The sequence below is a fragment of the Heteronotia binoei genome, chromosome 15 (assembly GCF_032191835.1).
Source record: "Heteronotia binoei isolate CCM8104 ecotype False Entrance Well chromosome 15, APGP_CSIRO_Hbin_v1, whole genome shotgun sequence".
Lineage (NCBI taxonomy): Eukaryota > Metazoa > Chordata > Lepidosauria > Squamata > Gekkonidae > Heteronotia > Heteronotia binoei.
The window spans coordinates 14,493,159-14,636,491 of NC_083237.1; the positions used below are offsets into that span (position 1 = coordinate 14,493,159).

At 42.5% G+C, this 143,333-nt stretch overlaps 6 protein-coding genes across 6 annotated transcripts in view; 2 read left to right on the plus strand and 4 right to left on the minus strand.

Annotated features, from left to right (window-relative positions):
• LOC132583105 (vomeronasal type-2 receptor 26-like) overlaps window positions 1-1,903 on the minus strand; it is a 19,891-nt gene extending 17,988 nt beyond the window's left edge. Inside the window, exons 1-2 of the mRNA XM_060254772.1 lie at window positions 1,831-1,903; window positions 445-686 (exon numbers count right to left, since the gene is read on the minus strand). Of these exons, the coding sequence (XP_060110755.1) occupies window positions 445-686; window positions 1,831-1,903 (315 nt within the window). The remainder of the gene's footprint in view (window positions 1-444; window positions 687-1,830) is intronic.
• Window positions 1,904-3,762: 1,859 nt separating this feature from the next.
• LOC132583106 (vomeronasal type-2 receptor 26-like) lies at window positions 3,763-18,834 on the minus strand. The gene is made up of 6 exons (XM_060254773.1): window positions 18,747-18,834; window positions 18,213-18,291; window positions 16,379-16,670; window positions 7,630-7,857; window positions 5,880-6,006; window positions 3,763-4,661 (listed from the first exon to the last, which is right to left on the minus strand). The coding sequence occupies exons 1-6, from the start codon at window positions 18,832-18,834 to the stop codon at window positions 3,763-3,765; spliced, it is 1,713 nt and encodes a 570-aa protein (XP_060110756.1).
• A 9,349-nt stretch (window positions 18,835-28,183) lies between these two features.
• Window positions 28,184-45,457, minus strand: LOC132583107 (vomeronasal type-2 receptor 26-like). The gene is made up of 5 exons (XM_060254775.1): window positions 45,370-45,457; window positions 44,835-44,913; window positions 42,991-43,282; window positions 31,233-31,359; window positions 28,184-29,082 (listed from the first exon to the last, which is right to left on the minus strand). Exons 1-5 carry the CDS (start codon window positions 45,455-45,457, stop codon window positions 28,184-28,186), a joined length of 1,485 nt encoding a protein of 494 aa, XP_060110758.1.
• Window positions 45,458-55,100: 9,643 nt separating this feature from the next.
• On the minus strand, window positions 55,101-80,656 carry LOC132583108 (vomeronasal type-2 receptor 26-like). The gene is made up of 7 exons (XM_060254776.1): window positions 80,545-80,656; window positions 68,790-68,912; window positions 66,650-66,749; window positions 65,191-65,482; window positions 62,305-62,532; window positions 57,918-58,053; window positions 55,101-55,999 (listed from the first exon to the last, which is right to left on the minus strand). The coding sequence occupies exons 1-7, from the start codon at window positions 80,654-80,656 to the stop codon at window positions 55,101-55,103; spliced, it is 1,890 nt and encodes a 629-aa protein (XP_060110759.1).
• A 5,694-nt stretch (window positions 80,657-86,350) lies between these two features.
• Window positions 86,351-103,287, plus strand: LOC132583109 (vomeronasal type-2 receptor 26-like). Its single transcript, XM_060254777.1, has 5 exons — window positions 86,351-86,562; window positions 87,709-88,000; window positions 91,299-91,526; window positions 98,464-98,590; window positions 102,389-103,287. The coding sequence occupies exons 1-5, from the start codon at window positions 86,351-86,353 to the stop codon at window positions 103,285-103,287; spliced, it is 1,758 nt and encodes a 585-aa protein (XP_060110760.1).
• Window positions 103,288-109,342: 6,055 nt separating this feature from the next.
• LOC132583110 (vomeronasal type-2 receptor 26-like) lies at window positions 109,343-125,638 on the plus strand. Its single transcript, XM_060254779.1, has 5 exons — window positions 109,343-109,504; window positions 110,821-111,129; window positions 112,722-112,949; window positions 114,153-114,279; window positions 124,740-125,638. The coding sequence occupies exons 1-5, from the start codon at window positions 109,343-109,345 to the stop codon at window positions 125,636-125,638; spliced, it is 1,725 nt and encodes a 574-aa protein (XP_060110762.1).
• The last annotated feature ends 17,695 nt before the right edge of the window (window positions 125,639-143,333 follow it).

Below are 143,333 nucleotides of genomic sequence, written 5' to 3' on the forward strand. Positions count from 1 at the left end.
GGAGTTAATAACATGTACTACTGCCATGTTATCGCACCAGAAAAGCATGGAATGGTTGGAAAGCTGCTCTCCCCAAAGCCAGACGGCTACCAGAATAGGAAAAAATTCCAAAAAAGTTAGATCCCTACAGAGCCCACTGTCCAACCATTCTACAGGCCACTGCTCAGCACACCAGTGGCCCCGAAAGTATACCCCAAAACCGGTAGATCCGGCAGCATCCGAGGAGATCTGAAGTTCAGCTTTGATCTTCAAATCTTCCCGCCAAAAGGATACACCGTTAAATGACTCCAGAAACTCCTCCCAGACCTCCAGGTTCGCCAGCATACCGGCGGTCACTCAGACCTGATGGTGAGGGAACCGCAACTGCTTCATGGCATCACAGAGATGCCTCAAAAAGGCCCTACCGGGTGCCACCACTTTGCATGCAAAGTTAAGGTAGCCCACCACTTGCTGCACCTCGAGCAGCGACACCTTCCGCTGCCTCCTCAGCGCTGCCAACCGGACCTTAAGATCGGTGACCTTATTCTCGGGCAGCCGGGAAGACTGCTGGCAGGTATCCAGCTCAATGCCCAAGAACGTAAGCACAGTACTAGGACCCTCGGTCTTCTTGTGTGCCAGAGGTACACCGAGCTCGAGGGCTAAGTCCTGAAAGGACTGCAACAACCTGGCGCATTGCCCCGAGCCCGCTGGGCCGACAAAAAGTTAGTCGTCCAGGTAATGCGTGGTATCGCAAAGCCCTGATCTGTCCCTTAACGACCATTCCACAAAAGAGCTAAAGCGCTCAAATGTGGCGCAAGATACCGAACAACCCATTGGAAGGGCGCGGTCCATATAATATTTGCCTTCAAAACAAAAACCCAAGAGCTCGAAATCCTCCGGGTGAACTGGCAAGAGGCGAAATGCCGACTTAATGTCGCATTTCGCCATCTCGGCCCCGACACCGCAACCCTGCACTACTTTGACCGCCTGGTCAAAGGAAGTGTACCATACCAAACATAATTTGTCAGGTATGGTGTCGTTCACCGATGCCCCTCTTGGGTAAGACAAGTGGTGTATGAGGCGATACTCTCCAGGCGCCTTCTTGGGCACCACCCCCAAGGGGGATACTCGCAACGCAGGTACAAGCAGGCGATCAAAGGGTCCTAAGACCCTGCCCTCCTGGCACTCTTTAGCTATCTTAGCCCTAACTACGTGCTCAAGGCCCGCAACAGAATGGAGATTAGACGACAAACAAGGGACCCTAGGACCCTTGTAAGGGATCCGGAACCCGACAGAGAATCCTTTCAACAAATACTCACTGTCAACTCTATGCGGGTACTTGCTCAATAATCTACTGAGTGCCCTCAGCTGAATTGGGCTGGGCCCCTTTTTCCAGGGGGCTGCTGATTGCCGCCACTGGGGCGTTTAACTCCGGCCCTCGGCTTTGACCTGCTGCAAGCGGGCACTCGTGCTTGAACTTGCAGGGTTTTCTGGGACACACACCCTTTGATGCAAACTCCAAGCATAACAGCCGGGGTTGAAATGGCTGGCCCGCCGTAACGCGGGTCCCTGCAACAAGCTGCTGCTTGTGAACTAAATGTCTGCTGTTGGACCTGTCCCCCGAATTAGGCTTCGCCGGGGACATCAACTGTAGTCAGAGCTGCTGGTTGATCTGGTCCCAAGACAGCCCCGGGTTAACAGCGGCCCTCATGTGGAAGGCCTCGTCATATTGCAGCCAAGCTGCGCCGACGAAATCCGTGTAAGCCCGGTACACAATATCCCAATATTGGAACTTCTCAGCTCTGGCCCCTGCCTGGTGGAATCAGCTCTATATGGAGATCTAGGCCCTACCTGAATTACTGTCATTTTGTAGGGCCTGTAAATGGAGCTGTTCCTCTGGGCCTTTGGTTGTGGCAGCGGACATCCTATTCCAGCAATTATTCCATCAGTTGGCCTCCCTTGTTGGGACATCACACTTTACAGATTATGGTGCTATCCTTTTTTTATTTTCAGCATCACTTTGTCTTGGGCAAAAACTGCTGTATGCTGTGAAATGTGCCCTTCCCAAATGACGATGCACTTTATTTGTTTTATTGTTCTATTTTTTTGATTTTCTAATTTTATTGTATTGTTTTTAAATTTAAATGGGAGGGTTTTTTAAAAATTTTTGTTCAGTTCATGTTGTGATCCACCCTGAGCCCGTTATGGGAAAGGGCAGAACATAAGCCAAATAAATAAATATCCATAAGTAATTTTATCTGTTAATTAATATGTATTTTTATTTTTCCAGTTATAATTATTGTTATCTGTATATGTGCTGATGTAAAAGGGTTTAAATAAGCTAATATTCTGCTGAACTGAATTGGTATGTTTGCTGTTAAATTCATATATTTTAATTTTTTATCCATGATGATAGTTTTTTCTTCTGTTGAAACTATGAAGAGCTACAGAACCCAGAGGTGAGTGAAGGAACATCCAAGCCAGTCTGCAATGGATCTGTTTTGCTCACCCAGACTGGGCCAGCTGTGGTCCTCCATGGCCTTCATCCAGTCTTGGAGCAATTGGCCTCTCATCATTCCTAAACCAGGAAGTCCATCGTTGATTGGAAGCAACCTGGACACAGAACTAAAAAACCCTCTTTAACCAATACCTGGAACTAGCATCTGTGGAGGTACATGTGCAATCTGACAAATACCTCCATAGTAAAAATCCTGTTTTCAACGTCATCAGTATTTTCTTTCATGGCCAGAGAAAGCAGATAACAATACAAATGTGGAACATGTATTTGAGTAGATTCAGAGCACAAGCATACATCCATGTCTTACCTACATACTGCACACACCCCCCCCCCCAAACCTGCATCTTTAAGTGTACTGTCTGAAAGTCCATCCACTCTTGAAGTCCATGTTTGGGACAAAATATATAATGGTGTACAAACAGGCCTCAGATTCAGTGGGAGCTCAAAGGAGCACAGCTCCTGAACCTTACTGAGAATTCCACCTCCTCCTTCTGAGAGTTCCACCTCCTTGTCCATTGAATAGTATGTGCAGCTGCATAACAATCCCTGGATGAGCTCCACCACCTATTTTTCTACAAAATGACCGCCATGTAGAAATAATGTGTGCATTATATGGTTCCACCTGGATCCTCCCAGTGAATACACTGGAGGGCTTTTTGCAAAGTAATTTCAGACTTCTCTCAGTTCATTTTCTACTAAAGGGATGGATATACTGATTAACATTGCCCCAGAGCTAATTCACAGTTAGGAATCTCATCAAAGTGGATTTACAATGGTCAAGATAGATCCCAGTAGGCAGCTGTGTTGATCTGAAGCAATGGAACAAAGTAGTAGACAATTTCACCTTTAAGACCAACTAACTTTTATTCAGAATGTAAGCTTTTGCTTACATTCTGAATAAAACACACGATTTGCCCTGCACAAAATGGCGGTGCAGAGCAACTGGTGCGAAATCGCCAGCTTGCTCCACCCAGAAACTGAAGCCTGCCCCGGAGAAAGGTGAGTGTGGAACCAGCCACTGTTATGAAGTGGAGTTGGAGAATAGCAATGTAGGGAAGGGAAGCTGTTAGAGCTGCTCTTTGAAGTGGGTAATTCCTGTAAAGGCCAGTTGATGTCAGCGGTGTTGAAAGAGGAAGAGAAACCCACTCCAAAGATCAGGAAGAACATCTAAACCAGTTAAACTGTGATGGATTCCTTCAAGGATTATTAGGAACTGGAATTTCTAATTTTTTATCTATTCTATAAGAGAACCAACTTTACAGTTTTCATCCTTTCCTAGTTAACTGCTCCCTGTTGTTCAGCTCAGGCCTAAGCCAGATGATGTAACATTTAGGGAAAAAGATGCAACCCAATAACCCAGCACTGGATGACAAAATGGAGAAGACCTCCACAGCTACCATAGATTTCCCTTTGGTGCTCAAGTAAGTTGCGAAGAAGGACAACCAAACACTGCAAAAGACCAACATGCTAAAAGTGATGAATTTGGCTTCATTGAAACTGTCCGGTAATTTCCTGGCTAGAAAAGCCACAGTGAAGCTGAGGGCAGCCAGGAAGCCCATATAGCCTACAACACAATAAAACATGGCAACTGACCCTTCATTACATTGCAGTATGATTTCCCCAGACACTGAGTTCATATCCCGATTTGGGAAGGGTGGGGAAGTACTGAGCCAAAGAGTACAAAGAGCTACTTGAATGAAGGAACCAGAAAGGAATATATATTGTGACATTTTTTTGCCCACCCATTTCTGCATCCTGGATCCTGGTTTCGTGGCCATGAAGGCCAGAACAACGGTGATGGTTTTGGCCAACACACTAGAAAGGGCCAGAGAGAAAACAATGCCAAATGTCACTTGTCGAATAAGACAGGTCACTTTTGAAGGTTTCCCAATGAAGAGTAATGAACAGAGGAAGCAAAATTGGAGAGAGATTAGAAGAATATACGTGAGGCTCTGGTTGTTGGCTTTGACAATGGGTGTATTCTTGTGCTGAATGAAAGTTCCAAGTACCAGAACTGTCACCAGAGATAAAGAAATAGCCAGCATAACTAGCACTCTCCCAAGAGGTTCTTGGTAAGAAAGGTAGGTTATATCCTTGGGAATGCATTGATTTTTCTCTCTGCTAGGATAAAGATCCTCTGCACATTGGATACAGGCTTCCATGTCTGATGGGGAGGAAAAAAGAAGTGCTTAAACATTTCTATAGTGTAGGCCATATCTCAGGGAGTATACAATACATTAGCTCCAGAGGACTACCTCTTCCTTCTCCTTCCAAATTTCCAATGCAAACTTGGTGATGGCTTTGTTCAATGCTACTGTTAATCATGCTGGGGATGGCCAGTCAAGAAAACTGTCACTGCCTACCCAGGAAGGTTCTCTGTTTCTCCTTCCCTTGCACTAAAGATCCAGAGGACATGACTTAGAGTGTTCTGATGATCTTTCTTATTCAACTATAATACTATCTGAGAAAGGCAAATGGAGGATGGGAGGGATAGACAGTCTCTGTTCTTCCACATGCTTATTAACCTGCTGTGTCTGGCTAAAAACTATAAATATTGGTCAGTAAAAAATAAATCAACAGTACAATTCCATAGTGTACAAAAGGCCACATTATAACTTCCATGGGTCCTAGGCTCTTTTGCCTTCATGGACCCCCCACCACCACCATAATAATATCAAAATGAAGAATTCTTCTTGATACAAATTTAAATACTTCAACTTTTTTTAAAAGAAGATTACATATATTTGGGGGCCACTGAAATTTATTTTTATGTGAGAAAAAATTAAAACATTTCCATGGACTTCATAACAATCCCTGGATGAGGAGGGTGGGGAGCAATGTTCCCTCTAAGCTGCAGAGTCCTGTGCTCAAAAATTCTACTTTGTGAGCTACTGGCATGAAAGTTGTGAGCAACTGCATAAATTAGTTTGCTCAGGGGTCCTCCTTCCTAAGCTGAGACAAAAATGTGTGAGTTGGAGGATAAAAATCTGTGAGCTAGCTCACACTAAATCAGCTTAGAGGGAACACTGGTGGGCAGCCAGCCAGCCACTAGGAGCTTTGCCATGCCCCCAGCAGCCCTCATTAACCCCTGGAGAGGCCCACGTCTCCCTTTCTCTGCTTCTTATTGATTTTGGGTGGTGGTTGGCTTGCTGACCTTTTGACTGTGGGAGGGGGGCAAGGAGAGCCCCAGTTAAGCGAGGCCTGCTTGGGCTGGCAGAATCTCTAGCCAGCCCAAGCAGGCCTCACTCACCCGGGGTTCTCCTTTCTTGCATCAGGTTGCTTTTGGCTGGTAAGGGGGACTTATGCTAATGAGTTATGTTATTGAGCTTCGTCACCACTGATGTAAAGCACGAAGGAGAATGTTTAGCGAAACATCTCCTACCCATCTTGTCAGAGAACATCCCTTCCGGACATAGACGACAACCATAGCAGCAAAATTTATCTCCCTCTTTCTTTCTCTTGCTGTAGCCAGGAAGGCAGGGATCATTGCATACAGAGAGAGGCAGCACCTTCCCATAAAGAAAAGAGAGAGATTTACATCAAGAAACTGTTCTGAAAAGTAGGCTGTTGTCAAGAAATGATGACCTGAGAGACTATACGTGGAGCAAATTGTTTGGTTATTACAAGCTCACACTCACACAAATGGCAGGAATGTGATGGTGCATGTGTGGGTGTGTATAAGTGTTAAGTGCTGTCAAGTCGTTTCTCATTTATGGGTACCCTAAGAATTAATGGCCTCAGGTTTTCAAGGGTGCACAAAGCAGTTGCCTCCTCTTCTTCCTATTTAAGGGTCACTGCAGTGGACAGGAGCCAAGATTGCCAGCAGTGATGGGGGGAGGTGGAAGCTTTGGCAGCTCAGCAGTGAAAATCAGGAACCTCAAGGGGCTCACTGTCTGTGGTGATGAGAGGGCAGAAGTCTCTTAGCCTGCAATGGTTGGGGGAAGAAATCTCCACAGGGAGCCTGGGAGTCTCAAAGGGCATGCGGGAATTGTCAGAGACAGTTGGGAGAAGGAGAAGTCTTAGAGGTCAGAAACCACATGGCATTTGCTATTGGACCTTCTTGCTGGTGCTGGGGGGTGGGGCAAGGGATTAGAGGTCAGGAATTGTGCATATCTCAGCCTTCTAGGCCAGTGTCATGGTGGGGAGAAGACTTGGATATCAGGAGCCACCCATCTGTCAGTCTCTGACGTATGTGTCAAGACAGGAAGCCTTAGAAGTCAGGACACAATCCTCTCTTGGTCTCCAGGGCCAGTGTTGTGAAGGGTAGAAGGAAAGATGCAAAACAGCTCTCACCCTATATTGTGTCAGAGAAGGGAAGGGAGAAAAATAGGGTGGGAAGGATTAACAGAAAATGTAATGGAGAGAAATGAGAGTTGTAGAATATTGACAAAGGGGAAGTTGAAAAAGAGAAGAAAAATCTACCATTCTGAAGAGATTATATGTTGAATGAACCTCTTTTATTTGCAATGGAAGCCAGTATTTTCTTAGGAGGGACCAGCAATGACAGGGTTGGTGAAAAATACTTTTCTGACGACACTAAGACCAATTTCGCACAAGGCTTGTTCCGGATGGAGAGCACTTTTGCTCCCGCGTCTTCTCTCCGTTTTGGTACAAGTTACCAAGGAACTACGAGTTGGCACGGTGCTCTTCCACAGGAAGCAGGATCCTCTTCCAAGCGATTTCTGCTTCCTACAGGAGAATGGTACACCATGTCGTAGCTCCAGGAAAACTTGAATGAAAACGAAGAGAAGCGCCAGGATCAAAAGGCCTCTCCACTCGGAACAAGCCCTGGTGAAACATGCAACTACAATTTTGAAATTTTGCAACTATGAATACTAAATACATCTAAAAAAAGAAGATGCAATGTTTCAACAAAATAAAACATTGAATGCATTGAGGTTGTTCCAAATTCTGTGGGAAAATGTGGACATCAACTAACATGGTAGGAAAGGGTCAGAGTGTCTCTCCCCCTGCCACCCCCAAATGTGTATGTAAAAGATTACTGCAATCTCCCTGGGAAAGTGCAGATAGAGTAGTTTGGTCTCTACAATGTATTTTCTTTAAAAATAATAAATTTGCTTGCTTACAAAAGACTGTGTTTAGACTACCAAGCACTTGCAACTGTGACTCACCTGGTTAAAACTTCTGTGCCACACAATCTGAGCATCATTAAGACTCAATTCATTGCCTGAAGAGGCATGAGGATACAGTCTTCCTACTTTGACTCTAACAAATGAGCCATTGGGGAAGGTAACCCAGTTGGTAACATCAAAATCTGTAACTAATTCATTGTATTTATCAAAACGAATGGTGTCTCCAGCACTATTATTGAACAAGATATTCCTTAAAAAGCTGTGGATCTGGGTTAAAACAGAACATAAAACAAAACGAAAAAAGCTACACTAATTTCCCATAGATTAGCAATAATTATGACATGTCTAGAGATTCAGGAAAAATATATTGACCCAATTATAGCACCAAATCTGGATATTCCACATCAATTTTATTCTGTTCTTCTCCTAGCAGATTGTTATAAATAACCTACTGCCAAGGAGGCAAGATATTGTACTTGGCCTATTCTACTTAGGCAGAGGAAAACCTCCAAACTTAAATTAACTTAATTCTAAAACATGTTATACATCTTAAATGTATGCTTATTTAACTCTTTCCCCATATTAACTATGGGTGTCATGATGTGACCAACGTATATTTGTTTTAATTCTTATCTTGGATTATGAAATAAATGAACTTAACAGCATGCCTGCCTAGCTGCACCCCTTGGTTTTTGAAGCACTGGATATGAATGGAAGGAAAATCTGGTAGGCCTGGTTGGAAGCGAAAGTTCTCCCACAGCTAGGATTAGATTTATAAAGTCTGAGCCCAGAGTTTGGCATCTGCTGATGGCAGGATGGCGGGATCTGCCTTGGTGGTCAAGTTCTTAAAAAGGGTAGCTTCAAACCTTAGGAGGGAAGTGAGTGAGGAGCCTTCAGTCAGGTTAGCTAATTTCCCAGAGGTGGCAGCAAAGAAATGGATTATGGAACACAGCAAAAGCTGGGGAGGCAGACATTTTGACACCAGAAGGAAGATGTGAGGTAGGAAAGGAGGTGATAATGGCAACAACTGGGATCTCAGAGCAGACTGGCAAAGAACGGAGCAACAAGATGGCAAGAAAGGTGCAGGAGCAGCTCTTCAGTACAATGGAGATCAGGGGATACACAGATGAACCCAGAAACACCCTTGTGCTATCTAAGAAACAGGCTAGAGTACTCTTGCTTGACTTCCGAGGGAGAAAAATGCCGAGCTGAGCTGTCTCTCATAACAAGAGCAGGCTGGAACTTCTGTTTGGGGTAGTGGAAGGCAAATCAATGCCTACTGCCTACTTTTCTCAATTAGAGAATAGTCCAAAACATGCACAGAAAACTTTAAGGAGATTTACCTTGGCTAAAAGGAAGCCCCGGAGGTGACTTCTTTGAGGTTTTGAGGGGTCTCAGGGGAAGTTGCATAATCATCGTCTGCAGAAGTGCCCAGAGTCATTTATTTGACATAAGCTCATCAGCATCCTAACCTTCTTGGACATTGCTAAACATCTAAAGCTTTGAAAGATCAGTGGAAACTTGGATAATTGGAAGAAAAGGTACAGAAGAATATTTTTTTCATTCCGGAACTATTTATACCTTAAAGGGACAAATTTAAAAGGTGGGAAAAAATATAGAGAGCTTGGAAGAAGAGGGAAGGAAGAGGTGAAATTTGGATTTTATAAATATAAAGGACAGTGTTAAAAACTGCTAAAAAGTGAGAAGGAATTTATTGTTTTGTCTACTGCGGTTTTGGAAGTAAAAAGCAACATCGTCATACTGGAACAGACCTGCAGCACATCTGAGCAAGACAGGAAATATGTCAAGTATTGTGAGATCTCCTTGTGACTTTGTGGTAACAAAAACAGGAAGTAGTGGAAAGAAAACCTACTCTAGGAATATATACCATTGAGAAACATCGGCAGCCATTGCTGCGAGGCTAAATTATAAACATTGTTATAAAAAGAATTCGGGACACTATAAATTGTTGGAAAAAACTGAAAAGAGGGTAAGAAGATAAGAACTATTGGTCATATTATTTGTGTGGTTCTCGGAAATTTTTAAAAGGGAAAAGAAATTGTCAGAAGTAATAAAAAGTTGTGTCCGCCATTTTGGAAAATTTAAAAACTTTAAAAATAAATATCTGGACTTTGGGAGCTCAGAGGACGGCAAAATTGGGCTTGCCATAAAGGGCAAGTCCTAGTCTTTTGAATCTGGTGAGATCTAAAATGTTGTTGGTTTTTGAAGGGTTTAAAAGTTTTAAAAATTATATCTTGGTCTAGGAAGCACCGAGGAAGGTAAAATTAAGCTGATTATAAAAAGCAAGTCCTAATCTTTTGAACCTGACAGTTAAATCCGAAATTTGTGAAGTTAAATTTTTTGGTGTTTTTAAATGTCTGAAGCCAAGCAGCCCCGAACAAGCCCCGAACAAGGGCTCTTTCATTGGAAAAGATGCAGGAACAAATGGACGCGATGGAAGCCAGAATGATGAGAGGGGTGAGGAAGATGATAGATGAATCGAAAGAAGAAATTATTACAGAGATAAAAAAGGATATGGAAGATCTCAAAAAGGAAACCGGGGAAACATCTAATAAAGTGCAGGAAGTAGAAGGAAAAATGAAAGTATATGATTCCATCTTGTTGAAAATTCAAGAAAAAGTGACAATCCATGACTGCAAATTGATGGAAACTAAGATACGTCTGAGAGGAGTGCCTGAAGTGGAGGATGGGAATTTGAAAGGATATATAATAAAAATAATTGCAGAATTCTTAGATGAAGATCCTGAAGAGACTAAAAATGTGTATGATTATATGTACAGAGTGAACTCACTTTATGCCAAGAAAAATAATCTACCAAGAGATGTTGTTATAAGATATATGACAAAGGAAATGGTGGGAAGGATCATGAATAAAAATTTTGAAAAGGTACTGATAGTGGGAGGCAGTAAAGTGAGAATCATGAAGGAGTTGCCGAGGCAAGTGATAAACGATAGGAGAACATATAAAAAGCTGTCAGAAAAATTGAGGGACAATGGCACGAGGTTCAGATGAATTATACCTGAAGGTTTGAGTTTTGAACTGCAGAGGAAAAGAGTCACACTTAAAAATGCTCAGGAGTTGAGTAGATTTTTGAAGAAAATAAAAAATTTGCACCATGATGGATTACAAATTATTGTCTTGGAATGTTAATGGACTAAATTCACCACAAAAAAGAAGGGCAACATTTCATTGGATTAAGAAACAAAACTGTAATATAGAAGAAGATATTGGATTTATATCCCGCCCTCCACTCCGAAGAGTCTCTGAGCGGCTCACAATCTCCTTTACCTTCCTCCCCACAACAGACACTCTGTGAGGTGGGTGGGGCTGGAGAGGGCTCTCACAGCAGCTGCCCTTTCAAGGACAACCTCTGCCAGAGCTATGGCTGACCCAAGGCCATGCTAGCAGGTGCAAGTGGAGGAGTGGGGAATCAAACCCGGTTCTCCCAGATAAGAATCCGCATACTTAACCACTACACCAAACTGGCTTGCAAACATATAATATGTTTGCAAGAAGTACATATTAAACAAAAGGATTTTAAATTTTTATGGAACAAACAATTGGGAGTAGAATTTTTTTTTATTAGCTGAACAGAAGAAAAGAGGAGTGGTTTTATATATCAAACAAGAATTGGAGCCAAAATTAGTATTTAAAGATAAAGCAGTGGAGACAATATTAAATGGAAAAAAAACATTGTTGTTGGGATTGTATGCACCTAACGGTGCAAAGGATGCTTTTTTCAAAGACATTACACAAAAATTTGATGAACTGACCTATGATCAAGTTTTTTTTTCCAGTTTAAATTTTTTATTAATTAATAATAAACACAATTTTACAAACATCAACTATAACGATAATATTAACAATAACTAAACCATAATGGGAGACTTTAATGGAACAGTTAAGAACTCATTGGATAGATCTGGAGGAAAAAAAATGATGGGAAAGAAGGGAAATTTCCAAAGTCTTTCTTTGGATTGGTTAAACAAAAAAAATTAGAAGATATATGGAGGAAATTTAATCCTGAAGTGCGGGACTATACCTTTTTTCAGCAAGACACAAAAGTTTTTCTAGAATTGACATGCTGTGGGGAACTAAAGAGTTAAGTCTTGTAACAAAGAAGATAGGGATTCTACCTAAAATTGGGGCTGATCATAACCCAATAATGTGGATTACAAAATTGTCCAAGAAATTGAGAAGATGGAGACTGAATGAAGATTTACTACAGAATAAAGAAACAGTGACATATCTAGAAAAAGAAACTAAAGTTTTTTTCCAAGTGAATGATAAAGAGGATATTGATTTTCAGACGGTCTGGGATGCTTATAAAGCAGTAATGAGAGGATTGTTGATTACTTTAAATAATAAAGACAAGAGAAGAAAAGAAAAACAGTTGTTGGACATTCAAAATGAAATAAAAAAGAAAGAAGGGGAGCTGAGAAAAAGACCAGGGAAAAAGAAAATTTTAAAGGAAATTACAATATTACAAACTCAATTGAGACATTTGTTGAATAAAGAAGTGGAATGGAGTTTGAAAAGACTTCAGCAAAAATCATTTGAGGGAGCAAATAAACCGGGAAAGTATTTGGCTTGGCATTTGAAGAAAAAGAGAGAAAATAGAATTATTAGCAGAATTGTGGAAGATAGAAGGGAAGTGGTTACTCAAGAGGGAATAAAAAGAGAATTTTTCAAGTACTATGCCAAACTGTTTAAAGGTGTTAAAATAAAGAAAGAGAAGATGGATGAATATCTACAAAAGTTAAAAAAAGAACCCCTAACTGAAAATATGAGAAAAGTTTTGAATGATCCAATTAAAAAGATAGAAATTGAAGCAGTAATCAACCAAATGAAAAATGGAAAAGCTCCTGGGCCAGATGAATATAGAGTTAAATATTTTAAAACTTTTAAGGACGAATTAATACCAAAATTGCAGAAGTTGATGAATATAATAAGAATAAAAGGGAAAGTACCAAATACATGGAAAGAAACTGTCATTTCGTTGATACCTAAAGAAGATAGAGATGCCACAAATGTAAAAAATTACAGACCAATTTCGTTATTAAATAATGACTATAAAATATTTACAAGAATCTTGGCAGAACGGCTTAAACAACATTTGATAAATTTTATAAAGGAAGATCAAACAGGGTTTCTTCCCAAAAGACAAATAAGAGATAATATTAGGACTATTGTAAATATTGTAGAATATTATGAAAGACATCCAGAAAAAAAAGTAGTATTATTATTTGCAGATGCAGAGAAAGCATTTGACAATTTAAGATGGGACTTTATGTTCGGGGTAATGGAAAAAATGGAGCTGGGAGAAAGTTTTATAAGAATGATATAAACAATATACTCCGAACAAAGGGAAAGGTTGTGTGTTAATGCAGATCTTACAGAAGAAATGAAAATTATCTAGGGGTGGATATAACAATGAAAAATATTGATCTGTTTAAAAATAATTATGAGAAGATATGGCATAATATGGATGAAGATATGCTAAAATGGAATAAGCTTAATTTGTCATTGCTGGGCAGAATAGCTGCAATTAAAATGAATATTCAGTCAAGGATAATGTATTTGTTTCAAACTATTCCTATTGTGAAGGATGCTAAACAATTTGATAAATGGCGTAGGAAAATTTCAGAATTTGTGTGGGCTGGGAAGAAGCCAAGGATTAAAATGAAAATTCTGTCGGATGCAAAAGAGAGAAGCGGATTTCAACTACCAGATTTAAAATTATATCACGAAGCAGTTTGCTAAGTGTGGATGAAAGAATGGATAACGCTGTTAAACAAAAAACTTCTAGTGTTGGAAGGTCACGGAAATAAATTTGGCTGGCGCGCATATTTGTATTATGGAAAAAAGAGGATGGATGGTCTTTTCTCTCACCATTATATAAGAAGCAATTTATTAAATACATGGAGAAAATACAAGAAATATGGAGATGAGAGAAGTCCTTTATGGATAGTGCCAGCTGAAGTAATAAAGATAACGGCTGAGATAGGTGAAGAAAAGTGGTTGTCATATAATCAATTGTTAAAAATACAAAGTGAAAAAATAGAACTGAAAACTGCTGAAGAATTGAGTCACAAATATGATTGGTTTCAAATGCAACAAATAAAGAGCTTGGCAGAGAGTGACATTAAAACTGAAGGAATAAGGAAAGAGCAAACAGAAATGGAAAAAGTTTTGCTTGGAGACAATGATAAACTAATTTCAAAAGTATACAAATTACTTTTACAATGGTCTACAGAAGATGAAGTAGTGAAATCTCAAATGATTAAATGGGCAATTAATGTAAATAAAGAAATAAGATGGAATCTTGGGAATATTTGTGGAAGAACTCTATGAAACTCACAACATGTCAAAGTATTAAAGAAAATTGTTTTAAGATGATGTATAGATGGCATATAACTCCTAAAAAATTGGCAAAGATGAATAATAAGATGCCAGACAGATGTTGGAAATGTAAAAAGCATGAAGGTTCTTTCTACCATATGTGGTGGACTTGTGAAAGAGCTAAAATGTTTTGGCAGATGATTCAGCAAGAGATTTCTAAAATCTTGGGATATGAGTTTAACAAAGTTGCAGAGACTTTTCTGTTGGGACTACAAATGGAAACATTTCCAAAAGAAGATAGAACTTTAATCTGGTACTTGCTCTCAGCCTCTATGACATTGTATGCACAGTTGTGGAAACAAGAAAAAATACCAGAGAAATGGGATTGGATTATAAAAGTTATGACATGGAGTGAAATGAACAAATTAACAAGAATATTAAGAGACTATGATTTGGAAGTTTTTAAGCTGGAGTGTAAGAAGTTCAGAAGATACGTAGAAAAAGAGTGGAAAATAAAAGGACATTGGACAATTTTTGATCATGATTAAGTTTTAAAAGAAGAATATAACTTTGGAGTTTTTTAATAGTTAAGGGTCCCTTTAATATTTGTTTCTTTTTTAAGTAAATAAAACTGGTGGGGGTCAAATAACGGGGGAGGGGTGGGAGAAAAGTAAGATATGGGTTAGATAAATTTTTCATTTTAAGTTGTAAGATATTGATATAGATTTGCTACCATATGTTACTAATAAAATTGTTTAATTCCAAGAAACTGGCTACAGTACTCTTGAGTGAGTGAGGAGAATGTTCGAGAGTCCAAAGAAGCCTAGTTGAGTTGCCCCAATCAGCCTTTGCTGCACAGTCCTCAGAATCATGGAAAGTCCTCTTGCCCCTCCTTGATACTTGGTAGCTTTAGACTCAAGTGTACTCAAGGTAGTTGCTTCAATACCACAATGGTGTCTGAGTTCATCTGTGTGTCCCCTGATCTCCACCATACTGGAGAACAGCTCCTGCACCCCTACAGCTGGTTTCTTGCACCAGACATGCCTGTCTGCTCTGAGATCCCTATTGTCAGCATTATCACCTCCTTTCCAACCACACATCTTCCTTCTGCTGTGAAAATGTCTGTAAATGCCAAGGACTGGGGAGGAGCAAATAGGGCATACCATGACTCTGAGAACTGTAGCAAAGGCTGGCTAGGGTATTGGGAAGGCAATGCAGTTTAAGGAAATGGCTTTAAGAAGCTGAGTGGATGCTACACAAATCGTATTTGTGTAAATGGTATGTGATACTGGCCAAGCAGGAATAGAACAGGCCTTCATAGTGTGCATGTGAACAGGGACCCTTGGCCTGAGGACACAGAGGAATTTCATGTTAGCTTTGAATGACCTAAACAAGAAATGTTTTGACTATCGTTGGATGATGTCATGACCAATGTTAAGAGCATAGAGATACCTGTGAAGGCTGTACATTCTGGAAATCCAGCTTCCCTCCACCTGCCAGTCGTTTGTGTTTGGACTTCAATAAGTGGATCTCATTTAAGACATGTGCCACTGAATGTACAGCATTGTAAACATTGTAGCTGAGACCTGTCATCTTCATTTCAAACAGAACCCCAGGAAGCTTCTCTAGTTTCTCCTCCCCAGTACACATCTCTGTATTTTCCTCCTCCTCTTCCTCATTAGATAATACCAATGAACAACCAAAAGCCTGTTCCCAGAAGTCCTGGATAAAGCTATCTCCTCCATCCCAAGAAGGTCTTATGGTCTGAAGGAATTGTTGGAATCCGGGTGGTTGATTGGAATGGACTGCAAAGGACAGGGCACCGTGAAAACTTTGAATATCCCAAAACCTTTGGACATAAGCTGCCTCAAAGTCCCAGTGGGATGTAGTAATCCACACCTTACCAGGTAAAGGTAATAAAAACATGGGTGCCTGAAAGAAGATTGAATGTAATACTATCATGGCTGGTGGTTCAGCATATACGTAACATACGTTAGCCTCTCTGTTCAAGAGAACCAGGTACTTTTCCCATTGCGTTAAATACGACTGTGTGAATTCTTCCACATAAGATTCTTTGGTTAATCTGAAAGTGAAAGCGACGCAAATGCTATTCTCAGTCAGTACTGGTTCTATGGTCTGCAAAAACTTGTCTCCGCTGTCATCATCCACAGCCAGGAGACCAACCCAATTCCATCCAAAATGGTGCAGTAATAGGACAACTCCCCTGTGCTCATAGGCTTGATTAGGAACCATCGGATACACAAAAGGGAATTGCTTTCTGTCATCCTCCGTGAGGGAAAACGATCCATAAGTGAGCTGAAAGGAAATGCATAATTAATAAGTTTTTTCCTCAATGGATTAAAGAAGAATGGTGAATTGCATGTTAGCACAGTGTATTTTCCATATCTCCATGAATGCAGCCTACCTGTGGAGTTTTGTAGATATTCAGAATGGTGGCAATCTTAGCAGAGATTTTAGAGACAAGCCCTCCAATAAGTGCTATCTGTTTCCTCCGTGTAGCACAGCTGAAGTTGGGTACCAGCTTCTGGTGTGCAGAAATTAGGTTGAGAGTAGCTTTATATATCATCCTTCCATTATCACTAGTGCTGAGGATGTAGAAACCCAAACTGATGTTGGCTATGAAGCTTGGATTTTCATTTATTTCTTTTATAGCAAATGCCAAGGCTAAGATCTGCTGATAGTGTTTTGTTAGTAGCCTGCAAGAATGAAGATTGCGATATCTAAAGATGGTTTTTATGTATGTGTCTACCTGATCATTTATAGCAGAAGTTATTTTGCCATAAACACAACTGATAAACTTTGCAAATAAAATGGAAATGGACTTTAATGCCACAAGGGAAGGTTGCTTGCGTTTTCCCTCCCTCCCTGCCCAATATCTTCTTCTATCTTAGTGGAAACTAAGTATGACTCCATGAGATGACTTCCATGTGTTTGCTTTTGGGGTGGAGTTGTATGCTACTGCCATCTATTTTGGTCCATGCAATTTCCTTATAATGATATACCCATTTTTTCTATTCAAATCGTCTGCATTTTCCTATCCAAATCCTTAATGCTTAATGCATACACATATTTAACCTTATTTTAAAATGATTTCAACTGCCATCTCTGAAAACTTGCCAGGAGGTAAGCTGCACTGAACAGATATCAGTAGATTCAGAAACACACCTGCTAGAATTTCAATACACAAGACATTTTTGTGCCTCTTCTGCGCAACCAGTTCACAAATTTCAAATCTCTTTAGGAAAAAGTAGTGTGAGGATATAAAAATAGGTTTCTAAAGAGAGACGTGTGGCATAGTTACAACAGAGGATAGAAACGGAAAATATAAGTATTCAGGGATATTCAAGTCATGCCACATTTCAAAATTAGTCTTTCTCCTACTGGCCACCTGACGTCACTTTTCTCAGAGAATTTGGTTTGACCATAGCAAGGGGATAGCACAGGGGGAGTTATCTAAGTCGACCATGATGTGGCAAAGTCCTAAATCTACACCATTATTAAACACAACGTGAGTCAACACAGGCAAAGTAAATGACGACCCCAGAGTCTGGTGGAATTCTTTTCTGCATGCAGAAATGTAAAAAAAAAAAAAAAATGGCACTCAACACTCTTGTCTCAACCACAAGTAATCTGAATGAGTTATAAAAAAGAAAAAGAATGCTTACATAGGGTGATCAGTCACCATTCTTGCAGGGTGTTCCCTGAAAGACAGAAGGTAATTTGGGTAGCCAGCTAGAGAGGACATCCCACCAATGAGTACATCCCCTGACTGATAAAACTGGTGAGGGATAGGAAAAGGATCATTGTAGATGGTGCAGTTGATGGACTTAATCTCACATACTATGGGACATGGCCACATCAGCAGCAACACTATTTTCAGCAGCATCCTGTTGACCAAACATCCCTGCCAAATACAAATGACAATGTTGTCATCTATCACATAATTTCATTTCATTTTTCCTTATCCATCTGCATCTCTGAAGGGCATGATAGAATTTTCATCAATCCACTACATCAACAGCAGTCTGTCTGTATGAAAAGTTGATTGTGTATTAAGAAGTAACATATTTATGCCTTTCATGTGTCCAGTATTTCAATAAGGTCAGTTAAAAGTGGGGGAATATAGTTATTCTTATTGTGATGGAGGACAAAGGTAAAGGTAAATGTAGTCCTCTGTGCAAGCGCTGAATTATTACTGACCCATGGGTAGAGTAGGAAAGAAGAGACAAGTAACTTACATTAAGGTGATGTGCATAGTTGTGAGGACTTCCAAGGGCACATTTTTAAGTTTAATAACCAGAACTGGCTGAGTGAGAGCTGAAAAGAATAAATATTAAATCAACTACAGTATGCAGGTGTGATTTCTTTTCTCTCTCTTTAAAGCATGGAGAGTAAGGAAAGGCACCATAAATTGAATAGAGAAGAAGCATGGAAAATACTGAGAGAAGTGTCTTGCCCCAAATGAAGTTCTGATGAAGAAATGTGAGTTTTCCTATAATTTATCTTCTGTGAGAATTACTGACTTTTCAATTAGATCCTGTAAATCAGTTCCCAACAAGCCAGAAACTGGTAGTTTTCATAATTAGAGGGGCGGGGGGATGAGGTCACAATCACCTCTCTACAGAGTGCCACTTGTGTGTCCAGTATCTGTAAACTGACACACAAGAGGTAACAGAAATAGATTTTTCCCTCTCCAATCTTTCATCGTCTCCCTGAAGGTCCGTCCGAAGTCCATCTGAAGTCCTGCCAAACAAGTGATGCAACTCTCCTACCAATAACTGAGCTAACAGATTCTGTTTGCAATTTTCCGGTAGTCTTCAAAATTAACCCATCGTAGACCATCTTAAAGTAATCCAGCATCATGGGTAAAACCACAACAACAACATGGGCAGGACAGCTGAGTCCAAGAAAGGACAGAGTTGCTGATCTAGATGCAGAATGACACAGGGCACTTCTAGCTAGAAAGGTTGAGAGGAATTGGGCCAACGGGTTACCGGGGTTCTTGATTTATGTGGGGGTAATAGCGCGAGCACAGCCTTTACGGGCGGCTCCGCTATTTCAATATTGTAAACATCATTTACAAGGCTTATACGGACTTTGCGGGTGCTGTGTGGTTGCAGTATGACGAGGAGTTCCGTATGAGGACAGCATTGAAGCCCGCAATTTCCTGGGACCAGATTAACCAGCAGCTGTGGCTGCAATTTATGTCTCCGGTGAAGCCTAATACTGGTGACAGGTCCAGCAGTGGGTTCAACCCCGGCTGCTGTGTTGGGTGTACATGTCGCAGGGGGTTTGCAACAGAAAAACCTGCAAGAATAAGCATGAGTGCCCGCTGTGTGGGGCTTCACATGCGTTGTCGGCATGCAATAAATCCAAGCCCAGACCTGTTGGTAAGCGGTCAGGTGGCAGCGGGAATACCCAATCAGCTAACAAAGGGTCCCAGCCCCATCAAACTGATGGTAATTAAGGACATTTTGGCTGAGTATCTGAAGGCCGGGGACAGGGAGTATTTGTGGGAAGGATTTCTTTTTGGGTTTAAGATCCCTTTCCAGGCCCCTAGAGGACCCTGTATGGCAAGGAATCTACGTTCAATTCAGGGGATGAAGCATGTGGTGAGGGAGAAGATCAGTAAGGAATGCAAGGAGGGCCGGGTGTTAGGCCCTTTTGATGCATCCCCTGTTCTGAATCTGCAGGTTTCCCCTTTGGGTGTGGTGCCCAAGAAGGCACTGGGTGAGTTTCGGCTGATTCACCACTTGTCCTATCCCAAAGGGGGTTTGGTGAACGATGCCATTCCCAACTTCCTATGTACAGTTAGGTATACCTCTTTTGACCAGGCGGTCAAAGTGGTATGGACTTGTGGGTTTGGGGCGGAAATGGCAAAGTGTGACATTAAGTCTGCATTTCGCCTTCTGCCTGTGCACCCAGGTGACTTTGAACTGTTAGGTTTTATGTTTGATGGTAAGTATTATATGGACAGGGCCTTGCCGATGGGCTGCTCCATCTCCTGTTCAGCTTTTGAACGTTTTAGCACTTTTTTGGAATGGGTCCTGCGTGAACGGTCGGGCTCTGCTAATTCAGTTCATTATCTGGATGATTTTTTGTTTGTGGGCCCGTGGGGGTCAGGCCAGTGCGCCCGGCTGCTTCAGTCTTTTTTACGGTTGATTGAGGACCTTGGGATCCCGCTGGCGCATGAAAAGACAGAGGGCCCTGTGTTAGTTTGTGGGCCCGTGGGGGTCGGGCCAGTGCACCCGGCTGCTTCAGTCTTTTTTACGGTTGATTGAGGACCTTGGGATCCCGCTGGCGCATGAAAAGACAGAGGGCCCTGTGTTAGTTTTGACTTTTCTGGGTATTGAGTTGGACACTGTGCGGCAGGCTTCACGGCTGCCAGTTGAGAAGATCAGGGGCCTGCGGGTGAAACTGGCATCTTTGAAAGGTAAGCGGAAGATTCTGGAGCTCCAGCAGATTGTGGGCCATCTCAACTTTGCATGCAAAGTGGTGGCTCCAGGGAGGGCATTTTTAAGGTGACTGTGTGACGCCATGGGGGTGTTGTGATTGCCCCATCACCGGATTAGCATCAGCAGCAAAATGCAACAATAATAATAATAATAATAATAATAATAAATTTTATTTCTATCCCGCCCTCCCCGCCTAGGCAGCTCAGGGCGGCTAACAACATTTCAAACAATTAACATAGATAGATAAAACTTTAAATTTAACAATTAAAATTTTTAAACATAAAAACCAGTCAATTAAATTAAAATACATAGTTCAAATTGTATTAAATGTATCTGGCAGCAATAAAATTGTTTGGCGCTGGTTCTGCCAGTTTAAGTGGTTCCATGATCGTATTATGGATGGCGGCTCTTTATTCCAAGCAACTCAGCAGTTGGTATCAGTATAAGCTTGTCTGAAAAGGGCGGACTTGCAGGCCCTGCGGAACTGGTCAAGGTTTCGCAGGGCCCGCACTTCCTCCGGAAGCTGGTTCCACAGTGCAGGAGCCACGGCTGAAAAGGCCCGTGTTCTGGTGTTTTTAAGTTTGACCTCTCTCGGCCCAGGGATGGTCATTTTGTTTTTACCCACTGACCTCAGTGCCCTCTGGGGTTCATGTGGGGAGAGACGGTCCCTTAGGTAGGCTGGTCATCGGCCATATAGGGCTTTAAAGGTAATAACCAACACTTTGTACTGGACTCGGTAGGTAATTGGCAGCCAGTGCAGATTTTGAGGAATGGGAGCTGTTTTTGTCTTCATATAATGGTATTTCCTTTCGGCATGAGGATATGAGAATTGAGGCGGAGCTTCAGATTACCTCGGACACTGCAGGGTCCATTGGTTTCAGGGTATACTTTCAAGGGAAAAGGTGTGCGGAAAGTTGGCCCAGCGAGTGGTTGGGCAGTGAACTTTGTCGCAACCTAACTTTTTTTTAGTTTTTTTCCAATAACTGTAGCTTTTCAGTTGTAGGGTGTCGAGTTGGCCAATCATGTGGTGCATTTTTAGTGAGACAACCTGGCTGTAGTTCATGTTATTAATACTTTGACTTCTAAATCTGCTCCGGTTATGAGTTTGGTGAGGGCATTCACTTTACGTTGTTTACGTCTGAATATTTTATTTCTTGCTAAGCATGTGCCAGGTGTGTGCAACGGTGTGGCACACGCTCTGTCTCGCCGGCAGATGGAGCAATTTCGACAGCTCGCACCAGAAGCCGACCTCCTGCTGGCCCGGATGCCCCCAGAGATGTGGTGGCTTGGAGAGTTGAGGCTGACCGGGCAATGTTGTTAGCTCTGGCACCCAGTACCAGGAAGGCCTATAATCGCTCGGTTAAGCAGTTCCAAGCATTTAGGGAACAGGTACGGCTGGGCAGGCTTTGGCCCATTCCAGCGGTGCACCTTATGCAGTTCTGCGTCCATTTGAAAAGTAAGGGGCTGGTAGTTAAGTCCATAAGGGCTAAGTTGGCAATATTGGCATTTACAAATAAAATAAAGGGTTTTGTGGATGCCTCTGGCGATTTTAGGCTTCATAAGATGTTGGAGGGTTGGGCCCTGGAGCAAGGCCCTCGGCCCGACACCCGGCAACCCTTTTCGCCTTCTGTTTTAAGGGGATTGCAGGCTGTGTGGCCTGGAGTTTGTTCCTCAAAGTTCGAGGCATTATTATTCCATGCTGCAGCTATGACAGCCTTTTTCGGGGCGCTCAGGGTTAGTGAGCTAGTGGTTAGCTCGTGCCATGACTCTTCTGGCCGCTCTCTTCAGTCGAGGGATTTTAAAATTGAGGGTGATGGGGTATCTATTAAGGTGCGATGGTCTAAGACCGATCAGAAGCAGAGGGGTACTGTTATCACCTAGGGTCCGTGTTTAGACCCGGGAATTTGCTCTGTGATCGCCCTGAGGAGGTACATTGCAGCAAGGGGTGATGAGGTTGGTCTCTTATTTTGTCATGAAGACCGGTCACCGTTGACCAAGTTTCAGTTTTGGACCATCACCAGCAGGGCCTTAGTGAGGCTAGGTCTGGGTGGTGTCAGATTTGGGACTCACTCTTTTCACATTGGTGAGGCATCTACTGCAGCTGCCATGGGATATCCAGGATCAGCCATACAGCAGGTGGGCCGTTGGCGGTCCTCGGCATATAAGGGTTACATTCTCCCTTTGGATACCCAACAGGCTGATGTTTGATATGTCGTTCTTGTGTTTTGTGGTTCACTTTGTTCTTTCCTATTTCTTAGGTGCTGTGGTGCGGTGTGAGAAAAGGAGGATTTTGATCGCTGGCCATAGCATGGTGTTTTGGTGGCCCACCAGGCCTGGCGTTCACCCATTGAATCACAATTGGGGCTCAGCGAGTGGACTGCAGTCGAGTGGCAGGGGTGTCATGGCCTTCGGTGGGCCGGGCTCCTGCCTCTCCTGTTTTGAGGGAGGAATGGTCCTCCGCCTCACGTTTTGGTTATCCACTTTGGTGGTAATGATCTTGGCTTGCTGAAGGGGAAGGCCCTTTCACTGCAGGCGATTGAAGACCTCAGGATGATACGGAGCAGGTGACCCGAGGTGCTGATTTTGTAGTCCGCCATCCTTCCTTGCAGGTTGTGGAGAGCGGCCTGGGACCCTGCTGGGATGAAAGGGCTAGGCGCAAGGCTAATAAGGCGATTAAGAAGGCGCTGTGTGATGGTTTGGGTATTTACCTGCCTCACCCTGCTATTAGGTCAGAGTTGGCGGACCTATATCAGCAGGATTGTGTCCCCCTGTCCGTGAAAGGTAACAGGGCATTTTTGTTTGAACTATGGCTGGGGCTGCGGTTGACATTGGGCCAACTGGTGGGCCCAAGTGCCTAAGTGGAGGCTTGGCATTTTGGTGGCAGGAGTTTGATTTGGGCTATGTAGGTAACCGGTGAGCACCCTTGGTTTTCCCTGTTTCAGGGGAAGTAGCGGGATTGGACGTCAGCTGGGCTGTATTGCTCTCTGTGGTGGTGCCCGATATAGGGTTCCCTCCTCTGGCAGGCCGCTCCTGGGTGGGCGGCAGTGCCACTTGGGGGTATTCCCGGCCTTCGCTGGCCTGGCAGTAGCCAGTATAAACTGGCTACTGCCGGGGGCTGGGTTGCTCTCCCATCCGGACAGGGAAGGGTCAGGGGTTTCCCTTGACCTGTCCGGTAGTTTTAGGTTGCCCCATGCCATGTTTGTTCAATAAAGTTGCCCTGTTTCTTTACGCAATATACTGTGTTTGTCTCGTTCTTCCGACTGGGGGGGCAATCCGGCCCCTTCCTGCCCGCACCGCTGCTTGGCGGCATAGGGCGAGGGCTGTGTTTGCCACCTCAGATGGAGTCAAGGCAAATGGACCTCAGCCCATCCGGGGATGTTCGGTGGGGGGGGGAGGCGTGGAGTGGGGATTTATTAGCCCAGCCATGACTCCCATGGCACAGATCACGGGCAATTTCGGCCAACCCTCCCACCCTTCAGTAGTACAGGCTTCTCTGATCGCCATGTTTTGGGGCCAGGTGGGAATTTTTTCATCTCAACTGATTAGCCATGGTTGGGATGTGTTTTGCCTACCTTGTATTGTTGCTTTGAGGCTGGGATTTTGGTAACTTTAGTGGCAGGAGTTTGATTTGGACTATGTAGGTAACCGGTGAGCACTCTTGGTTTCCCCTGTTTCAGGGGAAGTAGCGGGATTGGATGGCAGCTGGGCTGTACGGCTCTCTACGATGGTGCCCGCTATAGGGTTCCCTCCTCTGGCAGGCCACTCCTGGGTGGGCGGCAGTGCCACTTGGGGGTATTCCCGGCCTTCGCTGGTCTGGCAGTAGCCAGTATAAACTGGCTACTGCAGGGGTCTGGGTGGCTTGCCCATCCGGACAGGGAAGGGTCAGGGGTTTCCCTTGGCCTGTCCGGTAGGTTGCTAGGTGAGCAAGTGGAGGACTGGTATTCCTGGCTCTCTACAGCCAGTGACGACATCACTCCCTGGTACCCTGTTTGCTGCCATGCCAAAGCAGCTCCATAGTATACCCTGGAGCTGAAAAGGATGAAGTGGCAACTTAGATGGCTAGAGCAAGTGTGGTGGCATTCTTATGATGAGGAGCCAAGAACAAGGTCTATGAGAAAGCAGTGAAGTCTGTTAAGAGGGAATTCTATGTGGTCTCCATTGCATCTGCAAAATCGCACCCAGCCCAATTATTTAGGACAATTCAATAATTAACTATTCAATTTAACAATTCAATCATTAACTATTGTGCCAAAACAAAAGATTGGGGAACCGGACATTGGCTGCCAAGCTTTTGCAACTTATTTTGCAGATAGAGTCCTGACTCTCCTCCAGGATCTCCCAGCCACAATTGATATAGGATGAGAACAAGAAGCCCATTGTCTGTCTTCTGACCCTTTTTTGGACCACTTCAGTGGACTTTCTATGGAAGATGTGGACAGGATCTTGGATGCAGTGAAGCCTACCACCTGTCCTTTGGACCCCTGCTTATCTTGGCTTGTTAAAGCAGGTGATGCTGATGTCTGGTGGCCTCTGGTTGTCATTATAAATCTGTCTTTGTCATCAGGGATGTTCCCAGCTAGGTTCAAAGAGGCAGTGGTGTGTCAGCTTTTAAAGAAGCAATCTTTGGACCCTATGCTCCTGGCCAATTACTGTCCAGTCTTGAATCTTTCATTTCTGGACAAGGTGGCAGAGCAGTTTCAAACATCCCTGGAGGATACTTCTATCCTTGACCCTTTCCAGTCTGGCTTTCACCCTGGTCATGGGAAGGAAACTGTTTTGGGTTGTCCTCACAGATGACCTCAGAAGGCATCTGGATTAAGGTGGGTCAGAGCTTCTGTTACTGTTAGATCTTTCAGCAGCATTTGACACGGTTGAGTAAGTTCTAATGACAGTGGAGTTAAGGGGTTGCCTCACAGAGGTTTTCCTCCTTTCTCCATGGTCGAGGACAAAGGGTGGCTCTTGGCGAGCAGATCTCCAAGCTTAAATGTGGTGTACTGCAGGGAGCTATTCTTTCACCAAAGATGTTTAACATCTATATGCACCCCCTTGCTCAGATTGCTTGAGGTTGGGATGGGTTGTCACCAATATACAGATGACACCCAGCTCTATCTGCTGATGGATGGCCAATCAGATTCCACCCCAGATCATCTGACCAGGGTTCTAGAAGCTGTGACTCGATGGTTGCAATAAAGCCGGCTGAAGCTCAATCCAGCTAAAATGGAGGTCCTGTACCTGAACCGAGGGAGATTGGAGTCAGGCCCCTGCCTCCCAACCTTGGACGGTGCATCTCTTGTGCCAGCTCTGAAGGTAGAGAGTCTGGGAGTGATACTGGATGCCTCACTTACCATGGAAGCCCAGGTCACAGCAGTTGCACGATGTGCCTTCTATAATCTGTCCTCCAGGATTTAGCTACAGTGATCCATGCAACGGTCACTTCCAGACTCGATTACTGTAACTTGCTCTATACAGGCTTGTCCTTGGGGCTGATCCAGAAACTCCAGCTGGTGCAAAATGCAGCAGCACAGCTGTTAACTGTAATGCCTTTATGGGCAAGCCTTTGGCCAGTGTTGCACTACCAATCGGGTACTGGATCCACTTCAAGGTTTTGGTTCTGATGTTTAAAGCCTTACACTGTCTGGGATCAACATACTTGAGGGACCGTCTTTCCCCATACACGCCCTGGAGGACATTGCCATCTGCTACACAACATCTCCTGACCACCCGTGCCCCGAGGGACATCCATTTTGCCTTGCCCAGGGCCAGGTCCTTCTAAGCTCTGGCCCCTGCCTGGTGGAATCAGCTCTATATGGAGATCTAGGCCCTACCTGAATTACTGTCATTTTGTAGGGCCTGTAAATGGAGCTGTTCCTCTGGGCCTTTGGTTGTGGCAGCGGACATCCTATTCCAGCAAATATTCCATTAGTTGGCCTCCCTAGTTGGGACATCACACTTTACAGACTATGGTGCTATCCTTTTTTTATTTTCAGCATCACTTTGTCTTGGGCAAAAACTGCTGTATCCTGTGAAATGTGCCCTTCCCGCCTGACGATGCACATTATTTGTTTTATTGTTCTATTGTTTTGATTTGCTAATTTTATTGTATTGTTTTTAAATTTACATGGGAGGGGTTTTTTAAAATTTTTGTTCAGTTCATGTTGTGATCCACCCTGACCCCGTTATGGGAAAGGGCAGAACATAAGCCAAATAAATAAATATCCATAAGTAATTTTATTTGTTAATTAATATGTATTTTTATTTTTCCAGTTATAATTATTGTTATCTGTATATGTGCTGATGTAAAAGGGTTTAAATAAGCTAATATTCTGCTGAACTGAATTGGTATGTTTGCTGTTAAATTCATATAATTTTTTATACATGATGATATTTTTTTCTTCTGTTGAAACTATGAAGAGCTACAGAACCCAGAGGTGAGTAAAGGAACTTCCAAGCCAGTCTGCAATGCATCTGTTTTGCTCACCCAGACTGAGCCAGCTGTGGTCCTCCATGGCCTTCATCCAGTCTTGGAGCAATTGGCCTCTCATCATTCCTAAACCAGGAAGTCCATCGTTGATTGGAAGGGATCTGGACACAGGACTAAAAAAACCCTCTTTAACCAATACCCGGAACTAGCATCTGTGGAGGTACATGTGCAATCTGACAAATACCTCCATAGTAAAAATCCTGTTTTCAACATCATCAGTATTTTCTTTCATGGCCAGAGAAAGCAGATAACAATACAAATGTGGAACATGTATTTGAGTAGATTCAGAGCACAAGCATACATCCATGTCTTACCTACATACTGCACACACACACACACACCCAACCTGCATCTTTAAGTGTACTGTCTGAAAGTCCATCCACTCTTGAAGTCCATGTTTGGGACAAAATATATAATGGTGTACAAACAGGCCTCAGATTCAGTGGGAGCTCAAAGGAGCACAGCTCCTGAACCTTACTGAGAATTCCACCTCCTCCTTCTGAGAGTTCCACCTCCTTGTCCATTGAATAGTATGTGCAGCTGCATAACAATCCCTGGATGAGCTCCACCACCTATTTTTCTACAAAATGACCGCCATGTAGAAATAATGTGTGCATTATATGGTTCCACCTGGATCCTCCCAGTGAATACACTGGAGGGCTTTTTGCAAAGTAATTTCAGACTTCTCTCAGTTCATTTTCTACTAAAGGGATGGATATACTGATTAACATTGCCCCAGAGCTAATTCACAGTTAGGAATCTCATCAAAGTGGATTTACAATGGTCAAGATAGATCCCAGTAGGCAGCTGTGTTGATCTGAAGCAATGGAACAAAGTAGTAGACAATTTCACCTTTAAGACCAAGTAAGTTTTATTCAGAATGTAAGCTTTTGCTTACATTCTGAATAAAACCCACGATTTGCCCTGCACAAAATGGTGGCGCAGAGCAACTGGTGCGAAATCGCCAGCTTGCTCCACCCAGAAACGGAAGCCTGCCCCGGAGAAAGCTGAGTGTGGAATCAGCCACTGTTATGAAGTGGAGTTGGAGAATAGCAATGTAGGGAAGGGAAGCTGTTAGAGCTGCTCTTTGAAGTGGGTAATTCCTGTAAAGGCCAGTTGATGTCAGTGGTGTTGAAAGAGGAAGAGAAACCCACTCCAAAGATCAGGAAGAACATCTAAACCAGTTAAACTGTGATGGATTCCTTCAAGGATCATTAGGAACTTTGATTTCTAATTCTTTATCTATTCTATAAGAGAATCAACTTTACAGTTTTCATCCTTTCCTAGTTAACTGCTCCCTGTTGTTCAGCTCAGGCCTAAGCCAGATGATGTAACATTTAGGGAAAAAGATGCAACCCAATAACCCAGCACTGGATGACAAAATGGAGAAGACCTCCACAGCTACCATAGATTTCCCTTTGGTGCTCAAGTAAGTTGCGAAGAAGGACAACCAAACACTGCAAAAGACCAACATGCTAAAAGTGATGAATTTGGCTTCATTGAAACTGTCCGGCAATTTCCTGGCTAGAAAAGCCACAGTGAAGCTGACGGCAGCCAGGAAGCCCATATAGCCTACAACACAATAAAACATGGCAACTGACCCTTCATTACATTGCAGTATGATTTCCCCAGGCACTGAGTTCATATCCCGATTTGGGAAGGGTGGGGAAGTACTGAGCCAAAGAGTACAAAGAGCTACTTGAATGAAGGAACCAGAAAGGAAAATATATTGTGACATTTTTTTGCCCACCCATTTCTGCATCCTGGATCCTGGTTTCGTGGCCATGAAGGCCAGAACAACGGTGATGGTTTTGGCCAACACACTAGAAAGGGCCAGAGTGAAAACAATGGCAAATGTCACTTGTCGAATAAGACAGGTCACTTTTGAAGGTTTCCCAATGAAGAGTAATGAACAGAGGAAGCAAAATTGGAGAGAGATTAGAAGAATATACGTGAGGCTCCGGTTGTTGGCTTTGACAATGGGTGTATTCTTGTGCTGAATGAAAGTTCCAAGTACCAGAACTGTCACCAGAGATAAAGAAATAGCCAGCATAACTAGCACTCTCCCAAGAGGTTCTTGGTAAGAAAGGTAGGTTATATCCTTGGGAATGCATTGATTTTTCTCTCTGCTGGGATAAAGATCCTCTGGACATTGGATACAGGCTTCCATGTCTGATGGGGAGAAAAAAAGTGCTTAAACATTTCTATAGTGTAGGCCATATATCAGGGAGGATACAATACATTAGCTCCAGAGGACTACCTTTTCCTTCTCCTTCCAAATTTCCAATGCAAACTTGGTGATGGCTTTGTTCAATGCTACTGTTAAACATGATGGGGCTGGCCAGTCAAGAAAACTGTCACTGCCTAGCCAGGAAGGTTCTCTGTTACTCCTTCCCTTGCACTAAAGATCCAGAGGACATGACTTAGAGTGTTCTTATGATCTTTCTTATTCAACTATAATACTATCTGAGAAAGGCAGATGGGAGGGATAGACAGTCTCTTTCCTTCCACATGATTATTAACCTGCTGTGTCTGGCTAAAAACCATCAATATTGGTCAGAGGAAAATAAATCAACAGTACAATTCCATAGTGTACGAAAGGCCACATTATAACTTCCATGGGTCCTAGACTCGTTTGCCTTCTTGGACCCCCCCCCCCCCCCACCATAATAATATCAATATGAAGAATTCTTCTTGATACAAATTTAAATACTTCAACTTTTTTTTAAAACAAGATTACATATATTTGGGGGCCGCTGAAATTTATTTTTATGTGAGAAAAAATTAAAACATTTTCATGGACTCTAAAATTATTGTGGGCCCTAGCCACTGTGGCTATAGTAATTAATTGATAAAGTCAGTCTTGGGTGGGAAGGAAGGAAGGAAGGAAGGAAGGAAGGAAGGAAGGAAGGAAGGAAGGAAGGAAGGAAGGAAGGAAGGAAGGAAGGAAGGAAGGAAGGAAGGAAGGAAGGAAAGTTCTTTTGTGGAGAGGAACTCATTGGATCACAAATGTTTTTCTAACACTTCTGTAAAATGTGTTGGATTTTCCAAAAAGCTTTTGAGATGGGCCTTAGAAGAATTTTCCTATCCCCAAAAAATAATTCTCTAAATTATAAACTGTATCGATTTTCTTGGAGATTAGCTCCAATGGCAATTAATGGGGTTTAATTCAAAAAGTTGTTCATTCCATAGAATGGAATGTTGGCTTTGACAATGGGTTTCCTGATTTCTGCCTGTCAGATTTATATCTCCCTACTAGGGACGGATGGGGTTCAAGCCATGGCTCCATGGTAGAGCATCTGCTTGGCATGCAGAAGGTCCTAGGTTCAATACCTTGCATCCCGAGTTAAAATGATCAGGTAGGAAGTTATAGGAAAGATGTCTGCCTGAGACCCTGGAGACCCACTGTGAGTGTGAGTAGAGAATACTGGCAATACTGATGATAATGGCCTCGATGTAGTCATGATCTGATTCAGGAAAAGGCTTTTACATACATACAAGGTTTTGTTTTTTTTTTTAAAAATGGCTTGTTTAGTCTTATAGATCCCAACTGCATTCTCAGGCACCTTGGTTTTCTCACCCCCTCCTAACTACAGGTGTAGCTATCTGTTCTTCCCAATTGCTATATATTTAAACCAGGCCGTGAATTCAGCAGGAGCTATGAGGAAAGCAGCTCCTGAAACTTTCTGATGCCCCTCTCCTCCTTCCCCATCCCACGTTGTCCATTTAATAGTAGGTGCAGCTGCATAACAATCCCTGGATGAGGAGAGTGGGGAGCAATGTTCCCTCTGCAGAGTCCTGTGCTCAAAAATTCTACTTTGTGAGCTACTGGCATTAAAGTTGTGAGTGACTGCATAAATTAGTGTGCTCGGGGGTCCTTCTTCCTGAGCTGAGACAAAAATGTGTGAGCAGGAGGCTAAAAATCTGTGAGCTATCTCACACTAACTCAGCTTAGAGGGAACACTGGTGGGCAGCCAGTCAGCCACTAAGAGCTTTGACATGCCCAGTAGCCTTCATTAACCCCTGGAGAAGCCCACGTCTCCCTTTCTCCGCTTCTTATTGATTTTGGGTGGTGGTTGGCTTGCTGACCTTCTGACTGTGGGGGGGGGGGGGGGCAAGGAGAGCCCCAGTTAAGCGAGGCCTGCTTGAGCTGGCAGAATCTCTAGCCAGCCCAAGCAGGCCTCACTCACCCGGGGTTCTCCTTTCTTTCATCAGGTTGCTTTTGGCTGGTAAGGGGGACTTATGCTAATGAGTTATGTTATTGAGGTTCGTCACCACTGATGTAAAGCACGAAGGAGAATGTTTAGCGAAACATCTCCTACCCATCTTGTCAGAGAACATCCCTTCTGGACATAGACGACAACCATAGCAGCAAAATTTATCTCCCTCTTTCTTTCTCTTGCTGTAGCCAGGAAGGCAGGGATCATTGCACACAGAGAGAGGAAGTACCTGCCCGTAAAGAAAAAAGAGAGATTTACATCAAGAAACTGTTCTGAAAAGTAGGCTGTTGTCAAGAAATGATGACCTGAGAGACTATACATGGAGCAAATTGTTTGGTTACTACAAGCTCACACTCACACAAATGGCAGGAATGTGATGGTGCATGTGTGGGTGTGTATAAGTGTTAAGTGCTGTCAAGTCGTTTCTCATTTATGGGTACCCTAAGAATTAATGGCCTCAGGTTTTCAAGAGTGCACAAAGCAGTTGCCTCCTCTTCTTCCTATATAAGGGTCACTGCAGTGGACAGGAGCCAAGATTGCCAGCAGTGATGGGGGGAGGCGGAAGCTTTGGCAGCTCAGCAGTGAAAATCAGGAACCTCAAGGGGCTCACTGGCTGTGGTGATGAGAGGGCAGAAGTCTCTTAGCCTGCAATGGTTGGGGGAAGAAATCTCCACAGGGAGCCTGGGAGTCGCAAAGGGCATGCGGGAATTGTCAGAGACAGTTGGGAGAAGGAGAAGTCACATGGCATTGGCTATTGGACCTTCTTGCTGGTGCTGGGGGGTGGGGCAAGGGATTACAGGTCAGGAATTGTGCATATCTCAGCCTTCTAGGCTAGTGTCATGGTGAGGAGAAGACTTGGATATCAGGAGCCACCCATCTGTCAGTCTCTGACGTATGTGTCAAGACAGGAAGCCTTAGAAGTCAGGACCCAATCCTCTCTTGGTCTCCAGGGCCAGTGTTGTGAAGGGTAGAAGGAAAGATGCAGAACAGCTCTCACCCTATATTGTGTCAGAGAAGGGAAGGTTGAAAAATAGGGTGGGAAGGATTAACAGAGAATGTAATGGGGAGAAATGAGAGTTGTAGAATATTGACAAAGGGGAAGGATTGAAAAAGAGAAGAAAAATCTACCATTCTGAAGAGATTATATGTTGAATGAACCTCTTTTATTTGCAATGGAAGCTAGTATTTTCTTAGAAGGGACCAGCAATGACAGGGTTGGTGAAAAATACTTTTCTGACAACACTAAGACCAATTTCGCACAAGTCTTGTTCCAGATGGAGAGCACTTTTGCTCCCGGGGCTTCTCTCCATTTTGGTACAAGTTACCAAGGAACTACGAGTTGGCACGGTGCTCTTCCACAGCAAGCAGGATCCTCTTCCAAGCGATTTCTGCTTCCTACAGGAGAATGGTACACCAACTCGCAGCTCCAGGAAAACCTGTATGAAAACGGAGAGAAGCACCAGGATCAAAAGGCCTCTCCACTCAGAACAAGCCCTAGTGAGAAATCGGTCTAAGACTTTTAATAGCTTCCCTGAATATTCATTTCTTTTGTAGTGAAGTGGCTAGAATAATCGGCTTATATCAAGGATATTCAGCTTGGAGTTCCCACTCCTCCACAGAATCTGTAAGTTGACTTTGGGATCAGTAACATTCTGTCACCCAGACCTACTTCACTAGTTTGTGCTAACTGTAATATGGAGGGAACAAGAATAATATAAGATGCATTGTTTCCATGTTAGTGAGAATGGTGGAGTATGACATTTCTTATGGACAAACTTTGGATATAATTTGCAAAAAGGGATGATCACTCTTATTCAGGGCTTTTTTTGTAGCAGGAACTCCTTTGCATGTTAGGCCACACACCCCTGACGTAGCCAGTCCACCTGGAGCTTACAGGGCTCTTCTTACAAGTGACCTGTTTCATTGGGTATTCCTGAAGCTCTTTTGACAAGAGACAAAACTGCTAACTCAACATTCAACATGCCATTAAAAAATGTGACAGCAGCAAGTTTTGGAGTTGGCAGACTGTGTGTGTACTTACATGAAAAGATATGAAGCTGCCTTCCAGTGAACCAGATTCTGGGTGCATCAAGGTAATTGTTGTCTACTTAGTCTGGCAGCAGATCTCCAGAATCTTAAGCAGATGACTTTCACATCACCTACTGCCAGGTTCTTTAAACAGAAGATGCCAGGGACTTGGACTGAACTTTCTTAATGCCAAACAGATGTTCTACCACTGAGCTATGGTCACTCGCTGAGTAGGGGTGGACCTTCCCACCTTAAGGTTTTTCTACTATGCTTTTGATCACAGTTGTTATTCTTAGCCTGGTGAAACATGCAACTACAATTTTGAAATTTTGCAACTATGAATACTGAATACATCTAAAAAAAGAAGATGCAATGTTTCAACAAAATAAAACATTGAATGCATTGAGGTTGTTCCAAATTCTGTGGGAAAATGTGGACATCAACTAACATGGTAGGAAAGGGTCAGAGTGTCTCTCCCCCCGCCACCCCCAAATGTGTATGTAAAAGATTACTGCAATCTCCCTGGGAAAGTGCAGATAGAGTAGTTTGGTCTCTACAATGTATTTTCTTTAAAAATAATAAATTTGCTTGCTTACAAAAGACTGTGTTTAGACTATCAAGCACTTGCAACTGTGACTCACCTGGTTAAAACTTCTGTGCCACACAATCTGAGCATCATTAAGACTCAATTCATTGCCTGGAGGGGCATGAGGATACAGTCTTCCTACTTTGACTCTAACAAATGAGCCATTGGGGAAGGTAACCCAGTTGGTAACATCAAAATCTGTAACTAATTCATTGTATTTATCAAAACGAATGGTGTCTCCAGCACTATTATTGAACAAGATATTCCTTAAAAAGCTGTGGATCTGGGTTAAAACAGAACATAAAACAAAACGAAAAAAAGCTACATTAATTTCCCGTAGATTAGCAATAATTATGACATGTCTAGAGATTCAGGAAAAATATATTGACCCAATTATAGCACCAAATCTGGATATTCCACATCAATTTTATTCTGTTCTTCTCTTAGCAGATTGTTATAAATAACCTACTGCCAAGGAGGCAAGATATTGTACTTAGCCTATTCTACTTAGGCAGAGGAAAACCTCCAAACTTAAATTAACTTAATTCTAAAACATGTTATACATCTTAAATGTATGCTTATTTAACTCTTTCCCCATATTAACTATGGGTGTCATGATGTGACCAACGTATATTTGTTTTAATTTGTTTTAATTCTTGTCTTGGATTATGAAATAAATGAACTTAACAGCATGCCTGCCTAGCTGCACCCCTTGGTTTTTGAAGCACTGGATATGAATGGAAGGAAAATCTGGTAGGCCTGGTTGGAAGCGAAAGTTCTCCCACAGCTAGGATTAGATTTATAAAGTCTGAGCCCAGAGTTTGGCATCTGCTGATGGCAGGATGGCGGGATCTGCCTTGGTAGTCAAGTTCTTAAAAAGGGTAGCTTCAAACCTTAGGAGGGAACTGAGTGAGGAGCCTTCAGTCAGGTTAGCTAATTTCCTAGAGGTGGCAGCAAAGAAATGGACTATGGAACACAGCAAAAGCTGGGGAGGCAGACATTTTGACACCAGAAGGAAGATGTGAGGTAGGAAAGGAGGTGTTAATGGCAACAACTGGGATCTCAGAGCAGACTGGCAAAGAACGGAGCAACAAGACGGCAAGAAAGGGGCAGGAGCAGCTCTTCAGTACAATGGAGATCAGGGGATACACAGATGAACCCAGAAACACCCTTGTGCTATCTAAGAAACTGGCTAGAGTACTCTTGCTTGACTTCCGAGGGAGAAAAATGCCGAGCTGAGCTGTCTCTCATAACAAGAGCAGGCTGGAACTTCTGTTCGGGGTAGTGGAAGGCAAATTAATGCCTACTGCCTACTTTTCTCAATTAGAGAATAGTCCAAAACATGCACAAAAAACTTTAAGGAGATTTACCTTGGCTAAAAGAGAGCCCCGGAGGTGACTTCTTTGAGGTTTTGAGGGGTCTCAGGGGAAGTTGCATAGTCATCGTCTGCAGAAGTGCCCAGAGTCATTTATTTGACATAAGCTCGTCAGGATCCTAACCTTCTTGGACATTGCTAAACATCTAAAGCTTTGAAAGATCAGTGGAAACTTGGATAATTGGAAGAAAAGGTACAGAAGATTATTTTTTCATTCCGGAACTATTTATAGCTTAAAGGGACAAATTTAAAAGGTGGGAAAAAATATAGAGAGCTTGGAAGAAGAGGGAAGGAAGAGGAGAAATTTGGATTTTATAAATATAAAGGACAGTGTTAAAAACTGCTAAAAAGCGAGAAGGAATTTATTGTTTTGTCTACTGCGGTTTTGGAAGTAAAAGCAACATCGTCATACTGGAACAGACCTGCAGCACATCTGAGCAAGACAGGAAATATGTCAAGTATTGTGAGATCTCTTTGTGACTTTGTGGTAACAGAAACAGGAAGTAGTGGAAAGAAAACCTACTCTAGGAATATATACCATTGAGAAACATCGGCGGCCATTGCTGGGAGGCTAAATTAAAAACATTGTTATAAAAATAATTCGGGACACTATAAATTGTTGGAAAAAACTGAAAAGAGGGTAAGAAGATAAGAACTATTGGTCATATTATTTGTGTGGTCCTCGGAAATTTTGAAAAGGGAAAAGAAATTGCCAGAAGTTATAAAAAGTTGTGTCCGCCATTTTGGAAAATTTAAAAACTTTAAAAATAAATATCTGGACTTTGGGAGCTCAGAGGACGGCAAAATTGGGCTTGCCATAAAGGGCAAGTCCTAGTCTTTTGAATCTGATAGTCAAAATGAAAATTGGTGAGATCTAAAATTCCGTTGTTTTTTGAAGGGTTTAAAAGTTTTAAAAAATTATATCTTGGTCTAGGAAGCACCGAGGAAGGTGAAATTAAGCTGATTATAAAAAGCAAGTCCTAATCTTTTGAACCTGACAGTTAAATCCAAAATTTGTGAAGTTAAATTTTTTGGTGTTTTTAAATGTCTGAAGCCAAGCAGCCCCGAACAAGGGCTCTTTCACTGGAAAAGATGCAGGAACAAATGGACGCGATGGAAGCCAGAATGATGAGAGGGGTGAGGAAGATGATAGATGAATTGAAAGAAGAAATTATTACAGAGATTAAAAAGGATATGGAAGATCTCAAAAAGGAAACTGGGGAAACAGCTAATAAAGTGCAGGTAGTAGAAGGAAAAATGAAAGTATATGATTCCATCTTGTTGAAAATTCAAGAAAAAGTGACAATCCATGACTGCAAATTGATGGAAACTCAGATACGTCTGAGAGGAGTGCCTGAAGTGGAGGATGGGAATTTGAAAGGATATATAATAAAAATAATTGCAGAATTTTTAGATGAAGATCCCGAAGAGACTAAAAATATGTATGATTATATGTACAGAGTGTACTCACTTTATGCCAAGAAAAATAATCTACCAAGAGATGTTGTTATAAGATATATGACAAAGGAAATGGTGGGAAGGATCATGAATAAAAATTTTGAAAAGGCACTGATAGTGGGAGGCAGTAAAGTGAGAATCATGAAGGAGTTGCCAAGGCAAGTGATAAACGATAGGAGAACATATAAAAAGCTGTCAGAAAAATTGAGGGACAATGACATGAGGTTCAGATGAATTATACCTGAAGGTTTGAGTTTTGAACTGCAGAAGAAAAGAGTCACACTTAAAAATGCTCAGGAGTTGAGTAGATTTTTTGAAGAAAATAAAGAATTTGCACCATGATGGATTACAAATTATTGTCTTGGAATGTTAATGGACTAAATTCACCACAAAAAAGAAGGGCAACATTTCATTGGATTAAGAAACAAAACTGTAATATAGAAGAAGATATTGGATTTATAGCTCGCCCTCCACTCCGAAGAGTCTCTGAGCGGCTCACAATCTCCTTTACCTTCCTCCCCCCAGCAGACACTCTGTGAGGTGGGTGGGGCTGTAGAGGGCTCTCACAGCAGCTGCCCTTTCAAGGACAACCTCTGCCAGAGCTATGGCTGACCCAAGGCCATGCTAGCAGGTGCAAGTGGAGGAGTGGGGAATCAAACCCGGTTCTCCCAGATAAGAGTCCGCACACTTAACCACTACACCAAACTGGCTCAGCCCTGCTTAGATGGAGTTACAGTAGTGCAGGGGTGGAATTCTAGCAGGAGCTCCTTTGCATATTAGGCCCTGATGTTGCCAATCCTCCAAGAGCTTACAAGGCTCTTTTTTGTAAGCTCTTGGAAGATTGGCTGCATCAGGTGTGTGTAGCCTCATATGCAAAGGAGCTCCTGCTAGAATTCCACCCCGCAGTAGTGTAATCTAGAGGTGACTGGATAACTGTAGCTAGATCAGTGTGTGACAGGTTGGGGACTGGAGAGGGCTCTCACAGCAGCTGCCCTTTCAAGGACAACCTCTGCCAGAGCTATGGCTGACCCAAGGCCATGCTAGCAGGTGCAAGTGGAGGAGTGGGGAATCAAACCCGGTTCTCCCAGATAAGAGTCCGCATACTTAACCACTACACCAAACTGGCTTGCAAACATATAATATGTTTGCAAGAAGTACATATTAAACAAAAGGAATATAAATTTTTATGGAACAAACAATTGGGAGTAGAATTTTTTTCATTAGCTGAACAGAAGAAAAGAGGAGTGGTTTTATATATCAAACAAGATTTGGAGCCAAAATTAGTATTTAAAGATAAAGATGGAAGATTTGTAGCAGTGGAGACAATATTAAATGGAAAAAAACCATTGTTATTGGGATTGTATGCACCTAACAGTGCAAAGGATGCTTTTTTCAAAGACATTACACAAAAATTTGATGAACTGACCTATGATCAAGTATTTTTTTTCCAGTTTAAATTTTTTATTAATTAATAAGAAACACAATTTTACAAACATCAACTATAACGATAATATTAACAATAACTAAACCATAATGGGAGACTTTAATGGAACAGTTAAGAACTCATTGGATAGATCTGGAGGAAAAAAAATGATGGGAAAGAAGGGAAATTTCCAAAGTCTTTCTTTGGATTGGTTAAACAAAAAAAGATTTAAAAGATATATGGAGGAAATTTAATCCTGAAGTGCGGGACTATACCTTTTTTCAGCAAGACACAAAAGTTTTTCTAGAATTGACATGCTGTGGGGAACTAAAGAGTTAAGTCTTGTAACAAAGAAGATAGGGATTCTACCTAAAATTGGGGCTGATCATAACCCAATAATGTGGATTACAAAATTGTCCAAGAAATTGAGAAGATGGAGACTGAATGAAGATTTGCTACAGAATAAAGAAACAGTGACATATCTAGACAAAGAAACTAAAGCTTTTTTCCAAGTGAATGATAAAGAGGATATTGATTTTCAGACGGTCTGGGATGCTTATAAAGCAGTAATGAGAGGATTGTTGATTACTTTGAATAATAAAGACAAGAGAAGAAAAGAAAAACAGTTGTTGGACATTCAAAATGAAATAAAAAAGAAAGAAGGGGAGCTGAGAAAAAGACCAGGGAAAAAGAAAATTTTAAAGGAAATTACAATATTACAAACTCAATTGAGACATTTGTTGAATAAAGAAGTGGAATGGAGTTTGAAAAGACTTCAGCAAAAATCATTTGAGGGAGCAAATAAACCGGGAAAGTATTTGGCTTGGCATTTGAAGAAAAAGAGAGAAAATAGAATTATTAGCAGAATTGTGGAAGATAGAAGGGAAGTGGTTACTCAAGAGGGAATAAAAAGAGAATTTTTCAAGTACTATGCCAAACTGTTTAAAGGTGTTAAAATAAAGAAAGAGAAGATGGATGAATATCTACAGAAGTTAAAAATAAAACCCCTAACTGAAAATATGCAAAAAGTTTTGAATGATCCAATTAAAAAGATAGAAATTGAAGCAGTAATCAACCAAATGAAAAATGGAAAAGCTCCTGGGCCAGATGGATATACAGTTAAATATTATAAAACTTTTAAGGACGAATTAATTCCAAAATTGCAGAAGTTGATGAATATAATAAGAATAAAAGGGAAAGTACCAAATACATGGAAAGAAGCTGTCATTCCGTTGATACCTAAAGAAGATAGAGATGCCACAAATGTAAAAAATTACAGACCAATTTCGTTATTAAATAATGACTATAAAATATTTACAAGAATCTTGGCAGAACGGCTTAAACAACATTTGATAAATTTTATAATGGAAGATCAAGCAGGGTTTCTTCCCAAAAGACAAATAAGAGATAATATTAGGACTATTGTAAATATTGTAGAATATTATGAAAGACATCCAGAAAAAAAGTAGTATTATTATTTGCAGATGCAGAGAAAGCATTTGACAATTTAAGATGGGACTTTATGTTCGGGGTAATGGAAAAAATGGAGCTGGGAGAAAGTTTTATAAGAATGATAAAAGCAATATACTCCGAACAAAGGTTGTGTGTTAATGCAGATCTTACAGAAGAAATGAAAATTATCTAGGGGTGGAGATAACAATGAAAAATATTGATCTGTTTAAAAATAATTATGAGAAGATATGGCATAATATGGATGAAGATATGCTACAATGGAATAAGCTTAATTTGTCATTGCTGGGCAGAATAGCTGCAATTAAAATGAATATTCTATCAAGGATAATGTATTTGTTTCAAACTATTCCTATTGTGAAGGATGCTAAACAATTTGATAAATGGCGTAGGAAAATTTCAGAATTTGTGTGGGCTGGGAAGAAGCCAAGGATTAAAATGAAAATTCTGTCAGATGCAAAAGAGAGAAGCGGATTTCAACTACCAGATTTAAAATTATATCATGAAGCAGTTTGCTAAGTGTGGATGAAAGAATGGATAACGCTGTTAAACAAAAAACTTCTAGTGTTGGAAGGTCACGGAAATAAATTTGGCTGGCGTGCATATTTGTATTATGGAAAAAAGAGGATGGATGGTCTTTTCTCTCACCATTATATAAGAAGCAACTTATTAAATACATGGACAAAATACAAGAAATATGGAGATGAGAGAAGTCCTTTATGGATAGTGCCAGCTGAAGTAATAAAGATAACGGCTGAGATAGGTGAAGAAAAGTGGTTGTCATATAATCGTTAAAAATACAAAGTGAAAAAATAGAACTGAAAACTGCTGAAGAATTGAGTCACAGATATGATTGGTTTCAAATGCAACAAATAAAGAGCTTGGCAGAGAGTGACATTAAAACTGAAGGAATAAGGAAAGAGCAAACAGAAAGGGAAAAAGTTTTGCTTGGAGACAATGATAAACTAATTTCAAAAGTACACAAATTACTTTTACAATGGTCTACAGAAGATGAAGTAGTGAAATCTCAAATGATTAAATGGGCAATTAATGTAAATAAAGAAATAAGATGGAATCTTGGGAATATTTGTGGAAGAACTCTATGAAACTCGCAACATGTCAAAGTATTAAAGAAAATTGTTTTAAGATGATGTATAGATGGCATAAAACTCCTAAAAAATTGGCAAAGATGAATAATAAGATGCCAGACAGATGTTGGAAATGTAAAAAGCATGAGGGTTCTTTCTACCATATGTGGTCGACTTGTGAAAGAGCTAAAATGTTTTGGCAGATGATTCAGCAAGAGATTTCTAAAATCTTGGGATATGAGTTTAACAAAGTTGCAGAGACTTTTCTGTTGGGACTACAAATGGAAACATTTCCAAAAGAAGATAGAACTTTAATCTGGTACTTGCTCTCAGCCGCTATGACATTGTATGCACAGTTGTGGAAACAAGAAAAAATACCAGAGAAATGGGATTGGATTATAAAAGTTATGACATGGAGTGAAATGAACAAATTAACAAGAATATTAAGAGACTATGATTTGGAAGTTTTTAAGATGGAGTGGAAGAAGTTCAGAAGATACGTAGAAAAAGAGTGGAAAATAAAAGGATATTGGACAATTTTTGATCATGATTAAGTTTTAAAAGAAGAATATAACTTTGGAGTTTTTTAATAGTTAAAGGTACCTTTAATATTTGTTTCTTTTTTTAAGTAAATAAAACTGGTGGGGGTCAAATAACGGGGGGAGGGGTGGGAGAAAAGTAAGATATGGGTTAGATAAATTTTTTATTTTAAGTTGTAAGATATTGATATAGATTTGCTACCATATTTTACTAATAAAATTGTTTAATTCCAAGAAACTGGCTAGAGTACTCTTGAGTGAGTGAGGAGAATGTTCGAGAGTCCAAAGAAGCCTAGTTGAGTTGCCCCAATCAGCCTTTGCTGCACAGTCCTCAGAATCATGGAAAGTCCTCTTGCCCCTCCTTGATACTTGGTATCTTTAGACTCAAGTGTACTCAAGACAGCTGCTTAAATACCACAATGGTGTCTGAGTTCATCTGTGTGTCCCCTGATCTCCACCATACCAGAGAACTGCTCCTGCACCACTATAGCTGGTTTCTTGCTCCAGACTTGCGTATCTGCTCTGAGATCCCTATGGTCAGCATTATCACCTCCTTTCCAACCACACATCTTCTTTCTGCTGAGAAAATGTCTGTAAATGCCAAGGACAGGGGAGGAGCAAATAGGGCATACCATGACTCTGAGAACTGTAGCAAAGGCTGGCTAGGGTATTGGGAAGGCAATGCAGTTTAAGGTAATGGCTTTAAGAAGCTGAGTGGATGCTACACAAATCGTATTTGTGTAAATGGTATGTGATACTGGCCAAGCAGGAATAGAACAGGCCTTCATAGTGTGCATGCGAATAGGGACCCTTGGCTGAGGACACAGAGGAATTTCACGTTAGCTTTGAATGACCTTAACAAGAAATGTTTTGACTATCATTGGATGATGTCATGACCAATATTAAGAGCATAGAGATACCTGTGAAGGCTGTACATTCTGGAAATCCAGCTTTCCTCCACCTGCCAGTCGTCTGTGTTTGGACTTTAATAAGTGGATCTCATTTAAGACATGTGCCACTGAATGTGCAGCATTGTAAACATTATAGCTGAGACCTGTCATCTTCATTTCAAACAGAACCCCAGGAAGCTTCTCTAGTTTCTCCTCCCCAGTACACATCTCTGTATTTTCCTCCTCCTCTTCCTCATTAGATAATACCAATGAACAACCAAAAGCCTGTTCCCAGAAGTCCTGGATAAAGCTATCTCCTCCATCCCAAGAAGGTCTTATGGTCTGAAGGAATTGTTGGAATCCGGGTGGTTGATTGGAATGGACTGCAAAGGACAGGGCACCGTGAAAACTTTGAATATCCCAAAACCTTTGGACATAAGCTGCCTCAAAGTCCCAGTGGGATGTAGTAATCCACACCTTACCAGGTAAAGGTAATAAAAACATGGGTGCCTGAAAGAAGATTGAATGTAATACTATCATGGCTGGTGGTTCAGCATATACGTAACATACGTTAGCCTCTCTGTTCAAGAGAACCAGGTACTTTTCCCATTGCGTTAAAAACGACTGTGTGAATTCTTCCACATAAGAGTCTTTGGTTAATCTGAAAGTGAAAGCGACGCAAATGCTATTCTCAGTCAGTACTGGTTCTATGGTCTGCAAAAACTTGTGTCCGCTGTCATCATCCACAGCCAGGAGACCAACCCAATTCCATCCAAAATGGTGCAGTAATAGGACAACTCCCCTGTGCTCATAGGCTTGATTAGGAACCATCGGATACACAAAAGGGAATTGCTTTCTGTCATCCTCTGTGAGGGAAAACGATCCATGAGTGAGCTGAAAGGAAATGCATAATTAATAGGTTTTTTTCTTAAAGGATTAAAGAAGAATGGTGAATTGCATGTTAGCACAGTGTATTTTCCATATCTCCATGTATGCAGCCTACCTGTGGAGTTTTGTAGATATTCAGAATGGTGGCAATCTTAGCAGAGATTTTAGAGACAAGCCCTCCAATAAGTGCTATCTGTTTCTTCCGTGTAGCACAGCTGAAGTTGGGTACCAGCTTCTGGTGTGCAGAAATTAGGTTGAGAGTAGCTTTATATGTCATCCTTCCATTATCACTAGTGCTGAGGATGTAGAAACCCAAACTGATGTTGGCTATGAAGCTTGGATTTTCATTTATTTCTTTTATAGCAAATGCCAAGGCTAAGATCTGCTGATAGTGTTTTGTTAGTAGCCTGCAAGAATGAAGATTGCAATATCTAAAGATGGTTTTTGTGTATGTGTCTACCTGATCATTTATAACAGAAGTTATTTTGCCATAAACACAACTGATAAGCTTTGCAAATAAAATGGAAATACACTTTAATGCCACAAGGGAAGATTGCTTGTGTTTTCCCTCCCTCCCTGCCCAATATCTTCTTCCATCTTAGTGGAAACTAAGTATGGCTCCATGAGATGACATCGATGTGTTTGCTTTTGGGGTGCAGTTGTATGCTACTTCCATCTATTTTGGTCCATGCAATTTCCTTATAATGATATACCCATTTTTTTATATTCAAATCATCTGCCTTTTCATATCCAAATCCTTAATCCTTAATGCATACACATATTTAACCTTATTTTGAAATGATTTCAACTGCCATCTCTGAAAACTTGCCAGGAGGTAAGCTGCACTGAACAGATATCAGTAGATTCAGAAACACACCTGCTAGAATTTCAATACACAAGACATTTTTGTGCCTATTCTGCGCAACCAGTTCACAAATTTCAAATCTCTTTAGGAAAAAGTAGTGTGAGGATATAAAAATAGGTTTCTAAAGAGAGACGTGTGGCATAGTTACAACAGAGGATAGAAATGGAAAATATAAGTATTCAGGGATATTCAAGTCACGCCACATTTCAAAATTAGTCTTTCTCCTACTGGCTACCTGACGTCACTTTTCTCAGACAATTTGGTTTGACCATAGCAAGGGGATAGCACAGGGGGAGTTATCTAAGTAGACCATGATGTGGCAAAGTCCTAAATCCACACAATTATTAAACACAACGTGAGTCAACACAGGCAAAGTAAATGACGACCCCAGAGTCTGCTGGAATTCTTTTCTGCATGCAGAAATGTAAAAAAAATAAAAAAAAATGGCACTCAACACTCTTGTCTCAACCACAAGTGATCTGAATGAGTTATAAAAAAGAAAAAGAATGCTTACATAGGGTCATCAGTCACCATTCTTGCAGGGTGTTCCCTGAAAGACAGAAGGTCATTTGGGTAGCCAGCTAGAGAGGACATCCCACCAATGAGTACATCCCCTGACTGATAAAACTGGTGAGGGATAGGAAAAGGATCATTGTAGATGGTGCAGTTGATGGACTTAATCTCACATACTATGGGACATGGCCACATCAGCAGCAACACTAATTTCAGCAGCATCCTGTTGACCAAACATCCCTGCCAAATACAAATGACAATGTTGTCATCTATCACATAATTTCATTTCATTTTTCCTTATCCATCTGCATCTCTGAAGGGCATGATAGAATTTTCATCAGTCCACTACATCAACAGCAGTCTGTCTGTATGAAAAGTTGATTGTGTATTAAGAAGTAACATATTTATGCCTTTCATGTGTCCAGTCTTTCAATAAGGTCAGTTAAAAGTGGGGAATCTGGACTCTAACTATATTCTTATTGTGATGGAGGGCAAAGGTAAAGGTAAATGTAGTCCTCTGTGCAAGCGCTGAATTATTACTGACCCATGGGGGAATAGCAAAGAAGAGACACGTAACTTACATTAAGATGATGTGCATAGTTGTGAGGACTTCCAAGAGCACATTTTTAAGTTTAATAACCAGAACTGGCTGAGTGAGAGCTGAAAAGAGAAAAGATTAAATCAACTACAGTATGCAGGTGTGATTTATTTTCTCTCTCTTTAAAGCATGGAGAGTAAGGAAAGGCACCATAAATTGAATAGAGAAGAAGCATGCAAAATACTGAGAGAAGCGTCTTTCCCCAAATGAAGTTCTGATGAAGAAATGTGAGTTTTCCTATAATTTATCATCTATGAGAATTATTGACTTTTCAATTAGATCCTGTAAATCAGTTCCCAACAAGCCAGAAACTGGTAGTTTTCATAATTAGAGGGGCGGGGGGGATGAGGTCACAATCACCTCTCTACAGAGTGCCACTTGTGTGTCCAGTATCTGTAAACTGACACACAAGAGGTAACAGAAATAGATTTTGCCCTCTCCAATCTTTTATCGTCTCCCTGAAGGTCCATCCAAAGTCCCTCTGAAGTCCTGCCAAACAAGTGATGCAACTCTCCTACCAATAACTGAGCTGACAGATTCTGGTTGCAATTTTCCAGTAGTCTTCAAAATTAACCCATCATAGAACATCTTAAAGTAATCCAGCATCCTGGGTAAAACCACAACAACAACATGGGCAGGACAGCTGTGTCCAAGAAAGGACAGAGTTGATGATCTAGATGCAGAATGACACAGGGCACTTCTAGCTAGAAAGGTTGAGAGGAATTGGGCCAACGGGTTACCGGGGTTCTTGATTTATGCGGGGGTAATAGCGCGAGCACAGCCTTTACGGGCGGCTCCGCTATTTCAGTACTGCAACATCATTTACAAGGCTTATACGGACTTTGCGGGTGCTGCGTGGTTACAGTATGAAAAGGAGTTCCGTATGAGGGCAGCATTGAACCCCGCAATTCCTTGGGACCAGATTAACCAGCAGCTGTGGCTGCAACTTATGTCTCCGGTGAAGCCTAATACTGGTGACAGGTCCGGTAGCGGGTTCAACCCTGGCTGCTGTGTTGGGAGTACATGTCGCAGGGGGGTTGCAACAGAAAAACCTGCAAGAATAAGCATGAGTGCCCGCTGTGTGGGGCTTCACATGCATTGTCGGCATGCAATAAATCCAAGCCCAGACCTGTTGGTAAGCGGTCAGGTGGCAGCGGGAATACCCAATCAGCTAACAAAGGGTCCCATCCCCATGAAACTGACGGTAATTAAGGACCTTTTGGCTGAGTATCTGAAGGCCGGGGACAGGGAGTATTTGTAAGAAGGATTTCTTTTTGGGTTTAAGATCCCTTTTCAGGCCCCTAGAGGACCCTGTATGGCAAGGAATCTACGTTCAATTCAGGGGATGGAGCATGTGGTGAGGGATAAGATCAGGAAGGAGTGCAAGGAGGGCCGGGTGTTAGGCCCTTTTGATGCATCCCCTGTTCCGAATCTGCAGGTTTCCCCTTTGGGTGTGGTGCCCAAGAAGGCACTGGGTGAGTTTCAGCTGATTCACCACTTGTCCTATCCCAAAGGGGGTTTGGTGAACGATGCCATTCCCAACTTCCTATGTACAGTTAGGTATACCTCTTTTGACCAGGCGGTCAAAGTGGTACGGACTTGTGGGTTTGGGGCGGAGATGGCAAAATGTGACATTAAGTCTGCATTTCGCCTTCTGCCTGTGCAGCCAGATGACTTTGAACTGTTAGGTTTTATGTTTGACGGTAAATACTATAAGGACAGGGCCTTGCCGATGGCCTGCTCCATCTCCTGTTCAGCTTTTGAACGTTTTAGTACTTTTTGGGAATGGGTCCTGCATGAACGGTCGGGCTCTGCTAATTCAGTTCATTATCTGGATGATTTTTTGTTTGTGGGCCCGTGGGAGTCGGGCCAGTGCGCCCGGCTGCTTCAGTCTTTTTTACGGTTGAGTGAGGAACTTGGGGTCCTGCTGGTGCATGAAAAGACAGAGGGCCCTGTGTTAGTTTTGACTTTTCTGGGTATTGAGTTGGACACTGTGCGGCAGGCTTCACGGCTGCCGGTTGAGAAGATCAGGGGCCTGCGGGTGAAACTGGCATTTCTGAAAGGTAAGCGGAAGATTTCCCTTCTGGAGCTCCAGCAGATTGTGGGCCATCTCAACTTTGCATGCAAAGTGGTGGCTCCAGGGAGGGCATTTTTAAGGCGACTGTGTGACGCCATGGGGGTGTTGTGATTGCCCCATCACCAGATAAGCATCAGCAGTGAAATGCGACAAGATTTTGAGGTATGGGAGCAGGTTTTGTCTTCATATAATGGTATTTCCTTTTGGCGTGAGGATATGAGAACTGAGGCGGAGCTTCAGATTACCTCGGACGCCGCTGGGTCCATTGGTTTTGGGGTATACTTTCAAGGGCATAGGTGTGTGGAAAGTTGGCCCAGGGAGTGGTTGGGCAGTGAACTTTGTCGCAACCTAACTTTTTTTTAGTTTTTTTCCAATAGCTGTAGCTTTTCAGTTGTAGGGTGTCGAGTTGGCCAATCATGTGGTGCATTTTTAGTGAGACAACCTGGCTGTAGTTCATGTTATTAATACTTTGACTTCTAAATCTGCTCCGGTTATGAGTTTGGTGAGGGCATTCACTTTACATTGTTTACGTCTGAATATTTTATTTCTTGCTAAGCATGTGCCAGATGTGTGCAACGGTGTGGCACACGCTCTGTCTCGCTGGCAGATGGAGGAATTTCGACAGCTCGCACCAGAAGCCGACCTCCTGCTGGCCTGGATGCCCCCAGAGATGTGGTGGCTTGGAGAGTTGAGGCTGACCGGGCAATGATGTTAGCTCTGGCACCCAGTACCAGGAAGGCCTATAATTGCTCGGTTAAGCAGTTCCAAGCATTTAGGGAACAGGTACGGCTGGGCAGGCTTTGGCCCATTCCAGCGGTGCACCTTATGCAGTTCTGCGTCCATTTGAAAAGTAAGGGGCTGGTAGTTAAGTCCATAAGGGCTAAGTTGGCAGTATTGGCATTTACAAGTAAAATAAAGGGTTTTGTGGATGCCTCTGGCGATTTTAGGCTTTGTAAAATGTTGGAGGGTTGGGCCTGGGAGCAAGGCCCTCGGCAACCCTTTTCGCCTTCTGTTTTAAGGGGATTGCAGGCTGTGTGGCCTGGAGTTTGTTCCTCAAAGTTCGAGGCGTTATTATTCCATGCTGCAGCTATGACAGCCTTTTTCGGGGTGCTCAGGGTTAGTGAGCTAGTGGTTAGCTTGTGCCATGACTCTTCTGGCCGTTCTCTTCAGTCGAGGGATTTTAAAATTGAGGGTGATGGGTTATGTATTAAGGTGCGATGGTCTAAGACCGATCAGAAGCAGAGGGGTACTGTTATCACCTAGGGTCCGTGTTTAGACCCGGGAATTTGCCCTGTGATCACCCTGAGGAGGTACATTGCAGCAAGGGGTGATGAGGCTGGTCTCTTATTTTGTCATGAAGACCGGTCACCATTGACCAAGTTGCAGTTTTGGACCATCACCAGCAGGGCCTTAGTGAGGCTAGGTCTGGGTGGTGTCAGATTTGGGACTCACTCTTTTCACATTGGTGCGGCATCTACTGCAGCCGCCATGGGGTATCCAGGACCAGCCATACAGCGGGTGAGTCCTCGGCATATAAGGGTTACATTCTCCCTTTGGATACCCAACAGGCTGATGTTTGATATGTTGTTCTTGTGTTTTGTGGTTCACTTTGTTCTTTTCTATTTCTTAGGTGCTGTGGTGCGGTGTGAGAGAAGGAGGATTTTGATCGCTGGCCATAGCATGGTGTTTTGGTGGCCCACCAGGCTTGGCATTCACCAATAGAATCACAATTGGGGCTCAGCGAGTGGACTGCGGTCGAGTGGCAGGGGCGTCGTGGCCTTCGGTGGGCCAGGCTCCTGCCTCTCTTGTTTTGAGGGAGGAATGGTCCTCCACCTCACGTTTTGGTTATCCACTTTGGTGGTAATGATCTTGGCTTGCTGAAGGGGAAGGCCCTTTCACTGCAGGCGATTGAAGACCTCAGGATGATACAGAGCAGGTGGCCTGAGGTGCTGATTTTGTGGTCCGCCATCCTTCCTTGCAGGTTGTGGAGAGCGGCCTGGGACCCTGCTGGGATGGAAAGGGCTAGGCGCAAGGTTAATAAGGCGATTAAGAAGGCGCTGTGTGATAGCCTGGGTATTTATCTGCCTCACCTTGCTATTAGGTCAGAGTTGGCGGACCTATATCAGCAGGACTGTGTCCGCCTGTCCGTGAAAGGTAACAGGGCATTTTTGTTTGAATTATGGCTGGGGCTGTGGTTGACATTGGGCCAACCAGTGGGCCCAAGTGCCTAAGCGGAGGCTTGGCATTTTGGTGGCAGGAGTTTGATTTGGGCTATGTAGGTAACCGGTGAGCACCCTCGGTTTTCCCTGTTTCAGGGGAAGTAGCGGGATTGGATGTCAGCTGGGCTGTATTGCTCTCTGTGGTGGTGCCCGATATAGGGTTCCCTCCTCTGGCAAGCCGCTCCTGGGTGGGCGGCAGTGCCACTTGGGGGTATTCCTGGCCTTGGAGTAGCCAGTATAAACTGGCTACTGCTGGGGGCTGGGTGGCTCGCCCATCCAGACAGGGAAGGGTCAGGGGTTTCCCTTGGCCTGTCCGGTAGTTTTAGATTGCCCCATGCCATGTTTGTTCAATAAAGTTGCCCTGTTTCTTTACGCAATATACTGTGTTTGTCTCGTTCTTCCAACTGGGGGGGGCAATCCGGCCCTTTCCTGCCCGCACCGCTGCTTGGCGGCATAGGGCGAGGGCTGTGTTTGCCACCTCGGATGGAGTCGAGGCAAATGGACCTCAGCCCATCCGGGGATGTTCGGGGGGGCATGGAGTGGGGCTTTATTAGCCCAGCCATGCCTCCCGGGGCACAGATCATGGGCGCTTTCAGCCCACCCTCCCACCCTTCAGTAGTACAGGCTTCTCCGATCGCCATGTTTTGGAGCCAGGTAGGAATTTTTTCATCTCAACTGATTGGCCATGGTTTGGATGTGTTTTGTTGCCATGGTTTGGATGTGTTTTGTTGCTACCTTGTATTGCTGCTTTGAGGCTGGGATTTTGGTAACTTTAGTGGCAGGAGTTTGATTTGGACTATGTAGGTAACCGGTGAGCACTCTCGGTTTGCCCTGTTTCAGGGGAAGTAGTGGGATTGGATGGCAGCTGGGCTGTACAGCTCTCTGCAATGGTGCCCGCTATAGGGTTCCCTCCTCTGGAAGGCCACTCCTGGGTGGGCGGCAGTGTCACTTGGGGGTATTCCCGGCCTTCGCTTGTCTGGCAGTAGCCAGTATAAACTGGCTACTGCGGGGGGCTGGGGGGCTCGCCCATCCGGACAGGGAAGGGTCAGGGGTTTCCCTTGGCCTGTATGGTAGGTTGCTAGGTGAGCAAATGGAGGACTGGTATTCCTGGCTCTCTACAGCCAGTGACGACATCACTCCCTGGTACCCTGTTTGCTGCCAAGCCAAAGCAGCTCCATAGTATACCCTGGAGCTGAAGAGGATAAAGTGGCAACTTAGATGGCTAGAGCAAGTGTGGCGGCATTCTTATGATGAGGAGCCAAGAACAAGGTCTATGAGAAAGCAGTGAAGTCTGTTAAGAGGGAATTCTATGTGGTCTCCATTGCATCTGCAAAATCGCACCCAGCCCAATTATTTAGGACAATTCAATCATTAACTATTCAATTTAACAATTCAATCATTAACTTTTGTGCCAAAAACAAAAGATTGGGGAACTGGACATTGGCTGCCAAGCTTTTGCAACTTATTTTGCAGATAGAATCCTGACTCTCCTCCAGGATCTCCCAGCCACAATTGATATAGGATGAGAACTAGAAGCCCATTGTCCATTTTCTGAACCTTTTTTGGACCACTTCAGTGGACTTTCTATGGAAGATGTTGACAGGATCTTGGATGCAGTGAAGCCTACCACCTGTCCTTTGGACCCCTGCTTATCTTGGCTTGTTAAAGCAGGTGATGCTGATGTCTGGATGCCTCTGGTTGTCATTATAAATCTGTCCCTGTCATCAGGGATGTTCCCAGCTAGGTTCAAAGAGGCAGTGGTGTGTCAGCTTTTAAAAAAGCCATCTTTGGACACTATGGTCCTGGCCAATTACTGTCCAGTCTTGAATCTTCCATTTCTGGACAAGGTGGCAGAGCAGATTCAAACATTCCTGAAGGATACTTCTATCCTTGACCCTTTCCAGTCTGGCTTTCACCCTGGTCATGGGAAGGAAACTCTTTTGGGTTGCCCTCACAGATGACCTCAGAAGGCATCTGGATCAAGGTGGGACAGAGCTTCTGTTACTGTTAGAACTTTCAGCAGCATTTGACACTGTTGATTAAGATCTAATGACATTGGAGTTAAGGGGTTGCCTCACAGAGGTTTTCCTCCTTTCTCCATGGTCGAGGACAAAGGGTGGCTCTTGGCGAGCAGAACTCCAAGCTTAAATGTGGTGTACTGCAGGGAGTTATTCTTTCACCAAAGATGTTTAACATCTATATGCACCCCCTTGCTCAGATTGCTTGAGGTTGGGATGGGTTGTCACCAATATGCAGATGACACCCAGCTCTATCTGCTGATGGATGGCCAATCAGATTCCACCCCAGATCATCTGACTAGGGTTCTAAAAGCTGTGACTGGATGGTTGCAATAAAACCGGCTGAAGCTCAATCAAGCTAAAATGGAGGCCCTGTACCTGAACCGAGGGAGATTGGAGTTGGGCCCCTGCCTCCCAACCTTGGACAGTGCATCTCTTGTGCCAGCTCTGAAGGTAAAGAGTCTGGGAGTGATACTGGATGCCTCACTTACCATGGAAGCCCAGGTCACAGCAGTTGCACGATGTGCCTTCTATAATCTGTCCTCCAGGATTTAGCTGCAGTGATCCATGCAACGGTCACTTCCAGACTCGGGGGTAAAACTGCTGTATCCTGTGAAATGTGCCCTTCCCGCCTAATGATGCACTTTATTTGTTTTATTATTCTATTGTTTTGATTTACTAATTTTATTGTATTGTTTTTAAATTTAAATGAGAGGGTTTTTAAATTTTTTATAATACTTTTTTTGTTGTTGTTCAGTTCATGTTGTTATCCACCCTGAGCCCGTTATGGGAAAGGGCAGAACATAAGCCAAATAAATAAATATCCATAAGTAATTTTATCTGTTAATTAATATGTATTTTTATTTTTCCAGTTATAATTATTGTTATCTGTATATGTGCTGATGTAAAAGGGTTTAAATAAGCTAATTTTCTGCTGAACTGAATTGGTATGTTTGCAGTTAAATTCATATATTTTAATTTTTTATACATGATGATAGTTTTTTCTTCTGTTGAAACTATGAAGAGCTACAGAACCCAGAGGTGAGGAAAGGAACTTCCAAGCCAGTCTGCAATGGATCTGTTTTGCTCACCCAGACTGAGCCAGCTGTGGTCCCCCATGGCCTTCATCTAGTCTTGGAGCAACTGGCCTCTCATCATTCCTAAACCAGGAAGTCCATCGTTGATTGGAAGGGATCTGGACACAGGACTAAAAAAAACCCTCTTTAACCAATACTTGGAACTAGCATCTGCGGAGTTACATGTGCAATCTGACAAATACCTCCATAGTAAAAATCCTGTTTTCAACATCATCAGTATTTTCTTTCATGGCCAGAGAAAGCAGATAACAATACAAATGTGGAACATGTATTTGAGTAGATTCAGAGCACAAGCATACACCCATGTCTTACCTACATGCTGCACCCCCCCCCAAAAAAAAAATACCCTGCATCTTTAAGTGTACTGTCTAAAAGTCCATCCACTCTTGAAGTCCATTTTTGGGACAAAATATATAATGGTGTACAAACAGGCCTCAGATTCAATGGGAGCTCACAGGAGCACAGCTCCTGAACCTTTCTGAGAATTCCACCTCCTCCTTCTGAGAGTTCCACCTCCTTGTCCATTGAATAGTATGTGCAGCTGCATAACAATCCCTGGATGAGCTCCACCACCTATTTTTCTACAAAATGACCACCATGTAAAAATAATGTGTGCATTATATGGTTCCACCTGGATCTTCCCAGTGAATACACTGGAGGGCTTTTTGCAAAGTAATTTCAGACTTCTCTCAGTTCATTTTCTACTAAAGGGATGGATATACTGATTTACATTGCCCCATAGCTAATCCACAGTTAGGAATCTCATCAAAGTTGATTTACAATGGTCAAGATAGATCCCAGTAGGCAGCTGTGTTGATCTGAAGCAATAGAACAAAGTAGTAGACAATTTCACCTTTAAGACCAACTAACTTTTATTCAGAATGTAAACTTTTGTATGCTCTTAAGAGTATACGAAAGTTTACATTCTGAATAACACTTAGTTGGTCTTAAAAAGTGCACTTGTCTACTGCTTTGTTACAATGGTGAAGTTAGCACACAACCGTTCTTTACTAATGGCTGTCATTGAGGTCCATCTGGTACTAAGTTTTTGTCATGCTGAACTGATGAAAATTCATCTCAATTGAGTAGAAAGTAAATCAGAATGTTAGTTTAAAAGAATGGATAAAATTATTATCTTAAATTAAAAGCCAGAGTTTTGAATGTTTTGTACAGCTACTTGTGGAGTACATTGCAAATTTGGACTGTGCCAAAGTTTGATTTTAGTTTCAAATATTTATACCACTGTTTCTCTTAGTAGAACCAGAAGGAAAGGGAAGCAAATTGCTTTCCATCAGACAGCAATAATTTAGAAACCTTAATGGCCTCCCTGGCTAGACACAAAAACATGGTTAGCTCTGCTGTCCAGCTAGAAGCTCACACCTAGACTTGGGAAACCTTAGAGGCTAGGAAGTGTCTTCCTAGAAATTTCAAGAAAGGCTTCTTTGACACACAAGGGGTGGGACAACAGAAATATTTAAAAACCTACACACAGGTAGAGGAAGCACTTTGGGGGGGGGGGACTGCACCTAGAAAGTCAGACATACCACATTTAAGCTCCAGCAAAAGACTGCAATTGCCATGTAAAGGGGCTGCCTGCTTGAATAAAGATACCACGGCAATGGGGGAAAAAACTGTAAGAATTCTGTAACAAGATCAGGTAGTGCCATCACAGGTCAGACAGAGCCAAGGGTGGGCAGTCAAGGGTGCATTCCTGGAAGATAGTCCAAGGGAGACACAAGCAAGGCAGCTTGAAAGGCCGTGTTGCAGGGTCATTCCTTCCATGCCTAAGAGCCTCCATTAGCTGGTTTTTATAGGCATGAACCTAAGGGTCTAACTTGCAGCCAGCTAATGAAGAGCAATTCTGCAACTACTCAAGCAGTTGGCGTTGAGCCAGGAGGTAAGCACTCTGTGCTCTCCCATGTAGTACTGCTTATAAGCTTTGTATGTGTCACTCAAAGGGTGTGGGTGATACTGGAGGGCTGATCAATGTAGTTTCACCTGTTGACCCAGCTGTTGGCTGTGAATCCTGACCAGGTTGCAGGTCGTCTTCCTGCTTGCTAGCTTCTGCTGACTAAGCGCTAACTACACATGGCTCCTCCCTAAGAAGTTCTGTTCTCCTGAGGAGTCCTCACTACCAGCATTATTGGGGACATACTGTAGAACAGAGCATGACTGATGGCTGGGACTGATGGGAGTTGTAGAAAAAAACATCTGGAGAGCTAACGCTGACCACCCCTGTTGTAGAAAATGGGTGATGAGGAAAGTGGGGATCAGATGATAAACTGCTAATTCCCCCAGTGGAGAAGAGAGCAAGTACAGCAAGCTGCCCCCATATTAAACAATCACTGGATAGCGGGGGCCACTAGTGAGGTTTTAGAATGGCAATGCAGGGAAAGAAGCTGTAAGTACTGCTCCTTTAAGCTGGTAATTCCTACAAAGGCCAGTTGATGTCATTGGTGTTGAAATAGGGAGAAAAAACCATCCCAAAGATCCCGAAAAACTTCTAAACCAGTTAAACTGTGATTGATTTCTTCACGATGCTTTGGAACTGGAATTTCTGAGTACAGCAAGCTGCCCCCATATTAAACAATCACTGGATAGCGGGGGCCACTAGTGAGGTTTTAGAATGGCAATGCAGGGAAAGAAGCTGTAAGTACTGCTCCTTTAAGCTGGTAATTCCTACAAAGGCCAGTTGATGTCATTGGTGTTGAAATAGGGAGAAGAAACCATTCCAAAGATCCCGAAAAACTTCTAAACCAGTTAAACTGTGATTGATTTCTTCACGATGCTTTGGAACTGGAATTTCTGAGAGGGTAATTCTTAGACTATTCTAGGTTTTTATCCTTTCCTAGTTAACTGTTCCCTGTTGTTCAGCTCTGGCCTCAACCAAATGAGGTAACATTTTGGAGAAAAGATGCAACCAAGCACCCCAGTACTGGATGACAAGATGGAGAAGACCTCCACAGCCACCATGGATTTCCCTTTAGTGCTCAAGTAAGTTGGGAAGAAGGACAACCAAACACTGCAAAAGACTAACATGCTAAAAGTGATGAATTTGGCTTCATTGAAACTGTCCGGTAATTTCCTGGCTAGAAAAGCCACAGTGAAGCTGAGGGCAGCCAGGAAGCCCATATAGCCTACAACACAATAAAACATGGCAACTGACCCTTCATTACATTGCAGTATGATTTCCCCAGACACTGAGTGCCTATCCTGATCTGGAAAGGGTGGGTAAGTACTGAGCCAAAGAGTACAAAGAGCTGCTTGAAGGAAGGAACCAGAAAGGACAATAGATTGTGACATTTTTTTGCCCACCCATTTCTGCATCCTGGATCCTGGTTTTGTGGCCATGAAGGCCAGAACCACGGTGATGGTTTTGGCCAACACACTGGAAAGGGCCAGAGAGAAAACAATGCCAAATGTCACTTGTCGGATCAGACAGGTCACTTTTGAAGGTTTCCCAATGAAGAGCAATGAACAGAGGAAGCAAAACAGGAGGGAGATGAGTAGAATATACGTGAGGCTCCGGTTGTTGGCTTTGACAATGGGCGTGTTCTTGTGCTGAATGAAAGTTCCAAGCACCAGGACTGTCACTATAGATAAAGAAATAGCCAACATAGCTAACACTCTCCCTAGAGGTTCTTGGTAAGAGAGGTAGTTTATAAGCTTGGGAATGCATTGATTTTTCTCTCTGCTGGGATAAAGATCAACTGCACATTGGACACAGGCTTCCATGTCTGATGGGGAGAAAAAAAAGAAGTCTTTTAACATTTCCATAGTGTGAGCAATATCTCAGAGAAAAAATGAATACATAAACTCCAGAGAAATTCCTCTTCCTCCTCCTCCTTCCAAATTTTCACCACAAATATGGTGATGGCTTTCTCTGATACTACAGAAAAGAGCTTTGGGTTTGGCAAGTAAAAAAAAAAAAAGGTAACTTCCTGCCCAGGCAGGAAGACTCTCTGTTACTCCTTCTTCCCTTGCACTACAAACAGGGCTTTTTTTTTTTTTTTGTAGAAAAAGCCCACCATGGACTCATTTGGATATTAGGCCACACACCCTGACACCAACCCAGCTGGAACTGTGTTCCTGTGTGTTCCTGCTGAAAAAATGCCCTGACTACAAATCCTGAAGACATGTCTTAGTTCTGATGCTCTCTCTTAATCAACTACAACACTCACTGAGAAACGGAGATCAAAGAATCACGTTGGAAGAAGGGAGGGAGGGATAAACAATCTTTGTCCTTCCACATATGCTTCAACCAGATGTGTCTGGCTGAAAACCACCAATATTGACTGAACAGAGGAAATGAAATCAATAGTACAATTCCATGATGTACACAGAGGTGCTTGATTTTCGGGCTTCCCAGGCAATTTTTTCCTTCGTGGACCCCCCTCCCCCACCATAACAATATTAATATGAAGAATTATTTTTATATAATTTTAAATACTTCATTTTTTTTCTGTTTTAAGCAAAAATTGAATAGATTCTTGGGGCCGCTTTTTTCAATGTGAGAATTTTTTTTTATTTCTGTCTAAAGTCTATTTCTGATTTTAAAAGACATCAAATATTTTCATGACCTCTAATATTATCATGGGCCCTATCCACTGTGCTTACAGTGCCTAAAGGAAAGGATCACCCTGGGTGTACAGGAATAAAGGAAGGATTGTTGTGAAGTGGGATTCTCTGGAACACAAATTATTTTCTAACACTTTTGTAAAATTGGTTGGGTTTTCCAAAAAAGAATATGGCTACACTTTCAGTTCATGATCCCCAAAATAATTCCGTATATGATCAAATATACTGATAGTGTTGGAGATTAGCTCTAGAGGAAACTAACGTGTCTTAATCTAAAAAAAATTGTTGCCATGTTTGCTGTTTTTTTTTTTAAACCAACATAAAGCAGATGAACATATTTCATTCTATGGCATGAAAAACCTGTGTTTCCTGGTTTAGGCATATCAAATCACAGATTATTATCTCTGCATTAGGGAAGGATGGGGATGGAGCTTCTGCTCAGCAGTTGAACATCCACTTGGCATGCAGAAGGTCACAGGTTCAATCCCTTGTATCCTAGTTAAAAGGATCAGGTAGGAAGTGATGTCAAAGACCTCTGCCTGAGACCTTGAAGACCCACTGTGAGAGCAAGTAGAGAATACTAGCAATACTAATAATGCTGGCCTTGATGGAGACATGGGGCGTTTTCCCACAGAGCTTACCGTGGAGTAATGTCCCTCTTCACGCGCAGCGTCTGCGCGGATTTCCCACCAACTGCTCCGCAGAACCAGAAAGTGCCAGACCTTTTGCGTCGCAGATGTAAACCGCTAAAAACCAGTTTACGTTAGCGACGCAAAAGCCGTGGCTCTTCCTGGTTATGTGGAGCAGTTGGTGGGAAATCTGCGCAGACGCTGCGCGGTGAAGAGGGACGTCGCTCCACGGTAAGCTCTGTGGGAAAACGCCCATGATCTAATTCTATAAAAGCCTTCTACATACATACAAGAAAGAAAAAAAAAACACAGCAGTTTGTTCAGTCTTTTCAATCCTAACTGCTCTCCCTAGAACCTAGTTCCCCCTCCCCTCCTACCTACAGGTGCGGCCATCTGTTCTTTCCAATTGGTACATATGTAAACCATGAAAGAGAATGTTTAACAAAACATCTCCTACCTATCTGATCAGAGAACATCCCTTCTGGACACGGAAAACAATCATAGCAGCAAAATTTTTCTTCCTCTTTCATTCTCTTGCTGTAGCCAGGAAGGCAGGGATCATTGCACACAGAGAGAGGTAGAACCTCCCCAGGAAGAAAAAAAAAGAGAGATTTCCATCAAGAAAATGCCCCGCAAAAGTAAACTCTGGTCAAGAAACAATAGTATGAAAGACTGTGCATGAAGCGGACATTTAGCAATTGTTTTATTACCAACTCTGTCACACACAGAAATAGCAGGCATGTGATTGTATATATGTGGGTGTGTATAAGAGTTCAGGGCTCTCAAGTCATTTCTCATATATGGCTACACTTTCAATTAATGATCTCCAAAATTTCTTATCGTTAATAGCCTTGCTAACATCCTAAAACACAGTTAAATTCCTCTCTTCCTATGTCAGGATAGCTGCAGAGCACAGGAGCCAGGATTGTCAGTGGTGATGGGGGGCTGGAAGCTTTGGCAGCTATGCAGTGGAAACAAGGAGCTCGCTGGCTGTGGTGATGAGAGGGAAGAAGGCCCTTGACCTCCAATAATCGGGGGGGGGGGAGGGCTTTCGTAGGGATCTTGGGAGTCACATAGGGCATACTGAGATTGTCAGACAGAATGGAGAGGCCAGTAATTATTTGGATTTGTTCTTCCTTGCTGGTACCTGTTGAGGGGGTGGAGGTTTGGAGGTCAGGAGCTCAACATATCTCAGCCTAATACGCCAGTGTCATGGTGGGGAGAAGACTCTGAGATCAGGAGCCACCCAGCTATCAAACTCCAATGCAGGTGTCAGGAGAGGAAGCCTTGGAAGTCAGGCCCCAATCCTCTCTTTGTCTCCAAGGCCAGTGTTGTGAAGGGGAAGAGGAAGTTGCACAGCTGTAGGCCTACAGTGCTGATTTGTGTGTCATAGAAGGGAAAAGGGAGAAATAGGGTGGGGAAGATTAACAGAGAAGGACATGGGAGTGATAGAGAGTTGTGGGAGATTTACAAAAGGAGTGGGAGTAAGAAAGAGGGGGAAGATTGTTCAAGAAAAGTGAAGAAGAAAGTAACTAAAGGAGAGTGGGGAAGAATGGTTGTAGATGTTACCAAACTATAATATAGTGGGTTCTATGCATGGCAGAGTCTCAGAGTAAGTGATAACAAGCTCTTTAATAGGAGTGACATAGTATAAGGTCACATTACAAGACTCTCGTTGGGGCCCATGGCCAAACCTATATACATCTCTGGGTTCCCGCACAAGCACATTACTGGATCATTCAAACCGGGGGGGGGGGGGCTTGTGATTGGTCCTGGGCTGCGGGGATTTCAATCCTACAGCCCATTGTTCCCAAGTCCCCAGGCTCAGTCCGTATGGCTTCAATGAGCCAGGCGGAAACGCCCAAAGTCTTCCCTTGAGCCCACCTACATAATACAAACCAAACATGAAAGTGACTGGAGCACTCCAAGCTACACTATCCCTTCAGGTCCCATCCACTCATGAAGTCTTGCGATGGAAATTATGGCTAGGTATGACAGGGGATGACAGTATATCTGCCCTACCATCTTGGCAAATGAAGGGAACCATACCAGCTTTGCAAAGATTAACTCCCCACAAATCTCTGGCATTTGCAACTAGGGCCTTTGCCTTTGCTCTTCTCCACCTGCCTAGCCCATAGCTTACTTTGAAATGGAAGTTTCAGTTTCTGAAAGAGCAGTTGTATCTCCTACCAAAAGAGTCACAATGATACAGGATGAAGCAACAGCAAGAGCAATCACATTTCATTGGAGAGCTTTTGCCAAAATAAGATTCATAAGAATCATCTTTACTCACATTTCTCTCCATTGGAAACCCAGAACAGATCCACCATTGTATCCTCAAGGCAACAACCTTGTGATGTAGGCCTGACTAAAAGTGTGTGACCTGCCCAATATCAGACAGCAACATTTCTTTCCCTGGCTGAAGTGGAAACACATCCTGGATCTCTACATTCCTCATCTGACATTTTTGTCACTAAATGCCCTAACAGCTCAGATTTGGCAATGGAGGCCCAGATAGCAGCCACTGCTAAATCCGCTTTTTTTCATCTTAGGCGGGTGAAGCAGTTGGTCCCTTTCCTGAAGTGCGGCGACCTAGCAACAATGATCCATGCGACAGTCACTTCGAGGCTGGACTACTGTAATGCCCTCTACATGGGGCTGCCCCTGTGCCAAACCCAGAAACTGCAGCTAGTTCAGAATGCAGCAGCCAGGTTGTTATTGGGGCTCCCTAGATGGGAGCACATACAGCCGGGGCTGCTGGAACTGCACTGGTTGCCAATAGTGTACTGGATTCGGTACAAGGTGCTGATAATTACCTTTAAAGCTCTATATGGCCAAAGACCTGCCTACCTTAGGGACCATCTCTCCCCATATATTCCCCAGAGGGTACTGCGATCTGGTTCTCAGAATTTATTGACAATCCCCAGGCCGAAGGAGGCCAAACTGAAAGTTACTAGAGAAAGGGCCTTCTCGATCTCAGCTGCACAAAGGTGGAACCAATTGCCAGAAGAGGTGCGGGCCTTGCGAAACCTTGCTCAGTTCTGCAGGGCCTGCAAGACTGCTCTTTTTCAGCTGGCCTTTACTTAATGATCCTGTGTGAATGAATACCGTCGCCACAGAAAAACTGTACGATACATAACACCAATTAATATTAATTTAATCCCAGAATGTTTTTAACTATAATGATGATTAATTTTATAAATGGTTGAGTTATAGCTTGTATGTTTAATTGTTAAAATGCCTATGTTGTGAGCCGCTCTGAGCCTGCTTCGGTGGGGAGGGCGGGATACAAATTAAAAATTATTATTATTATTATATTATTATTTATAGGAGGGAAGTTGACTATGCCTCTATGGTTTTACTGTAGAATTACTGGGGATGTCCAGAAAAACATGGCATTATCCCCCCCCACCCCCAGCTATATGTGACATCTTCCCATTGCTGGTGGCCATCCAAATATGCTCCCATCTCCAATCCCCCACTGGTTAAATGGTGAAACTCAAAACTGGAGATCGGGAGGATGGAGGGACTTGCAAGAACCAAAGTGAAGAAAATTCTACCATCCTGGAAGAGATTATCCGTTGAATGAACCTCTGTTATTTGCAATGAAAGCCAGTTCATACTTACAAGGAGCCAGCAAAGACAATTGCCACAGACAGGGCGGGTGGAAAACGATCCTTTTCTGACAACACTAAGGGTTTCAATCACTTTCCTGAATGATCATTGCTTTTGTGGTGGAGTGGCTTGAATAATGAGCTTGAATCAAGAATATCCGGCTTGGAGTCCCCACTCTCCCACAGAAAGTTGCCCATTGACTTTTGGGTCAGTCACACCCTCTCATCCTGATCTACTTCACCAGTTGTACTGACTATAAAATGGAGTAGATGAAAATAAAGATTGTTTATTGTTGTTGTAGATCTTCCGGGGGCTGTATGGCCAAGGTCTTGGCATTGTAGAGTCTGAAGTTTCGCCATCAGCTGTGACTCTGCTGATATATAGGTATAACACAGAAGGCTAGATTCTTTGTGTCAAAGATGCATTTGTTCCCTCATTGGTAAGAATGATGGAATATAACATTTATTATGGATCAACTTTGGATAAAGGGATGATCACTCTTCCTGTTGCTTCATGGGGTATTTTTGAAGCAGACAAAACTGCTAAATCAATATTCAACATGACATTAAATATTGTGAGACGAGCAATAGAATATGTGAGAACTTGCATGAACAGTTATGAAGCTGCCTTATACTGAATGAGACCTTGGATCCATCATTGTTGTCTACTTAGTCTGGCAGCAGATCTCCAGGATATTTAGCAGAGGACTTTCGCATCACCTACTGCCAGGTTCTTTAAACAGGAGATTACAGGAGCTGGAAGTGAGACCTTCTGAATACCAAGCAGATGTTCTACCACTGAACTATGGTCACTCTCTGAGTAGGGATGGACCTTCCCAGTCTAAGCTTTTTCTGCTCTGCTCTTGATCCCACATGTAATTCTTAACCTGGTTTATCATGCAATTACATTTTTGAAATTTTGTAACTATGAATAGTGAATATCTCCTAAAAAAGAAGATGCAATGTTTTTGCATAATAAATATTGAATGCACTGAAGTTGGTCCAAATTGTGAAAAAATGTAGACATAAACTGACATGTTAAGAAAGGGTCCACTGTGTAAATATGTATGATGAAAAATTTCTGCAATCTACCTGAGAAAGTGCAGGCAGAGAAAATAACTTTGATCTCTACACTTTCGTTTCTTTTAAAAAATGAATTAAATTTACTCCCCTTACAAAATACTGCATGTAAATAATCCAGCACCTGCAACTGTGACTCACCTCATTAAAACTGCTGTGCCACACAATCTGCTCATCATTAAGATGTAGTTCATTGCCTGGAGGGGCATGAGGATCCAGTGTTCCCACTTTGACTCTAACAAATGAGCCATTGGGGAAGGTTACCCAGTTGGTAACATCAAAATCTGTAACTAATTCATTGTAGTTATCAAAATGCAGGGTGTCTCCAGCACTATTATTGAAGAGAATATTCCTTAGAAAGGTGTGGAGCTGGGTGAAAACAGAATATAAAATAAAAGGAAAAAGAGTACACTAAATTCCCCCATATTTCTGCAATCATCTCTCTCTTTCGCATCTATCTATCTTTATCATTTATCTGTCATTTATCTATAATCTGTTTCCTTCTTTGACTCTTTTGCTTTCTGTTTGTCTGTCCTTCCGTCTTTCTGAACCATCACAAGCTACTATCTATACAAGAATTAAATAACCAGCACTATTGCTAGTCAAGCTAGAATCATTATGACCTTAGAATCATAGAGTTGGAAGGGACTTCCAGGGTCAGCTAGTCCAACCCCTGCACAATGCAGGAAACTCACAAATATCTCCCCCTAAAAGACCTTACAGCTCTGTAAAGAGCTGATTAACAAATCCATCTCAGAAGTCACATTAGAATATTATAAGCGAATAATAAATGGATAGCTAGAGTTATGCCTTCTAATTATATACCTAATGGACCAAATGAGGCCAAGAATTTCTCCAAACCATTGTTTGACATTGAACGTCTGACTGTCAAATAACAGCTAAGTCTAAGAAATGTAATTTATTTTATTAATATTATTTATTTTATTTTCAGATGTCTATTCTTTCCTCCCTGCAGGTGGGTTCAGGGTGGATCACAGAAAGTCATTAAGTCTAATAGCAATCCCACAGGATTTAATTGTCCAAAACAGCAACAAAAATTTCATTAAAATGAAAAAGAGGCACAAAAAGTAATCTGATCTCAACTCAACCAGGCAGCAAAATCCACATATGATGCACTTTTCTGGGGGGAAAAAAATAGATTCTGGAGGCCTTATTTTGAAGAGTTCTAATATTTCTTAAGACATTCGTTCTGCAAGTTAGATTGTTTTCCAGAGGTAAGAACATAAGAGAAGCCATGTTGGATCAGGCCAATGGCCCATCCAGTTCAACACTCTGTATCACACAGTGGCAAAAAAAAAAAAGTGCCATCAGGAGGTCCACTAGTGGAGCCGGGACACTAGAAGTTCTCCCACTGTGCCCCCCAAAGCACCAAGAATACAGAGCATCACTGCCCCAGACAGAGAGTTCCAGCAATACGTTGTGGCTAATAGCCACTGATGGATCTCCGCTCCATATGCTTATCCAATCTCTTCTTGAAGCTTTCTATGCTTGTACCCGCCACTACCTCCTGTGGCAGTGAATTCCATGTGTTAATCACCCTTTGAGTGAAGAAGTACTTCCTCTTACCAGTTCTAAACCGACTGCTCAGCAATTTCATTGAATGTCCACAAGTTCTTGTATTGTGAGAAAGGGAGAAAAATACTTCTTTCTCTACCTTCTCTATCCCATGCATAATCTTGTAAACCTCTATCATGTCATCCCTCAGTTGACATTTCTGCAAACTAAAGAGCCCCAAGCATTTTAAACATTCTTCATAAGGAAAGTGTTCCCTATTGTAGGTAGCAGCATAGAAAAGGGCTATGGAACACAGGAAAAACTGGAGAGGCAGATGTTTCCACACTAGAAGGTAGATGTGAGGTAGGAAAGGAGGTGATAATGCTGACAACCAGAATCTCAGAGCAGATAGGCGAAGTCTGGAGCAACAAGCCAGTGAGAGGGGAGCAGGAGGGATTTCATATTAATTTTGAATTACCTTAATGAGAATTATTTTGAATGTCCCTGGATGATGTCATGACCAATGTTAAGAGCATAAAAATACCTGTGAAAGCTGTACATTCTCGACATCCAGCCTTCCTCCGCCTACCAGTCTTCTTCTGTGTTTGGATTTCAGTAAGTGGACATAATTCAAAAAATGTGCCACTGAATGCACAGCATTGTAAATATTGTAGCTATGACCAGTCATGCTCATTTCAAACAAAATCCTTGAAAGGTTCTCTAATTTCTCTTCACCAGTACACATTTCTTCTTTTGCCTCTTCCTCATTAGACTCTATCAATGAACAACCGAATGCCTGTTCCCAGAAGTCCTGGATAAATCTATCTTCCCCATCCCAAGAAGGTCTTATGGTCTTAAGGAATTGTTGGAATCCAGGTGGCTGATTGGAATGGACTGTAAAGGACAGGGCACCATGCAAACTTTGACTATCCATAAACCTATTGAGAGAGGCTGACTCAAAGTCCCAGTGGGATGTAGTAATCCACACCTTACCAGCTATGGGTAATGAAAATATGGGTGCCTGATTCAGGACTGAACGCAATATTAAAATGGTTGGTGGTTCACCGTATACATAACATACATTGGCCTTTCTGTTTAACAGAACTGGGTATTTTCCCAATAGCTTTAAAAAAGACTCTGTGTAATTGTCCACAAAAGATTCTTTGGGAAATCTGAAAGTGAAAGCAACACAAATGCTGTTCTTGGTCAGTATTGGTTCTACGGTCTGTACAAACTTGTCTCCGGTATCATCATTCAGAGCCAGGAGGCCAACCCAAGTCCATCCAAAATGGTGCAGTAATAGAACAACTCCCCTGTGCTCATAGGCTTGATTAGGAACCATCTGATACACAAAAAGGAACTGCTTTCTGTCATCCTGTGTGCGGGAAAAGGATCCATAAGGCAGCTGAAAGGGAATGCATACCTATTAGTTTTTTCCCCCTAATGGATTAAAGAATGTTGAATTCCATGTTGCCACAGCGTATTTTCCATATGTCCATGCCTGCAGCCTACCTGTGGAGTTTTGTAGATGTTCAGAATGGTGGCAATCTTAGCAGAGATTTCAGAGAAAAGCCCTCCAATGAGAGCTACAAGTTTCTTCTGTGTAGCACAGCTGAAGTTGGGTACCATCTTCTGGTGTGCAGAAAGAAGGTTGAGAGTGGCCTTAGATGTCATCCTTCCATTACCACTAGTGCTGAGGATATAGAAACCCAAACTGTTGTTGGATATGGAGTTGGGATTCTCGTTTATTTCTTTTATAGCAAATGCCATGGCCAAGATATGTTGGTAGTGTTTTGTTAGTAACCTGCAAAAATGAAGAATGAGATTAAAAAATAAAAGTACATCCAAAGTTCATCTTTCCATCTGGGTTTCTAATTTCTGAGCAGGTTTTTCTACCTGGTCATTTGTAACAGAAGTTATTCTGGCATAAGTACAAGTTAAAAACATTATAGATAAAATGGAAATAGATATTGATGGTACTAGGGATGGTTTGCTTGTGTTCTCCCCCCCTTCCCTGTCCAATATCCTTTTTTACTTTTCTGGAAATTAGTATGACTCCATGAGATCACTTCCATGTGTTTGCTTATCACGTGGAGATATATATTATATACTATTGTCGTATGTTTTGGTCCATGCAATTTCCTTATCACTGATAATGATACCTCTATTCATTCTATTAAATCTTCCCCGTTTTTATATTCAAATCCTCTCTACTCATTTAATGTATACACATATTTTTACCTCATTTTGAAATGATTTCAACTGTAATCTCTGAACCCTTCCCAGGAAGTAAGCTGCACTGAACAGATTTCAATTGTATTCGGAAAAATACCTGTAAGGGTGGCCCCTTAGTCAATTCAATGCAGAGGCCATTTTTATGCCATTTCTGCACAATCGATTCACAAATTGCAAATTTCTATATGCAAAAAATGATGTGAGGAAAGAAAAATTGGTTTGTAAAGAGATTTACGTGGTTATACATATCAGAGGATAGAAATGGAAAGTATGAGTATTCACGGATATTCAAATCAAGTTACAACATTTCAGAATTAGTCTTTCTCCTGCAGGCCACCTGACATCGCTAGTCTCAGAGAATTCAGTTTGACCATAACCACGGCATATCTCAGGGGAGTTATCTAAGTAGACCATGGTGTGGCCAAGTCCTTTTTTTCCAAATTAATTAAATTTTATTACATATCAAAGTTACAATTTAAAAGGAGTATATATACCATACATTATAATAGTACAACATGTATTAGAACAAGTGTACAAATCATTATAATCCACACCATTCTTAGACAAAACGTGAGTCAACAGATGCAAAGTAAATGACAACCCCAGTGTCTGCTAGAATTCCTGTCTGCACACAGAAAATTACATAAATTTTAACTCAAGTAATGTATTACTACACAGACTTATCTCAACCACAAGTGATCTGGATGAGTTATAAAATTAAAAAAAAAATCCTTACAGGGGGTCATCAATCACCATTCGTGCAGGGTGTTCGTTGAAAGACAGAATGTTATTTGGGTATGCAGCTAGAGAGACGACCCCACCAATCAGTACATCCCCTGATTGATAAAATTGGTGAGGGTTAGGAAAAGGGTCATTGTATATGGTGCAGTTGATGGACTTCGTCTCACATACTATGGAGCATATAAGCATCAGTAGCAACACTACGTTCAGCAGCATCCTGGTGATTAAAAATCCCTGCCAAACACAAATGGCAATGTTTTCATCTACTGTGTAATTTCATTTCATTTTCCTCGGACCTCGACATCAACAGCAATCTGTATGAAAAGCGAATTGATATATCAAAATGTAACAGAAATATGCCTTTCATGTATCCAGTCTTTCTATAACGAGCGTTAAAGGTGGGGAAACTGGACTTTAACTATATTCTTCTTGTGATGGAGGATAAAAGTCATGGTATATGTAGTCCCCTGTGCAAGTGCTGAGTCATTACTGACCCATTGGGAGAGTAGCAAAGAAGAGACATGCACATTACATTAAGATGATGTGCAAAGCTGTGAGGACTTTCAAGGACATAGTTTTAAATTTAATAACCAGAACTAGTTGAGTGAGAGCTGAGAAGAGAAAGGATTAAGCCAACTATAGTTTGCAGGTGTGGATTTTTTGTTTAAAAAAAACATGCAGAGTAATTAAAGGCATCATAAATTGAATTGCAAACAAGTATGCAAAATACTGAGATAAGTGTCTTTCCCCAAATGAAGGTCAAATGAAGAAAGATGAGTTTTTATAGAATTTATCATCTTTAAGTATTATTGACTTTTCTACTGGGTCCTGTAAATTGGTTCCCAGCAAGCCAGAAACTGGTAGTTTTCATAATTAGGGGGGAGATAATCACCTCTCTACTGAATGCTACTTCTGTGTCCAATAATCCACAAACTGACACACAAGAGGCAACAGAAATAGAACTTTTCCTCTCCAATCTTTCATCATCTCCCTGCAGTTCATACCCTTTCCAAGTTTATCCAAAGTCCTACCAAACAAGTAATTCAACTCTCCTGCTGAAAAGTGAGCTGTCAAATTCTGGACTGTTTGCAATTTTTTGGTTGCTTTCAAAGATAACCCAACACAGAACATCTTAAAGTAATCCAGCATCATGGGCTAAAAAACCCAACATGGGCAGGTCAACTGAATCTAAGAAAGGACAGAATTGGCGATCTAAAATCTAAATCTAGGGGTGTGCAAAACCCCCCCATTAAAATCCAGATCTGGGGGTACCTGGGGGGTAAAAAATCCTGTGGGATAGATATCTCTGACCATCAGATTTGGCAGCCAAATCTAATTCGAGAGATATCTGAAAATTCCCAATTAGCCCCTATAGACCATTGAAGTCAAAGGCAAAATAGGGTATAATGATTTGTGACTGGGGGAAGGGGGTTAGATGTAGGAGCTCCAAATTTGCAGTGGCACTTCTGAAGTTGGTCCCCAACAAACCCTCCAAGTTTCAAAAGGATTGGGTCAGGGGGTCCAATTATAGGAGCACTCAAAATGAATGCCCCCATCCCACCATTACACCCCATGGACCTTTGAAGTCAATGGCAAAATAGGGTATAATCTAGGGGGGCTTGGGGGGACAGGGTTTGAGGGGGAGAATCCAGATTTTCAGGGCTGCTGCAGGACACCCAGAATGGCCCCTTTCCCCTATGATGGGAAAACAGAAACAATGTGCTAATCTTCCCACTAAAATAACTCTGGGGAAAGTGGCTCTGAGGTGGAGTCCTTTGAAGGAGAGGCACCAAATCTGCCCGGCTGCATCTGGAGCCTCTCCCCCACAGAACCCCAAAGTAAAAAAAAGACTGGACCGGGGGTGGGGGGTCCAATTCTAGAAGCACCCAAAATGGACCCTTTACCCTATGATGGGAAAAAATAACCTAGGCAGCAGTCAGATTCTCATAGAGAATTCTGCTGGCAAGGGACATGACTGTGCTATGTCCCTCAGCAGAACAAGTGCCACTGTGTCAGTGCTGCAGCCACATACATCACCTTGGCTCAAACTTGAGACTCTCTCTGATTCACAGTTTTTTTGGGGGGAGGGGACTTTCTGCAAGAACTGCAGCACAGAACCAGTGCACTGAGCTCACTAGCACCAAGCAGCACAGATGGGACATGGACTTTCTGCGTGCTAAGCAGCTGCCCGCTGAACCGCAGCCCTACCGAAGAAATTCCTGTCTGGAATCCTTCAACACTATACCTGTTGTTGGTCACTGAAAGGAAATATTGGACACAAGTAAGTAAGTAAGTAAGTAAATTTTTATGTATACCCCGCCCTCCCTGCCGGGGCAGGCTCAGGGCGGCTTTTTAAAAGGGCACTCGGTTTTTAAAAGAAGCCTCTGAAAAGTTGAGCCTGCTCAAGGAGAACCTCAACTTGCGTGCCGACAACTTGCACAATATCACCTCAACTCTTCTTTTAAAAGCAACTAGCCTCGGAACCTGTTGCTCCACCTTAACTTTATCTACCTTTTTGCTTCTGTCTGGGCATATGGACAAAGAAAGACGCATTCTTACCTATCACAACAAAGCTGAGATACAGTCACCGCAGAAATACCCAAGACAATGGAACTTCCAGGACTTAAAGAGATATTCGCTTCCAAGCTCAGTAGACATAATTACTTGATGAGTTCTCAATTTCCCCCCAGAAATCAGACTCCGTTGGTATTAAAAGTGCCTCTGGTCTCAAACCTAGTTCTAAGGAATGTTACTAACCCCTTCACTACCTGTGCTGAGTGCAATTTTAAGCTTTTTCACTAATTCCTAGTATGTTAATCCAATTTTAGTTGCTTCTACCACTCTGCTACTTTGGCATCTAGATTCTGCTGGTTCCCCCTGGCAACTATGCCCCCTTCTCATATGTAATATATAAGGAAAGCCTTTCCATTGAATCTTAAGGAGCTGTGCTCTCACTTATACCAACCAGCTAGCCTTGAGATGCCACTGGGGCACTTCCAATGTCACCATCACCATACCAAATCTTTAATGGCACAATAGTTTCATTCTTTCACTTCTAGATGTTGTAGCTTGTTTTTCTATGCTCCCATATTGCCATACTTCACTATCAGCTATAGTCAGTGGCCGGTTATAGACAGCCAGCTCAGGGCAGGATTAAGCTGAAACAGAAGTGAGCCAGCTAGAAAAAGAGTGCCAAGACAGTCCATGAAAGAGGGTTGGGCAATGGATGTCTTGGGGAAGCATCTTGAGTGCTCACAGGCCCCATTTGTGGCTCCCTGGGTATTTCCCAGCTGTCTAGATGGCCAGGGAGGCACCTCGGAGGTGCCCAAGTGAAAGTGGTGTCTTTTTAACCATTACCCGGTAAGTCAGAGACAGGTTGGGAGCGCATGTGGATGAACTTCTTGAGGGCACTCGCCTGCCATCCTTTGGACAGCTTTTGTTGCCCATCTGAACACAGCCAGTGATCACCTGACACCAACCAATCTCTCCCACCCCGCACCCCTATTTGTAAGGGATGAATACTGAATAAAACTTAGTTGGTCTTAAAGGTACCACTGAACTCTAACTTTGTTCTTATCTGTGATGGCTGGCCTAGCTCTTCAGCATTATCCAGGGTGCACCACAAGGAGGTGAGCTAGGGTTGCACCCCAACTGAAGATTCCGGGGTGGGGGGAGTGGCTCAGAGAGTGAGATGGAGAGGACCGATCCTCCTCTCTCAGCAGCAACACACCAGCTGTCATTGTCCCATAAGAGGAACCTTACTCTAGATGTGACTGCCCATCATCATTGGCCCACCCTCTCCCTCCTCCACCCCTGAGACTCCTTTTGTTGCTGCTGGTTCCGGTTTGGGGATCTACATGCCCCTTTCATGATCTATGGGCCACTTTACATTTCTGCTGATTTTTGAAACCAACAATTTAGCTTCCTGAGGCATCCTGCTGCCTTGGATTTTGCATTTAAGCGCTCTCCCCCCTCCCTCCAATTCATAGCTTCATTTAATTAGGCTTCCTTGGCTGATGTCAGCCATTACAGGCGGCCTCTTTGTGGCAGCCATTTTAAATTCACCCTGAAATTAACCCAGAATAGACTATGAACCATGGCACCAAGTTAGCTCACGTCCTTCAACCTTAGGCTCCTTAATACCAATATTTTGACATCATATGCAAGAGTTACAGTAGATTCACTGGCCATTTTTGTGGAGAGCCAGTTTGGTGTAGTAGTTAAGTGTGCGGACTCTTATCTGGGAGAACCGGGTTTGATTCCCCACTCCTCCACTTGCACCTGCTAGCATGGCCTTGGGTCAGCCATAGCTCTGGCAGAGGTTGTCCTTGAAAGGGCAGCTGCTGTGAGAGCCCTCTCTAGCCCCACCCACCTCACAGGGTGTCTGTTGTGGGGGAGGAAGGGAAAGGAGATTGTGAGCTCTGAGACTCTTCGGAGTGGAGGTCGGGATATAAATCCAATATCATCATCATCATTTTTGGTTACAATATGATGAAGAATTCCACATGCAGGCTGTCACAAACTCTTCCCTTCCATGGACCAAATTCAGCCACAGCTCTGACTGCAAGTGTTGACTCCAGCGAGGCCTAATTTGGGTGACTGGACCAACAGTGGTCACATTGTTCATCAGTTATCAGCTATATCTGGGTCCCACAGTACTGCAGGGCAAGTGGTTCAACCCCGTTGGCTCTGCTGGGAGTTTGATTCTCAAGGGGTGTGCAACAGAAAGTCATGCCCCTACAAACATGAGTGCCCTCTCTGCAAGGGGGTGTGTGTCCCATTCATTCACAGCATGTTCCAGGGGAAAACTACATAGGGGATAGTGTAGGCAATGTGGTGGTGTCTCCAACCAACCTGCTGGAAAAGGGTCCCAGCCCAATAAGAGTGAGAGTTCTTAAAGCTTGGGTTCATAGTTACCCTAAGAGGGAAGACAATGTTTATTTGTTAAATGGGTTCATATTTGGTTCTAGAATTGTATTTTAAAGCCCCAAAAAAACCATTTATGTCCAGCAATCTACAGTCAGTTAAAGGAATGGAAAGGGTGATTAGGAGAAAGATCAGGAAAGAAATAGTTGAGGGTAGGGTACTTGGCACATTCAGTGGGTTTCTCCTTTGGATATTGTGCCTAAAAGGTGCCTGGTGTATACCAGTTGATTCACTACTTATCTTACCCTCAGGATGAGTTGGTCAATGACGCCATTCCTGATTACTTATGTACTAAGAAACTTTGACCAAAAAGTTCCAATGTTTGTCTATTTTGCACAGCTTTGATTTGAGGAGGTGTTAATTCACTACCCACATCCCACCCCACTTTATATATATATATATATATATATATATATATATATATATATATATATATATATATATATATATATATATATATATATATATATATATATATATATATATATATATATATATATATATGTTCCTAGGTGATGGGTATCTGTGAATTAGATAGTTCAACTTCAACCTTGTTAGAAGCAACTTGAGACATCTGTGGATAGGGAAGGTAACTAAACTAGGCCCTGACCTCTGACTAAGCTGAATGCTTGAGGAGGAAACTGGAACTTCTGAACATCATTATCCAAATCCAGACAATGCATAGTGAATATGTGAATAGTTAATATGGTTAAGGTTGATGAATCATATCTCATGGCAAAATTTCAATGTGCAGCAATGAAAACTGATATGAACTTCAACCCATATTATCTTTATAGGATGAATTATAGAATCATAGAGTTGGAAGGGACCTCTAGGGTTATCTAGTCCAACCCCCTGCACAATGCAGGAAACTCACAAACACCTCCCCCTAAATTCACAGGATCTTCATTGCTGTCAGATGGCCATCTAGCCTCTGTTTAAAAACCTCCAAGGAAGGAGAGCCCACCACCTCCCAAGGAAGCCTGTTCCACTGAGGAATCGCTCTAATGATCAGCACATTCGTTCTAATGTTGAGCCAGAAACTCTTTTGATTTCATTTCAACCCATTGGTTCTGGTTCTACCTTCCGGGGCCACAGAAAACAATTCCACACCATCCTCTAGATGACAGCCCTTCATGTACTTGAAGATGGTGATCATATCACCTCTCAGCCACCTCCTCTCCAAGCTAAACATTCCCAGCTCCTTCAACCTTTCCTCATAGGACTTGGTCTCCAGGTCCCTTAGCATCTTCATTGTCCTCCTCTGGACCTGTTCCAGCTTGTCTATATTCTTCTTAAAACGTGGTGCCCAAAACTGAACACAATACTCCAGGTGAGGTCTTACCAGAGCAGAGTAAAGCGATACCATTACATCATGTGATTTGGACACTATACTTCTGTTGATACAGGCCAAAATTGCATTTGCCTTTTTAGCCACCGCATCACACTGTTGACTCATGTTCAGCGTATGTTCCACTAAGACCCGTAGATCTTTTTTGCACATACTACTGCTAAGACTAGTCTCCCCCATCCTATAACCATGCATTGGATTTTTCCTACTTAAATGCAGAACTTTACATTTATCCCTGTTACAATTAATTTTATTGATTTTAGCCCAGTTTTCCAGCCTGTCAAGGTCATCCTGTATCCTGTTTCTGTCTTCTTCTGTGTTTGCAACCCCTCCCAATTTAGTATCATCTGCAAATTTAATAAGCATTTCCTCTATTACTTAATCCAAATCATTGAAAAGATGTTGAACAATACAGGTCACAGGACAGATCCTTGAGGCTCTCCACTTGTCACTTCTCTCGATGAGGACAACATTCGTCCGCTTCCAATCTCCCAGCACCTCTCCTGTTCTCCAAGAATTCTCAAAAATAATAGCCAGAGGCTCAGAAATTACATCCGCAAGCTCTTTTAGAACCCTTGGATGCAATTCATCTGGCCCTGAGGACTTAGTTTCATTTAAAGAAACTAGGTGTTTATGTACTAATCCTATGCTGATCCTAGGTTGGAACTTCATACTCTCCTTATATGTTCTGTTTTTGCCACGTTGAGCACCGTTTCCCTCAGAAGAGAAGACTGAGGAAAAGTAGGAATTGAGCAGTTCTGCCCTCTCTTCATTACCTGTTACAATTTCACTTTCTTGCCCTCGCAATGGGCCTACCATGTCCTTGCTCTTTTTCTTACTCTGAACATAAGAGAAGAACCCTTTTTTGTTGTTTTTAGCATCTTTGGCCAGCCTACGCTCATACTGAGATTTAGCTTTTCTTACTTTTTCTCTACAAGCACTGGTGATTTGTTTATATTCATCCTTAATAATAATAATAATAATAATAATAATAATAATAATAATAATAATAATAATAATAATAATAATAATAATAATAATAATAATAATAATCTTTAATTTGTATCCCGCCCTCCCCTCCGAAGCAGGCTCAGGGCGGCTAACAAGACATGGTTTCCCATGATTTACATAAGACAATTTTAAAATACAATTGATACATACATTTAAAAACAGTTACATAAGGTTAAAACTACATAAAAGTTAAGACTACCATAAATTAAGGTGCTATTCAGTAGATATTTTTCGATGGCAAGGTATCGTTTTCAGGACTCCTTATATGCTTGCATAAAGAGGGTAGTTTTGCAAGCCCTGCAGAACTGACTAAAGTCCCGCAGGGCTCGCACTTCCTCTGGTAATTGATTCCACCAGTGGGGGGCCATTACGGAGAAGGCCTGCTCTCTTGTTACTTTCAGTTTGGCCTCCTTTGGTCCAGGGATCCTTAAAAGGCCTTGGGAGCTAGATCTTAGTGCTCTCTGGGGAACATGTGGGGAGAGGCGGTCCCTAAGGTAGACAGGGCCTCAGGAATATAGGGCTTTAAAGGTAATAACCAGCACCTTGTAGCGAACTCGGAATATAATTGGAAGCCAGTGCAGCTCCTTCAGCCCGGGCCGCACGTGTTCCCACCGAGGCAGTCCCAGTAGCAGCCTGGCTGCCGCATTCTGCACTAGCTGCAATTTTCGAGTTCGGCACAAGGGCAGCCCCATGTAGAGGGCATTACAGTCGTCTAGTCTCGAGGTGACCGTTGCATGGATCACTGTTGCTAGGTTGCTACGTTCTAGGAAGGGGGCCAACTGTCTCGCCCTTCTAAGATGGAAGAAGGTGGATTTCGCAGTGGTAGCTATCTGTGCCTCCATTGTCAGGGAGGACTCCAGTAGCACTCCCAGGCTTTTGACCCTGCGCACTGGTATCAGTGACACACCGTCAAAGGCCAGTAGGGGGATCTTCCCTCCTAGCCCGCAGCGATTCATGCAAAGGACCTCTGTCTTCGCTAGGTTCAGCTTCAGCCCACTCAGCCTGATCCAGTCTGCCATGGCCTGCAACACCCGGTCCAAGTTTATAGGGGTGTCGGCAGTCTGGCCGCCCATCAATAGATAGAGCTGGGTGTCATCAGCGTACTGATGGCAACCCAGCCCATGTCTCCGGGCAATCTGGGCAAGGGGGCGCATAAAGATATTAAACAACATTGGGGAGAGAACTGCCCCCTGAGGCACACCACAATTAAGTAGGTGTCTCTGGGACATCTCTCCTCCAACTGCCACCCTTTGTCCCCGACCTTCAAGGAAGGAGGAGAGCCACTGTAAGGCTAGCCCCCGAATTCCTGCATCGGCGAGACGGCGGGTCAGCAGCTGATGGTCGACCACATCGAACGCAGCCGATAGGTCTAGCAACAGCAATACCGCCGAGCCGCCTCGATCCAGATGTCGCCGGAGATCATCCATGAGGGCGACCAACACCGTCTCCACCCCATGGCCCGGACGGAAGCCGGACTGATATGGATCCAAGGTGGAAGTGTCATTCAGAAAACCCTGCAACTGCAACGCCACAGCCCTCTCGATAATTTTGCCCAAAAAGGGCAAATTTGATACTGGCCGGTAATGAGCCAATATGGCCGGAACTGATGTAGCCTTTTTCAGGAGAGGGCGGACCACTGTCTCCTTCAGGGGCGTTGGAAAATGGCCCTCTGAAAGAGATCTATTTATGATGTCCCATATAGGACATCCTAACTCCTCCCGGCAGGCCTTAATTAACCAGGAGGGGCATGGGTCCAGATCGCATGTAGTAGGGCGTGCAGTTACGAGGATTCTGTCAACCTCCTCCAAGCTGAGTGGGTCAAAACAGTCCAGGGTAGAATTAGAAGACACGCACGGAGCCTTGAGTTCGCTCACTGTATCTAATGTGGCCGGGCAGTCATGGCGGAGTGATTGGACCTTGTCTGTAAAAAATTTCGCAAATGCCTCACAGCCTATTTCCAGTTCCTTAACATTTGGCTTGCCTTGTGGCAATGTAGTAAGATTCTGAATTATCTTAAACAATTGTGCCGGGTGCGAGTTTGCAGACGCAGTCTTGGTCGAAAAGTATGTTTTCTTTGCGGCCTTGACTGCCATCTCATAGAACCTCATAAACGTCCTATAAGATGTTCTAGTCACTTCGTCACGGGTGCGTCGCCATTGCCTCTCTAGCCGTCTGAGGCCTTGTTTCAGCTGGCACAGCTCCGGGGTGTACCACGGAGCCAGCCTACTCCGAGGCTGTAGAGGTTATAAGGCCCTCCTTTCAATTCCTAAAAGAGGGTTTTTTTTAATTTCTCAAGTCTTTAGAGAGCTGTTTATGGAGCCACTTTGACTTCTTTAGGCTTTTTCCATTTTTTCTTCTCATAGAAATTGTCTGTGATTGTGCTTTCAGTATTTCGCTTTTAAGAAACTCCATCCCTCCTGAACCCCCTTCCTCTTAAATATTTCTGACCATGGGATTTTACCCAGCATAGTTCTAAGTTTATCGAATTGCCATGGAACAAAAAGTATTTTTATTGCTCCTATGTTAAACTTCATAATAGGTTTACTTTCTTGTGAAATTGCCTGTAGAACTTTATTGAAATCACCTCAGTTTTAGATATCTACAGCATAGATCAATAAACAGATCAATAATAAGCTGTGTGTGGGGTAGAGGTTTTTTTGAGTTTCCTGCATTGTGCAGAGGGTTCAACTAGATGACCCTGGATTCTACCTTTTCTGATTCCTTTGATAATATCAGTTAAAAGGGGGGGGGGAATGGTGGAGTGGCATTAGAATAGCCAAGATCAGCCATTATAAAAAAAAAATATGTTCAAAGGTTTGGATCAATACAGTTTGTTTCACAGCAAGCAGATATGTGAGGAAGTTAGTTTTTAAAAAAAATAAAAATGGTAGAGTGATTTAGAAAAAGGATATAATTAGATAAATTATTAGATGAATGAGTGGAGTGGCAAAAAAGAGAAAAAAACTCTTGGGGAATCACTGAAGGAAGGATGCTGGAAAATATAACCAGAAAAGAGCAAATGAAAAACCAATACTTTCCCAAATTCCATTCTGATGAAAAAAAAATTGGTATTTTTGTATTCCTTAAATGACATTGTCTTCAGTAAATCCTCTCTGAACAAGACTGGTAGCATTAATTTTGTCAATTATAGGAAGAATATAATAACAACCCCCATGAGAGCTAATTCTGAGCCCAACACCTGCCACCAAGACATATGGAAGAGTGAATTTGTCCTTGCAAAAATTTGACAGTAGGCCACCGTCAGTCCTAGGGGTCACTAGTAAATTGATTTCCGGTTTAGACTGTAAATGAGAGCTCAAATGATTTGTTCCCCGCACTCCATTTGGTAAACTAGTTGTACTGACCTTGAAAAAAAACCCCTGATCTTGAGTAAGCGCTCTGCACTTCGTCATTTAACTACACTATGGATGGACTCGGTTACAGCATTGGCTGGAATCCTAGATGTGACTCCCCCCCCCCAAAAAAAAACCCCACCTATGGTTTGCTTTAAAGTAATGTTTTCTCTGTGAAACCTTCACATAGTGTACATTTACATGCAATGTTGAAGAATTTAAACATTCAGTAGATGGGGAACAATACACGCACACATGCCACACATACTTCCATACTGGTTGTATACATCATCAAGAGAGCTAGTGTGGTGTAGTGGTTAAGAGTGTTGGACTCTAATCTGGAGAACCAAGTTTCATTCCCCACCCATTCACATGCAACTGCTGTTTGACCTTTAGTTAGTTTTCTTAGAGCTGTTCTCTCACAAACAGTTCTCTCAGAGGTCTCTCAGCCCCACCTACATCACAGTGTTTCTAGGGAGGGGGAGGGAAAAGAGATTGTAAACTGCTCTAAGTGAAGGGTGGGGTATAAATCTAATCTCCTCCACCTCTTGTAATAAGATACTGTGGCAGATAGATCTGCCTCTCTCTCATAACAGCCAATGAGATTATGGAAAGTTAAGAAGAGAGCTGGCTGTTAGAGGAGGAGGAATCAGTTGGCAGGGAGATGAAGAGAAAACTAGAGCTGGGTAGTTGAAGAGAGAGCTAGAGATGACAGCCTGAGCCTGTGAGTGAGAAAATAGGAATCTGAAACAGATTGAAAGGAAGATAACTTGTAACACATGGACTTGGAAGCATGGTGTGACAGATAGTTAACTGCAAATGTATTATATCCATCTGAAAACACTGAATGACGGGGTTGAGGAACAATTGTACTGTACCTGAGAGAGGTCATTTGAAAGTGTCAGCTATGAAGGAGAATGGAAGGTGTAGAGATGAGAGTGAAGGATCTCTCCCCATATATGCCCTGGAGAAAACTATGTCCCTAGCCTGAAGGATGTCCAACTAGCCTCGACCAGGGCAAAGGTCTTTTCAGACTTGGCCTCAGTCTGGTGGAATCAGCTCCCCTCAGAGATCCAGCCCCTTACTGAATTGTTACCTTTTCAAAGGGCCTATAAGACAGAGCTATTCCACCAGGCATGTGGTTGAGGCAGCGGGTGTCCTATCCCATCAGCTGACCTTATGCTGCGATACCACCTCTGCTAAAATACTGATTTTTATATACCATCTGATGCTCAGTATATTATGATGTGCCCAACCAAGCCACCAAATTGTATTGTTTACTTTTATTGGTTTTAATTGATGTTTTACTATTTTAAAATGTTATTATCCACCCTGACGCCATCTGGGAAAGGGTGGAATATAAATTATCTAAACAAACAAACAAATAAATAAATAGGATCCTATAATAGGAAAGTGGTACCAGTAGTCCTTCTCTGAGAGAAATAGCTCCTAGGAAAGAGGGGTGATTCCTATCAAGTATTAAGGATGGAAAATTGGAACCTACATGTATATTCTGGTTCCCAAAGGCTTCAGATAAGCTTACACCTGTTTATCTTAGTGATCTCTTTCAACAATTATAAACCTTTCTCTGCAGGACAAAAATCCTATATTTTTGCAACAAACTATTTTATACAGTTAAACAAAGTTTCCATCATTTCTGTGGCTTTTTCACGTGTCAAATTAAAACTGAAACCTCCCTGACAGTTTGATTTGAACGTTTCCATGTGGGAGTGAAATACAATAGCTTTTGTCCACTCACCCCTCGAATGAAACACCACACAAGTTATGGGTTAAACTAGGAATTTATTTACACATAAGCTAATCTGCACCATTTCATTACGTTTTAAAGCACAGGTAGCAATTGCCCCCCCAGTCGAAATAAAGAGGCTGACACAGAATATTGGGAAATGGGCCACTTTATTAATACAACTAACATGGCAAGGCAACCTGCAGGTGGACAAGCCCTGGGGCCTACCTCAGACCCCGCCAAGTCCAACAAAGGGGCGAGCCACCCTGCCCCCAGCATGAACCGTAAGACTACGGCTAATGCTGGGCTGGCCAGGCAAAAACTACCCTCCCCTAAACTTCCGCCCTGATACCCAGAAGGAGGCGAATCTAGGGGGAGGCACGCCAACAATCCACATTATACAGCATTGAGCTGTAAAGCCCATCTGCTGCGCATGCGCATCGACTGCACTAACAGGTGCAGATGCCTGGGTGCTCACCTGCAAGGTATAAACCCCTTGCTCCTTCTGCCAAGTGACCAAACTAAATTAAACCTACTTAAATTCCCCACCACTGCAAGCAGTACAAGGTAGGCGAAAAACACCTCACCAAAGGCCAATCAGGTGAGATGAAAAAAATCCTACCTGGCCTCTAATAATGACCGGTGAAACCTGTACTACCACAGGGTGGGTGGGTAGGCCAAGAGCCGCAAACCAACTGCGATGGCTGGGCAGGGCCAGGGCTATAAATAGCCCCGACGCTCCATCCACCCGCAGTCTTCGGATGGCCGGGAAGCCCCAGCCAGCCTCCCATCCTTCCGGGGAGGCAAAGAACAGCCCCGCAGCACGCAGCCGCGTTGCAGCGCAGCCGTAGCGAGGCTGAATTGCCCCCCCCCCCCGTCGAAATAAAGAAGCTAACACAGAATATTGGGAAACAGGCCACTTTATTAATACAACTAACACGGCAAGGGCAATCTGCAGCTGGACAAGCCCTGGGGTCTACCTCAGACCCCGCCAAGTCCAACAAAGGGGCGAGCCACCCTGCCCCCAGCACGAGCCATAAGACTACGGCTAATGCTGGGCCAGCCAGGCAAAAACTACCCTCCCCTAAACTTGTGCCCCGATACCCAGAAGGAGGCGAATCTAGGGGGAGGCACGCCAACGATCTGCATTATACAGCATTGAGCCATAAAACCCATCTGCCGCTCATGCACATCGACTGCACTAACAGGTGCAGATGCCTGGGTGCTCACCTGCAAGGTATAAACCTCTTGCTCCTTCTGCCACCGCCAATGCCAAGCCTCTGCTTAGGCATTAGCGCCCCACTGGGTGGCCTAAAGCCACCCGAAGCTCATCGAATGGCTACCCATTGCTCACTCCGGGCCTGGCTGGGAAGGGAAAACCCATTGCCCACTCTGATCCGCATGTGTAGGAACCTGCCCCCCACTAGAGGGCCCCGCCACCAAAGGATAGCCCCAAGGACCCCATGGCCAAACCTGTGAATGTTGTGATGGTGCAACTGTACCTTCTCCACCTGATGGCGTCACTGCCACTACTACCGTCTGCTCCGGTTGATGCCTTTCCTCCACCAACTCTGGGTCCTCGCTTTTGTCCCTCTCCAAGGCGTTCCTGCTCATCCCGGCCTCCTGACTCCAGTCAGGTGCTGGTCTGGGACTTATGCCCTCCTGCAATGCAGACAGTCTCGCCAGTACCTCCCGTTCAAATGTAAAGGCACCTGACCGCCTCGAAGCCCTATTGCGCCCTGACCAGGTTGTAGGTGTGCCAGCCGGACCCCTTTCCCTCTCTAAGACACCCAGCTTCTCCATTATTGCCTACCTCATCTCTGACCCATCCATTTGCTCTTCAGCTGGTGTACCCGGCCAAGGTCGCTTATTGGGGCCTTTGGCTGGCTGCTTCCCCTTGGAAGTGCCTTGCCCTTTTTTAGGGCCCATACTGTGCTGCTCCTGCTCACCAATAACGTACCCAAGAAAGAGCGGGGGGGGGGGGAAGTGTCACTCACTCCTATCCCCACTCCCAAGATATGTAGAGCTGCCTTATGCTGAATCAGGCCCAATACAACCGCGTGCCTGTATTGGGGGGAGATAAAGGGGGGGCAGGCAGGAAGAAACCACCCAAACTGGCAAACACCAAAAGAAAACGTGGGGGGGAGACACCCTTTAAAGGCTCCTTCTCAGCCCACAAGGGCCCCTACCCACTACCTGCTGCTCCACTCCCTCTTTCCCCACCCACGAGTCCATGCAGAAAATAACCAGCCTGCACTTGAGCTCCACGCCGCTCTGCAGGTCCGCCGCCACCGCCTCGCGCCAGCCCGACCTGCCTAACAAACGCTCCCAACAAACGCTCTCGGCTGTGGACGCTATGAAACCCTCTGTCCCAACTGAGAGCCGCAAACCAACTGAGATGGCTGGGCAGGGCCAGGGCTATAAATAGCCCCGACGCTCCACCTGCCCGCAGTCCCTGGATGGGCGGGAAACCCCAGCCAGCCTCCCATTCTTCCGGGGAGGCAAAGAACAGCCCCGTGGTGCACAGCCGCAGTGCGGTGCGGCCGTAGCGGGGCCAAATTGTGCTCGCAAAGCTTCCTAACAGGGAGAATCTGTCCCTACTCAGAATCTTTGCAGACCTTACTCATCATGGCCTGTGTTCCAGTGCATAGAGGGGATGGAAGAGCACATTCCTGTCATTACTGCTAAGCCTTAAGACTTGTCATATGCTTCCCCAACCCCAAAGAGTCTCCCAACTGAGTCCCCTGGACTTCCAAGCCTCTAGGTACCCAGTTTGAGGATCCCCTTCTATTGCTGATATCTCGGGGTGCTTGCCAGTTCAAAACACACCTCAACCCATTTTCCCCCCCACCACAGAGGGGGTTAGCCTTGGCTTAACTTCCTTCTCACTAACCAAGTACCACCAGGCAATGTATAGCACACTGCAGATCAGAAGAAAATGTTTGTCCCAGCACAGGACAGTTGAACCCCATTCATCTTAAAAGATGCAGCAATAAGAACTTGATCCTGAGGTGTAGAACTCCACCCGCAGAGTTCATAGACCAACCCATGATGTTGTTTAGACAGTGTCTGGCATTGTCTAACCAGGGTGGCTGGTGCACCGCCCCCCTCTCCAGACTAGCTGAGGCAATGTATTTGATCAGACCTACACTGCCTGAGTGTCTCAAAATCTCTCAGGACCTTAATCAACAAGAAGACTGCTGACCTAGTGCCCAGATAATTTTTTGCCTAAATGCACGACTGCAGCCTGGGGAGGTGCTCCTGTTGACCGATGCTCATGGGAGAGGGGGTAAGAGCTGGCTCCAATGAATTCCTCTCCTTCCCAGCCATTCAACAGAGGTGCAGTCCCCAATGCATAGCTGGGTACTGATGCTGGAGCCTCTGGCCCTCCTTCCTGACCAATGCATAATGGAATGCCAGCAAATTGGTGTTTTGATGGTTACTCTTCTTGTGCCGCATCCCGTAAGGAAACACACCATCAGCCATCACCATTTCTCCACATAAACCTAATATGCCCAGGACCTCCAGTAGCCCAAACACCGGACTTCAGAGGGGCTAAACCTCATTTCAGCAGCTGTCAAAGCCGCTCCAATGTGAAAGGAGAAGGTATCGAAGTTTAGAAAGACATAGCAATCCCTCTATTGGTTGCCGTCTTAGTTGAAAAAAGAGGGCTAATCAAATGTGAATGCAGCTGAGTAAACAGCGGGCAGTTTCAGAGGATATGCTTAAAAGTGTCAAGGGCCTTGCCATGAATTATGCTTCAGTACCGATTGTTAATTGTGCTATGCTTTTGCCTCTTTATCTCTGTAATGAGTAACAAGGCCTGAGACAGAACCTCAAGGCCAGGCCACTGGTAGCACGGCACCTGTTTGGAGAAGGAACTGGACAACTGGGGAGGGGTTATGTTTGCCCACGCATCGCTTCCCGCCTTGCTTTGAAAATGTAACTGTTATTCTAATATATAGAAGGGGACCATTGCCTTGGCTCACTTAGCAAAACTCGTTTTGCTTCCAGTAGCATCGGTGACTGAATAAAACTGTCATTTCTTAAAGTGGACTGTTTGCATTACTTGAGTTACTGGGGTCTTGACAAACAGAGTCGGGTTCTTTACAGAGACATCTACAGAGTCTTTCCTCATAGGGTATCTGCCTGTGACCACGGCCAAAGGAAATATATTGAGTCTGGCCAACATAAATGCTCTACATTGAGAAGGTACTGTTAAGCTTGAAAAGTACTGAGCCATATAGTTTTGCAGGAAGGCAAGATCCAGGAAATGGGGGGAACAAGTCCCCTCTGCTCCAGCTTTTATTAGTTGTAAATCAGTGTCCTGGATTCTCTTTTGAATTGTTCAGAATATATAGGTTTCATTGGAGTTAGCCAGGGAGTCTAATCAATACCTAAAAAGGTAATTTTCTCCCGTATTTGGTTGTAGTGCCCACAGCTTAGTAGAATATGTGTAATTGTATCCACACAGACAGACACACTTGACTATTGGTGTCTTTCTGTAGTGGCCCACTATCATTTCCAAGGGGAAAATATTTCAATGGGCCATTGAGAAGGTCCTTCAACAAAATAGAATGTCTAAATTTGATAGATAAAAGGCTATGGGAAACAACATATCTTGTTTGGGAAAGGAAGGAAAGGAAAGGTCCAAGCACCAGTCGTTTCCGACTCTGGGGTGACGTTGCTTTCACAACATTTTCACAGCAGACTTTTTACGGGGTGGTTTGCCATTGCCTTCCCCAGTCTTTTACACTTTCCCCCCAGCAAGCTGGGTACTCATTTTACCGACCTCAGAAGGATGGAAGGCTGAGTCAACCTTGGGCCGGCTACCTGAACCAGCTTTTGCTGGGATAGAACTCAGGTCATGAGCAGAGAGTTCAGATCACAGTACTGTTGTGCTGCTGCTTTACCACTCTGCGCCACGGGGCCGCTTATCTTGTTTGGGGGGAGGCTAAAATGTTTGGGGCTCTGGTGATGTTGTTTTGCCTCTCTACATCTAATATTCTTTGCTTAATTAAGGCTCTGGCTTGATTTAAGGCCATTATCTGCAAGGACTCAGGAGAGAAACTGTAATGTACCGAGTCAGGAGACGTGCGTAGGGCAACATGCTTTATTGCAGGTACATCACATGAGAGAGAGAGAACACGCGGGCCAGGTCCCGCTTATGTACATCACCCGGGACAACCTCCCAGGCTGGCCAGTCCAATCCTGGCCAGTTAAACTTCCCGCCACTGATGGTGATAGGCGGGTGCTTGTGCGCTGCGCGGAGTTGCCTGGGGCATCCCCAGTCGCCTCCGCTGCCTAGCCGCGCTGGGAGAAGACCAACGCCTTTGCGTAATAACGTAACAACGTGATAGGGTATTGTTGCCATCCTGGCTAGCGCCATACACTACAGAAACCAAGCATAGACAGCTTCTGATGTACAGCTCTAATGCCTAGCTGGGTACTGGTGCTGGAGCCACTCAACCTTCTTCCTGTCTAATGCATGATGGAATGCCTGCAAATCAGTATACTATACTGATTTCAGTATACTATACTGATATCAGTATACTATACTGATAGTTGCTGTCCTTGTGCCATATCCTGTAAAGAAACACAGCAGCAGCCATCACCATTTCTGCACATAAACCTAGTGTGCTCAGGACCTCCAGCAGCCCAAACGCTGGACTTCAGAGGTGCTAAGCCCCAGCCCAGCAGCTGTCAAAGCTGATTCAATGTGAAAGGAGTGGGCACGGAACTTACCCCCTGCCAATTCAGCCAAGTTCAAGGCCTGGCATAGCACAGACCGGAACTGATAGCAGGTCAAGGGGAGGTCAACCTCATGCTGGAACAGTGGACCTGACCTTTGCCCCATTGCTTGCATCCAGTGAGCAGCTCATGCAGCAGGCACAGTGTCTCCTCCATTTTCCTGTAAAGGGTAACCATCTGCCCTGCCTCTTTCTGGTCCACTTTGGACTACTGCACCCTTAATGTGACAGTGTCTACCCCCAAACCCACCTCTGATAAAAGTAATGCCCTGTCCCTACTGTCCCAGTGTGACCTAACTAGCAACTCACTTGTTCAAAATGCCCTGAATAATGCCATGAGTGTGGCCACCTTGAACAATGACCTCCATCATTAAATATGCACAGGGTGTGGGGGGAGAAGATATAGCAGGTTGTAAGCTGCTCTGAGTCTCTGATTCAGAAAGAAGGGCGGGGTATAAATCTGCAGTTTTCTTCTTCTTCTTCTAAAATAGTTTTAAATTGTTAATGCATCCCTCAAGAATCCATAAGAACAGAAATATACGAGTCACTTTTAGTCTATTGTATAAGACAGACAAGCTTACAGCTTCCATACATTCCTAATTAACTGCTCCCTGATGTTCAGTTCCAAACTCAGCCAAAAGTAGCTCTCAGTGGAGAAGTGATTAATCTCCCCCCATAATTACGAAAACAACTGGTTTCTGGTTTGTTCACAAAAGTTCTACAGAACTTTTAATCTTCCCCCATAATTACGAAAACAACTGGTTTCTGGTTTGTTTACAAAAGTTCTACAGAATTTATTAGGAAAACCAATAATAACCTGTAGTATAAAAAATTATATAAAAATTCACCTTTCTTCTTCAGAACTGCATTTGGAGGAAGACATGACTCTCAATCTTTGCATGCTCCTTTGCCATGCAGTTTTATGGTATATATATTTCCTTAAATTAATTCACTCTATGCTTTTTCTTTTCTTTTTTCCAGTACACACCTGTATCCTATACTACACCTTACACTTCCTTCTCCTCTCCCCCCACGCCTAACTTCCTCTGTCATTTCTGGTTACTAAGTTTAAAACTAGCAACAAATCCCTCTTGGAGTATTGTGAGCAAAAATTCTACTTTGTGAGCTACTGGCATTAAAGTTGTGAACTACTGCACAAATCAGATTGCTCTGGGGCCATCCTTCCTGAGTTTAGATGAAAAATTGTGAGCCAGAGGCTAAAAATCTTTGAGCTAGCTCACATTAACTCAGCTTAGAGGGAACACTGTCCACAACTATACACATCATCATAAGGTAATGTGCATTTCTCCTTCTTGCAACCCTCAAGCTTCCTCCACTATGAGAAGTTTGTTGACTGCGAGAAGTCCCCCTCCTTTTAAACTGACTATTATTATACATGAATCTACTTTTCACACAGACGGACTGCTGTTGATACCGAAAGCTGAGGGGAATTCTATAATGCACTTCAGAGACGCAGATAGACAAGGAAAACGAGAGAAGGGAGCACAATAGATGAAGACATTGCTATCTGCATTTAGCAAGGATGTGTATCACTGCGATGCGGCTGAAATTAATGTTGCTGCTGTGTCCAATAGTGTGTGAAACCAATTCCATCAACTGCACCGTATACAACGATCCCTTTCCTATTCTTCACAAATTTTATCAGCCAGGGGATTTATTTATTGGTGGGATCGCATCTCAAGTTGCAGTACCAAATAGCCTTCTGTCTTTTGTGGAACACCCTACAAGAATGGTGATTGAAGACCCTGCGTAAGGATTATCATTCTCTTTATAACTTGTCCTGATCATAGTAGTTGAGGAAAGACTGCTGAGTCATGAAGTACTTGAGTCATTTACTTGTCCGTGTGCAAACTAGAATTCCAGGAGACATTGGGGTATTTACTTTTCCTGCATCTGACTACTAATGTTGATTCCCGTTGTTTCAAATGATGGTTAGGATTTAGGATTTCCCCATGCCATGTCTACTCAAATAACTCCCCTGTGCTTTCCCTTTGTCATGATCAATACTGAATTGTCTAAGAGAAATGCAGACAATTGACACCAGGTTGCTGGTTGGAGAAAGACCCAATGCTGGAAAGTTATAGCATGATTTTGACTATTCATGAACACTTATCCTTTCAAAGTCTCTTCTCTGGTGTATGTTAGAAATGACTCTGTGGCTCTGATCACACACACTAAATAATGCACTTTCAAACCACTTTTAATGCACATTCCAACTGGATTTTACTGTGTGAACTGGAAAAATCCAATTGGAAAGTGCCATGAAAGTAGATTGAAAGTGCATGATTTAGTGCGTGTGAATGCAGTCTCTGCATTCCTCATTCCATTTTTTTTAACCATACATATTTGCAAGTTGTCAGTCACTTGGGCAGAAGGGAAGAGAAATAAGAGAGATATTTTTCAGAATTTTACTGAATTTGATTAATTGGGGTTTACTTTCAGGAAAGTGTTCTTAGGTGGCAGTGTAAATCATTTTAAAAAGAGATTAAAATATGTTTGTGCATGTATTAAGTACAAATGCTTTGGGGATGGGAATCCAGAGTATAATTAGTGGTAGGGAAATTGCATGGACCAAACCAGATGACAATAGTATACAACATACACCTCCATCCCAAAAACAAACACATGAAAGTGATCTCATGAAATCATATTTAGTTGCCATCCAGGCAGAAGGGGAAATGAAAGAAAAGCACACAAGGAAACCTTCTTTATGACATTAAAGCCCATTTCCATTATAATTGCTATGTTTATTACCTGTTTTAATGTCAAACTAACTTTTATTACAAATGCCCAGGTCAAAAAGTCTGCTCGGAAGTGGGCAACCCAGATGAGAGGATGACTTCTGCATGTGCAATTTTGGTTCTTCTGTTTGAAATCCTTCTATTCACATTGCAGGTTAGTAACAAAACACTACCAGCATATCTTGGCCATGGCATTTGCTGTAAAAGAAATAAATGAGAATCCCAACTTCTTATCCAACATTAGTTTGGGCTTCTATATCCTCAATAGTAGCAGTGCTGGAAGGATGACATATAAAGCCACTCTCAACCTTCTTTCAGCACACCAGAAGATGGTACCCAATTTCAGCTGTGCTACACAGAAGATGTTTGTAGCACTCATTGGAGGACTTTTCTCTGAAGTCTCTGTTAATATTGCCGATGTTGTGAACATCTACAAAACTCCACAGGTAGGTTGCAGATATGCAAGTATGAAACATACACACTGGTAACATGCAATTCACAGTTTTTATTTAATTAAAAAAATGGCAGAATTTAGGGTCAATTCAAGACAAATTTGAGGGTCAAAGTTCAGTTCAAAAGTCAATTACAAAGAGATCAGTTTAAAGTATTACACAGGAACCAAGGTGTAAGTCCAAGGTCATTCAAAAATAAAAGGAGGAAGATTCCAGGGTCAGTGTCAAGAGCCAATCTAATGGTTACAGGAAAAGAGCAAAGTTAAGATCTGTGGAAACTGAGAGATTGATGACTTGTTCCTTCCACAGCACAAAGTCACATCCTAACAAGTCGTTGTTAGCAGTCAGCTGTTTGAGATTACTGCTGGAACTACTGCAGGCTGTCACCAGCAAACAGTTGGCAATAAACCAGGAGGCATGCACTCTGCCACCTTGCTTGTTGCTGCCTTCTAAGCTTCTGTCTCCAGCACTCGAAGGGTGGAGGTGAGGCTGGTGGACTGGAATTGATCAACTGGGTCTCATCTTCTGAGTTGGGGCTGGGTGGTAGCTCTAGATCAGCTGTTGGTTGTGAGCCTTGAGAAGTCTATAGCTCTCTGATTCTGATTCTGCTACATTTTGGACTGGCTACAAAAGGCTCCTCTTCACTTGAGGACTTCCTTTCTCTTGAGTGCTTGACTCCGTAGGCTTGTCTCAGGCTGACCTATGACAAAAGTGTACATTTCCTTTCAGCTCACTTATGGATCATTTTCCCTGATGCAGAACAACAAAAATCAATTCCCTTTTGTGTATCAGATGGTTCCCAATCAAGTCTATGAGCACAGGGGAGTTGTCCTATTACTGCGCCATTTTGGATGGATTTGGGTCGGCCTCCTGGCTCTGGATAATGACATCGGAGACAAGTTTGTGCAGACAGTAGAACCAATACTGACTGAGAACAGCATTTGTGTTGCTTTTACTTTCAGATTACCCAAACCATCTTATCTGGAAGAATTTGTAGAGTTTTTTTTAATGCAGTGGGGAAAGTACCAAGTTCTGTTGAACAGAAAAGCCAATGTATGTTATGTATATGGTGAACCACCAGCCATGATAATATTACATTCAATTCTCTTTCAAGCACCCATATTTTCATTACCCTTACCCAGTAAAGTGTGGATTACTACATCCCATTGGGACTTTGAGTCAGCCTCAATCCAAAGACTTTGGGATATTCAGAGCTTTCATGGTGCTCTGTCCTTTACAGTCCATTCCAATCAGCCACCTGGATTCCAACAATTCCTTCAGACTGTAAGACCTTCTTGGGATGAGGGAGACAGCTTTATCAAGGACTTCTGGGAGCAGGCATTCAGTTGTTCTTTGAAAAGTTCTAAAAAGGAGGAAGAGAATAAACAGATTTGTACTGGGGAGGAGAAGTTGGAGAATCTTCCCAGGATTTTGTTTGAAATGGGCATGACTGGTCACAGCTACAATGCTTACAATGCTGTACATTCAGTGGCACATGTTTTGAATGACATCCACTTATTGAAGTCCAAACACAGAAGAAGACTGGTAGAAGGAGGAGGGCGGCTGGATATCCAGAATGTACAGCCATCGCAGGTATTTTATGTTCTTAACATTATATCATCCAAAGAAAGTTGCAATTATTTAAGTTCATTCTGCTTACTATAATGTGACACCTACCCCCATTGGCCAGGGGGTCTCTGTGCACATACTGCAAACTGCCTCCCCAATTCCTCCTTGGCCACTGTTACATACAATTTACACAAATTCCATTTGTATAGCACCTTACCACACCCACCACCTTAAATCCCAGTGCCTTCCCACTGCTTCAGCCAACCCAACTAGCCTTTGCTGCTTAGTTCCCAGATGCCATGGAAGGTCATTTTACCACTCCCAAGCCTTTGCCTCAGTTTTATCAGACTCTTCACTAAAGTCCTTATTCACCTGTGTATTTCCTGGTCTCCAGTATACTGGATAACTGCTTCACCACCCCTCTGACTACTTTCTTGCTCTGGACCTTAGCTGTCTCTGCTGGGATCCCTGGTGCCAGCATCAGTTCGCCCTTTCCCACCTTGCAACTTAAATCTGTGTCCACCTCTCCAGTTTTTGCCATGTCTTCCAGAATATCCATCTTCCCAGCCAGTTCTGGAAGACTTGTCAACCCAGCATAAGGCTCCTCACTCACCTCCAGCTAAAGGTTTGTACTACTCATTCATCTTGCCCAGAGTGGCCTCTCACTCCCAGCATGGGCCTTATTAACTCCCTCCAACCTGTAACATAAGAACATAAGAAGTACTTCTTCACCCAAAGGGTGATTAACATGTGGAATTCACTGCCACAGGAGGTGGTGGCGGCCACAAGTATAGCCACCTTCAAGAGGGGTTTAGATAAAAATATGGAGCACAGGTCCATCAGTGGCTATTAGCCACAGTGTATGTGTGTATATAACATTTTTTGCCACTGTGTGACACAGAGTGTTGGACTTGATGGGCCTGATCCAACATGGCTTCTCTTCTCTTATGTTCTTATGTTCTTATAAGAGAAGCCATATTGGATCAGGCCAATGGCCCATCCAGTCCAACTCTTTGTGCCACACAGTGGTCAATGTGTGTGTGTGTGTGTGTATACACACACACACACACATATACATACATACATATACACACATATACTGTGGCTAATAGCCACTGATGGACCTCTGCTCCATATTTTTATCTAACCCCTCTTGAAGCTGTCTATGCTTGTAGCCGCCACCACCTCCTGTGGCAGTGAATTCCACATGTTAATCAGCATTTGGGTGAAGAAGTACATCCTTTTATCCGTTTTAACCCGACTGCTCAGCAATTTCACAGAACACGGACAACTGACTGAGCATTCAGGTTCCTCCTCAGGCCACGAACTGTGATAAAATATCAAGAGTTGTCAGCTATGCTAATTCAGAGATAGAGGTAGAAATAGACATCACGGTAGACACAGACAGACAGAGATAATTGAAAAAGAGATGATGAGAGGAGAGAGTGAGATGATCGCAGATCTATGTGGGACTTTATAAAGAACGGAGATGACTTTTGGGTCAGGCATCAGTTTTTCTCCAGGCCAGTTTTTCCAAGGATCCTGGAGGGCTTTTTTGCCATCTTCTGGGCATGGAGCAAAGATCATGAGGTGTTTGAGGGGGAAGTTTTTCTGAATTTCCTGCATTGTTCAGGGGGTTGGACTAGAAGGCCCTGGAGGTCCCTTCCAACCCTATGATTCTCTTTTTCCTTTTATGTTCCTTTTTTGTTCTGTTTTAACCCAGGTCCACACATTGTTGAGGGGCATCTTGTTCAATAATAGTGCTGGAGACATGGTGCATTTTGATAAATACAATGAATTAGTTGCAGGTTTTGATGTTACCAACTGGGTTACCTTCCCCAATGGCTCATTTGTTAGAGTAAAAGTGGGAACGCTGGATCCTCATGCCCCTCCAGGCAATGAATTACATCTTAATGATGCCCAGATAGTGTGGCACAGAAGTTTTAACCAGGTGAGTTGTAGTTGCAGGTGCTGCATTGTCCAACTCAGTCTTTTGTAAGTAAACACATTTCTTTTTAAAAGAAAAAAAATGAATTAATCAGTGTTATAATGAAACTTCTCTTCTTTACCTTCACTTTCCCAGGGAAATCAGAATAAATTTTCATCATACACATTCATGGGGGAGGGGGGGAATGATATTTTCGTAACATGTCAGTTTATGTTTTATTTCTCCACAATTTGAATCAACCTCAGTGCATTCAACATTTAATTTGGCTAAAGCATGGCATCTTCTTTTTTTACAAAGATTAAGAATAGTTACTCATGCTCAGCTGAGAGGAAGACATGTTTTGTTTGAGCTCCCGGTAGAATGCTAAAGGGAATTAAGTATTCCTTCTTCTGGTGATAAAAATAACAAAGCCTTGAAGACTTGAAGACTTTAATATAAGCTGGTGATAGTTGTGAAGTAGGAGTCTGGAAGTTGGCTAGAGGCTAAAGTTAAAACTAATTGGTGCTGAGAGAAACGGCAATGGCGACCTCGGACTCAGAAGTTGAAAGTGAAGATAAGGTAATGAAACCGAAAGACTTTCAATTAGAAGTTAAGAGAGCAGTGGAAGCTGCCAAACATAGCATTATTAAAGCAGTAACGAAGATAGTGGATGAAAAAATAACTAATTTAGCTGAGGCCGTTGAAGCTATGGCAGAGACTGTGAATAGTGCATGGGAAATGGCGCAGCTAAATGAGAAGAAAATTAACTTGTTGCAAAAACAGTCCAGACAGTTGAAAAAGCAAAATAAATACTTTAAAGATAAACTGATGGACTTGGAAAATCGGGCCAGAAGGTCAAATTTGCGGTTGAAAAATATTCCAGAAACGGAGGACATGGATAATGTGATTAAATGGATGGCTGAAATGCTCCCTGACTTAGGAATTTCAAGGGAAGTTTTGGACCGTATTCATCGAGTTGGGAAGCAGACAGCTGAGTGGAGGTGGCCGAGAGATGTGGTAATGTGCTTTGGAAAATATATATTAAAGGAGCAGGTGCTTAAAGGCATGAAGGCCTTGGATAGGCAAGATAAGTTACTGAATAATGATTTTAAAAAGTGTTGGTTTTTGAAAATTTATCACAGGAAACAATTAACAGGAAGAAAAAGTTAAGAGTGTTTACCAAGGTGCTGCAGGATAAAGGAATGAAATACAGCTGGAGAATGGCACCCTTTGCTCTGAAAATGGTGCACGAAGGAGTAGAGTTGTTTGCAAAAGATCAGAAGCAGATGGAGGAGCTATTTAAACATGTGGGACTGCAGCTGCCTAAGGATTACAAGCATTTCCCTGACGGGGACTCAGAAGGGGAAAATAGTTTGGAAGAGGAAATGGGAAACACTCAGAAACAGAAGAAGAAAAAAAAGAAGGAGGAAAAAAAGACTTGGGACTTCAGGGAAAGGACTAAGACTAAGAAATGATTAAGGGAAGATGGATTAAGGAAGAAGGGAAGAAGATAGAAGGACCGGAATAGCTCAACATGAACAGTTTTTTTGATTTTTTTTTAATTGTTGCTGTTGCTCTTTTTGAGTTTACAGTGTGGGAGAGATGTCTTTTTTCTCTCCCCCCCCCCCCCAATATGGATGTCAGTAGTAGCTGGAAGTCTGATGTGTTTAATGGTATGATTGGGAAGAAGATGTGTAGATGGTGGCTGATTGGGATGATGTTGGTGTGTTTGGATGGTGTGATTGGGGTATGGTTGGATGATTGGAATCTAAGGGGTGAATGGGTGGATTATGAATGGAGTAAGAAGGTGAGTGAATGCATATTGGGAAGAATTCTTTATACAAGAGATATGCCACGAGCATTGGCATATTGCATTTCTCTTGGATGGGTAGAATTGGTAATGGAGGGTAGGTGGAGGGTAGATAAGCAACATCAGGTGGGGTTGGTTAAGGGTTGTTGGGGTTTAGAATTCCAGGCTGGTAGAGAACAGAAGAGATATGGGGAAGAGCTATGGTTAGGTATAATATGATAAAAAAAATGTTAATGTTATATGTACAACTCTTAATGTTAGAGGGCTAGGAAATCCTGTGAAACGGGCAAGAGTTGGGAGATATATTCAAGAATTAAAAGCAGATGTGCTGTTTTTGCAGGAGGTATATAATGGGGGGGAAGAGAGATGAATTTCCCTGGTTTTGGGAAAGGTAAGAAATTTATTGCTCCAGGCTCCTCGAAGAGCAGAGGGGTGGGAATAGTATTTAATTCTAACATAGATTTTGTTGCAGATAAAGTAATGAGAGATAAGGATGGAAGGTTTATTTTTGTACAGGGTCATTTGGAGGGAGAGCCGGTGGCTTTAGCTTCTTTGTACCTCCCTAATGTGCATCAGTTGAATGTATTGTATAGATTTGAAAAATTTTCACCCTATACTAAAATAATAGGGGGGGATTTTAATATTAACTTGCAGGGGAAAGGCAATGTTAAAAAAAGAAAGCAGAGAAATTTAAAAGAGTGTGCGGGAAATTTGGTCTGCTAGAATTATGGATGGAAATGTTTCCTAATGATGATGTGTATTCTTTTTACTCTGCCGTGCATGGAACTTATTCAAGATTGGATGGAATCTTAATCTCTCAAGAAATGAGGAACTGGGTAAAAGATATGGAGATTGGGATTATTAAGATTACTGATCATGCCCCTGTTTCAGCCTTTTTGCAAATAGGTCATTTTAATAGATCTTATAATTGGAAGTTTAATCCATGGTTAGTGGCAGATGAAGAAAGTAAGTGTAATATTAAAAATGCAATGGAAAGATATTTTGAGGAGAATAGGAAATCAGATACTTCATTAACAATAATATGGGAAACAATGAAAGCCACTATTAGAGGTGTGTGTATACAGAATTTGGTGAGATTGAAGAAAGGTAAAGATAGGAAAATTAAAGAAGTAGAAGAAGAAGTTAGAGTATTGGAGGAGAAATTTAGGAAATCTAAGAAGAAGGAGGATAAAGAACAAGTAGTTAGGAAAAGGGAAGAGTTGAATGTATTGGATGTTAATAGGACTACGTTAAAATTATGGTATAACAGACAGAAGTATTATGAGCTTGAAGGGAAAGGAGGAAGAATTTTAGCAAATAAAATTAAGAATTTTCAGGTAAGGAAAAATATTAAGGCAATCAGGAATGATATAGGGTTTTTGGAAACTGAACCTAAAATGATATTGGAGAATTTTATAGAATTTTATAATAAATTGTATGCAAACAAAGGGATTAAAAAGGAAGATATAGAAAATTTCTGTGAGGGGTTGGAATTTTTAGAATTAAGTGAAGATAGTAGGAAAGAATTAGATAAGGATATAATGGAAGAAGAAGTTAAGATGGCTATAGATTCTATGAATATGCAATCTGCACCTGGACTGGATGGTTTTAATGCGGTATTTTATAAGCATTTTAAGGATATATTGGTGCCTCATGTGACTGAATTGTTTCAAGGAATTTTGGATGGATCTCCTACACCGCCTACATGGTTGGAGTCGAGATTGGTGTTAATTCCAAAACCTGGGAAAGATCAGACTTTAAGGGATTCATATAGGCCAATTTCAATCACCAATATGGATTATCGAATATTTGCAAAGGTTATGGCAATGAGACTTAAAAAATGTATAGCACAATTGATAGGGAAAGAGCAATTTGGGTTTATGCCTCAAAAGTATTTAGTAGAGGCAGTTAGGAAGGTGATGGGTATGGTTTATTTAGCTAAAAATAAGGATTTGCCACTTACGCTTTTGGCATTGGATATTTATAAGGCCTTTGATTCTGTGGATTGGACATACATGAAGATTGTATTTCAAAAGTATAGGATTGGGGAGAAATTTCAAAATATGATTGAGGCAATATATTCTAAATCCAAGGCGTTGATAGGAGTTGGTGGATCAGTAGAGGGATATGTTCAGGTAATGAGTGGTATGAAGCAGGGATGCCCTTTATCCCCTATGTTATATATTTTAGCATTGGAACCGTTAGTGAATAAATTAAAAAAGGACAAAAGAATTAGAGGCTTTGAAGTTCCAGGGAAAGGGAAAATAGATGGGAATCTCTTAACAATGTATGCAGATGACATGATGGTGACAATTAAGGATGTGGAGCCCGCAGTGGCACCTTTAAAAAAGATACTACAGGAATTTGAGGAAGTGTCAGGGTTAAAAGTGAATTTTTCAAAATCTTCGATGATGTGTGTTAATGTAAAGCCAGGGTTACAATTAGCAGCTTCAAAAATTTTGGGTATTCCCATAGCAAATAAAATGGTGAAATATTTAGGGGTTAATATTCCTAGGAATATTAAAAAAATATTTGAGTATAATTATAAAAGAATCTGGAGTGGAATTCAAGTTAAAATGAGAGACTGGAGGAAGAGGAAGGAGTCAATTAGTACAAGGAATGCTATGGTTAAAATGTTTCTAGTTCCTAGGTTGACTTATTTATTCTATGTATTGCCTTGGCATATACCAGAACACGTATTGAAGAGATGGCAAGGAGATATAGATAGATTTGTTTTTGCATCAAAGTAACCAAGGACAGCTAGTAGGTATAGATATTATGGTATTAAAGATGGGGGATGGGGGATTCCCAATATAATTTACTATTATGATGCATATCAATTAAGGCACTTAATGATTTGGTTGGAGGGAGAGTTAGGAGAAGAGTTGAACGGGATAGAAAAGGAAAATTTAGAGGTAGTAGGAGGGAAGGAAAGTTTATTTGATAGAACGAAAAGGAGGAAGAAGATAGGTGATAAATTATCAACTTTTATGGGGCCCAGTAGGGTATGGGAGAAGTGGAAAAAAGAACTTGCTCCGGAGATATCATCTATTACTAAAATGTGGTACTATGATAAATTTGCTCCATTAAGGGGATCGCTGTCAAAGGAAGTAGGAGATAAACTGAAGAGGATTACGATTCGAGAATTGAAAGAGGTTTGGGGTACTGATGGGGTGAAGAAAGAGGAGTATAATATTTTGAATAATATTAATTGGCTGTTAAAAAGTCAAATCTCCTCATTGCTGAAGGAGGAAGAACTTAAAAATATTGGTAAAAGAATTAATACTCCCTTTGAAAAATTGGTGAAAGAGTATAGAGAAGATAAGTCAAAAATAGTTTCAAAATTGTATAAGATTTTATTAGGTACAGGGAAATCCCCGAGAGAATTTTTGAAGGAACATTGGGAAGCAGATATTGGAAATAACATTTTAGATGAAGATTGGGAGAGGATGTTTAGATTACCTCCCTTTGTTACAACATCTAGGTTAGTGCAGGAGCAGGGACTGAAGATGATACAGAAATGGTATTATACACCCATTAAGATGTATTATATTTCTAAATCAGGGAGTAAAAATTGTTGGAGGGAATGTGGAGAAATTGGAACTTTCAGTCACATGTGGTGGGATTGTCCCTTAGTGAAAAAATTCTGGTTGCAGGTTGGCATAGAGATGACAAAGATTATGGGATGGAAAATAAGTATATCTAAAGCAATGGCAATTATTAATTTGGATGGTGTGGGATTAAGATCAAAAGAGGATAGTAAATGGATTAATTTGATGTTAGTAGCAGCAAGACAAGTGATAGCAAGGAATTGGAAAGAAGCTGAGGAATTGACAATTAATCATTGGAGGGATAAAATGAATACTATAATTATTTTGGAGTATTTAACAATGAAGATACGAAGAATGAACGGATTAAAGGTTAGGGAACAGGAGGAGGGGTGGTTTAGGAAGATGGTGAGATATTTGGAAAAGTTTAAACAATTTAAGACGATTGGTTGGTTAATAAGAAAATGAATGGACAAGATGTTTAAATAGAGTGATGGAGTTGTATTTGGATGAAATGTTAATAGTTATAAATTTATGGAATATTATAATGTATCTATGGCCTGGGACTCTCACAGAGGTGGAGTGGTGTTGGAATATATAACAATAAAATTTTTAAAAACTAAAAAAAAATTACAAAATTTAAAAATTGTAGTTGCATATTCAACGAGGTAAATAAAAAAACAATATATTCAAAAACACAGCAGATAAACCAGACTGGGCAGTTCTATTGCTATTCCAGGGAGGGCCATAGTTCAGTGGTAGAGCATCTGCTTGGCATACGGAAGATCCAAGGTTCAATCCCTGAATCTCCAGTTTCAAGAATCTGGTGGTAGGTAATGTGGAAGACTTCTGCTTAAGACTCTAGATATCTGCTATGCATCTCAATAGAAAAGGCTCACCTTGATCGATGAAGGTTTCCATTTTTTATAAGGCAGCTTTACATGCATTTATCTGTGTACTCACAGAGCCTGCCTACTCTGAAGCTTGCTGCAGTCAAAATATTTAATGTTCTGTTGAATATTGAGTTAGCAGTTTTGCTGAAGTGCTACCTAAAGGAGCAACAGGAAGAATGAACATCTCTTTTTGCAGATTGTATCCAAAAAATGAACTGTAACAAAGGTTACACCCCACCATTCTCACCAATGTGGAAACAACACATCTTAGATTATTCTCCTCCCCACCATGATATACTCAACACAACCCTTTGAAAGTAGGTCTGGCAAAGAGAGGATTAATGGCCCACAGTCATCTCACAAGAGGGGATTCCAAGGAGGATATCCTTGATCCTAGCCAAACTTTCCAGCCATCTCACCATTAAGGCAATGATCACTCAGGGAAGCTATTAAAAGGCTGAGTATTGTGAGTATAGGACATGAGCTCCAAGCCTCCCCTCCCAACACCAGCATCACTTTGCACACCCACACCCACACAAAATCACATGCTTGTCTTTTTTGTCTGTGAATATAAGTTGGTAATAAGCAAACAATTCCTAACTGCTTTCTCCATACAAAGTCTTCCATGTCAGCATTTCTTGCCACCTTCAACATTTTTTTAAAAATGGAAATATCTCTCTCTCTCTCTCTTTTTTTTTCTTTATGGGCAGGTGGTGCCTCTCTCTGTGTGCAATGATCCCTGCCTTCCTGGCTACAGCAAGAGAAAGAAAGAGGGAGAGAAATTTTGCTGCTATGATTGTTTTCTGTGCCCTGAAGGGGTGTTCTCTGACCAGATGGGTAAGAGATGTATTTGTGAAACATTCTCATTTGTGGTGTGTATATGTAAAAATTAGGAAGAAGAGAAGGTTGCATCAGTAAGCGGGAGGGGGCAAGGTGCAAGGTCAAGATGGAAAGGACTGAACAAATATTTGTTGTTGGTTTCTTAATTTGTACATATGTAGAAGCCTTTGACTGAATTGGACCATTGTCCCATCAAGATAGACAGGGCTTTTTTGGTAGAAAAAGTCCATCAAGGACGCATTTGCATATTAGGCCACACCCTCTGATCGCATCATTGTTCCACACAGGGATTTTTAATACAAAAGTCCCAGCAGGAAGTGTTTTTTTTCTTTCCCTTTTTTTTCAGTTTAGAAGAAACCAGCCAGATTTTCAGGGCATGAGCTGTCAAGAGCCAACACTTCCTTTGCCAGTATCTGCTCCATACGTAGCTCTTCCCCCCCCCCCTTTCCCCCTTTTCTTTCTATTTTTTTCTTTATTATTTTAAATTTTTATTTACAACTCAAATTTACAATAGTACAATTTCCATCACATCACCCTCATTATACTTAACTTCAATTCTTTCCCAGTTTATCTCACACTCATGAAATAAAAAAGAAAAAAGAGGGGGAAAAAGACAGAGAGGTATAGGAAAGAGTCACAAGCTACAGCTCAGAAGACACAGGAAATAGAAATTAAAGACCAAGATGCTACCATCAAGAAAATGCAGGAGAAAGCAACCCTACAAGACTGTAAGTTAATAGAAAACATGATCCGTCTAAGAGATGTACCGGAAAATGACCAATAAGACTTAAAGACGTATATTTCCACAATCATTGCTGAGTGGACCCTGGAGGGAGAGGACCCTGATGTGACGGGACATCAGTATGACTATGTTCACAGGGTTAACTGAATTTTCTAGAAAGAACAAGCTACCAAGAGATATGGTAGTAAAATTTACTAAAAGAGACATGGTGTGAAGGATTTTAAGTCAACAATTTGAAAAAGCAATGGTGGTGGAAGAAAGCAGAATAAGAACAATGAAGGAGCTGCCAAGGAAAGTTATAAGTGACAGAAGACATTTCAAAAAATTGACAGAAAAGCTAAGGGCGAAGGGAATAAGATATAGATGGATTTTACCAGAAGGACTTAGCTTTGAGTATAAAAGACTGAGAATTACAAGAATAGATATTCAAGGCATGGAAAGGTTTTTTGCGGACAATAAAGAATTTGGAGATACAGAATAATTGAAGAATCACTATGGATTACAAATTAATTTCTTGGAATGTAAATGGACAAAATTCACCTATTGGCCAAGGGAAAAAAAGGGGGAGTGATTTTTTACATTAAAAAAGAATTGGAGCCAAAGTTGATTTTTAAGGACAGTGACGGTAGATATGTTGCAGTGGAGGTGTCGATAAATGAGAAAAGAAGTTGTTATTGGGACTATATTCCCCAAATGGGGCAAAGAATGCTTTTTCCAAAGACATCATGAAACAGTTAGATCAAGTGACATATGATCAGATAATGTTATGGGACATTTTAATGGAGACATGGGAACATGGGAACATGGGAACACCTATTGGAGACATGGGAACACCTATTGAAGAACTCTATGAAAATATCAACGTGTTACAATATTAAAGAGAACTGTTTTAAAATGTTGTACAGATGGTATATGACACCTAAGAAATTAGCAAAAATGAATAATCAAATATCAGACAGGTGTTGGAAATGTAAAAAACATGAAGGTTCTTTCTACCATATGTGGTGGACTTGTGATAAAGCAAAACAGTTTTGGCAAATAATTCAACAAGAGACCTTGAAAATTTTGGGTAATGACATTAAGAGAGCACTGGATATCTTTCTGGTGGGATTACAGATGGAGAGCCAGTTTGGTGTAGTGGTTAAGTGTGCGGACTCTTATCTGGGAGAACCGGGTTTGATTCCCCACTCCTCCACTTGCACCTGATAGATGGCTTTGGGTCAGCCATAGCCCTGGCAGAGGTTGTCCTTGATAGGGCAGCTGCTGTGAGAGCCCTCTCCAGCCCCACCCACCTAAAAGGGTGCCTTTTGTGGGGGAGGAAGGTAAAGGAGATTGTGAGCCGCTCTGAGACTCTTCGGAGTGGAGGGCGGGATATAAATCCAATATCTTCTTCTTCTTCTTCAGATGGAAAGTTTTCCGAAACAAGATAGGACATTGTTGTGGTACTTGCTTTCAGCTGCAATGACACTATATGTGCAAATGTGGAAGCAAGACAAAATACCAGAGAAATGGGACTGGATCTTAAAAGTGTTACACTGGAGTGAAATGGATAAATTTACTAGAATTTTAAAAGACCGTGATTCAGAAAAAATTAAGGATGATTGGAAGAAATTTCAAGAATATGTTGAAAAACAATGGAAAGTCAAGAGACACTTAGTGGTCTTTGATAATATTACATGAACTTTTAAGGGGAAGATAAAGTTGTTAATATGGTTTTCTGATATGATATACAATTTTATATGTGGTTAGATTATGAGAAAAATAGAAGGTTAATTTTAATGATTATTAACACATAGTCTTGGTTTATTTTGTGTTAAGATAACTGGAAGTGTAAGTGAAGATTCTATAATTGTGAATTTTACCTTTTTTCCTTTTTTTAATTACTTTAAGCACCGGCGGAGGTCAAGAAACTGAGGGTTGGGGGGAGGAAGAATTTTTTAATGTATTGGTTAACATTTTAAAGTCTATGTTTAAATATATTTCAATATGTTGCAAAAAATAACAATTTGTTCTAAAAACAACAACAACAACAACCAAATTACCAAGTTTTTCAAATTCTGCAGCAGTTATCCTATCTAGCTTTTCACCATTGATCCCATTTTCACATCATTAGGAACAGTCTCTCTAAACAGGAAAACTGTCAGTACATCTGCTACATGAAAAGTTATGTTAGTTAGACTCTTTAACATCACTTTTTCAAGATCTCTCTTATTCTTTTAAAATTTGACATCTATTCATTGTTAATGGTTACATGTTTACTTATTCACTGGGATAAATGAGAGAAGAAGAAGAAAAAGAAAGAAAAAGGACCCAGATTCCAAAGTCCTTCTTCCCAAGGGTTAAAAACTTTTAAGTTCCTTTAGTTTCTGCGTCCAAATTGTATCCAAGGCAGCCCATTTGTCCATAGTTTATCTTCTGGTGTCACCTTACATTTCTTGGTCAAAGTTCCTTGTTCAGCCATTCACCAAAGCAGAGAGAAAAAATCCAACATCCTTTTTACGAATAGCCTTCCAAATCAAGATTTGCTGATTGAAGTGCAGTTTTTCTCTTCTCAACATGGCCTGCCTCCTCAACCACCGAAGAGAGAGTTCATCGCCATTTTCCCTTCTCCATTTGATCTTATTACAGCTCAACATCTGGTGCACGTATTGATGGTTTTCAGCCCGTTGATGAGTATCTGGAGGGACAGAGAGTGTCAATATTGCCCTCCCTTCCTCTCAAACACTTTTTGTATCCATCCTTCCCAGTGAGAATTATGGTTAAATGAATAGGAGATATCATGAGAACACTCTGAAACATGTTCCAAGAATGGACTGCATAAGGGGAACAAGGAACAACAAAGAGTATCCCTGCAGGAAGAATGAGTTTTCCTTACTGATGAATCCCAGCATCATTAACTGTAGCACTGGACACAGCCATCTCTATGTTTGCAGGGAGGATTGGGAAGAAAAATTAAGAAGAGGAATTCTTCTCTAGCTTATGTATTTTGCTTTTCTTTTAGATGTTTCTCACAGTCTGCAAATTCTTAAACACTTCTCTTTTCAACCTTTCAGACCTGGAAGCCTGTGTCAAATGTCCAGATCATCTTTATCCCAGCAGAGAAAAAAATCAATGCATCCCCAAGAATATAAACTACCTCTCTTACCAAGGAACTCTAGGGATGGTGTTAGCTTTGTCGGCTATTTCTTTATCTATGGTGACAGTCCTGGTACTTGGAACTTTCATTCAGCATATGAATACGCCTGTTGTCAAAGCCAACAACCGTAGCCTCACCTATATTCTTCTCATCTCTCTCCTGCTTTGCTTCCTCTGTTCATTGCTCTTCATTGGGAAACCTGCAATCGTGACCTGTCTGATCCGACAAGTGACATTTGGCATTGTTTTCTCTCTGGTCCTTTCCAGTGTGCTGGCCAAAACCATCACTGTGGTTCTGGCCTTCACGGCCACCAAACCAGGATCCAGAATAAGGAAATGGGTGGGCAAAAAAATGTCACATTCTATTGTCCTTTCTGGTTCCTTAATTCAAACAGCTCTTTGTACTCTTTGGCTCAGTACTTCTCCACCCTTCCCAGATCAGGATATGCACTCAGTGCCTGGAGAAATCATACTTCAGTGTAATGAAGGTTCAGCCGCCATGTTTTACTGTGTCATAGGCTATATGGGCTTCCTTGCCATTGTCAGCTTCACCGTGGCTTTTTTAGCCAGGAAATTACCGGACAGTTTCAATGAAGCCAAATTCATTACTTTTAGCATGTTTGTCTTCTGCAGTGTTTGGTTGTCTTTCTTCCCAACTTATTTGGGCACTAAAGGGAAATTCATGGTGGGTGTGGAGGTCTTCTCCATTTTGTCATCTAGTGCTGGGGTGCTGGGTTGCATCTTTTCCCCAAAATGTTATGTCATTTGGCTGAGGCCAGAGCTGAACAACAGGGATCAGTTAACTAGGAAACTATGAAAACTGAAATTTGTCTTTCTTAGACAATAGACTAAGAATTACCCACTGAAATATTCCAATTCCAAAGGATTCTTGTGGGAAGGCATAATAATTCGAGTGTTTTAGAACAGTTTCCCAAACTTTGGAAAGTCTTTCTCTCCCTCTTTCACTTCCAATTACATTGACTGATATTTGTAGGAATTACTTGCTGAGAGGACCAATGCAGGCAGCTTCCCTTCCCTGGATTGTCTTTCTAAGACCCCTCTTTGTACCTTTCTCTCTTGCTATCCTGTAACTGACTACCAGAGAGACAATTTATTACACTTGTGGGAATTAGAATTTTTTCATCTTTTCACAACCTCTTCCCTGGCACACTTTGCCAATAGTATGTCCAAATAATAGTAGTCTACATGGTATGGAAAAGAACTCCCAGCATTCAAAATTATGTAATAATTTGTCCAGACACACTCACTAGTGACAAATTAAGCAAGGGATCCAAAAGAAAAATGTGACGACAGAATTTCTCTGTCCCTCGTTCTGTACATGCCCTAGCTGATCTTATTCTAAGACTGGCTCTTGAATGGTGAAGTGACAGAATTCTAAAATCTTCTCATTACTTTGGTGTCTTTGTACAGACAGACAGCTCTTTAGGTGGCCACGATCAATTTGAGTTGTAGTTCTGGTATCCCATCTGCTTCCTAGATGGAATCAGTCAAAAAGGGCCATTATAGAATTTTAAAGGCATTGCTGAGTGAGGATGAAAAGCAAATGTCTTCTCCTTCCCTGCCTCTTCTCAGCTGAGAGAGAGGGGGAAACAATATCTTGTGAAGGTACAAGTGTGGGTTTCCAAGCTCAGCTTCAGCTTTATTCTTGTTCATCATGAAGTGCTGGTTGGCTGATTGGCTTGCTACAACCCACCTCCTCCATCTTATGTCTTTAGTATGAATTTGACAGGGCACCAGAGAAGGAAGAAACAGCTGCCGTAAGCCTACAAAAGCCTGCAATGCATTTGCACAGAGCATGCAAAAAGGATATTCCCCTCTAAATCTCCACAGGGCTTCTTTGTCCCTGGCTCCAACTTTCAGGGCCGTACTGCCCGCTAGGCATATTAGATTTTTGCCTAGTGCACTGCTGGTCCAGGGGTGCCGTATTGAAACATTGTACAGCGCAGACTAGCAGGGTTTTCTTCCTCCTTTTGCACTCTGGGTTGGAAAAGCAGGAAAAAGATCTCCCCCTGGTGCTTCTCCATGCTATGGGTCCATAGGATAGAATGGAGAGATTGAGGCACTGCTGTGGCACAATGCTAGAAAAGGTTTTTTAAACTTTAAACCCCTTCTTTGGGGTTGTGCTGCAACAGTGGCCCAATCTCTCCTTTCTATTATATGGGCACATAGGATAGAATAGGTTATCAGTAGTTAGCGTTGCCTAGGTCCCATATAGACTAGGTCCAGCACTTCTAACCTTGTGGATTGCTCTGCTGAATGAAATCCAGGCCCTGTGAGATTTGTCACACTTCTGTAGGGTCACAGATGTCATGGCAGCTAATGATTTCCATTTTCATTCTTCTTCCTCTTCTCCTTCTGCTGCTGTAAGAATTGCTTAAATATTTTAATTTTATATATATTGTCTTATGCATATATTGTTACCTGCTCTGAGTTCTACTGTAAAGGGAAGTATGGCTATGATTCCAATAAATAATAATGATAATAAAATACCAAGTGAGCTGTGTCTTTCCCCAAATGCAGGTCTTATGGTGAACTTTTATATACTTTATCAGATACAGCTTTTATTGACTTTTCTAGTGGATCCTGTAAATTCATTTGGAGCTAGCCAGAAAGTAGCATTTCTCATCATTGAGGGGAAATAATCATTCCCCCACTGAGAGCTACTTCTGGGCTTTGCTCCTGCAAACCAGCACACAAGATGCATTGAAAACAGAATCTTTCATCATCAAACTGGACCATAGGTCTCTTTGTGTCTTAGGTCTCACAGAGGTGCAAAATTTGTATCTGGATAGCACACATTCAGGCTGCAAGTGGGAGCTCTGATAATGCACTCCTGCCGTATAGAAAATTGGTGATGTTTACATGACCTGGTGGTACTTAGTTTCTGGGAGAGGAGTTAAGCCAACAGTTCAGCCAGTGTTGGGTCTTGTGTAAGCAAGATGCTTGGTACGTCCCCCTCCAGACTAGCTGAGAAAGACCTACATCATGTCAGGGAATCACTGCCTGAGTGTCTCAAAATCCCTCGGGCCCTTAATCAACAGGGAGACTGCCAGTCTGGTGCCCAGAAAATGTTTGCATGACTGCAACCTGGGGAGGTGCTGCTGCCAACTGATGATCATGAAAGAGGGGGTAACAGCTGGCTCCAGTGCATTCCTCTGCTTCACAGCCATTCAACAGAGGTGCAGTCCCAAGGCCTAGCTAGGTACTGATGCTGGAACCACTGACCCTGCTTCCTGACCAATACATGATGAAATGCCTGCAAAACAGTATACCGATGATCATTGTCCTGTAAAGAATCATACTACGAGCCATCACCATTTCTGTACATATACCTAGGATGCCCAGGACCTGCAGCAACCCAAACACTGAACTCCAGAGGGGCTAAACCCCAACCCAGCAGCTATCAAAGTCGCTGCAATGTGAAAGGAGTGGGTTCCGAAGTTATTCCCTGCCAATCCAGCCAAGCTCATGGCCTGGCATAGCACAGCCCAGAACTGATATCAGGTCAACGGGAAGCCGCTCTCATGCTGGAACAGTGGACCTGACCTCTGCCCCATAGCTTGCATCTGGTGAGCCAGCTCACGCACCAGGCACAGTGTCTCCTCCATTTTCCTGGAAAGGGTAACCATCTGCTCTGCGTCCTACTAGTTCATTTTGGGCCACTGCACCCTTAAAGCAACAGCGTCTACCCCCAAATCTACATCTGATACAAGTAATGCTCTGTCCTTACTGTCCCAGTGTGGCCTAACTAGAAACTCACTTATTCAAGATACCCTGAATCATGCCATCAGTGTGTCCACCCTTAACAATGACTTCCATCCTTAAGATGCACATTGAAAAAAAGTTTGTTCTAAAACAGTATTTAATTCTTAAGGCATTCCCCAAGAATCCCCAAGAAGTGAAATATATGAGTGAGTAACTTTTAGTCTATTGTATAAGACAGACAAACTTACAGCTTTCATCCTTTCCTAGTTAACTGCTCCCTGTGGTTCAGCTCCAGCCTCAGCCAGTGGAGATGTGATTATCTCCCCCCATAATTATGAAAACAACTGGTTTCTGGCTTGTTCACAAAAGTTCTACAGAATGCATTAGAAAAATTAATAATAACTTGCAGTGTAAAAATTATATAAAAATTGACCTTTCTTCATCAGAACTGCCAGCATTTGGGAAAGACACAACTCTCAGCCTTCTACATGCTTCTTTGCCGTCCTATTGCATGGTATATATATTTCCTTTAATTAATTCCATCTATGCTTTTCCTTTTCTTTTTTCCAGTGCACACCTTTATACTATACTTCACCTAACCCTTTCTCCTACCCCCCTCCTCTGTCATTTCTGGTTCCTAAATTTAAAACAGTACTCACAACTACACACATCATCATAATGCATTTCTCCTGTTTGTAACCCTCAGGCCTCCTTCGCTATGAGAAGTTTGTTGACTATGAGAAGTCCCCCTCCTTTTTAACGGACTGTTGTTTTACATTTATCTACTTTTCGCACTAATAGACTGCTGTCAATATTGATAGCTGAGGGGAGTTCTATAATGCACTTCAGAGACTCAGATGGACAAGGAAAATGAGACAAGAGAGCACAGTAGATGAAGACATTGCTGTCTGCATTTGGCAAGGATTTGTATCACTGCGATGCTTCTGAAATTAATGTTGCTGCCGATGTTGCCATATCCCATAGTGTGTGAGACAAATTCCATCAACTGCACCATATACAATGACCCCATTCCTATTCTTCACAAGTTTTATCAATCAGGGGACTTCTATATTGGTGGTATCGCATCTCAAGTTGCAGTACCAAATAGCCTTCTGTCTTTTGTGGAACACCCTACAAGAATGGTGATTGATGACCCTGCGTAAGGATTCTTTCTTTTTCTTTTTTTTAATAGCTTGTTCTGGTCATAGTAATTAAGGCAAGATTGCTGTGTCATGAAGTACTTGAGTCATTTACTTGTCTGTGTGCAAAGTATAGTTCCAGGACACATTGGGGTATTTACCTTGCCTGCATCTGACTACAAGCGTTGATGCCCATTCTGTCAAATGATGGTTAGGATTAAGGACTTCCCCATGCCCTGTCTACTCAAATAACTCCCCTGTGGTTTTCCTTGGTTGTAATCAATACTGAATTCTCTGAAAATAATGAAGACTAGTGAAGCAGGTTGCAAGTCAGAAAAAAAAAACATAATGGTGGAAAGTTATAGCATGATTTTGAATACTCATGAACACTTATACTTTGAAAGTCTATTCTCTGATGTAAGTTAGAAAAGACTCTGCGGCTCTGATCACATACACTAAATACCGCACTTTCAATCCACTTTCAAAGCACTTTCCAACTGGATTTTACTGTGTGAACTGGAAAAATCCAGTTGGAAAGTGCCATGAAAGTGCATTAAAAGTGCATGATTTAGTGCATGTGACTGCAATCCCCCTGTTCAAACCAGTTTTTCTTTGCCCATTCTATTTTTTAACCATACAGAATTGTAATTTCTCAATCACTTGGGAAGAAGAGAATAAAAATTAAAGAGAAGGGAGACATTCTAACAGGTATTTTTCAGAATCCTACTGAACTTGATTCATTGGGGCTTACCTCCAGGAAAGTGTTCTGAGGTGGCGGTGTAAATCATTTTAAAATGAGGATAAAATACATATGTGCATGAATAAAATATAAATGCTTTGGGGATCGGAATCCAGAGTATAATCAATGGTAGGGAAATTGCATGGACCAAACCAGATGACAATAGTATGCAACATACACCCTAAAACCAAACACATGAAAGTGATCTCATGAAGTCATATTTAGTGGCCACCAGGGCAGAAGGGGAAATGAAAGAAAGGCACAAAGGGAAACCTTTCTGTGCCATTAAAACCCATTTCCATTTTATTTACTATATTTATTACATATTTTAATGTCAGATTAAATTTTGTTACAAATGCCCAGGTCAAAAAACCTTCTCAGAAGTGAGCAACCCAGATGGGAAGATGAGTTTTGCATATGCAATGTTGCTTCTTCTGGCCTGGGACCTGCCTACCTTCAGGACCGCCTTTTCCCATACGTACCCCAGAGAGCTCTTCGTTCAGGGTCTCCAAATCTCCTTAAGATCCTTGGACCGAAAAAAGCTCGATTGACCAGCATTAGAGCCAGACCGTTCTCAGTAATAGCCCCCACTTTGTAGAATGCCTTCCCCCAAAACATCAGGGCACTGTGGGACCTGCCAGAGTTCCACAGGGCCTGTAAGACCGAGCTTTTCAAACTCGCCTTTAATGGTTAGGGGAGATGGATATTACCTTCAGCATCGACAATCTCACTGAATTAATATAATGGAAAACAGAATGTTGCCATCTCGGATTTTTTAATATATATGGAAATGTTTTTATTATAATAATAATAATAATAATAATAATAATAATAATAATAATAATAATAATAATAATAATAATAATAATAAATTTTATTTATATCCCGACCTCCCCGCCTAGGCAGGCTCAGGGCGGCTAACAACAGTTCAATAAAATTATACAATATAAGGTAAATTAAACAACAATTAAATTATACAGTAGTTTAAAAACAACAATCTTTATAGATCTAATTTTAACATGTTTGTAAACTGCTAATGTTTTTAAACTGTTAGCTACCCTGAGCTTGTCGAGGGAGGGTGGGATATAAATCTGATAAATAAATAAATATAAATAAAATCGTTTTATTCATATTGCAGGGTAGTAACAAAACACTACCAGCATACCTTGGCCATGGCATTTGCTGTAAAAGAAATAAATGAGAATCCCAACTTCTTATCCAACATTAGTTTGGGTTTCTACATCCTCAATAGTAACAGTGCTGGAACGATGACATATAAGACCACTCTCAACCTTCTTTCGGCACACCAGAAGATGGTGCCAAACTTCAGCTGTGCTACTGTGAAGAAACTTGTAGCACTCATTGGAGGGCTTTCCTCTGAAGTCTCTGCTGACATTGCCACCATTCTGAACGTCTACAAAACTCCACAGGTAGGATGCTGGTATGCAGGTATGAAACATGCACACTGGTAACGTGCAATTCACAATTCTTCTTTAACACAGCAACAACAACAACAAAACCTTGCAGAATCAAAGGAGAATTGAAACAAAATTCCAGGATCTGAGTCAAAGTTCAGTTCAAAGGTCAATTACCAAGAGAGCGGTTCAAAGTCTTAATACAGGAACTAAGGTATAAGTCCAAGGTCATTCACAAGTATAAGGAGGAAGATTCCAGGGTCAGAGTCGAGAGCCAGTCAAAGGGTTACAGAGACAGAGCAGAGCTGAGAGCTGTGATCACTGAGAAGTTGATGACTTGCTCCTTCCACAACACATAGGCTCCCCGCACTTGGTAGTATATGTGCATCCTAACGTGCCCTTATTAGCAGTCAGCTGTTTGGAAGGACTGCTGGAACTACTGCAGGCTGTCATCATCAAGCAGCTGACAATGGGACAGGAGATGTGCACTTTGCCTCCTTGCTTGCAGCTCCCTTCTAAGTTTGTGTCTTCACATTCATAGGGGGGAGGTGAGGCTGGTGGACTGGTCTTAATTAATTGATTCTCATCTGCTGCTTTGGGGCTGGGGGGTGGCTCTGGAACAGCTGAGCCTCGAGTAGTCTTTAGCTCTCTGATTCTACTAGGTTTAGGACTGGCTATGCAAGACTTCTCTTAATCTGAAGACTCCCTTTCTCCTGAGTGCTTGTCTCAGGAGGCTTGTCTCAGGCTGAACCATGACAAAATTGTACATTTCCTTTCAGCTCACTTATGGATCATTTTCCCTGACGCAGACCAAGAAAAATCAATTTCCTTTTGTGTATCAGATGGTTCCTAATGAAGCCTATGAGCACAGGGGGATGGTCCTATTACTGCACCATTTTGGATGGACTTGGGTTGGCCTCCTGGCTATGGATGATGACAGCGGAGACACGTTTATGCAGACAGCAGAAATAATATTGACCAAGAACAGCATTTGTGTTGCTTTTACTTTCAGATTACCCAAACCATCTTATCTGGAAGAATTTGTAGAGTTTTTTTTAATGCAGTGGGGAAAATACGAGGTTCTCTTGAACAGAAAAGCCAATGTATGTTACGTGTATGCTGAACTACCAGCCATGATAATATTACATTCAATTATGTTTCAAGCACCTATATTTTCATTACCCTTACCCGGTAAAGTGTGGATTACTACATCCCATTGGGACTTTGAGTCAGCCTCAATCCAAAGGCTTTGGGATATTCAGAGTTTTCACGGTGCCCTATCCTTTAGAGTCCATTCCAATCAGCCACCTGGATTCCACCTGTTCCTTCAGATCGTAAGACCTTCTTGGGATGAGGGAGACAGCTTTATCCAGGACTTCTGGGAGCAGGCATTCCGTTGTTCTTTGAAAGGGTCTAAAGAGAAGGAGGAGAATAAAGAGATGTGTACTGGGGAGGAGAAGCTGGAGAACCTTCCAGGGATTTTGTTTGAAATGGGCATGTCTGGCCAGAGCTACAGTGTTTACAATGCTGTATATTCAGTGGCACATGCTTTAAATGACATCCACTTATTGAGGTCCAAAGACAGAAGACTGAGAGGAGGAGGAGGGCGGCTGGATATCCAGAAGCTACAGCCCTCACAGGTATCTCATGTTCTTAACACGAGGCATTACATTATCAAGAGAAAGTTGCAATTATTCTGTCAGGTCTTGGTTTATCTTCAATAATAACAGTTCTCTATAATTTCAGGAGTAATTCTTATTGTAATATAGGTAAGTGACACTGATAGGGCAGCGTTAAAACTGAAGGGAACTCATAGATGATTTAGTTATATACTATCCACATAGCTGCTACAGGTGCACCTTTTGGATTAAGCTCAAGATTCAATGAAACATACATTGTTCAAGCTAAGCATTCTCACACTACAAGCCATTTCAAAAACACACCAAGAGATAACAGTGAACTTGAAGACCAGGTTCTGTCTCAAGGGGTACAAAGCTTTTGGTTTCTCAGTAGACAAAACAAAGCATTTATATGCAATGTACAGAAAGAAAAAGAAACATGGCAAGGACTCTTGACATATTCTTTTTAATATAACGTGACATCCCTCCATGGCCTCAGACCACAGGTCTCTGTGCGCATACTGCAAACTCCCTCCCCAATTCCTCCTTGATCACTAATACATACAATTTACATAAATGCCATTTGTATAGCGCCTATTCAGGTTTCTACACCCACCACCTTCAATCTCAGTGCCTTCCCACTGCTTTAGCCAACCCAACCAGCCTTTGCTGCAAAGTCCACGGAAAGTCATGTTGCCCCTCCCTTGCCTCAGTTTCTTCTTCAGACTCCTTCCTAAAGCCCTTATTCATCTCAGTCATCTCATATCATCCCTGGTTTCATCAGTGCATCCTCTGGTCTCCAGTGTACTAGAGAACTGTTTCCCCACCCCTCTTGCTACTTTCTTCCTCTGAACCTTGGCTGTCCCTGCTGGGATCCCTGGTGGCAGCATCAGTTCCCCCTTTCCCACCTTGCATCTTACATCTGTTGTAGGAGCATCCACCTCTCCTGTTTTTGCCATGTCTTCCAGAATATTCATCTTCTCAGACAGTTATAGAAGACTTGTCAACCCAACGTAAGGCTCCTCAGTAACCTCCAGCCCAAGGTTTGTAGCTACTCAATCATCTTGCCCATAGTGGCCACCCTCTCCCGGCATCGGCCTTATTAACTCCCTCCAACCTGTAACAGAACACGAACAACTGACTGAGCATTCAGGTTCCCCCTCAGGACATGACTTGAGATAAAATATTAAGGGTTTCAGCTATGCAAATCCAGAGACAGAAGTAGAAATAGACATCAAGGTAGACACAGACAGAGATGACTGATAAATAGATGCTGATGATGCTGATGATGCTGATGATGCTGATGATGATGATGATGATGATAATGATGATGAGAGAGGTGATCACATATCTATGTGGGACTTTATAAAGACGGGAGATGAGTTTTGGGTCAGGCATCAGTTTTTCTCCAGGCCAGTTTTTCCAAGGATCCTGGAGGGCTTTTTTGCCATCTTCTGGGCATGGAGCAGGGGTCATGAGGTGTTTGGGGGGGGAGGTTTTTCTGAATTTCCTGCAATGTTCAGGGGGTTGGACTAGAAGGCCCTGGAGGTCCCTTCCAATTCTATGATTCTCTTTTTCCTTTTATGTTCCTTTTTTGTTCTGTTTTAACCCAGGTCCACACATTGTTAAGGGGCATCTTGTTCAATAATAGTGCTGGAGACACGGTGCATTTTGATAAATACAATGAATTAGTTGCAGATTTTGATGTTACCAACTGGGTTACCTTCCCCAATGGCTCATTCGTTAGAGTAAAAGTGGGAACGCTGGATCCTCATGCCCCTCCAGGCAATGAACTACATCTTAATGATGCCCAGATAGTGTGGCACAGAAGTTTTAACCAGGTGAGTTGTAGTTGCAGGTGCTGCATTGTCCAACTCAGTCTTTTGTAAGCAAGCAAATTTCTTTTTAAAAGAAAAAAAATGAATTAATCAGTGTTATAATGAAACTTCTCTTCTTTACCTTCACTTTCCCAGGGAAATCAGAATAAATTTTCATCATACACATTCATGGGGGGGGGGGGGGATGATATTTTCCTAACATGTCAGTTTATGTTTTATTTCTCCACAATTTGAATCAACCTCAGTGCATTCAACATTTAATTTGGCTAAAGCATGGCATCTTCTTTTTTACAAAGATTAAGAATAGTTATAAAATTTAAAAATTGTAATTGCAAATTCAATGAGGTAAATAAAAAACCAATATATATTTAAAAGCACATTAGATAAACCAGACTGAGCAATTCTATTGCTATTCCAGGAAGGGCCATAGTTCAGTGGTAGAGCATCTGCTTGGCATACAGAAGATCCCAGGTTCAATCCTTGAATCTCCAGTTTCAAGAATCTGGTGGTAGGTAATGTGGAAGACTTCTGCTTAAGACTCTGGATATCTGCTATGCATCTCAATAGACAAGGCTCACCTTGATCGAAGAAGGTTTCCATTTTTTATAAGGCAGCTTTACGTGCATTTATTTGTGTACTCACAGAGCCTGCCTACTCTGAAGCTTGCTGCAGTCAAAATATTTAATGTTCTGTTGAATATTGAGTTAGCAGTTTTGCTGCAGTGCTGCCCAAAGGAGCAAGAGGAAGAATGAGCATTCCTTTCTGCAGATTGTATCAAAAAAATGATCTAAAACAACGGTTATACCCCACCATTCCCACCACTGTGGAAACAACCCATCTTAGATTATTCTCCTCCCCACCATGATATACTCAACACAACCCTGTGTAAGTAGGTCTGGCAAAGAGAGTATTAATGGCCCACAGTCGTCTCACAAGAGGGGATTCCAAGGAAGATATCATTGATCCTAGCCAAACATTCCAGCCACCTCACCACTAAGGCAATGATCACTCAGGAAAGCTATTAAAAGGCTGAGTATTGCGAGTATAGGACATGAGCTCCAAGACTCCCCCCTCCCCCGCAACACCAGCATCATTTTGCACACCCACACCCACACAAAATCACATGCTTGTCTTTTTTGTCTGTGAATATAAGTTGGTAATAAGCAACGGAAATCTCTCTCTCTTTTTTTTTTTCTTTATGGGCAGGTGGTGCCTCTCTCTGTGTGCAATGATCCCTGCCTTCCTGGCTACAGCAAGAGAAAGAAAGAGGGAGAGAAATTTTGCTGCTATGATTGTTTTCTGTGCCCGGAAGGGATGTTCTCTGGCCAGATGGGTAAGAGATGTATTTGTGAAACATTCTCATTTGTGGTGTGTATATGTAAAAATTAGGAAGAAGAGAGGGTGGCATCAGTAAGCAGCAGGGCGGGGGGGGGGGAGTAAGGTGCAAGGTCAAGATGGAAAGGACTAAAGAAATATTTGTTGTTGGTTTCTTAATTTGTAAATATGTAGAAGCCTTTGACTGAATCGGACCATTGTCCCATCAAGATAGGCAAGGCTTTTTTTGTAGAAAAAGTCCATCAATAACTCATTTGCATATTAGGCCACACCCCATGATCGCATCATTGTTTCATACAGGGCTTTTTAATAGAAAAGTCCCAGCAGGAAGTTTTGAAGATACATATGAACATATGAAATTACCTTATACTGAATCAGACCCTTGGTCCATCATGTCACTATTCTCTACTCCGACTGGCAGTGGCTCTCCCGGGTCTCAAGTAGGGATGTGCATTCGGTTCGGCCGAGCCCTATATACAGCCAAATCACCACTGATTCGGCTGTATTCAGAATCAGCTGTAGCCAATTCCCATTGCCGCCTATTATGTGGCAACCGAATACGGCTCGCCGTATGCTTCCGAATAGCTATTCGGAAGTATACGGCTGTCAAAGCTGTCAAAGCAAAAGGCGGGAATGGCTTCTGCAGCCTCAAAGGAGCTGCTTTCCCATCTTTAGTGGCCTCTTCCCGCCTCTTCCATAGCCTCCCTGGGTTAGGGAGGGGGGAGGGGGAAGAGGAGCCCCAGCAGCCAATCCAAAGCATGCATTTGCAAAATGCATTGCAAATGCATGCTTTGCAGGGCTTTTGTGTAGCTGATGGCCCAGCCATCAGCTACATTGTTGTTATTTTGATCTCTTGCTTAAGGAGTCTTCCTGCTGGACTCCTCCATTGCTGTGTTGGTGTGTGGCTTGGTGTGTGTGAGAGAGATTGTGCTGCTGCTGGTGGCTGGCCCTTGGCTTCAGCCTGCTGCTCTCTCACTCAGCCTTACTTCCCTGAACTTAGAGAAGACAAGGTAAGACAGTTTTGGGGTTCTTGTTTTAGTTTTTGTTGGTAAAAGGACTAGAGTCCCTTTACTTGTCCAGATTTGGGTGGGTGAGTACTGGGTGGGTAGGGTAGCCTATTTGGGGTTGGGGTTAGGTTCTGCTGGGGGTGGGGGCCTGGGGTGGGGGCGTTTTTGCTAATTAGCCCATCTCTTAATTTAGTGAGAGGACTTTAAAAGTGCAGTGTCCTTTTACTTCTCCTGATTTGGGTGGCTTGGATTTCTTGGGGTTAGGGTGAAGGGGTTTTTTTTGGGGGGGGGCGGGAAAAGTTCCTGTATTGTTAAAAGTTGAGGGTTTTTTTACTGTTTCAGTGTTTGATTTGTTGCTGCTGTGTTGTGTTGCTGCTGTGTTACTTTTCTCTTCAGGTTATTGGGGGGGGGAGTGTTGTTGACTGATTTGGCCTGAGCTTTCTTGTTGGTGAAAAGGCCACTTTTTTAACACTTGGCCTTTTGTGATTCTGCTGGTTTTGTTTTGGTTTTTTTTTAATTACCTCTGGTTGGTGTGGGGGTTGGTGAAGGTATGTGTGGGCTGGGTCACTTTCTTGTTTTTATAGAGTACATTGTGTGTTCTGTGGCAGGGAAGCTGGCACCTGGGTGAGAGACCCAGGACCAGCAGGTTTGTTGTGGTTGGCCAGCTCTCCCCATGTTGTTTGGGGCAGGGCTGGAGAGCTGGCATCTGTAGATTGTGTGTTCTGTGGCAGGGAAGCTGGCACCTGGGTGAGAGACCCAGAACCAGCAGGTTTGTTGTGGTTGGCCAGCTCTCCCCGTGTTGTTTGGGGCAGGGCTGGAGAGCTGGCATCTGGGTTTGCTGCAGCCAGGTCTGCAGAGCAGACCTTAAGCAGATTGTGTTTTGTGTGGCAGCGACGTTGGCAACTGGGTTTATATTGCTTCCAGGCCTGCAGGGTTCATAGAGTAGATAGAGGGATGTAGTGCATTTGGGTCCTATAGAGATTCTCTGATGTGGTTAGGTTTGGCTTTGGGTGCCCCAGGAATTGGACGCCTTGTTTCCATTTTTTTTGGCCTTGTGAGTTTTGTGTGGGACAGTGCCCTGAAGCTGCACAGCAGTTTGGGGGGCTCTCCTCAAAACCCCCTGCTCCCCAGAGCCACTTTTCCCACGACAATTACAGTGAGGAAGTGGCTAATTGGGCTTTCCCCATCATTGCTGGCAATGGGCCATTTGGGGAGCCCAAAGACAGGGACCCCCTGGCCCAATCTTTTTGGGACTTGGGGGGGTTGGAGGGGAGAGTCCCCTGCAGGTCCCCTGAAAATTTGGGGGCTCTCCCTCAAACCCCCTGCCCCCCAGTAGCCTCTAATTATGCCCTATGTTGCCATTGATTTCAATGGCCCATAAGGTATAATGATGGAATAGGGGCACCCTCTTTGGGTGCCCCTGGAATGGGATCCCCTGGCCCAATCTTTTTGGGACTTGGGGGGGTTGGAGGGGAGAGTCCCCTGCAGGTCCCCTGCAAATTTGGGGGCTCTCCCTCAAACCCCCTCCCCTCCAGGTGGCTTCAATTATACCCTATTTGCCATTGATTTCAATGGCCCATAGGATATAATAGGGCCGTATATTCGGAAATAGCCGCGCATTACCGTATATGCGGCTATTCCGAATACGGTATTCAGTAGTATATGGGGAATCCGAATTTTTTTCCCCCGTATACTTCCGAATCCGTGTAATTCCGAATTTTTTTTTTTTGCACATCCCTAGTCTCAAGCTGAGGTCAGGAAATACAGTTTTTCATGCCAAAGAATGAAACATGAATGAAAATTGAATGGAACCAGCGTGGAGGTGGGGCTGTATATATAGAAAAAAACTTGTTAGGGACAAATGTGAAGGTATATTAAATGAAAAGACACTTATCAATACCATATACAGAATTCACTAACTGATAAGGAAATTGATGCACGACTGGTAAATGGACAAACTTATATTAGGTAATCTCAAATTCACTTTCTGGTACAGTGTTGTTGATCTTTCCCCCTTCCCCACCCCGGTAACCCATATTGATGGGGTTTTTTATATTTTAAAAAAGTTTTATTGATTTAAACTACTACTATATCAGTTATAACTCCACCTCCCAATATAATACTCAAATCTTTCTACCTACAAATATAAAAATCTCCTTAAATGTTACCTTCCTTTCTTCTTTTACCAGGATAAAAAAAAAAGATAACCTAGTAAAGCACTATACAACTAAACAATTCTTCTTAAACACAAATTAAATATAACCAATTGCAAAAAAATATTTTTTTCTTACAAGACTGTCTCAACATCAAATTTTACTAAATTAACTTACACCTATAACAACCACAGAATAGGTTATTGATTTAGCAAAAGATCTATTGAGGAAAGCACATGAAAATCTTTTCTTTGTTCATAGCAAATTACATGAAGTACATCAAATACAACTGATTACTTTATCTATCTCCATCTAAACCATTTCTCCTGCAAATGTGTTAAATGCAAATCAACAAAAGGGGGGACTTCCAGGGTTGGGAAAATGGAGAGCTGACCCGCTTCTTGCAAGAGGAGCGGACAGTAGCCTTTGTTTTGGACATAAAAAGCGACTCCAATGCCTGCTGTCTACCTTTTCCAGTGAGGGAATTGCCTATGACATGCTTGAAGAATTTTGAGGGGATTTATTTTGGCTGTCGAGGAGTTCCAGAGGGATTCCTTTCCAGCTTTGAAGAGCCCCCAGTGAAGAATTGCATTTCATTGTCTACAAAGTATCTCCTCGGTCATTAAATTGACTTAAGCTCTTCAAGAGTCCAACTTTCTATGGATTACAATAACAGCTGAAAAAGAAAAGATCGGTGTAAGAAGGCAGAGACTGTTTGATAAGGTAAAGATTGTTATCTACCACTCCGGGACTAAAATAAGGTTTTTAAAATTAAATATTTAAGATCTGGAAGGAACTGTAAGAGCATAAAGCTAAGAAGAAGTAAAAGACAGTAAATTTGGACTCTTTGAAACTTAAAATAAGCAGGAAAGTACAAAAAAATAACTGATGTTTGACATACCTGTGGTTTTGAAAAAAAATACCCCGACATAACAGATTTGCTAAGCTTCAAGACAAAACAGGAAGTGACGTGTTACAACTATCGAGAGACTATTAACCATAGAGAATGAGACTTCATAGCCAGAAAGTCAGGAAGTTAACACTGAAGGGAGAAATCTGTTTTAAACCTCCGGGAATATCTCTAGAGCCAGAAATCATAGAGAAACATCAGCAGCCATTAAAGAAGGGTCAAAGGTTTTATATTTTAGAAACAGAATGGGACTCTAAAAGTTTATAAAACCGACAGCAATAATCTTTAAAAGAAGAAATATTTTGGACTATATGTTTAAAAATAAACTTTAAGGCTTATTGCAAAAAGGAAACCTTTTTTGAAAAAAAGGGGCTTGGAAAACTTGTGGCCACCATTTTGGATTTTTTTAGAACTTTTAAAATTAATATCTTAAGCTAGGAAGCTCAGAGGGCGATTTTGGGCTTGTTGGAAAGGGCATGCCCTAATCTATTGGAATATATCATTGGTTTGCTGATTGGTGAGGTCAACCTATAAGCCCATTCTGTGCAATGAGAGGACAGTGATGTCCGATCAAAAGTCGGAACCAAGGCTTACACAATTAAGATCAGGTTCACTGGGAGGTGGAAAAATGGATAAACAAGTTCAAGAGCAATTGGATGCGATGGAGACAAGACTGTTGAAGGTGATGAAAGACTTAGCAATGGGAACTGAGAAGAAACTAACAAAGGAAATAAACTCCAGTGCTGAAGAAGTTAAGAAAGAAATCAAAAAAGAGATTGAAGATCTCAGAAAAGAGTCACAAGCTACAGCTCAGAATACACAGGAAATAGAAATTAAAGTTAAAGACCAAGATGCTACCATCAAGAAAATGCAGTAGAAAGCAACACTACAAGACTGTAAGTTAATGGAAAACATGATCCGTCTAAGAGGTGTACCTGAAAATGACCAAGAGGACTTAAAGAAGTATATTTCAACAATCATTGATGAGTATATGAGAGGACCCTGATGTGACAGGACATCTGTATGACTATGTTCACAGGGTTAACTCTGAATTTGCTAGAAAGAACAAGATACCAAGGGAAGTGGTAGTAAAATTTACTAAAAGAGATGTGGTGTGAAGTATTATAAGTCAAAAATTTGAAAAAGCAATGGTGGCGGAAGAAAGCAGAATAAGAACAATGAAGGATCTGCCAAGGAAAGTTATAAGTGACAGAAGACATTTCAAAAAATTGACAGAAAAGCTAAGGGCGAAGGGATTAAGATATAGATGGATTTTACCAGAAGGACTTAGCTTTGAGTATAAATGACTGAGAATTACAAGAATAGATATTCAAGGCATGGAAAGGTTTTTTTGCGAACAATAAAGAATTTGGAGTTACAGAATAACTTTAGAATCACTGTGGATTACAAATTAATTTCCTGGAATGTAAATGGATGAAATTCACTGCAAAAAAGAAAAAAAAATCATTGGATTAAAAAACAAAAATGTAATATAATTTGTCTACAAGAAGCACATATCAAACAAATGGAATATAATTTTTTATGGAATAAATTTTTAGATGAAGAATTTTTTTCATTGGGTAAGGAAAAAAACGGGGAGTCATTTTTACATTAAAAAAGAATTGGAGCCAAAGTTGATTTTTAAGGACAGTGATGGTAGAAATGTTGCAGTGGAGGTGTTGATAAATGAGAAAAAAAATGTTGCTATTGGGACTATGTTCCCCAAATGGGGCAAAGAATGCTTTTTTCAAAGACATTATGCAACAGTTAGACCAAGTGACATATGATCAGATAATGTTAATGGGAGATTTTAATGGAAACATTAAAAAAAAATTGGACAGATACGGGAGGGGAAATACAGACGGCAAATTACCAAAGTCATTTTTTGAACTTATAAAACAAGAAGGTTTGGAGGATGTATGGAGAAAGTTCAATCCTAATGTGCGTGATTATACCTTCTTTTCAGTAAGGCATAACTCCTTCTCAAGAATTGACATGTTATGGACCACCAAAGACTTGGGACTTATTACAAATAAAATAGAGATTCTTCCGAAAATAGGTGCAGACCATAATCCATTATTGTGGTTGGCAAAATACAGGAAAAGGGTGAGAAGATGGAGATTAAATGAGAATTTATTGCAAAATGCAGAAACAGTGGCATCTCTTGAAAAAGAAACTAAAGCTTTCTTCCAAATGAATGAAAGTCAGGACATTCAATATCAGACCGTGTAGGACACGAATAAAGGTGTAATGAGAGGAATCTTAATTATATTGAACAATAAAGACAGAAGAGTCAAGGAAAAACAAATGGTGGATTTACAAAAAGAAATAGTCAAAAGAGAAAGAGAATTTAGAAAGAGACTAGGGAAAAAGAAAATTTTGCGGGAGATTACAATTTTACAGAGTCAATTGAAGCACCTATAGAATAAGGAGATAGAATGGAACCTTAAAAGACTGCAGTAGAAATCTTTTGAGGGAGCTAACAAACCCAGAAAATACTTGGCATGGCAAATGAAGAAAAAAAGGGAGAACAAATTTATAAACAAAATTATAGTTAAAGGTAAAGAGATTGTGCATCAAGCAGGAATTAAAAAGGAATTTTACAAATACTATGCTAAACTATTTAAAGGCCAGCAAGTAGATAAAGAGAAAATAGAAGTGTATTTTCAGAATGTAAAAGTAAAGCCTTTAACAGAAACTATGGGAAATGCCTTAAATGAACCAATTGAAAAAATTGAAATAGAAGCAGCAATTAGTTGAATGAAATTAGGTAAAGCACCGGGTCCTCATGGTTTTTCAGCAAAATTTTACAAAGTCCTCGCAGACGCATTAGTACCGAAGCTCCAAAAGTTGATGAATATTATTAGACAAGAAGGGAAAGTGCCAAACACATGGAAGGAAGCAGTTGTTTCATTGATACCAAAGGAAGACAGAGATGTCATGTGTGTTAAAAATTACAAACCGATTTCATTACTCAATAATTACTGTAAAATATTTGCTAGGATACTAGCAGAACGACTCAAACAGCATTTAAACACTTTTATTCAGGAGGAGCAAGCAGGTTTTCTCCCCAGAAGGCAAATAAGAGACAATATAAGAACAGTAATAGATATTGTAGAATATTACGAAAAGCATCCAGAAAAAGAGGAAGCATTATATTTTGCTGATGCAGAGAAAGCTTTTGACAATCTTAACTGAGACTAAAGCTAAACTTTGTGTTAATGCAGATCTGCCAGAACAAATGATAATTAGTAAAGGTACAAGGCAAGGTTGCCCTCTATCGCCGTTGCTATTTATAATGATTTTGGAGATTTTGCTGATTCAAGTTAAAGAAGATACTGAAATAGAGGGGCTGAAAGTGAAAAATATTTCTTACAAATATAGGGCATTCGCAGGTTATATGCTTATTAATGAAAATCCATTACAGGTGACACCATTGTTGTTAAGTGAAATTAAAGAGTAAGGAGAGTTGGCACGCTTCTATATAAATAAAGAAAAATCAAAAATTTTAAGCAAGAATCTGTCATTAAGCAAACAGAACGAACTACAGAGCGTAACTGGATGTGAAGTTACCTCGAAAGTAAAATATCTAGGTATAGAGATTACGATGAGAAATATTGATCTGTATAAAAACAATTATGAAAAGCTTTGGCGTAAAATTGAAGGAGATTTCTTAAAGTGGAATAAGCTGAATTTGTCTATGCTGGGTAGGATCTCTGAAATCAAAATGAATGTTCTACCAAGAATGATGTTTGTCTTTCAAACAATTTCAACAGTGAAAGATATTAAACAATTTAATCATTGGCAAAAATGGTTTTAGAATTTGTATGGGCGGGTAAAAAATCAAGAATTAAACTGAAAATTCTGACGGATACGAATGAAAGAGTGGCTTCCACTTGCCCGATTGCTGTTTGTTTGGTATGGATTAAAGACTGGATAACTTTACTTAAGAGGAAATTATTGCCATTAGAAGGCCATGGGAACATTTTTGGTTGGCAGGCTTATATGTATTATGGGAAGGAGAAGATGGATGTTTTTTTCTCACATCATTACATAAGAAGAAGCTTGTTGAATACCAGGAAAAAACATAATAAATATATTGATGAGAAAAAACCACTATGGATTGTGCCAACAGAAGTCATAAAGTTATCGTCAGATCCACAGGAAGATAAATGGTTATCATATAAACAACTGCTAAAAAAACAGGGAGGCAAGGCGGAACTAAAACCGGTGGAAGAATTGCAGGACAAATTTAATTGGTACCAACTGCAACAAATCAAAAGCTTGGTGGAGCAGGATATTAGGAATACAGAATTGGAAAAAATGCTGTTGGTTGAGAATGAAAAATTGATTTCAAAGATTTATAAGTTACTATTGAAATGGTCTACAGAAGATGAAGTAGTGAAACCTCAAATGATAAAATGGGCAATAAATATGAACTACAAAGAAATACAAATGGAGACATGGGAACACCTATGGAAGAACTCTATGAAAATATCGATGTGTTACAATATTAAAGAGAACTGTTTTAAAATGTTGTGCAGATGGTATATGACACCGAAGAAATTAGCAAAAATGAATAATCAAATATCAGACAGGTGTTGGAAATGTAAAAAACATGAAGGTTCTTTCTACCATATGCGGTGGACTTGTGATAAAGCAAAACAGTTTTGGCAAATGATTCAACAAGAGACCTTGAAAATTTTGGGTTATGACATTAAGAGAGCAGCAGATATCTTTCTGGTGCGATTAGAAATGGAAAGTTTTCCAAAACAAGAGTGGAGATTTTTGTGGTACTTGCTTTCAGCTGCAATGACACTATATGCGCAAATGTGGAAGCAAGACAAAATACCAGAGAAATGGGACTGGATCTTAAAAGTGTTACACTGGAGTGTAATGGATAAACTTACTAGAATCTTAAAAGATCGTAATTCAGAAAAATTTAAGGATGATTGGAAGAAATTTCAAGAATATGCTGAAAAACAATGGAAAGTCAAAGACACTTAGTGGTCTGATAATATTACATGAACTTTTAAGGGGAAGATAAAGTTGTTAATATGGTTTTTTGATATGATATATAATTTTATAGGTGGTTAGATTATGAGAAAAATAGAAGGTTAATTTTAATAATTATTAATGCATAGTCTTGGTTTATTTTGTGTTAAGATAACTGGAAATGTAAGTGAAGATTCTATAATTGTGAATTTTACCTTTTTTTCTTTTTTTAATCACTTTAAGCACTGGCGGAGGTCAAGAAACTGAGGGTTGGGGGGAGGAAGAAATTTTTAATGTATTGGTTAACATTTTAAAGTATACGTTTAAATATATTTCAATTTGTTGCAAAAATAACAATTTGTTTTTAAAAAAACAACCCAATTACCAAGTTTTTCAAATTCTGCAGCAGTTATGCCATCTAGCTTTTCACCATTGAACCCATTTTCACATCATTAGGGACAGTCCCTCTAAACAGGCAAACTGTCAGTACATCTGCTACATAAAAAGTTATGTTAGACTCTTTAACATCACTTTTTCAAGATCTCTCTTATTCTTTAAAAATTTGACATCTATTCATTATTAATGGTTACATGTTTACTTATTCACCGGGAGAAATGAGAGAGGAAGAAGAAAAAGAAAGAAAAAGGACCCAGATTCCAAAGTCCTTCTTCCCAAGGGTTAAAAACTTTCAAGTTCCTTTAGTTTCTGCGTCCAAATTGTATCCAAAGCAGCCCATTTGTCCATAGTTTATCTTCTGGTGTCACCTTACATTTCTTGGTCAAAGTTCCTTGTTCAGCCATTCACCAAAGCAGAGAGAAAAAATCCAACATCCTTTTTACGAATAGCCTTCCAAATCAAGATTTGCTGATTGAAGTGCAGTTTTTCTCTTCTCAACATGGCCCATCTCCTCAACCACCAAAGAGAGACAGCATCACCATTTCCCCTTCTCCGTTTGATCTTATAACAGCTCAACATCCGGTGCGCATATTGATGGTTTTCAGCCATTTGATGAATATATGGAGGGACAGAGTGTGTCAATATTTGCCCTTCCTTCCTCTCAAACACTTCTTGTATCCATCCTTCCCAGTGAATGTTATGGTTGAATGAATAAGAGACATCATGAGAACACTCTGAAACATGTCCCAAAAATGGACTGCATAAGGGGAACAAGGAAAAACAAAGAGTATCCCTGCAGGAAGAATCAGTTTTCCTTACTGATGAATCCCAGCATGATTAATTGTAGCATTGGACACTGCCATCGCTATGTTTGCAGGGAGGATTGGGAAGAAAAAATAAGAAGAGGAATTCTTCTCTAGTTTATTTACTTTGCTTTTCTTTTAGATGTTTCTCACAGTATGCAAATTTTTAAACACTTCTCTTTTCAACTTTTCAGACCTGGAAGCCTGTGTCAAATGTCCAGATCATCTTTATCCCAGCAGAGAAAAAATTCAATGCATCCCCAAGAATATAAACTACCTCTCTTACCAAGGAACTCTAGGGATGGTGTTAGCTTTGTTGGCTATTTCTTTATCTATGGTGACAGTCCTGGTACTTGGAACTTTCATTCAGCACATGAATACGCCTGTTGTCAAAGCCAACAACCGTAGCCTCACCTATATTCTTCTCATCTCTCTCCTGCTTTGCTTCCTCTGTTCATTACTCTTCATTGGGAAACCTGCAATCGTGACCTGTCTGATCCGACAAGTGACATTTGGCATTGTTTTCTCTGTGGTCCTTTCCAGTGTGCTGGCCAAAACCATCACCGTGGTTCTGGCCTTCATGGCCACCAAACCAGGATCCAGAATAAGGAAATGGGTGGGCAAAAAAATGTCACATTCTATTGTCCTTTCTGGTTCCTTAATTCAAACAGCTCTTTGTACTCTTTGGCTCAGTACTTCCCCACCCTTCCCAGATCAGGATATGCACTCAGTGCCTGGAGAAATCATACTTCAGTGTAATGAAGGTTCAGCCGCCATGTTTTACTGTGTCATAGGCTATATGGGCTTCCTTGCCATTGTCAGCTTCACCGTGGCTTTTTTAGCCAGGAAATTACCGGACAGTTTCAATGAAGCCAAATTCATTACTTTTAGCATGTTGGTCTTCTGCAGTGTTTGGTTGTCTTTCTTCCCAACTTATTTGGGCACCAAAGGGAAATTCATGGTGGGTGTGGAGGTCTTCTCCATTTTGTCATCTAGTGCTGGGGTGCTGGGTTGCATCTTTTCCCCAAAATGTTATGTCATTTGGCTGAGGCCAGAGCTGAACAACAGGGAGCAGTTAACTAGGAAACTATGAAAACTGAAATTTGTCTTTCTTGGACAATAGACTAAGAATTACCCACTGAAATATTCCAATTCCAAAGGATTCTTGTGGGAAGCCATAATAATTCGTGTTTTAGAACAGTTTCCTAAACTTTGGAAAATCTTTGTCTCTCTAAGACCCCTCTTTGTACCTTTCTCTCTTGCTATCCTGTAACTGATTACCAGAGGGACAATTTATTACACTTGTGGCAATTAGAATTTTTTCATCTTTTCACAACCTTTTCCCTGGCACACTTTGTCAATAGTATGTCCAAATAATAGTAATCTACATGGTATGGAAAAGAACTACCAGCATTCAAAATTATGTAATAATTTGTCTAGAACCACTCAGCAGTGACAGATTAAGCAAGGGATCCAAAAGAAAAATGTGAAGACAGAATTTCACTGTCCCTCATTCTGTACATGCCCTTGCTAATCTTATTCTAAGGCTGGCTCTTGAATGGTGAAGTGACAAAATTCTAAAATCTTCTCATTACTTTGGTGTCCTTGTACAGACAGGCAGCTCTTTAGATGGCCACGAGCAACGTGAGTTGTAGTTCTGGTATCCCATCTGCTTCCTAGATGGAATCAGTCAAAAAGGGCTTCCCTCATTATGCCAACAGGTTTAATTTTCTCTTTTTGCTAAGTTCTTGTGGGTCAAAGAAGCCTTTACTGAATTCTCCAGGGCTACAGTTTCTAGTCTCTAAGACCTCCCAAGCCTCTGTCCCCTTCTAGGTGTCAGCTTTGTGCTGGAGGTCTGAGTTAATCTTTATTGTGTCTGGTCAGGGAGGCCATTATAGCATTTTAAAAGCATTGCTGAGTGAGGATGAAAAGCAAATGTCTTCTCCTTCCCTGCCTCTTCTCAGCTGAGAGAGAGGGGAAAACAATATCTTGTGAAGGTACAAGTGTGGGTTTCCAAGCTCAGCTTAAGCTTCATTCTTGTTCATCATGAAGTGCTGGTTGGCTGACTGGCTTGCTACAACCCACCTCCTCCATCTTAGGCCTTTAGCATGAATTTGACTGGGCACCAGAGAAGGAAGAAACAGCTGCCGAAAGCCTACAAAAGCCTGCAACGCATTTCCACAGAGAATGCTAAAAGGATATCCACCTCTCAAACCCCACAGGGCTTCTTAGTTTCTGGCTCCAACTTTCAGGGTCGTACTGCCCACTAGGCAAATTAGATTTTTGCCTAGTGCACTGCTGGTCCAGGGGTGCCGAACTGAAGCAGTGTACGGCGCAGACTAGTAGAGCTTTCTTCCTGCTTTTTCACTCTGGGTTGGAAAAGCAGAAAAAAATTTTTCCCCCTGGAGCTTCTCCATGCTATGGGTCCATAGGATAGAATGGAGAAAATGAGCCACTGCTGTGGCACAACCCTAGAAAAGGTTTTTTAAACTTTAAACCCCTTCTTTGGGGTTGTGCTTCAACAGTGACCCAATCTCTCGTTTCTATTATATGGGCACATAGGATAGAATTGGTTATCAGTGCTTGAGGGGAGGGCAAGTAGTTAGTGTTGCCTAGAGTGTCATACAGACTAGGTCCAGCACTTCTAACCTTGTGGAATGCTCTGCTGAATGAAATCCAGGCCCTGTGAGATTTGTCACACTTCTGTAGCGTCTGCAAGGCACAGACGTCATGCCAGGTAATTATTTCCATTTCCATTCTTCTTCCTCTTCCTCTTCTCCTTCTGCTGCTGTAAGAATTGCTTAAATGTTTTAATTTTATATATATTGTCTTATGCATATTTTGTTACCTGCTCTGAGCGCTATTGTAAAGGTTAGTATGGCTATGATTCCAATAAATAATAATGATAATAAAATAAAAAGTGAGCTGTGTCTTTCCCCAAATGCAGATCTCATGGTGAACTTTTATAGACTTTATCAGATACAACTTTTATTGACTTTTCTAGTGGATCCTGTAAATTCATTTGGAACAAGCCAGAACTGAGCATTTTTCATCATTTTGGAGAAATAATCATTCCCCCACTGAGAGCTACTTCTGGGCCTTACTCCTGCAAATCGACACACAAGATGCATTGAAAACAGAATCTTTCATCAACAAACTGGACCATAGGTCTCTTTGTGTCCTACGTCTCACAGAGGTACAAAATTGGTATCTGGATAGCACACATTCAGGCTGCAAGTAGGAGCTCTAATAATGCACTCCTGAAGTATAGAAAATTGGTGATGTTTACATGATCTGGTGGTACTTGGTTGGTGGGAGGGGAGTTAAGCCAACATTTCAGCCAGTGTTGGGTCTTGTGTAAGCAAGATGCTTGGTACGTCCCCCTCCAGACTAGATGAGAAGGACCTACATCGTGTCAGGGAATCACTGCCTGAGTGTCTTAAAATCCCTCAGGCCTTTAATCAAGAGGGAGACTGCCAATCTAGTGCCCAGAAAATGTTTGCCAGAATGCATGACTGCAACCTGGGGAGGTGCTCCTGCCAACTGATGATCATGAGAAAGGGGGATAAGAGCTGGCTCCAGTGCATTCCTCTGCTTCCCAGCCATTCAACAGAAGTGCAGTCCCAAGGCCTAGCTCGGTACTGATGCTGGAACCACTGACCCTCCTTCCTGGCCAATACATGATGAAATGCCTGCAAAACAGTATACCGATGATCACTGTCCTGTAAAGAATCACACTACGAGCCATCACCATTTCTGCACATAAACCTTGGATGCCCAAACCAGCAGCCCAAACACTGAATTCCAGAGGGGCTAAACCCCAACCCAGCAGCTATCAACGCCGCTGCAATGTGAAAGGAGTGGGTTCCAAAGTTATTCCCTGCCAATCTAGCCAAGCTGGTGGCCTGGCGTAGCACAGCCCATAACTGATATCAGTTCAACGGGAAGCCGCTCTCATGCTGGAACAGTGGACCTGACCTCTGCCCCATAGCTTGCATCTGGTGAGCCAGCTCACGCACCAGGCACAGTATCTCCTCCATTTTACTGGAAAGGGTAACCATCTGCTCTGATTCCTACTAGTTCATTTTGGGCCACTGCACCCTTAAAGTGACGACCTCTACTCCCAAATGTACATCTGATACAAGTAATGCTCTGTCCCTATTGTTCCAGTGTGGCCTAAGTAGAAACTCACTTATCAAGATACCCTGAATAATGTCATCAGTGTGTCCACCCTTAACAATGACTTCCATTCTTAAGATGCACATTGAAAAAAAGTTTGTTCTAAAACAGTATTTAATTCTTAAGGCATTCCCCAAGAATCCCTAAGAACTGAAAAAGATGAGTGAGTAACTTTTGGTGTATTGTATAAGACAGACAAACTTACAGCTTTCATCTTTTCCCAGTTAACTACTCCCTGTGGTTCAGCTCCAGCCTCAGCCAGTGGAGATGTGATTATCTCCCCCCAATAATTATGAAAACGACTGGTTTCTGGCATGTTCACAAAAGTTCTACAGAACGTATTAGAAAAATTAATAATTGCACCCCCATACGGAATAAAAAGGCAGACAAGGTTATTGGGAAAATGGGCCACTTTATTAACATATAACACAACCTGGCAACGTAAACTGAAATAGGGTGAGCCCTGGGGTCACACCTGACCCCGCCAAGTCCTACAAGGGCAAGGCACCCTATCCCTGGTCCCAGCCATACAATGTGGCTAGAACCGGGCCGGCAGAACAAACATGCCCTACCCTTACCCTCGCCCCGATCACTAGAAGGGGGCAACTAAAGGGAGGCATGAAACCCGATCCGTATTTCAGGACATTGAGCTGTGAAGCCCATCTGCCTTTCCTACGGATCGCATGCACAACACAGGTGCCTAGACCTGGGTGCTAACCGGCAAGTTCTGAACCCCTTCCAAATTCCGCCACTGCAAATGCCAAGCCTTTGCTTAGGCATTCGCGACCCCCGGAAGGCCCAGAGCCTCCCGAAGACCTTGCCGCAGGTTGCATAAGAAGGCCCAATTTCCCACATCGGATAGATGAACGACATCTGGCCGATACAACTAAGACCTATCCACCCTAATACAAGGGTGTGGAAGGAAGGTGCCCAGACCTCCATCTAAGGTCAACCGCAGGGCCCGATTCGCCTTCCTCTTGGCCTGCTCGATCCCAGCCGGGTTCCAAGCGGCACGCCAGACTCTGTGAGGCAAGATAGCAGACCAAATGATCCGGACCCCGGGCCACCTCCTCACGATGGCCCGCAGGACCGCAATCACCTGCAAAGACAGGGCCTTCCCCTTCAACAGGCCCAGGTCATTTCCACCAAGGTGGCTGACCAATATGTGGGGCGGGTGACAGGTAGGGATGTGCATTCAGTTCGGCCGAACCGAAAATACAGCTGAATCAACACTGATTTGGCAGTATTCGGAATAGGCTGTAGCCGATTCCCATTGCCGCCTATTATGCGGCAGCCGAATACGGCTCACCATATACTGCCGAATAGCTATTCGAAAGTATACGGCTGTCAATGCAAAAGGCGGGAAAGTAGCTTCTGCAGCCTCAGGGGAGCTGCTTGCCTACTTTCCCGCCTTTAGTGGCCTCTTCCCGCCTCTCCCATAGCCTCCCTGGGATCAGAGAGGGGGGGAGGGGGAAGTGGAGCCCCAGGAGCAAATCCAAAGCATGCATTTGCAAAATGCATTGCAAATGTATGCTTTGCAGGGCTTTTTAAGGAGTCTTCCTTCCTGGTTGGACTCCTCCATTGCTGCTGTGTGTGAGAGATTGTGCTGCTGCTGGCTGCTGGCACTTGGCCGCAGCTACTGCCTGCTGCTCTCTCACTCAGCCTTACCAGACTTCCCTGGACTAGAGAAGACAAGGTAAGACAATATTGGGGTTCTTGTTTTTATTTATTGTTGGTAAAAGGACTTTTTAAGACTTAGAGTCCCTTTACTTATCCAGATTTTGGTGGTGGTGGTGGTGGGGTAGCTTATTTGGGGTTAGGGGGTTAGGGGTTTCTGCTTGGGGAGGGGGCCTGGGGTGGGGGAGGGGTTGCCAATTTGCCCTTATCTTAATTTAGTAAGAGGACTTTTAAAAGTGCAATGTCCTTTTACTTCTCCTGATTTGGGTGGCTTGGATTTCTTGGGGTTAGGGTGAAGGGTTTTTTTTTTTGGGGGGGGGGGGTTGGCAAAGTTCCTGTATTGTTAAAAGTTAATTTTTTTACTGTTTTAAAAGTATTCAGTGTTTGATATGTTGCTGCTGTGTTGTGCTGCTGCTGTTAGTCTTCTCTTTGGGTTCTTGGGGGGAGGGGGTGCTGTTTGGCCTAATTTCCATTGTTTAAAAGGCCACTTTTGTCCCCCTTTTCCTGGTTCAGGTTTTAGGGGGGGGATGTTGTTGACTGATTTGGCCTGAGCTTTCTTTTTGGTGAAAAGGCCACTTTTTTAACACTTGGCCTTTTGTGATTCTGCTGGTTTTGTTTTGGGTTTTTTTTAAATTACCTCTGGTTGGTGTGGGGGTTGGCGAGGGTGTGTGTGGGCTGGGTCACTTTCTTGGTTTTATAGAGTAGATTGTGTGTTCTGTGGCAGGGAAGCTGGCACCTGGGTGAGAGACCCAGAACCAGCAGGCTTGTTGTGGTTGGCCAGCGCTCCCCATGTTGTTTGGGGCAGGGTTAGAGAGCTGGCATCTGTAGATTGTGTGTTCTGTGGCAGGGAAGCTGGCACCTGGGTGAGAGACCCAGAACCAGCAGGCTTGTTGTGGTTGGCCAGCTCTCCCTGTGTTGTTTGGGGCAGGGCTGGAGAGCTGGCATCTGGGTTAGATAGAGGGATGTAGTGCATTTGGGTCCTATAGAAATTCTCTGATGTGAAGTTAGGTTTGGCTTTGGGTGCCCCACGAATTGGACCCCCTGGTCCAATTTTTTTTGGCCTTGTGAGTTTTGTGTGGGACAGTGCCCTGAAGCTGCACAGCAGTTTGGGGGGCTCTCCTCAAAACCCCCTGCTCCCCAGAGCCACTTTTTGCACAACAATTACAGTGAGGAAGTGGCTAATTGGGCTTTCCCCATCATTGTTGGCAATGGGCCTTTTGGGGAGCCCAAAGACAGGGACCCCCTGGCCCAATCTTTTTGGGATTTGGGGGGGGGGGTTGGAAGGGAGAGTCCCCTGCAGGTCCCCTGCAAATTTGGGGGCTCTCCCTCAAACCCCCTGCCCCCCAGTAGCCTCTAATTATGCCCTAAGTTGTCATTGATTTCAATGGCCCATAGGGTATAATGATGGAATAGGGTCACCCTCTTTGGGTGCCCCTGGAATGGGATCCCCTGGCCCAATCTTTTTGGGACTTGGGGGGATTGGAGGGGAGAGTCCCCTGCAGGTCCCCTGCAAATTTGGGGGCTCTCGCTCAAACCCCCTCCCCTCCATGCGGCTTCAAATATACCCCATTTGCCATTGATTTCAATGGCCCATAGGGTATAATAGGGCCGTATATTCAGTAATAGCCGCGCATCTACCGTATATGCGGCTATTCCAAATGCGGTATTCAGAAGTATACGGGGATTCCGAATTCCCGCCCCCCCCGTATACTTCCAAATCCATGTAGAACCGAATTTTTTTTTCTGCACATCCCTAGTGATAGGCCCTTCCATCAAACAACAACAGCAACAGCTCAGACCATCTGAGCCAACGTCGCCCCAGCCAGTCAACCACAGAACACTCGCTCAGCCCCAACTGCGAGCTGACCGATGATCTTCTGGCGAAGTGGGCCGCCCAAAAAACCATGCTCTGCCTGCATACGAGGATCCTCAGCCTCCCATTATGAGCCACAGCACCTGTAACGAAAAACATAATCAGAACAGAACAACAACAAAACCCCTTCTCAAGGGAACAACAATGGATGCACATAGGCACGATAAGCCGCAGACCTCCACCGTCCTACCCGTTGGATGGTTGGTCCCAGATATCCCAAGGCTGTGGCAGTCGACGCCGCCCCAATCCGAAAGGAATGGGTCCCGAACTTAAATCCCCCCAATCCAAGCTTACCCAGTGCACGGGCGGTCACTGCACAAAATTGGTATTTTGTGAGGGGGGACCCGCCCTCATGGCAGAAAAAGGGGCGTTGCGCGGTCCCACAGGCCTTTACATATTCCAATAAGGCTTGGACCGGACATAGCCCTGGCTCTGCACAAGGGCCAAGCTTAATTCTAGTGCCCTTCTGACCTTGACCCGTTTTGGATTGACGTACCTGCAGCAAAACATGCTTCTCCCTGAACAAAACGTCACCGCTCTGCAAAGCAGCGTCAGATGGGTCACTACGCGCCGACTGCACTAGCTCGCTGACCCGCAGGGCTCCAAAAAAAGTCGTGAGTGCCGCCGCATGGAACAAAATGACCTTATAATCTGAGCTGCAAACCTCAGGCCAGACCCCTCCCAGACCTTGTAAAATGGATGGAGATATGGGCTGCCTAGTATCGGCCCTTGCCCCATGCTCCCTAGACCAACCCTCGAGCATCTTCTTAATTCTGAAGTCGTCCCCGGCGGCCGGGTAACCCTGGGCCTTACTAAAGAACACTAAAGCCACCAACTGGCCCCGGATAGTTTTAACCTTCATACCCTTAGATTTTTGCAGTACGCAAAACTGCATCAAGTGTGCAACTGGGATGGGCCAAATGTCTCCCAGCCCCAAGGAATTGTGGAATACCTTAAACTGGGAAGCTTCGTGGTCATAAGCCCTCTGGGTGCTTGGGGCCAATGCTAAGAGGATTGCCCTACCAGCTTCAGCCTGCCAAGCTGCCAAAGGTCAGGTGGCATCTGTGAAGGGTGAGGATCGGCCTCCGGGGCCAACAGGCAAAATCACTCCATCTGCCGGCAAGACAGGGTGTCCGCCACCCCGTTATTAACTCCCGGCACATGCTTAGCTAAGAACAAAATATTTAAATGGAGGCAACGTAGGGTAAAAATCCTGACCAGGGTCATAGACTTAAAAGACAGTGAATTAACCACGTGCACAACCGACAGGTTGTCACACCAAAAATGTACGACCCGGTTAGCTAACTGCTCCTCCCATTTACAAACTGCCACTATGATCGGAAAAAATTCCAGGAAGGTCAAATTTCTGCAAATGCCGCTGCAATGCCAATCTTCCGTCCACTGCTCCGCGCACCACTGTAGCCTGAAAAAGATGCCAAAACCAGTAGTGCCAGTGGCGTCCGAGGAAATTTGGAGGTCAGCTTCGACCTTCATATCCTCTCTCCAAAAAGACACCCCATTGAATGCCTCTAAAAACTTTTCCCAGACTTCCAGGTCTTTATGCATGCTCTCAGTTATGCGCGCCCTATGGCGAGGTTCACCATGGCATCGCAGAGGCGCCGTATAAATGCCCTACCCGGTGCAACAACACGACAAGCGAAATTTAGATACCCCACAAGCTGCTGCAGCTCCAGGAGTGAAACTTTTTGTTTCGCCTTTAACGCTGTTAGCTTCACCCTGAGCTGGTGGACCTTTTCGTCCGGCAACCGAGATGTCTGCTGCAAAGTGTCCAGCTTTATGCCTAAAAATGTGATGCAGGTCGCTGGGCCCTCCGTCTTCTCATGAGCCAGAGGTACCACCAGCTCGCCGGCCAGCCGGGTAAAGAGGTCCAGCAGCCAAGCGCAACGCCCCGAACCGGGCGCGCCTGCAAACAGGCAGTCATCCAGATAGTGCACGACCTAATTGCAGCCCAACCTGTCCCTCAACAGCCACTCCAAAAATGAGCTGAATCGCTCAAAGGCGGCACAGGACACCGAGCATCCCATTGGCAATGCTCTATTTAAATAAAAATTGTCCTCAAACTGAAAACGCAACAACTCGAAGTCCGTGGGGTGCACTGGCAATAGCCGGAATACAGACTTGATGTCGCATTTTGCCATTTCCGCCCCTATCCTGCAACCCCATACAATTCTAACCGCCTGGTCAAACGATGTATAACGAACAGAACATAGGTGATCGGGAATGCCGTCATTCACCGACCCCCTGGAGGGATAAGACAAATGGATCAACCTGAACTCTCCCGCAGCCTTTTTAGGAACAACGCCTAATGGGGAGACCCTCAAATTAGGCACTGGCGGGGCCCGAAAGGGCCAATGACTCGCCCTTCGGCGCACTCCTTTGCAATTTTGTTCCTTGCAACCTGTTCCATACCAACAATGAAACACAAATTGAAGGCCGCATAGGGGGCCCTAGGCCCCATGTATGCGATCCGAAAACCAAATGTAAATCCCTCCAACAAATAAATCCTGTCAGCGACCCTTGGATAGTTCTTGAGAAATTGCTCAAGAACCCTCAGCCGAATGGGGCTGGGACCCTTTACCCAGAGGTTGTGAACCACTGCCGCCCCCGGGGCGCTTGGGCTGGCCTTTCGGCTTTTCCTTGCTGCATGCTGAGAAGGCGTGGGAGCCACCACATAGTGGGCACTCATGTTTAAATTTGCATGCCTTCCTGGAACAGACTCCTTGTGAGGTATACTCCCAACACAACAGCCGGGGTTGAACCGGCTGACCCACCGTGAAGTGGGCTGTTGGGGTATTTGTCTGTCTATGAACTAAATGCCCACTATCCACCCTATCCCCGAGGTTGGGCTTAGCCGGGGCCATCAACTGTAACCACAACTATTGGTTAATTTGGTCCCACGGCAACAACGGGTTAATGGCTGCCCTCATGCGAAATGTCTCATCATACTGTAACCATGCCGGCCCCGCAAAATCGGTGTAGGCCCAGTATATGATATCACAGTATTGAAACAAGGGGGCGGCCCTACTTGGCTGTGCCCTGGCAATAACCCCCGCATAGATGAGTAAACCTGGAAGCCAATTGGCCCAGGTTCTATTGACCTTCCAACGCCTGAGCTTTTCCTTCTCCTTTTCGTCTAATTCCTCTTTACTCTTCTTTTCAAGCTCCCTGTATAAGAGTCTAAAGACGTACATGTATTCCCTTCTCAGGATCTTCTCCCTTGTAACGGGAGTGAGATGGTCCCCCAAAGGCATCGCTGGGTCTCCAAACGAGATGGATAACAAGGGGACGACCCGTATGGGTTGTGAGGATAGCCCCAGGGGTTACAAGTCACAGCAGACCATCCCAATGGATGAGTTACTGGCATTTGGCCACCCCATGGCAGAACTCCGGCGGTAGCCACTGTTGCTGTAGGCCCTTGAGCGGCCACCGCCCCTCCCGCAACTGGGGCACCTGACCCCACCCCGCCTGCAAACACTGTGCCCACCCCATCGGGAAACTACCCATCACCCATGATGGTCCCGGCTGTGCCGGGAGCGGCCACTGCCTGCCCTCCAATGGCGCGGACACTTGTCCAGACCCCCTGGTATGCTGTGGTACACTAGGGCCCCAAACCCCCCAAGGCCATTTTGCTTGCTGAGAGGTCATCGCTGCCCTACCTTCCTCCACTGCCGGTGTCACCGCGACAGCCACGGGTTGCACCGTCTGCTGCTGGTCCTCTGCGTTTTCCTGGTCACTGCTCTTGTCACATGGTGCCACTTCCCTGGCCGAATCAACCTCTTGACTTAGCAACCATATTTTCCTGTAAAACAGAAAGCCTGGACAGCAACTCTCAAAAGTGAGAGTCCCGGACCACCCGGTGTTGCTATGGCGCCCAGGCCAGACCGCCTGTGACCCTGACGCCCCCTGTTCATCCTCCAACACTCGGACCCTATCCAATATAGCCTGGCACATCACAGTGCTATCCAGGTCATCCCTAGGGGGGTCAGCATTTTTTCTCTTCGAAGCAGCCTTGGCCGGCTGCTTGCCCTTGGAAGGGCCCTGCCCCTTCTTGGGGCCCATAACTAATGTAGACCGCCCACCTGGCCGTTCCCTGATAATGCAAACTCTGTGGGGGGGCACTGTTGCAGACCCCCTACAACCCAAATGGGGGGGTCTAGTGTAAGGGAGGGGGGTGTAGGCTAATCAAAGGCCTACCCTCCCTGGTGAAGGCCTACCCTCCCTGGTGTTCCCTCTTCTAAAACTCCCAGTCCCAAAGCACCCCCGTCACAGCAGGCCTCCGTTTTTTTTCCAAACCCCATCAAGGTCTGCTGCTCACAGCAGCAAAGATCGCTCTCCCAGGCCCCTTGCAGCCCCAACCAGATAAACTTGAGGGGGGCAGCGCCTGGCCCTCCGTTCAACGCCCTGCAAACCCGAGCATGCTGGCCGCCCTGGCCTCCGAAGACACGCCGCCACAAGGACCACCGCCATCAAAATGGGACGTGGCCAACAGCCTCGCTGTCCCTGCACGCCGCCTCGAAGCCTCCCGGCCACACAGAGACTGACTCAATCTCCACCGCCTATCGAGCCGCCTCCCAGCTCAACTGCTGATGACGCAGCTCCTGAAGGATCAAGCAGCCGATGTGCTGCCGATCCCAGCCCAACGACTCCACGAGACTGCATGGAGAGAGGTGGGACCGAGGCTTCTTATAGCCGCGGCCCCCACCCACACAAAATCCCTGGATGCCCGGGAAGGCAGCCCTTTCATCCTGCCGGGGCTGCAAAAAACGGCCCCGCGGTGCGCAGCCGCTTTGCGACGCAGCCGGAGGGGGGCCGAATAACTTGCAATGTAAAAATTATATAAAAATTGACCTTTCTTCATCAGAACTGCCAGCATTTGGGAAAGACACAACTCTCAGCCTTCTACATGCTTCTTAGCCATCCTATTTTATGGTATATATATTTCCTTAAATTAATTCCACCTATGCTTTTCCTTTTCTTTTTTCCAGTGCACACCTTTATACTATACTTCACCTAACCCTTTCTCCTCCCCCCCTCCTCTGTCATTTCTGGTTCCTAAATTTAAAACAGTACTCACAACTACACACATCATCCTAACACATTTCTCCTGTTTGCAACCCTCGGGCCTCCTCCGCTATGAGAAGTTTGTTGACTATGAGAGGTCCCCCTCCTTTTTAACGGACTATTGTTATACATGAATCTACTTTTCACACTAATAGACGGTTGTCAATATTGATAGCTGAGGGGAATTCTATATATATAGTTCCAGGACACATTGGGGTATTTACCTTGCCTGCATCTGACTACAAGAGTTGATGCCCATTCAATTATGTTTCAAGCACCTATATTTTCATTACCCTGGTAAAGTGTGGATTATTACATCCCATTGGGAATTTGAGTCAGCCATGAGATGGTTTATTTTATTTCAATTTGTAGTGATTTAATGATTATTATTTTCACAATATTTGTTTTTTGAGGCCAGTGTGATGGAGAGCTCCAGTGCCACCTCTCCCTAAGAGCAGCCAGTGGGAACTAATTGAATGTTTACTGCAGAGAGATAGTTTACAACTGCTGAGGCAGTTAGCTGAGAAGAACCTGATAGTTCTGACCCAAGGAGAGCCAGAGGAGTAGCCTGTCATGGGCTGAGGAAAAGTTATAGAGCATGAATTGAATTATAGGCTAAAAGTTTAAGAACTGGGAAACAGTTTTCATGGTCAGTTTCTGTGAATCCATGCTCATTTGAGAAACAGGACTATGTTCATGCAGAGATGGCATGAATTTTGGCAGAATTTGGGGGTTTTGGGGAGACTTGCATATTCATATATAGATATATATTTTTAGAAATCCTATTGAACTTAGCAATAACTAAGTGGCTCTGCCCCGTTATACAAAGCTTTTGCAGGCTAATTTACCAAGAAGTACATGCCCTCACCTCATACTCCCCACCTTTCACGCCGGAGTACGCTCTCCTGAACCTTGTAGGCACCTCACGCATTCCTGAGCACGCGGAGGAACTAATTTCACATATGTTCGTGGCAGCTAAATTTGCAATTGCCCTGGTTTGGAAGCAACAAACTCCTCCCTCGAGACAGGCATGGTGGCTGAAACTATGGGATTATTTTGTTTTAGATAAGCTCACCTATGACTTAGATCCTCGTTGCTCCTCCCAGACCGCTTCCTCGGACTTCGTGTGTAAATGGCGTCCCTTTATTGATAAAGTCTCAAAAGACAGCAGAAACCCTAATGACTCACACCATGCTATATTAATGTCATGCCAACTACTGTTGTAATTAGTTTTTTAATGGTTAACATTGTATGTATCCACTTCCTCACTATAGGTATATGCTATGCATCTGCTGATGTACTACCACCTTTGTACCTTGAACTTTATACCAATAAAGCTTTTATATTTTTTTTTTAAAAAAAAAACTTAGCAAAAGAGACTCTGGTTCTATCCCATAAAGCCTTGTAGCCTGTCACTCTAAGCAGGTGAACTGTGTTCTACTGGAGAGTCTACATTCTGTTGGGTTTTGTTTAGGATGGCTGGACTGGTCAGGCAGCCGTCCTGACCTTCACTTAGCAGAATGCTCCTTCTGAGCTTCAGCACAGCAGCGTGGCCTAGTCTAATGGTTACGACACGATCTCAAAAATTGCACAGAAAGTCTTTGTTTTAAGTTAAGAAACTGGTGGATTTATTTAAAGAAACATAACATATAAATGTAGTGGGAAGAGAGAGTGACTATTCTAGCTGTCGGGTGGCTTTGGATTTTTAGTAGGCCATCTGCTTAGTTCAGGAGGAGAGACACCATGCTGTTCCTCCTGATGCATGCAGGGAAGAAGAAAGAAGAAGAGAAGAACAAAGAGGAAGGAATTTCCCTGATATTACATTCTATTGGTCAGAGAGGGTGAGTGAAAACAGAGTAGACGAGTTGATATTGTCTTATTTATCTAGCTTATTCTATAGTGATGTAGTCTTGGAAGACTGAGCAAGAAACAGCACCAGTCTGTTCTTCTAACACATTCTTGGATACAGAAGGTGCCATCCCCAAGACATAACACCTATAGATAGTTCAACACAACACCTTGTTTTGTTTAAAGACCTCGTGATCTGATAAATAACCCAAGGACCCCTGTTGTCATTAAGGGAAAGGGTCTGTTTAGTGTTACATTTATAGGTGTGTCTCTCTGACATCTACCTTTGCTGCCATTAAGTGCAAAAGTGCAAAAGGGTAAAAAATATTGTTGATGTTTTTCAGAGCCTTTGAAGATTTATTATTGATACCCTTCAAGAAAGTAATTGAGAACACCTATAATACAGGCAAGATCCCAGATTCTTGGAAAGAAGCTCTGATTACGCTCATTCATAAAGAAGGGACTGATGCATCGGAAATTAAAAATTATAGACCAATTTCACTCTTGAATAGCGACTATAAGATCTTTGCAGCAATATTAGCAAACAGATTAAAGAAAGTAATAGCTGGCTTAATTCATGAAGACCAAACGGGCTTTGTTCCAGGACGATTCATGAACCAGAACGTGAGGCTACTTTTAAATGCGATTGAATATTACAGGGATCACCCTGATAAAGAATTTGCAAGTATCCTAGTGGATGCGGAAAAGGCGTTTGACAATGTTAATTGGAACTTTATTAAAGTTACATTGGCGGCGATTGGTTGTGGTGAAAGATATCGCAGAATGGTCGAAGCGGTTTACTCGAAACAGGCAGCGAAAGTGAGCTTCAATGGAGTGATGTCCGATTCAATAGAAATAGAACAAGGTACTAGGCAGGGATGCCCGTTATCTCCCTTGCTCTTCATTTTGACGTTAGAACCGTTAATCAAGAAGATTAGAGAAGATCCCCAAATTCAAGGAACTAGAATAAACAACGTAGAATTCAAGACGTTGGCGTTTGCGGACGATTTAGTATTTACATTGGAACAACCCATTTCTTCGATAGTTTTTTTGAAACAAAAATTGGGAGAATTTGGAGAAATATCTGGTTTTAAACTGAATGTTTCTAAGACTAAAATTTTAGCGAAAAATATGGTGAAAGCCCAAATTGAATCTTTAGAACAACTTTCAGGATTTAAGCATGAAAAAAAGATAAAATATCTCGGAATTCATTTGACAAGTGACTCAAAGACTTTGTATAGAGATAACTATGAAAGAATATTGAAAGAAATCCGCAATGATTTAACTAACTGGAAAGACCTTCAAATATCGCTTTTAGGCAGAATCGCTACAATAAAAATGAACATTCTTCCAAGAATTTTATTTCTCTTCCAAACAATCCCAATCATTTTACCCAAATTATTTTTCCAGCAACTTAATTCTATGACTAAGACGTTTATTTGGCAAGGCAAGAAGGCCAGAATAAAATTGAAAGTTCTACAAGACAGTAAACTAAGAGGCGGTCTTGCCCTTCCGGATTGGAACTTGTACTATAAGGCTAGTTGTATTGCCTGGTTAAGAGACTGGTGTAAGCTAGACAATAAAAGATTATTGACCATCGAGGGCGCGGGCCTGGGGGAAGGTTGGCATAGTTACATGTGGTATCACACGCCTATAAAGACTGGCCGTTTCCTCAGACATGAAATAAGAAGATCCTTGTATAAGACTTGGGAAGAAATCAAAGTACATTACACTTATACTCCAAAGTGGCTATCCCCGATAGAAGCCTTGACCCATCCTAATTTGTATAATTGGGATAACCCACAAGATTACGCCTATCTGTTGAATAATCAGAATGAGTTGATTGAGGAAGAGCTCTCTAGGCTAAATGTCGTAATGCAGAAGCTGGGACCGAGTGCGTAGGTCCAGCCTATGCACTGGTGATAAGAGAGAGATTTACACCAAAAGAAAAACACACACATGCACACAAGGAGGCGCCTGGAAAAAGTTATCTAGTGCTGCGCAAATCAGTCAGAAGCTTCTTCAAAACTCAAAAACTCTTTATTATCTTCTTGGCACATTCTTAGTTCCTCCAAAGAGCCTTACAAAAGACAAAAGACCAAAGACGCTACAAAAGAAGAAGAACTCCTCCCAATATCGAGGGCTGCCTTTTATATCTTTCATGACTTCATAACATGCCACCTGTACCAGCCAATTAATTACCCTGTGCATTCTGCCCAGAGACAGTAGCTCACACATGCGTACAATAAAAACAACAGCAAGTTTCTTTGAGACATAAATCAAACTAGGCTGCAAAACATCCCGTCCAAGTTCTTATCTCTTTATGTTCCTCAAGCCTGCATTCCAACACGTCTTCTCTGTATTAAACTGAATGCCCACATCTCCTCTGTTTTTATTTATTTTGTCAACTATTAAGGCTAAAGGAAAACATTAACTACATAACCTAAATACATTGATTAATGAAAAAATACATTGTATAAAACAACAACAAATTATTAGTAATATGAATATCATAATCACTGCTATTACAAAATTTCCCAACTACTCCCAATTTTGAAACCAGGATCATATTTTAACCATGGCTCCCTCTATAACCCTTGATTCACTTATAAAAACAATAAGATTGATTTAAAAAGAGATATAAAACCTCATTCTATAAAAGTAAGAAATCTAAACCAAGACAATTCTAAAAAACAGTATTCATTACAAAATTCATTTCAATCAGCAAAGCAGCAATAGCTATTTTTAAACATTAGTAAATAGTTCTATATCTTTAGAAATGGTTAACAATATCAAATCATTACTAACAAAAATCATAGTAAGAATAAAAACTTGCAATATCCAATAATACTATCTGTAACTTATTCAGTGCTTGCTTATACATATATATGTGTGAGTGAGGATATATGATACCATAATATCAAAATACTTAACAGTATAAATGTCATAAAGACTAAGAGCAATTAGAGTACATTTGCTTCTCTAATAAGAAAACAAAACCTTATAAGCACTATGTTTACAAACAAAAATATACCATCTTTCAAACCATAACTATAATTTTCAGTTGTTTTCACGTTTGTCTTTCATTTCAGATTTACATTTCCATCTCCAACTGTTACTCTTAACATTAAGATTACAAAAACAATCCAAATTCTTTATGCCATGGTTTGACACATCGAGCAGGGATCCATAGAACACCCTGCCACGTTGGGGGAATCCATAGAAATGCTTTCTTTAATGCTACTGCAATATATTATCTTCCCCAGGTGATCAGGAGGACAGGACCTTTCCATTCAGGATAAGGAAACTTCTGATAGGTGACAAGTGATCTAGACAGATGTTCTTCTGACCTAAAATAAAGCTCAACAGGAATATGAGACCCTGTTATGGGAAATAAACACAAATTTAAAGCATAAAGCACTTTAGCCATGACTGTGGGAATATCTGCTGTTGGAATCTCTTTCCCCTCCGTCTGGCAATACAATAACAATATAAAAGTCAAATGAGCTCTCTCCACAATAGCTTGCCTGTTGAATTGAAAGGAATAGCATGAGTTAATTTCATTCCCCACAATTGACAAAAATCTGCAAATGCTGTAGAAACATAGCCAGGCACATTGTCCATTTTTAAACACCCTGGCCTCCATAACTGCAAAAGCTCAAATACAATGTTGAATAACATGACATGATGTTTCTTCTTTCATGGGCATAGTCCAGATAAAACCCAAAGATGTATTTATGGTGAGATGCAATGTGTTGAGAGGAGCTAATGCTGACACATGAATCACATCTAATTGCCAAACCTGGTTGGCCTGAGCTTCTCGAAAATTCACTGCATCAAAAAAAAACTAACAGAAGTCTTACAACAAGAAGAACACGCAGATACAATGTCTCTTGCTTGTAACATCGAGGTGAAAAACATTCTGTGCAAGGTCTTTGCAGACTGATGGAATGCAGCATGTGACTGAATAGGATTGTCAAACAAGGAAAAAACATTATTCCAAAGAGCTGCATCTGCATGTGCATTTTCTTTCACCAACATCCCTGGTAGGCCAAAGTAGGAACGAATGTGACAAAACTCTTCTCTCCTGTAATAAAAACTGCAACTGACAAAGCATTTCATACAACTC

Coding starts and splice junctions, on each gene's coding strand:
- LOC132583106 (XM_060254773.1), bottom strand. CDS start 18,834: ATGCTGGATTACTTTAAGATGGTCTACGATGGGTTAATTTTGAAGACT. Junction 18,292..18,746: donor ATCTGTTAGCTCAGTTATTG/GTAGGAGAGTTG, acceptor TATTCTTTTCAG/CTCTCACTCAGCCAGTTCTG. Junction 7,858..16,378: donor ATATCTACAAAACTCCACAG/GTAGGCTGCATT, acceptor GTTTTAACCCAG/ATCCACAGCTTTTTAAGGAA.
- LOC132583107 (XM_060254775.1), bottom strand. CDS start 45,457: ATGCTGGATTACTTTAAGATGTTCTATGATGGGTTAATTTTGAAGACT. Junction 31,360..42,990: donor ATATCTACAAAACTCCACAG/GTAGGCTGCATA, acceptor CTTTACGGGCAG/GTACTTCCTCTCTCTGTGTG. Junction 29,083..31,232: donor GATGTTCTCTGACAAGATGG/GTAGGAGATGTT, acceptor TCTCCCCATCAG/ACATGGAAGCCTGTATCCAA.
- LOC132583108 (XM_060254776.1), bottom strand. CDS start 80,656: ATGAGCAGGAACGCCTTGGAGAGGGACAAAAGCGAGGACCCAGAGTTG. Junction 68,913..80,544: donor GACGCCATCAGGTGGAGAAG/GTACAGTTGCAC, acceptor ATTTCCTTTCAG/TGACCAACAACAGGTATAGT. Junction 62,533..65,190: donor ACATCTACAAAACTCCACAG/GTAGGCTGCAGG, acceptor GTTTTCACCCAG/CTCCACACCTTTCTAAGGAA.
- LOC132583109 (XM_060254777.1), top strand. CDS start 86,351: ATGCGGCTGAAATTAATGTTGCTGCTGTGTCCAATAGTGTGTGAAACC. Junction 88,001..91,298: donor ACATCTACAAAACTCCACAG/GTAGGTTGCAGA, acceptor GTTTTAACCCAG/GTCCACACATTGTTGAGGGG. Junction 98,591..102,388: donor GGTGTTCTCTGACCAGATGG/GTAAGAGATGTA, acceptor TCAACCTTTCAG/ACCTGGAAGCCTGTGTCAAA.
- LOC132583110 (XM_060254779.1), top strand. CDS start 109,343: ATGACATATAAGACCACTCTCAACCTTCTTTCGGCACACCAGAAGATG. Junction 112,950..114,152: donor GGCACAGAAGTTTTAACCAG/GTGAGTTGTAGT, acceptor CTTTATGGGCAG/GTGGTGCCTCTCTCTGTGTG. Junction 114,280..124,739: donor GATGTTCTCTGGCCAGATGG/GTAAGAGATGTA, acceptor TCAACTTTTCAG/ACCTGGAAGCCTGTGTCAAA.